Source organism: Daucus carota, chromosome 1, assembly GCF_001625215.2.
Source record: "Daucus carota subsp. sativus chromosome 1, DH1 v3.0, whole genome shotgun sequence".
NCBI lineage: Eukaryota > Viridiplantae > Streptophyta > Magnoliopsida > Apiales > Apiaceae > Daucus > Daucus carota.
The window spans coordinates 49448962-49570857 of NC_030381.2; the positions used below are offsets into that span (position 1 = coordinate 49448962).

The following is a 121896-nucleotide window of genomic DNA, read 5'->3' on the forward strand; positions in this document are numbered from 1 at the left end:
AGTTGAAATGCGTAAATTTTTTTATTGACTTATTCTCGTTTTAAAAATTTTAATTTATAAAAATATATAGATCCACTTTAAAAGATAATATATAATATTTATTATTTTAAACATAATATTTATACTTGATAAGTTATAATTTAAAAAATAATCCAAACACTAAATTAAATCTTACGATTTGTTTGTAATTAATATCCCATTATATCTAATTATGATATGTAAACATTATCTTCTGACTGAAATACATTATATTTTTTAAATATAAAAAACTATTCAATATAAATATTTTCTTTTCGATAAAAGATTTCTCGGCATGGCATAACGACCATGCCTCGATCTTTAATGATAATAAATTCAAATATCATCACTATTCTATAAAAATAATAGCATAAAATTCTCAAATTTATTTATATTATTAAAATAATTGTTGTTATTACTTAATTTCTCATGAATCTAAGAAGTTGAAAAGCCTAAATGTTTTTAGTGACTTATCCTCGTTTTTGAAATCTTATTTTATAAAAATATATAGATCCACTTTAGAAGATAATATATAATATTTATTATTTTAAACATAATATTTATACTCGATAAGTTATAGTTTAAAAAATTATCCAAACACATAAATTGAATCTTACGTGTTGTTTGTAATTAATATCTCGCATACAAGTAATAAGCATTTTCTTTTAAGATAATCTCAATGGTCCCATTATATCTAATTATGATATGTAAACATTATCTTCTAACTGAAATATGTTATTGTTTGAAATACATTATATTTTTCAAATATAAAAAACTATTTAAATATAAATATTTTCTTTTCAGAAAAGATTTCTCGGCATGTGCCTAACGACCATGCCTCGATCTTTAATGATTATAAATATAAAAATAATAGCATAAAATTATCAAATTTATTATATTACTAAAATAACCGGTGTTATTATTTAATTTCTCATAAATCTAGGAAGTTCAAAAGCCTAAATTTCTTTAGTGACTTATCCTCATTTTTGAAATTTTATTTTATAAAAATTTATAGATCCACTTTAAAAGATAATACATAATATATATTATTTTAAAGATAATAGTTATACTCGATAAGGTGTAGTTTAAAAATTATCGAAACACATAAATTGAATCTTACGTTTTGTTTGTAATTAATATCTCGCATAGAAGTAATAATCAATTTCTTTTAAGATAATCTCAATGGCCCCATTATATTTAATTGTGATATGTAAATATTATCTTCTGACTTAAATATATTATATTTTTCAAGTATAGAGAACTATTCAATATAAATATTTTCTTTTCGATAAAAGATTTCTCGGCATGGCCTCGATCTTTAAGGGTTATAAATTCAAATACAATCATTATTTTATAAAAATAATAACATAAATTTATCAAACTTATTATATTATTAAAAAGCCTAATTTTTTTTAGTGCCTTATCCTCGTTTTTGAAATTTTATTTCATAAAAATATATAGATCCACTTTAAAAGATAATAATGATAAGCATTTTCTTTAAGGATAATCTCAATGATCCCAATATATCTATTATTTCTAATCATGATTGTTCATCTGTATGTTGGTATGCATAAAATAATTAGTACATAATTTGAGAAAAAGAACAACCTAAATCAGTAAAAGAAAACCCACCCTATCACTTCCAAACCATCGTTTTAGAAAGTACTTATGCTTCTGAAATATTTGAAACCTGAGGGGGAGTTGAAGCAGGAATGCTCATTGTCAAATCATAAGGACAAAGCCTACCAAACCATTAACCAAAATTTTCACAAAATTAAAGAAAATCATAGGCAAGTAGACATATTATGGTGTCTAGAGCATTTTTTTCACTGATCTGTAAAGATTATGTCCAACCCAACCCCTTCTGTATACAAAGCTCCAGAAGATAGGTATTTCAAAAATAAACAAATAGAGTTGAGAAATTCTAGATGCTTATTGTCATAATTCACCAGGTCTTTACCATTTCCCAAACTCTCCTAGTTCTCAGAATTCCAAATAACTGCTTGAGCGATAGAAGGCCTGCTATTGAACTCGGGATAACTTTCTATTCTTTAAATTTACTACATACAAAACAGTCAAGGCAGGGAAGATGGAGTAGAGACAATCACCAAGCTAAAAAGTTCACTGCCACCTCTTATAATCCCTAATTCAACAAATCAGATATATCAATAAAATAGTACAAACAGAGATTAATTGAGAGGGAGAACAGATAAATTTGACATGCAAAACTTACCAAAATATACTTGGAACGCATTGAACCATTCTGGCCCTTGACCCTTACTGCATCTTTGTCTCAGAACAGGACACCTAAATATATTCAGTGTTTGAAGGATGTGATTCTTCACACGTGGGCAAACTCTCCAACTCCTTACAATCACAAATGCTTAATTTCCGGATAGATGAAAGTTTTGTTATTGAATCCTGAAGAGCTTTCCAACACGGTACCATATTTAGATACTTAAATTCATTCGACCTAGCACCGAACTTTAATTGCATCAGCACAGCACAAACAAAAAACCGATATAGCTTCTACAGCCTTCCCCTTGGCCTCTTGAGCAACAACGTGATTATCCACTTTTGTGTACAACCCAACAGGACCCCTTCTGTGTACAACCCAACCCCTGCCACATTTCAACATAAAAACATAGTGTACACTTGCAAATATACATGATCAGTAACAATTAGAGAGTACCTTTGAACATAAAAAAATTTCTCCAAATTCACTTATCGTATACCTCTCCTGCTCTTATCCACAACTTTCATCATTCCTTCTACATCCATTAGCCTCTACTGCTATAAATGCAATTCAAAAGTGATTACAAAATCTCTTAGAGCTTTTATCAAACAATAGGAATGCTATAACTTAAAATCATCTCGAAACAAAAAACATCACAAACACAAACAACATAAGTTATATTTTCATACATGATTTTGTCAAAAAAAAAACCTTACACATCATATGCAAAAGAAAAGATAACCATCAACGGCAAAACAATTCACACATAGAATGAAGAACTAAGCATATGTAGTAAGTAGAAGAAATATGGTTCATGGCAACAACCTTTTTTGCACGACCCAATGTGTTTGCCCCTCCTAAAGAACAAACTTGAGCTTATAAATTCTGGAAACCTTATATATTTTTGACCTGCAAAAAGGAACAAAAAAATCTATCTCAGAACTTTATCAAATACATGTTAGATATTTTGTTAATATCTAAGATTGTAAGAAATAAAAAACCAAAGAAAAACCAAGAGATATCATCATTTCCCAGCAATTGATATTAAGGCTGCCAAAACAAAATCTGCATAAGAAGCTCCCCGAAAAGCCCTATTAAGAACAACTTTACACATACCAAGTGGGTCTATGTACTCAAGAACAGAGGCCAAGCAGGCAAGCAACTCTCCGGCAAGATCCCGAGACTTGTCTCCGGCAACAAACACCCATCTGGGTCTGCAAGAATTGAAGAAAAAATAAAGCCCATCAAGAAAGAAAAAAAACCCAAAAATGAAGATTGTAGTGGGGGATTTTAAGAGAAAATGGAAATAGATAGAGAGAGAAAATGAGGAAAAGTGCAGAGAGAGAAAATGAGGAAAAATGCAGAGAGAGAGGAAGAAGAGAGGATTGGCATGTGAGATTTATCATCGAAACCTCCGCGTACAAAGTGTGCCTGTAGCAAAAATAGAGGAAGTGGGTCTAATTAAGAAACGGAGAAGGGGTAGAGAGATTACCAGGTCCGGCGAGATAGACAGACTTAATCGGAGAATTGATTTTCCACGGGCGAAGGGGCCTTGAAACCCTAGAAAAGAGGCACACGGCAGAGAGAATTTGAGTTTTTATGGGGAGAGAATCTCAACGGTGGTTTGAAATTTGAAGAAGATAATAATGACGTGCATCTGATGTGTGTGTGAGAAAAGAAGGTGTTTGAATTCAAATTTGAATTGGAGTATGCAGCAAGATACAAATTGAGATGGATTGTTACTTGTGCAGGAACCCAAGCGTCAGAGCTTGAAAACAAATAACCACCTACCATTTCTGTGAAAGAACCCAAATAACCCATGTGAAGCACCTGAATCATAGCTCAAAGAGGGGGAGAAAAGGATTTGGTGATGTGGGCACAACCATCAAAGAAGGAGAGGTACATGCAATAAAAGGAAAGGGCTATACATATCTATCCATATATTATATAAATATCTATATTATATAAATATTCTACATTTGAAAGCAGGACTGCGGAGTCAAGATTTGACTTGAGTGGCAGGGTGTGTAAATTTATATGAAGTCTTGGGGTAGCCCCTGGATGAAGTGGCAAAAAGAGCAACAAGATTTATTATATAGTCTATGTATCCGTGTTGTTCTGCATGTGCAGATTACCAGAGTCTAGATTGATGACATGATTGTATGTGTGTTTGTAATGTATGTATGAATTAAATGCTTACTTTGGTTGATTTAGGTTTACTATGTGTTTTTGGATGCTCATTTATTAAGGATTAGTTTTTGGAGGTTCGAGATTGTTTGTTATTCTCGTCGAGATATTTTAGTTGTGTTGAGAAGTGGTGTTTTTGGAAATTGTTGGGTTATGTTGTTACATTTCTTCGTTATTCTATTTATTTAATGCATGAATTAAGTTGAAAGAATTGTTTTAAAGCCGCTTACTTGTTTTTTCAATAAATTCTGAATGAAGGATATTTGTAGGCGATACCGTTTGTGGTCTTTTTTGGCCAGTTAAGAGCATATAGATTAAATTTTGAGCCCAAGATAAATTAAAGATCTTCATCTTTATATAAACTTGTTCAAACATATATATATATATATATATATATATATATATATATATATATATATATGGATAGGATCAGATAAAAACTTTTTTAAATTACAAACTTACACACTTTTTTTTGAATTTTTTTATTTCTCCCATCGTGTTAATACTTAGTTATAGAAAGTATCCATGTTGAAAATTCTTGAAAACACATCAAAAATTTTAAAATAACGCATAAATAAATCGCGCATTCAACACAATTGTAACTGGGGTTCAACATCGGGTGTAGAACTCTAATTATTATTATGTAGAATATATCTGCAAAGATGGTTAAGCTATACCTCTGGGGTTAGAAATATAAATATTAGTTATATAATACGTTTAACTTAGTTCTTATATTGAAAAATTAGTTTATTTATTTCTCCAACACAATTTTAATCGATGTTCAACAAAATGTGTTAAAAAAATGTTGAACTCAAATTATATATGTGTTGAACACATAAAGTTTGTAAGTTTGTATCCGAACCCACCTATACATACATACATACATACATACATACATACATACATACATACATACATACATACATACATACATACATACATACATACATACATACATACATACATATATATATATACATATATATATATATATATATATATATATATATATATATATATATATATATATATCAAAATGCTAATGCATTCTAAACATATCAAAATGGACCGTTAGATGTTTTACTAAATATCCCTAATTAACGTCATACATAGTTTTCACTTATGATAATGTTTCATGCTCCCCTCGCCTCCAACATATGTGGTTCAATTTTGCATGTGTCACAAGAATCTTCTGTTAGAGCCAACTAGAACAATTTCAATTGATACAATTGGACTGCAACACATGCGGACTTAGTTATTTTTCATCAAAGCTCTCACAAATTTGAGATGAATTTTGAGCAATTTAGTTTGTCAGTCCTTTTGACAAATGTGCAAAATATCAAAAATTAAGAGAGTATGTAATACAAAAGCCGAACAAAACAACTGTCATGGAGATCATATCTCTGTATTCCTCTAATTCCAAACATCAGCTGCTTCATACGCCACCTCTACGACAAGCAAGCACTTCATATTTTCCAACAAGTCTTTTCAATGGCTATGAAGAAACTCTATTAACTAATTAGTGGAATTTCTTTTTATTGGCTACATGATTATTTCATGCATCCACTCGATCTATTACTCTTTGTTAGTTTGACTTGTGACACCCGGGCTTACCATAACCTAAGCAAATCCATGAGGTGATCCTTAATGTTATCTTTTTAGTTTGACTTGTGACACTCTACCTTGGTTATAATCGAAGGAACTCCATCGGTGATCAATGACAATATCAACCTTAATTTATGACCAGTTTTAAATATATAAAATAACTGACAAATAATTTTACAAATCTTCATAGATTAGGGAATGTTTCACTCTCGAGAATTCTCCATTTTCAAACTTCAATAGTTATATGTTAAACAACACTTCATCATAAGATTATTTTGGTGAAGCTTAACTAGAATATTCAAAAGATTCAAATGAACATCCATTATTATATCCCACCTAATCAATTAGTTTTGATTTTGGTTTTGGAAATGATAATTATCAATAAATTCTTTCAAAATTATTTATATATATGAATCTTCAAATCATCAAAACAAACAATTTTGGTGAAGCTTAACTAGAATATTCAAAAGATTCAGATGAACATCCATTATTATATCCCACCTAATCAATTAGTTTTGATTTTGGTTTTGGAAATGATAATTATCAATAAATTCTTTCAAAATTATTTATATATATGAATCTTCAAATCATCAAAACAAACAATTTAGCTCTTAATTTTGATGTAGAAAACATATATAAAGATCTTATAATTATGAATAATCATTGCAACATATTTTGTATTCAACAATACATCATTAATTAACATATCAATCGACACAAATGAAAATTATGAAGAAAACTAATTAAAATAATTAATTAGTATTTATATAATAATACAATCCACGTTAATAAAATTTGAGATTTTAAGAAAATCAAGATATATCTTTTCTTCTAACTAAGCATGCCTAGTGAAGTTCACATACTATATAGGTTTAATAACATTTCTTTCATACAAAAATGTACAAATAATTTCCTACACTTTTCTCTTATATTCATTATTAATTATATACAAACTATTTATTTATTATAAGACTTTAGGTTAATTCCTTAGCTAATTAATAATTAATTATAGTCAAAATCCCCACACACACAGAAGGACAATAACTTAACAAATTCATCGTCTAAATATAACCACAAATTCATCATCTCAAATCGTGTGCAACGATAAAATCTTGGAACTTCATTTGTAGACAAATTATAAACAATTAAATTGTGATTATGTTATTACATAACTTCTGTCATCATCTCAGGCACCACATCCATGCTATTCATTGTTCTATTCTTTCTTTTTCCTCCAGGACTTCAATACACCTCCTATCTCCTTGCAGATGTACCAACTATATATGGCTCTAGCACTTGGGGCTTCTTTTCCTTGAGGCTTCTTTCCTCTTGCCTCTGATTATTGATGCATAGTCTGAGCAATTGAAGTTTGGAGCTGCCCATGATAGGATACTATATTCGGAATTAAAACTGAATGATGAAAGAGGTGCATATAGTTTTCATATGCCAATACATTTCAATATTCTTCACTGTGACCCTAGGAGAAGAGACACATGTAAGTTACAAAAAGAGATGGGTTAGGCTGCCCACCCTTCCTCTTCTTTAGTGCACATACAATAAGGAAAATGATAAAAGTTTAAGGAAAGAAAAGGGAGTTTAGAAAAACATAATTAGGCTGGTCGACTTCAACGCAGGCACACAAATGTCTCACCTGTTCATTGCGAACCCTCTCCTCTTCACGAAAAGCCAATTACTGAAAAGGAGGGGTAGTAAGCAAGATTACTGTGTATAGTCATATTTATAACTGTGAAATTCATGCATCAGTCAAGTCAAGAAATACCTCCTCTGATCCTCACACATATCAATATCTGGATAGAAAACTGATCATGCATCATACTTTCGGGTCATCGCTCAGAGAACGGCGGCGTCTAGCACAATGCCTAAGACAAGCAGGCCAATAAAATTTGAATCACAATAAAATTTTAGTTAGAGAAGTGTTTTATGTCAAACATGAATAATAAAATGAAATCTAATTAACACCGGATTGCTTTCCGGTCTCAGCCCAATCGAAAAGCTTTGTTGATGCATATCATCATGCAGAAGCGCAGATCGACAATCCACGATCATTCTTGTCTTCCTTGTAAACCCTATCCATCAATCATGATACATTGAACTGACTATAGTAAATGAAATTGGTAAAGCAGCAGAGTGTAGCGATAGGTACGTTTTTTTCCAAAAAAAAGTAGCTCAGTAGAACTGTTTTTGACCTAAATGCTCCCCAATTTGTAAAACAAAATGGCATACATACTTCTTTGCACTTGATCAGTTTGTGTTTTTTTTTTAATTCAGATCACGCATTTTAGGTAAGAAACTCATTTACATGATGCAAAATTGATGAAAATATTTTCCTGGTAAACAATGTCATAAACTGGAATGGTCTTGAACAATCTAACTTAATTATCTATAGTCAAAAACTAAGCAACAATAACATTAGGTGCTGGTAAACAATGTAATAAACCTTAATTTGTTGGCTGTGTAATTAATATTTAACTTCCTCATCTAATTTTCCATGCACCCATGCCATCTCTTAATCTTTGTTAGTTTTAACTTGTGACATAAGAGCTTGGTCATAACCTAAGCAACTCGAGTAGGTGGTCACTAAACATTATTTTGTAGTTTGACTTGTGACAGCTGAGATTGGCCATAACCAAGGAATTTCATCTTTGATCCGTGACATTATCTTAACTTTAATTTAGGATCACGTCTATATAATAAAATTACTACCAAATAATTTTACGAATCTTAATAGACATGATAATGTCAACTCTAGGAAATCTCCATTTTCAAACCTCAATAATTATATATTAATCAACAATTCATGGTATGATTATTTTCCTAGATCTTAATTAGAAAATTTAAAAAATTCATGTGAAGTTCTATTATTATAGCCCACCTATAGAGATAGTAATTATCAATCAATTATTTCTAATTTACGATTCTTCAAACCACAAAAATAAATAATTTAGTTCTGAATTATGAAATAGGAAGCATATATAAAAATCTTACAATTCTCATTGCAACATATTTAGTATTCAGCAATACATCATCAATTAACATATCATTCAACGCAAATGAAAAGTATGAAAAATACTAATATAATCCACTTTAATATTTTAGAATTCAAAAAAATCAAGATATATCTTTTCTTCTAACCAAGTATGCCTAGTTAGGTTCACATACTGAGTTGAATAACATTTCTTTCATACAAAAATGTACAAATTTGATACATTTTTCTTTTCTATCCATCATTAATTATCCACGCAATCAACTATGAACTTATTATAATTCTAAACTCAATAACATTTTAGGTCTTGGTATTATTTCATTTCTAATTAGCTAATTGATAATTAAATATAATCAAACAAACACACACACATATAACTTCACAATTCAGTTTCTAAATTTAACCACAATCCATCATCTCAAATCGGGTCCAAGGATAAAATCTTAAATCTTTACTTTGCAGACATATTTTAAATTATTAAATTGTGATTATGTTATTACATAACTTCTGTCACCATCTCAGGCACCAGATCCATGCTGTTCATTAGCTCCATTGTTTCTTCCAGGACTTCGAGACACCTCCCATCTCCTTGCAGATGTACCAACTATGGCTCTAGCACTTAGTGCTTCTTTCCCCTTGAGCGCTTCTTTCCTCGTGCCTCTGATTGTCGGTGGGTAGTTTGAGCTATAGAAGTTTGGAGCTGCCCAAGATAAGGAATACTATATTCAGCATTAAAACCGAATGATGAAAGAGGTGCATATAATGTTCAAATACATTTCGATCTTCAGTGCACATATATAAAGAAAATGATAAAAATTTAAGGAAAGAAAAAGGAGTTTAGAAAAACATAAGCAGGCTGACATCAATGCAGGCACACAAATGTCTCACCTGTTCATTGCGAATCCTCTCCTCTTCATGAAAAGCCGTCTCCTGAAAAAGGAGGGGTAGGGGGTAGTTAGCAAGATTACTGTGTATAGTCATATTTATAACTGTGAAATTCATGCATCAGTCAAATCAAGAAATACCTCTTCCTCATACTTTTCAATATCTGGATACAAAGCTGATATAAGTTCATCATACTTTGGGTCATCTCTCAGAGAACGGCGACTAGCACAATGCCTACGACAGGAAGGGCATTCATGATTCCTACATTTGCATCACGATGATTTCACTTAGCTAGAGAAGTTAAACATGAATAATAAAATGAAATCTTAATTTACTCATCATGATTGCTTCCGGGTCTCACCCCAATCGAAAAGATTTGTCGATGCATTTCTTGCAGAAGCGATGCAGACAATCCATGATCGTTCTTGTCTTCCTTATAATCCCTATCCATCAACCATAATACATTCAACTGACTACTGAAAATCTGTAAAGCAACGGAGTGTAGCGATAGGTAGGTTTAAATAATAAGTAGCTCATCAGAATACCTGATTTTGACCGAGATGCTCCACAATGTTTTAAATCACAAAGACATACATATTTCTTTGTACTCGAGTTTGTGTTATTTTTTTCCAGATCAAGCATTTTAGATAAGAAACTTATTTACATGATGCAAAATTGGTGACAATATTTTCCCTGGTAAACAATGTCATAAACCACAATGGTCTTGAACTATCAACTTACCTATAGTCAAAAACTAAGCGGCAATATCATTCTTCAAAATAAATTTCTGGGATTCGTGTAAATCACAACAATCCTTATCCACGACTCCCAAAAAGTAATTTAAGTCTCTTTCAATATTCACTCTCGGACCACTTCCGATAAAATAGAGCTTTTTTTCACATATGTATTAATGCCATATAGTTTTGTGTAACATTTTATTTATCTTATATAAGAGTACATTAGCTTTGATTCTCAGACCACCAATGATGTCTACGCGTGCCTGTTGCACAATGAAGGAGGCACATGAAAGAATGTCGAGCACATGGATGTCCGATGCTAGACCAATATTATAGAAAGAGTCTCTTGGGAAAATATGAGTCACTTCTATTCTAGATGATTAAGAGTAGAAACATGGCGGTGGTCTTGTAATGTCTGCGGAAACAAATAAATGCGACTGTGCAACAATGAAAAGACTGAATAGTGCATTAATTGTGGAGGTGAGGAATTCCATAGATGATGTTAGATGGGTTGCTGCCATACTGGTTATGGCGGTGTTCAATTTCTTGTGGACAGAATGTCCTATTAACCCTCCCAGAGTTCCTACAAACACTGCATTATAGTAGTTGCTTTCATGCAAGGCTTTTTGTAGTTATCTTGTTTAGCGTGAGGTTTGGGGATCAATGGTTGGGGGCTTTGGGGATCATTGGTTGGGGGCCTAGGGCAAGAGATCTGTCACATCAGGTTAATCTATTAATCTAATTTCCAAGGTATGATTAAATTTATTAGAGTAAACGATAAAGTGGTGGCTGTAGTTTTCTAAATTTTATAAGATGTTGGCTGTACTTTAAAAACTACACAATGGTGGCTAGAGTTTTTTTTCGCCTTTCACCAAGATGGCGGCCGTGAACCTCCGTTAACTCTAAAAAATAAAAGAGTAAACGATAAAGTGGTGAAAATCCAGCCAACATTATGTAAAATTTAGAGAACTACGGCCACCACTTGGTCGTTTACTCTTTTATTTTTTAGAGTTAACGGAGGTTCACGGCCGCCACCTTACTAAAAGGTGGAAGTAAACTCTAGCCATCATTATATGGTTTTTAAATTTGAGCCAACATTTTGTAAAATTTGAAAAATTATAGCAACTACTTTGTCGTTTACTCAATTTATTATACTAGGGAAGAAACCAGATACTAATATCATGTACTATACCATAAGAGAAAAAGAATACACATTTCGAATCAAATTTCTGATGAGGATCAGAAGTTTGAAAAATTAAAGACCTTATGATTACCTAAACAAATTGGACATTGCACGTCCTTGCGTATGTCCGGCAAGTGCACAATAATGTACCTGCAAGTGAGGGAAACCAGAAAATAATTAAGCATAATATGCAATGGTACTGCTAACAATTTACTAATTAGAGGTACAAAAACTAATCACAATATTGATATGATTTGTCCAAGTACTTTGTAAGATTCATATTCAGAGACCATGAGACGCCATAGAAGAACACCTCAAAATACATGTCTAGAAACTCCAGCTTATCAATAACAACTAATATAGAGGAGAGACCATTTATGCTCTCCGCAACATTCAACACATTGTGATGAACAAAAAAATACATATAGCATATATAAGAGTACGAGTAAATGACAAAGTGGTGGTTATAGTTTTCCAAATTTTACAAGAAGGTGGCCGGACTTTAAAAATTACGTAATGGTGGCCAGAGATAATTTCCACCTTTTAATAAGGTGGCGGCCATGAACTTCCGTTAATTTTTCACCGTTAACTCCAAAAAATAAAAGAATAAACGACAAAGTGGTTGAAATCCGGCCAACATTTTGTAAAATTTGGAAAACTACGACCACCACTTTGTCGTTTACTCTTTTATTTTTTGGAGTTAACGGAGGAAATTTAACGGAAGTTGACGACCACCACCTTATTGAAAGACGGAAGTAAACTTCGGCCATCATTATGTAGTTTTTAGAGTCCAGCCACCATCTTGTAAAATTTGGAAAATTACGACCACCACTTTGTCGTTTACTCATCATAAGAGTACAAATATAGCTATGTTAGCTCGAAATCGAATAGTTCACAGTTCAAAGTCCATAGACATGGACATTCCAGATAAAATCAACATTCAGAATTGAACAAGGCATCTCAAAGTAAGTACATCGATGATATATGTGTGTGTGTCTGTGTATATAATACTTATACAAATGCAAAACAGAAGGCATACTCTTCTTCATCTCCTGGAGCAGCCAGCCTTCCACCCAAATCTGAAAATAACAAAAATCAGAATCCAAGACAAACCAAATAATAATATTGCACACACTCGTAAATGTGTTGTGTAAAACAAAGTTGACTCACACAAACAAGAAATGGTGAGTAAAATTACAAACATATATATCACACAAAAAAATCACACACAACATATCAAGGAACCAGTTACTCTAAAGGTCGAAGAGTGGATCACGGGCGCTCGTGCCATACCATGTCAAGGAACCAGTTACTCTAAAACCTCAAGGTATTAGAGAATGGCCATTTCCATGATCTTATATTCTAACACAACAAATATTGAGTAAAATCACATAGAGAGAGATAAGAATACATGTATATGATAGAGAGGGAGAGATAATAAAATCAGGGATATAGATGTGAGAAAATGTAGTGTGTGGAAAATGCAAAACAAGTAATTATGCCTAAAATTTCACATGGGGGAAAGAGATAAACATAAGATAGTAGAGATTTAATAAATCAATTGTTGCAAGAAATGCGCCCTGTGTGAAAAAAGCATAATTTGTAACCATTTGTGCAACTAACCTAGTTGTTGCTGTTGAGGCCGCCCCTTAACACTCTCTTCAACACTTTCATCAGCTTTTTGTCCATCATCCGAGAGAGGTGGCTTGTTTTGTAACGATTTGTGCAATGAACCTGATTGAGTGAAATCAAAGAGAGAGCGAGAAATTTGATAAAATCAGACACACACACACAAAGAGAAATAGATCTGAAGACCTGACAAAAAAAAAAGAAAGAAAAAGAAATAGATCTGAAGAAATGTAGATCAGAATGCAATAATTTTGAACATTTGAGCGAAAAACCTGATTCTTGTTGCTGATGATTCAGCTCTTCGAGACACTGATTTTGATGTTGTGCATAATCATCATCGTTTTTTGCATCAGAAGACATTCTTGTGTATTCTGTATACCTTGGTTTAGGCGGATGATTAGTGGGGAGCTATGGTAGTGCGGCGGAGAAATACATGATTATGATTAGTGGGGAGCTATGATAATGCGGCGGAGAAATACATGATTATGATTAGTGGGGAGTTATAGTAATAGGCGGAGAAATAGAAGTACAGATCTTTCTAGATATTTCTTATCTAAACAGATGTGCCCCATTTGTGTTTTTATTTTTTATTTTAAATTATGACTCGAAATATATTTAAAATATTTCTTATATTATGTTAGAAATTTTTTGTTATATCCATTTACAAACTTAAATATTGTTAAATTTTAATTTTATAAGTTATTGTTAGAATATATGCGATTAAACTAAATTTAAAAAACTTTTATTGAATGAGATTTTTAAAATATTTGGGGGTGTTCACCGAAGATTTTAGAAAATGGGTGGTTTGGCAAAAATTAAAAAAAGTAACTTGTTGCGTAAAGTAAAAAGTGAGTTACAGGTGACAAGTTGGTTGGACTTATAAGTTATTAAAAATATTTGGATACAATAACTTATAAGTTATTTAAGTGTTTGAATAACTAGATGTATAATTAAGTTAGTATAGTTCAATAATTTTGTAATATAATTTTATTTTATTTAAAGAAATGAACTATAATAATACAAGAAATTATATAATTAATGCATGATATTTTATAAATTAAATCCATATTAAAATAAGAAAAATAAAAGCACATAATTCAAGTAAAATGTCCTTTTTAAAATTCATATTTGTAGTATAAATGTATTGATTTGATTAAGTAGTTTGTATCTGACAAGTTCAAACTAAAACAATAAGCTCCTCGGTAGTGGATCACAAATAATTTGGATTGATGGCTTCTTTTTTGGGCTTTTAATAGCCCATTAAAAGTACTTATATTTCTTTGCCAAACATTAAATAAGACATACATCACTTCTTTAATAACAAAAACCCACAAATGGGTTTGTCAAACACTTACACACTCCTTTGAAGCACACACTCCTTTAACAATGTTGATGCTCAGTAGGGCTCGTGCACAATTCAAAGTACTAAGGCATTCCTTTGATTACTGATACTCGTGCACACTTCAAAGTACTAAAGCATTCCTTTTTGACCACTGATACTCATATGTAAGGTCAGATAAGATCATCACAATGCAAGGATATAACATATAAAAGTTAACACAGTTGCTCACTCTATAACTTAGATTATCTTAACTTAGATTATCTTTATCTAGTATGAGAATTTTTAGTTATGAAGGTATTCTCTTGTGAAGTTAAGGACATCCAAGTAAGAAATTTCATAGCATTCATTTTTTCTGTAATGAAATATAATCATGTTGATTGTTGACAATTCTTTCCATGATAAACCATATTTTAATTTTCAAAAAAATACCACCCCATCGATCTGTCATCCATCAGGCAGTGATGACTTATTATGTCCGCACCTGAGAGCAAAGAAGTAATTACTAATATAACTAGGGAGAAAACACCACACTTTGGACAATTAATGAACAGTACATTGGAAAATATGAAATTAGAAGAATCCGATAGTAAGAAGTTTAAAATATATAATAATATGCTATGCATATTCGTTTGTTTGAAAGTAAATTTATTTATTTCTTGATACAAGATATCATTGTTTAAAATTATAGGTTTTATGGATAAAAAAATTAACTGAAAAGCAAATTACTTTTAATTAGTTATGTAAATAATACTGCATAATTAAACATCAACATACATCCAACACATTTGGCAAAAAGAGAAAAATATATCCAAATAGAGATCAATTGCCAACCATTTAGAGAAATATATGTCAAAAATTACTATTACTATTATTATTATTATTATTATTATTATTATTATTATTTCATATATATATATATATATATATATAAAAGATTATACAATGAATTTAAATAAGTAGTCCAGGTCTTTTTATAAGAAATCATATTTGCTTGTTCAATCATTATATAGTGCAATTAATTTCTGCAATTAATATTGCACTCAAGATAACATGCAATGCCTCTGTGCAGTCAACATATACAAGAAACTTTGGAAACTCTTTAACTTCTACATCGAATTTAAGAACTCCCTGTAAAAAAAAAACACCCAAACAATTAAAGATTAATAATCTATAGATCTAGATGTGTTTGGATAAGAAATTCAGGTTCTATGAAAAGCTAATTGAGTGCAACCCATACTACATCAAGTGAAAGGATGTTCAAAAATAAAAAGGATATTGAAAATTGATAATGAGAATTGTTAGATAGTTTTTTTTTATGCCAAATGGACAATGTAATGCTGACAATGGGATGGATGAATTTGTTAGGATTTCACATGAAAAGTGCATATTTAAATTTCATACATACTTTGTAAAAAGATCTTGCCCTCTAAAATATATAAATTCGACTAGGTTTAGTCGATTATATTAAGTCGACTGGTTTTGTAACAAATTTTATATGCTTAAAAATTGTGATTTGTATAATTATGATTGGTTTCTTCCTTCTGTATTTGAATATGGAGTTGTTACAAACATGAAGTGTGAGTGTGATCAGCTTTTCTTCTGCTCTTGGCCTGTTAATCATATTACGGGTTAATAGGCTAAAACATAATCAAACTGACCCAAAACTTGCAACTGAGTTACAAATTAAAAAGCTTGCATTTACCTAACTCAAGAAATTAAAACTTACATATAGGTACCTATGGTTAACATCACTAACAGAACAAAAACTGAACTTGCAACTTACAAAACTCATATAAATGTATCATATTTTGAGTCATCTCTCTGACAACGAAGATTCATGATTCCTACATTTGATTCAGAAAAAAAAAATTCAGTTAGAGAAGTGATTTAAGCTAAACATGATTAATAATAAATTGAAATCTTTGCACAGGATTGCTTTCCGGTCTAACCCCGATCTAAAAGCTTTGTCGATGCATTCCCTGCAGAAGCGATGCAGACGTCTTTCTTATAATCCCTATCCATACATTCAGCTAACTACTAAAAGAAATTGGCAAAGAAGCAGTGTGTTGCCATAGGTAAGTTTAAAAAAGAAGTAGCTCAGTAGATCTGTTTTTGACCTAAGTACCCCAGAATTCTTAAAACACAAAGGCAGACATATTTCTTTGTACTTCATTTTGTGGCTTTTTTTGTTTGGACCAAGCATTTTAGGTAAGAAACTCATTTACATGATGCAAAATTGGTGAAAATATTTTCCCTCATAAACAATCACTACCTATATAGTCTAAAACTAATTATAAGCAGCAGCATTCTTCAAAATAAATTTCTGGGAGTCGTGTATTTGATTCTGGTGTCGTGTATATCACATCAGTCCTTATTCACGACTCCCAGAGTAATTTAGAGTTTCCTTCAATATTCACCATGAGACCACTTCCCATAAAATAGAGTTTTTTTACATATGTGTACTAATGCCATATAGTTTTGTGTAATATTTTACTTAGCTTAGATAGAGTACATTGGCTAATTTGAAAGCTCTCAGACTACCTATGATGTGTAGGCCTTTATGTTGTGCAATGAAGAAGGCACATGAAAAAAAGTCGAGCACATGGATGAACTATCTGGGCCAAATACAGAAAGAGGTCTCTTGGGCAAATATGAGTCACTTCTACTGTAGATGATTAAGAAGGAGAGATGGTGGTGGTTTGGTCATGTCTGCGGAAACAAATAACTGCAACTGTGCAACAATGAAAAAACTCCCACATGTGGAGGGGAGGTCAGCCATAGAGGATATTGGGTTACTGCGTTATAGTTGCTGTTTTCATGAAAGGCTTTGTAGCTATTTTGTTTAGGGTGAAGTTTGGGGATCACTGGTTGGAGGCCTAGGGATCTTTCATTTCCAATACCACATCTGGGTGTGGTTGATGACATAATTTGACATTCTTATTAATTATAAGCATTATGATCCATTTGGTGGCTTATTCTATCACTATGAGGTTAATCACTAAATCTAATTTCCAAGATATGATTGATATTATTATGCAAGGGGAAGAAACCATATATTGATATCTTGTAGTATACCATAAGAGAAAAGGATGCACATAATTTCAAATCAAATTTCTCATGAAGATTTGTAAATCTAATTTCCAAGATATGATTGATATTACTATACAAGGGGAAGAAACTAAATATTGATATCCTATCGTATATCATAAGAAAAAAAAAATCTTAAAGATTCCATAAACAAACAGGACATTGTACTTCCTTGCGTATGTCTGACAAGTGCATAATAATAAATCTGCAAATGAGAGAAATCACAAAACAATAAGACATAATATGCAATGGTACTAGTAACCATTTACTAATTAGTGGTACGAACATCACTGACAATACTAATATGATTGCGTCAAGTCTTTTGTAAGATTCTGATTTAGAGACTATAAGACGAGTTTTTAACAATGAATTCCAATTCAGCCATACAAGAACAACTCAAAACACATATGTCTAGAAACTCCAGCTAATCAGTAAAACCTAAAAACTATAGACATTCATGAATTCAAGCTCTCCACAACATTTAACACACCGTGATGAAACAATAAATACATGTAGCGTATATAAGAGTACAAATATATGCTATTTGGGCTGCAAATCGAACTAAGTTCAAAGTCCCAAGACATGAACATTTCACATGAAATCAACAATCAAAATCAAGCAAGCCACCTCAATATAAGTACATCAATTATATATATAGGGTCGTGCTTTATAAAGAACACGTATGTGAACGCTGTGATTGTTCTGATGCAGAGTAATACAACATTAAAAAAAATAAAATAACTGCAAAACAATTGTTCTTCAGCCAGGCTTCCATCCGAATCTAGAAATAACATCAATCAGATTCCAAGACAAACAAATAAAGCCGACTCACACAGGAAGAAATGGTGAATAAAGTCACACAAACATATATATCATACAAAACAAATCGTTAGAAGAAATTTTGAGTATAATCACACAGATAGATAATAATATTGAGAGGGGGAGATAATAAAATCACACATACATATGTGAGAAAATTTAGCGTGAGAAAAGCAAAAAAAAAGATTTTGTTGAAAACTTCACTGAGGACACACACACATTTATAGAGAGATGTAACAAAATCACCCACAAACACAAATGCTAAAAAAAGTACCTAGTGTGGAAAAAGAATAATTTATAACAATTTGAGCAATTATCATGATTGTTCTTGTTGAGCCCGCCCTACAACACTTTCATCGGTGTTTTCTTCATCATGTTAGAGTGGTGGATTATTTTGTAAGGATTAGTGCAATGAACCTTATTGAGTGGAATGTGATAAAATGAGACAAATTAACAAAGAGAAATAGATCTAAACAAATGAAGATCAATAATTTTATGTGTATCTCTATACATCCTGAGGTGGATGATGAGTTGGGGAGGTGTGGTCATGCTGATGAGAAATACATCTTGTTTGATATGTTTATACATTGTGAGGTATTTGTTACCTAGACACATGATGACTGGGAGGGATGGTAATGTTTAGGTGGTATTTGTTTCTCTCTCTTTTTTTTAAAAAAAAATTATAGTTGGATATTTAAATTTTTTGTTATATTATGTTTAGATATGTCCAAAATATCTCTCCATTCAGAAACTTGAATATGATTAGATTTGGATTTAATAAATTTTCTTCTAACCAAGCATGCTTAGTAATTAGGCTTATGATTAATTAAGTTGCTTCATTCATACAAAATTTACCACTTTGCCGCACTTTTAACTTATACCAACTATTAATCATGTGCATAATCTAATATATAGTTACTGTAATACTAAACCCAGAGTTGGTTTATGTGTTTCCTTTCTTAGGTTAATAATAATAATTAATCATAACCAAATGCACACACATATATAACAGATTCATTTTCTAAATTTAACATAATTTAATCATATTAAATTTTATGCATTGCTAAAATCTTGAAACTTTAGTTTGTAAACATATTCTAAAAAACTGAATTGTGATTAGGGTAATACATGATTTCTGTCACCATCACATGTAGCAGATCCTTCATTAGCTCTATTATTTCTTCTTCACTTTAATACACCTCCCATCTACTTGCAGATGCAGCAGCTAGCTGTGGCTCTAGCACTTGAGTACTTCTTTTCTCGTGCTTCTGATTGTTGGTGTGTAGTCTGAGCTATTGAAGGTTGGAGCAGCCAAAGATAACGAATACTATATTCAGAATAAAAACTTAATTATATATAAAAGAGGTGCATATAGTTATATTATATGCCAATATATATCCATCTTCATTGTGATCGTGAGAAGGTACACATGTAACTTACAAAGAGAAGGGTTGACCCTCTAACAAGGGATACATTTAAGTTACAAAGAGAAGGGCTGCTGCATGGCCAACTGATTCTCTTCTTTAATTAGTGCACATACCAGGAAATTGATAAAAAAAGTTTAAGGAAAGAAGTTTAGAAAAACTTGAGTAGGCTGACTTCAATGCAGCAGAGACACAAATATCTCACCTGTTACTGTTAATTGCAAATTCTTTCCTCTTCATGAAAAGCCTAATCCTGAAAAAGGACTGGGGAGAGTAAGCAATTGAATAGTCATATTTATAGCTGTGAAATTCATGCCTCAGTCAAGTCATCAAATACCTCCTCCTCATACTACTTAATGCTGAAATACCTCCTCCTCACACTACTTAATGCTGAAATACCTCCTCCTCACACTATTTAATACTCCCTTTGTCTCATAATAAGAGTGGTTTTGATTTTTTACAAATACTTTGAGGTGTAAAAAAACATACATCTACATATTATTTTTCAATTTTTTTTTCTAAGTAACAATTTAACATGTGTATTTTTATTCAGAAAAAAATTTTGAAAAAAAATATGCAGAGGTATGTTTTTTACACCTCAAATTATGCCTAAAAAAAGTCAAAACGACCTAAAAAAAGTCAAAAAAATATGTAGAGGTATTTTCTTATCGGAATTGATGATTTTTCTTCTTTTTGGAAAAATCTTTTAATTTTTAAAATTTTAATTCACAATATTTTCTCAAATTATGTTTCGAACTATTTTCAAAATTACCAAACTTATTCGGATCTCGTTTTTCGCTTTAAAATTATGTAACTATCTTTGTGTTTTGAGTATTATGACAAAAACATTCGGTTAATGGTGCTCTTAAATTATATGGTGGAATTAAAAGAAGTACAATACCAAAATAGGGATATTTTACAAATATAAAGGATTGGTTATTATATTTACAAAATTCATAAAAACAATTTAAAATATAATTTCTTCTTACCGTCTCCTCAGTGGATCTATGACCAAGTTTTCTCTCTGATTTGTTTTGTATTAAAAGGTTATAATAAAAGGTTATAAGTAAATTTTATTTAACTTACAAAAACTTATATTTAATAACAAGTGATAATTAACTAAATTTGTATAATTTAGTCCAAATACGTATAATTAAATTATTCATATGGGGTTCAAAATAATATTACACTTTATATTTTTATATTATTATATATATTATATATCAGTAATTTAGGATCGAAATATTTGAACTCTTCTTCATTTTTGTAAGTATTTAATTGCAACGAAACGGCGTCGTGCGGAAGACTTCACTAATCCGATTCCTGCCGTCATTACTTCATCCTGTTGCCTCGTAGATCGCAAACAAGGATATACACTACGATACATACATATTTTACTTTCCTGCAATTATTATCAGTGTAGAAATCAATTGTAATAATCATCTATACAACAATCAAATTTCCGACATGGGTTTGCCAGAAACCGTTGAGTTTGCTCGCAATTTCGCCGTCATGGTCAGAGCTCAAGGCCCTGTAAGTATTTTAATTATACCCACAAGCTCAAAATTCAATCTTTAATATGTATATGCGATATATGCTGGATATCTTTGCTAATAGCAACTGGGTTTTAATTTTTGTAACAAATTTCAGGATCCAAAGGGTCTAAAAATGAGAAGACATGCTTTTCACCATTACAAGTATCTCTCACTCTCTCTCTCTCTCTCTCTCTCTCTCTCTCTCTGTGTGTGTGTGTGTGTGTGTCTCTCCCTCTCTCCCTCTATGTGTGTGAAATTGTTAGCTAGTCAATTTGCTTTTTTGACTTCTTCCACCTGATTTTTTTTTATTGTATGTTGTAATATGTGTGATCGTAGCTGTGGAATAACAACACTGTCAGCTTCTGGAATGTTACTGCCTAGTTCTTTCTTTGGTCCTAAACTAGCTAAGCATATTGTTGGTGCTACTGATGCATCAATGCCTGATTTTGCTTTTGTATTGACTGTTGCTTCTGTCATTGAGCCATTTTTGTCGAACCGAGATAATTTAGCCCAGGTTTGTATGTGATTACCATGTTTGTCGTCCCCATTTGAAGTTTTATATTAATCATCTGTTCTGTTATGCTGATTTTTATTTGAAATTAAAAATTGGTGGTTTGTTTCCTACACTAGCAGGCAAAGAATACGTTGATTACTGGTTCTCAGATTGATATAATGGTTGAGGTAGTAGCTATTACATTATTCAGTTATTTGTTTTTTTTATTCGTCCAAGTAGATTAGATTGGAGGGTCAAAATTAATGCACTAACTTTTTGTCATCAGGGAAAGACGGGAACGGGAGATGGAACAAATATGGTGCATAAGAACGCTAATTGGCTATCTGCCAAACTTTTAACGTTGGTACATATTTTGAGAACACCCTGTGTTTTCGTGTGTTAACTTGCTTGTACTTCTATCACATCTGTTGAAACTGTTTTTTTCTTATCTTTGTGGTTATCTTTGTCCTATACATTTCTTTTAAATGTTCACATGATGATAAACTATACTTAAAGGTAGATATTCCTGTGGCATCTGATGCTGTCCAATCACTTATTGAATCGTCAACTGGTGCTTTAGACCATGGCTGGGAAGTTGGTTGGTCCTTGTCCTCGTACAGTAATGACGCTCAACCTCTGTTGAATTCTCTTCAAAAACAGGTGTGTGGTACCCTGTCTCAATCATTTTTTTCTCTCTCTGTCGCTACTTATATGTATCTGCAGGTGTTTATGTGACCATCGTTTTTTTTTATGCACTTGGAAATGAGCTGTTAGGATTGAAGGGCAAGATTATAGCACACTTAAGTGCACTGATACATGCATTTGATATGAGACTAAAACATAAATTAGTTAATAATCTTCAGAATCTAATATTTCAGCAACAGTAACGTGATGATTAAAGAATGCAACCGGCTTCTCATTTTTCGCATGTGACAATGTACAATCAACTACTTATATGTCAAACCAACTCTGTATCTATAGTTTACAGATTAGTAAGATTGATATGAGTTCAGTGTTTGTTCTTCTAGTTTGCCTTTTCACATTTACTATTGGAGAAACGGAACTTCTAAAAATTTGATTGCCTAGTATATCATCTAATATGAATTTTCAACTTCTCGTACCAGGTTCATCAATCTTCCATGCAAAACAAGGGTCAAAGGGTAGTGGAAGAATCAAGTAATTCTGGTATGATAGGAAAGTCCACTGCCAGGATTGCTATACTAGGAGTATCCTCGGCACTTGTAAAGGTACTTCCATTATTATATTACTCTCTCCTTAGCATACATGAAGTAGATAATATGTCATACTGCATGTAGAATCTAAATAATTTCCCTCTCACTTTTACTTTGATTATAGTCTAGTAGCATCAGATGAATAACAGAGTGATTAATGGTGTCTAGGATTTTCCCAAGTTAAGCATTTCAGGCACAAGTAATAGAGGAGATCTTCTCCTGGCAATGGGCTCACCTTTTGGTGTCTTATCTCCTGTGCACTTCTTCAACAGGTAGCCGTTTGAATGTGTGCTCAAATTTCTTAGTTGTCACCTAATTTACATTTGCATATTAATGTCAGATTACATAATTTCATGGTAATGCACTGATGCTCGCCTGATGCCTCAAATTTGGCTAAATATAGTTAATGTTGATCTATTAGTGTTATTTGGCACTATTTTTAGTGCTGTCAGGGCTTTGCATATTGGCTCTTTAGATGAGAAATTGAGAATTACCCCTATTGATATGTGAGAATACTCTTTTCTGATTTTGCTTGATATCAAACTTGCTTTTTTGCTTCTGAATGTTCAATATTTCCACTTTCTGGAACTTGAATCAGTATATCCGTGGGATCAGTTGCAAATTGTTATCCAGCTGCTTCTTCCAATAGCACACTATTGATGGCGGATATTCGGTGTCTTCCAGGTGCAAGCATTTTCCTGCGTTTGTATATTTGTATTTGTGATAAAGGGATTCATCTTATATTTGGACACAAAATTTATCAGGAACGGAAGGTTGTCCAGTTTTTGGTGAAAATGGCCAACTTATTGGCATCATGACAAGACCACTACGACAAAGGAGTAGTGGTGCTGAAATCCAGGTAGCCAGGAAATCATTGGCCACTCCTTTCTTACAGCAGGCCTGTTATGGCGCATGTAATTTCTAGTTTCTAAGTAAACATATGCTCTCGAGTATAAAGTAAGAAGTTACATTTAGTATTTTGAAATCATTTCCCGGTTCTTGGAACGCTGAAGTAATGTTTCATAAAATTGGTAAAATGTCAGAACCGATATAATTTCTAATAAGTTACTTTATGAACAATGAACTTTATAATAAGAAAGGGGTTTACTTCTAGCATCTAGCCTGTGATTTATTGCATACAAATTTATGTGAAAGACTGTTTTTGTTACAGCTGTTGATTCCATGGGAAGTCATTGCATCTTCTTGCAGCAACTTATCAGAAGAGGAACCACAATACTTGTTGAAATGGAATCAAACTAAAAATGTGAACTCGGATTTGCTGAAAAAGATGTCTCCTGTAAACCGTCTCGACCTGGGTGAGTCGTTCGATTGTATTTACGAGAAACCTCCACAATCATCCATCAAGAAAGCAATGGCTTCAATCTGTCTTATAACAGTTGATGATGGAGCATGGGCATCTGGTATTTTGCTGAACAATAAAGGGCTGGTTCTAACAAATGCTCACCTTTTGGAACCATGGAGGTTCAGAAAAACAGCTTCAGGTGAAAAATCTGGAGCAAAATCAGAGGTAATCTTTATGCGGTCGAATTCTGTATCACCAGAAAATAAGATATCTGATAGCCACACAAAGAATTGGGATTTGCTATCAGCAGAAGTTATGCCTGTAGATTTATCTGTATCTGATGAGCGCAGGGGAGGTAAATTTAATGTGGTCAATACGCATAGGAGTATACGAGTTCGCTTGGACAACAAAGAGCCTTGGATTTGGGTTGATGCCAGGGTTCTGTACATATCTCAAGGACCTCTGGATGTTGCACTTCTTCAGCTTGATTATGCTCCTGAACATCTTTTTCCTATTGCTGTGGACTTCACTTGCCCCAATCCCGGATCGAAAGCCTGTGTTGTTGGACATGGTTTAGTTGGACCTCGACGTGGTAGATATTCCCTAAATCTTTCTTATCTGCTTTTGAGGGGTTTAGGCCATGCTTTAAAGTACTTAAATATATATGCATAATTAGAAGATGCGAGTCTGTTCACAAGAATCTTGTCAACAACTAGAGTCTTAGAATAGGTGGACAAGTACATATTTTTATCGTCCATTCTGATATTCACAGATTCACGTCATGATAATTAGGGATGATTTTGACTTGGCTGATTTTTTGAAATATCATACAAGTGATGATAAATATATATTTTTTTGGCTTTTGCACCCTAAATATTTATTACAAATCGACTAGAGGACTATATATATTATTCTCTAAATTCTAATTATTTCAGCCTTTGAGGCTTATGCCATATGTTAGATATGTGATGTTGCTTAAGATATATGTATGACCATCCATTATTAAAATCATTTGAGCACGTGAACTTATTTCTTAAACATGCAAGGTGTTATTTTAAATAATGTTTTATATAGACTTGGATTCTGTGTTGTTTCTAAGAATCTCATTTTAGGATTTTTTATATCTTTTTGTCTTCACACATAACTCAACTATCGGTGTTAAGCATTTAACATATAATCATGTAACCTATGAAAATTTGATCTGGACAATAGTCGGAGTCACAGACATATACCAAGATGCTGTAAGAAACAATTGATGTATTGTAAATGTATCTTAACATATTACATCTTGCTGTGATGTTACTGGTAATAAGCATATAAATGATTTATTACATGTTCTGTTTAAATATTACTGAGACCTTTCATATTTCTCTTGTAAAATTTGTTTATCATTTATTTTGTTTCAGACTTCTTTCCATCTGCCTGCCTCGGTGTGGTAGCAAAAGTAGTCAAAGCAAGGAGGCCTCCAACCCATCAATCAGGTGACCAAGAGAATGAATATGAGCTCATTCCAGCAATGATTGAAACAACAGCTGCTGTGCATCCTGGGGGGAGTGGTGGTGCTGTGGTAAATTCAGATGGTCATATGATTGGCCTTGTCACAAGGTATAATATTCTTGTGCTACATTCAAGTGATGTGCCACTTGTTACATTTTGGTTAATTATCTTTATAGAACTGCTTGGTTTTGTTTTTCTATAGAATGTTGAGGCTAGTCATAAAGTTTAGTTTGCTTGTGCCTTTTGTGGATCACACCTACCTGAGTTGCTTGGGGAAATACTGTATTGGCTGTTGGGTATCAAATGAGTCTAGGGACATCATAGTTGAAGGTGTAAACTGAACCTTATAAATATAAATTGATGTTGATGCAGCAATGCAAGGCATGGTGGAGGGGTGCTTATACCACATCTGAATTTCAGCATTCCATGCGCAGCTCTGGAACCTATTATCAAGTTCTCAAAAGGTTATTAGCCTCATTTTTTTTGAAATAGCTCTCATTCTTGTTACATTTTCGGATAACATACAATCAGGCATGTGCTAAGTTCCGTACTATTATAATGTCAGACATGCAGAATTTATCACTTCTGGAAGATCTTGACAAACCAAATGAATATATATCTTCTGTCTGGGCCTTGGTGCCTCCGGTAACTCCCAAGCCAGGCCCCTATTTGCCTGATTCACCAGAATTTTTATCAGGTGATAACTCCAAAGATGTGAAGGGTTCTCGATTTGCAAAATTCATAGCTGAAAGACAGGAAATGCTAAAGAAGACTTCTGAATCAGATAAAGTAGATGGCCCTTTTACCAAATTTCTTCCTAGCAAGTTGTGACAGTTGCCCAATTCCAGTATAAACTAGGAAGAAACTGCCACCAACTGGAAATATACTTTGAAGTCCCACTAGAAGCCATGAAAAAATGTATATTACCAAGCTTTTGTTGTAGTCTGTTTTTTTTGTTCATCTCCTTGGAGAGAATCAGGTGTTTTATCTGCAGGCTTATACTGTGTTCAATCAGGGTGAAGTACAATTGTAAAGCTATTCTATGTGTTATATACGGATTTCATACCAACATTGAGCTTTTAGATGATACCAGATAATACAACTTGAATTAGTGTAATATTTTCATATTTTGGCTGTTATGTCCTGAACTATTTTTTAATTTAGTTATCTTCTTTTAACTTCTATCCGATTTAATATACTTTTAGTATTTGATGCTACACAGTACATGATTGTTTAATTTTTACCCTACGACCTTTACAGTTATTGATCCAATAGATGTTCAAAAACATGGCCACCTTATTACTTGTGTTAGTGCTACAGCATCTATCACCATTTCGCTTCACATCAATGTTTATATTCCCCATAATTGTGCCTTCACACTTGATTTAACTTATGGTCCCCGTCATAAAAATTATTGATCATACCTAACATGTATTTTTCTAATAAAAACAATAATTTTGGTCGGATATGGCTACGGCGATTAACAAATTTCCACTATTCGTTTGAATGGAAGCGAGGCAGCCAGTGGCCCAGGACACATTTGGTGTCAACACTGATCAATCAGCCCGAATTAATCACATTTCTGGACTTAGCAATTCAAAAACTTTCTGAATTTTTGTATTAACACAAGTTTTCGAGGGGAGAAAGTGGTGGAAGAACAAAAGTGGCACTGGTATGAATATGTTGGACTGGGAAAAAAAATAAGGCATGCAGATGGTGGGAGATCTTTGTCTGTACATTCTTTTAGGTGCAATGTGACCTGTCAGCCTTCGAGGGATCATCTCAATCCCTTTGATTCTTCGTGCATGCGTTCTCTCTTTTCGGTCCTATATATTGTTTCAATAATTAGCTTCAACAGTGTACTATATATATAGTTTGATATTAATAAGAAAATTTTAAAATTTATCACCATAATGATATTTTTATTGTGTGAAAATTACACAATATATATTTTATTCTAAATATAAAATAAAATATAGATGAGTTACGTCGTTTCAACTCATTAAAAAAATGAAAAAAACTAGATTAAAAAAAATATTGTATTCAAAAGAGTAAGATATTTGGAGAGTGATGAAATCGGAAACTATTTTTAGTACCAAAATTACGTTTGGTTATTAAATTATAACAATATCTATTTATATATAGCTTAACAATTCGTATATTAAAAAGATAATAGAGAACTATAGCCTAAATGGTTAATTTCATCAATAAATTTTTTAATTCTTACAATAATTTTTTTTGGGTTTTTCTATTAGTGTGCCTATGAAACACATGCTAAGCATTAAATTTCATGTATTTAACTCTCTTTGAGTAATACTTATTATTAATTATTAATAATAATGAACCTTCTATATACAAAAATTCCACCAATCAAAATAAATTATATATATCAACTTTAAAGCTTATCATGCATGTACATGACACACACCAGCCATTATCGGGGCCTGATCAGGTAAAAAAGTTAACATGTATATGAAAAACAAATGATGTAATAATAAGTATAATATTATTAATATCTAGCTAGAAGCTAAGCTCATGTATCTCAGTCTCAGTCTCAGAGTGAGAGTAATGTGAGTATTTTGCTAAAAGTTGATCGAAGTAGATGAGATGTATTACGACAAATGTTTGGGGTTGAGAAATTTGTTGGGAACTACAAAATGAGTTAGTTCCCCTGACATAGAATATATGCTTCTACTTTAGTTTTCCATTTTAATATCAGTAGTTGCTCTTCACATGGGCTCCTCATGGTTCTCAGAATTTTTCAGTTTATCTTCTCTCTTTTTACGTCGTATGATTATATGCAGGTTGCGGGTTTTTTATCATATAAATTATTATTAAATATTGTATTTATCACATTAAGTTATAAATAATTATTAATATATTTTATTAATAATATACAATAACCCCTGTAATATCCGCTTCTAATTTCTTTAAGATATATAATAGCTTTTCTATCCGCTTTTAAATTCTTGGAGTTAATAATATTGTTTTGATGAAAATAAAAAATCTCTAACCCTATATTAATTCAATGATAATGATATATAAACTATTCTAATATATATGAAGTTCTCTTTAAAATAGTAAAATAATAATATTTTATTATCAGTGAAAATATAATCTTAAAGATACTGTATATTGTAATAATATTATTCATCTATTACGAATAAAAATATTCGTCTTTTATGAACGGGCAAGCTCGTATATATTAGTCATATCCCATGCATACATGTGTGTCACGAATCTAATATTAAGTTGACGGTATCTCTATATTGAAAATAGAAGACCAACTAAAGCTATACAGCACTAAGGAATAAAGCAGGATTGGCCATATATATTTGATGAGTTGGAGATTTAGAGTTCAAATTTCCACATGCTCTCTCTTGTCCCTTTCTCTTGGAGTTTCCGCTACCCCTTCATTCATTGTAGATATACTAATATACAATATGTATTCCACTTGAAATATATAAAGCTGATGGACTAATTTCTGCATATAAATGACACCTACATGCATTTTCTAGATACATAGCTCCTCCTTTTTGGTATTAAAATAGACCATCAAAGTTGGAATCAATGGCCACACACACATTTTGGTGTAAAAGTCTTAGTGGGTCGTATAAGGTTCAATAAGAACACGTTAGAACATGCACACTTTGATGACTGACTTGCCGCGTAGTAAACTGCCGAACCGTTAGTTATCCTATAAAAGAATGTTTTGTTTAACCTTGGTACATTGAGTACGAAATTTGGTAGAATTACGTATGAATTGATGTTTTATAATAGAATATATTAGATGATCTTGTCTCTCATTCTGTCATAATTTAAAAAATTTGGAGGGTTGAACATTTGATATTTTCATTATTAAATATGAAAATTAAAATAGGTTATCAAACTAAATTGGATTTTGATTTTCTATCAGAATTGAAATCATATTCTCACTTACGAGAATATCGAAATGTCCCGGATAAACGAATCTGATTCTTCCACGAGTATGAACTTCTGTTAAATGATCAATCATATTAAAATCATATGCTTATATCCTGATCACGATTTTATATGTACATTATAATTAGTTTTAGTTTTTATAAATGAGAATAGATTATACTTTTAAAAAATTAAGGTTGGCAACAAATAATGCAATTATATGTAGTGATTTAAAATAATCACAGTTGAAAGTTCAGTGAGGCCAACTAGATCATCAAAATTATAGTAGATAGCCGTATGGGCTATTCACAGCGAAACTAGATCATCACGACAACTTAAATTCTGGTTGATAGCCGTGTTGGCTATTCATTATCATATATTATAGACATTTTTATAATGGGAATAAAAATAATGATGATATACCATCTTTTTCATAACTTTATTTAGAATAAACCCGATCATCAGTTAAAATCGACCCTCCCTTATCGATTTTATTATGCTTAGAAAACAATTGATCATTTTTTGTCCTTTTTATTATGATCATTTTTGCTGATTGATTTTGTCCTTTTTTTTTTTAAGTTGAGAGACAAGAGTCAAATTTGTCCGTTTAAGAACTTTACCTACGTTCTAGTATATAACCATCATTGTGGTAATGTACATGCATACATATACATGTTGCCGCCCGGATATATTGAATCAGGCGACACTTTAAAATGTAATGATAACACGGTGACTAATGACAGCCCATCTCAGACAGAATATATGAACTCGCGATCTTAGGGATAGGGATGTATATATAGCACTTAAACTAAAATATACACAAACCCACAATCATCGATCCATATTAGCTGTGTTATCATATATGATCATATGGTGGGGTTTATTATAATAAGCTAGTGTGTTAGTAATAATTTAGGTTTTGATTAATTAATCCGTATTAAGGAAAGGAATTGGGAAGTGGGATATGGTGTGTCGTCTATGATTACCTCGGGTACGTAGTGAACTCTGAGATTTTCCATTATCTAAATTGATCTCCATCTGTCTACGGAATTTGTGTCACTAGACTCACCACTCGAGGACTCTACATAGACCAATAATACGCTTGTGCCTCTCTCCAGTGTGATCTCTCTTTGTATTAAAACTCTCTCATAGGGTGTCATTCATAGATCACCCTCTAATATTCCTATCTTAATCATTTTCTTAATCTATAATAATATATTGAATCAAGAGATAAATTTAGTTTTCTTAAGATTAAAATCAAAGGGGTTGATGGGATTGGGTAACACAAGTGATAGTTTTTTCCATGATATTGGGGGATATCTCGATTCGACTCGGGTCATTAAGAAGTGTATTAGGAAGTTTCGGGAAAAATACGCTTTTATAAATAGGTAAGTTTAAATATTTAAGAAAAATTAAGAGGGTCCCCTCAGTTTGAATAGAAAGCACTCTAAGGACTCTACATAGACCAATAATATGCTTGTGTCTCTCTCCAGTGTGATCTCTCTCTTTGTATTCAAACGTCTCATAGGCTCATCCATAGATCACTCTCTATTCCCATCTTAATATTTTTTCAATTTATGATATATATTGAATAAAAAATTAAATTTAGTTTCGTTGAGGTTGAAATCAAGAGAGACGCATGTGATGAATAACACAAATGGTGAGTTTTTTTATATTTCAATATCTCGATTCAGACTCTTCATCACTAGGAAGTATACATGTCAAAATATTAAAGAAAAATCAAGAGGGTCCCCTCAATGTGAATAGAAAAGCACTTTAATCTGCATGCTTAACGAATTTAATAACTTGAAACATTTGTTAATCTGCGGTGCAAACAAAATAGAATCTGTCACGTGAAAAAGAAATGAAAATTACTTAATTAATTGAAGCACGTACATTCACCATCCGAATATTTATCTCTTCCGAGAGGCTCATGTCTCGCCACCTGCTCTTGTCTGTTGAGTGTTTGTAACATCTCTAGAGCTTCGTAGAAACAAAGGACATCGAAGCTGCAAGGTAAGTGTGAAGAAATGGCACTCATCATCTCTACAAACACTAATGAATGGCCACAGGTTCTTCTTTAAATTCCTTTTCCCCACCCCCCAATTATATGAGAACAAAACATGACCCCAGTGTGTTCTTGTTTTTTTGCTTTTGGAAGAGAATATTATTTAGTTTTGTGTAATGCTTTCTTTTGCTTGTTATTTTTACCCTAATAACCCCTTCTTCAAACCCCTTTCCTTTTTCTTTTTCTGCTCTTTTTGTGCAGATTGATGATCAGAACTTGATGGCATCAACAAATATGGGTGGAGACAAACCAACACAAGAACAAATCCAACAGCAACAAAACCTAGCACTAAAATGTCCTCGCTGTGATTCGGCAAACACTAAGTTCTGCTACTATAATAACTACAGCTTGTCTCAGCCGAGGCACTTCTGTAAGGCTTGCAAACGTTACTGGACTCGCGGAGGAACCCTAAGGAATGTTCCGGTTGGGGGAGGTTGTAGGAAGAACAAGAGGGTTAAAAGGCCTGCGGCGGCTGCCAGTTCTACCCCGGTGGCTGTGGACTTGTCTAATAATTCAGCTAAATCAGCTCCAATATCTGCTATAAATTCTTCCAATCCCTTGTTTTACCATGGCTTGCAGCACAATAATCTGAACCCTAATTCTTCAGAGCTCAATCTTTCTTTTAATTCTAGGGTTGATCATGGAGGTAATAATTCGTTGTTCGAATATGATCTTCAACCTCAGATTAGTTCCTTAGGGTTTTCATCTTCTGGACAAATAATGGGGGGTGATCTTGTTCCGAAATCAATGCTGTCAAGCTACCATCACCTTCCGAATTTTGGGTCTTTCAGCTCAAGTGTTTCGGCTTCTCCCTCAATGGCTTCCCTTCTTTCGAACATTCAACAGCAAAAGGTGTTGTCCAGTGGTGTTCTTGGAGATACTAGATCTGGAGGTAGCCATTTCCTTGGATTTTCTCAGTATGAAGATCATATGCAAATGCAAGGAAGTCATGATAATGGTGGTATGTCCTTAAAAGAGTTCAATACTGAAGAATCTCAAAATAGGTCAAATGACAATCAGATCCCACAAATGGTATCATCAGATCCTAATTCTATTATGTGGAATGCAAGTGGTGTTGGTTCCTGGCTTGATCCCGCGAAAAGTATTGGTTATAATTCAGTCCCTTCTTTGATCTAGCAAACACTACACATCATTGAGTCTTATTTGATCTCCCTCTTTCCTCTTTTCCTTTCTCAATCTAGGGTAAATTGATGGTGATCTATGTTATATTAGCTTGCTAGCTAGGTATTATCTTATTTCACTTAATTACTTATCTCTTTCTAGTGATTCATGTAAGGGCCACAAGGGAAAATAATTAGTTATGGAGGTTTCGAATGGATGGGAGGAGAATAGGATCGGAGTGATCATGTCAGCTGCAGAAGATGACTTCAGCCTTATAGTTTTACAATGCAAGGTTGAAGAATTTCATTTTTGCTCTGAGAGGAACCTCGGATCCTCTTCTGTCTCATCAACAACAAAATATCCATGTCCAAGAATTCGGATGCAAGATCCTGCAGATCAATATAGTGAGTTGATTCAATTCTATCTTTTTAATTTGTGTATATATTGTGCATGGCATGCACTCATTTCGTGTGCATTTCCAGCACTTGTATTATTAGGACAACATGTTAAGGTTTTCTACTTTTCTTGGTCTAGAACTAAAACTAAGGGTTGGGAGTACATTAATTGGTATAGAAGAGAGGGGAATTTGTAAGTTCATAAAATGTGGATTCTTACTGTTTATTAATTGGTTGCTCTTGGTATATCCATGTTTTTAGCTTTTATGGCATAATTATATATGTACATTGTCTCAGAAGTGTTAATGTCTTCTTGTTACAACATTAATCACAGTATCACACAACTCACAAGTAGTTACAGTACTAAGTAGTTTAAAGATAGAAAAATGTGTTAGATGCAAGGAATTTGACAAGGAGAGATGAAAATGGTCCTTGTCAAGTTGGGGATGCAAGCTTGGAATCTAGTGCCTGGGTGCATTGTGATTGTACAGTCTGTAGTACATCCCTGGACCAGCTGATAGCTTGAGAGAATTGGGAAGGACTCATTACTCTGACACATCCAATTCGAGTAAACAATAGTGACTACCACTATAATTTTTCACCTTGGAATCTAGCATATGTTGCTTTTCTCTTGTACTGTTTTGTATGACACACACTTTAACAGACATGCATGTATGTATAGAGAGCATATAAATCCTTCGTCTGAACAGATAATTGTTGCATCATACTTATCGTGATCGATAAACATAAAATTAATATTTAAAGTCTTTGTGTAATTAACACAGATTGTGTTTTCAAGTTCTCCATCAAAAATGGTTATATATGTGGAATCTTATATGGGGGTGTATTATAGAGAAAGAGAGTGTGTGGGGGAGGGGTAGTACTAGAGCAAGTTAAGAGTGTGTAGGTATAGGAGAAGTGGAGAAAAAGTGGGCAGCGCATGTTCTGGCTGTAATCAATTCAAGCACCGATTTTTCAGTGCAATCCCAGGTCAGACTGAGAGTGAGAGGTGAATAGAAAAGGAGCTTTCTTAAAATTCGTGAAATTATAGCCACATGTATTTTACCGGATTTATTATTGCATTCCATGCAATGACTTTATGTGATCGATCGATTCACTCATTGTTCTGTACTCATAATTACAGAAAACTTGTATGCAGTGCGAGTCTTGTTCGGTGTGCTAAATCAAAAAGTTGATGAAAATAAAAATTTTAACAGTGTCCCAAAAATGTCTTAGATTGGTAGGACATTTTTCATTTGTTTAAGACCACTAATTCAAGTTTCATACTCCCTCCATCCCATTTTAAGTGTCCATTTTGCCAAAAACAAATTTCCTAATATATGTGTCATACTCTTTAACCCATGCAACTTTTTACTAGTTCCAATATAGTATTAAATACAACTTACTAGTTCCAATATGAAAAAAGATCAAATACATAATAGGAGTGATATACATAATTAATATTTATAAAAACAAGGTGAATAGGTGTGTGAAGATAATGATAAAAACATTTACATTAATTGTTTCTAAGATGTGTGAAATTTGCAAAGTGGACACTTAAAATGGGATGGAGGGAGTATTAATTTTAATGATAAGATACTATTGTTCTCTCTTTTTTCACACTTACTTACAATTCAAATATATTAATATCTTGATAATAAGACTTGTGAAATAAGAATTGTTATTGGAGTGAATATGCAAAAATAATGTTCAAAATTACTAAAATATTATATTTTTTAATATTTATAAAAAATAGCCAGGACAGTCCTGACTTGAACATAATTATATATATCTGATATACATTATATGATAGTATTCCGGAAATTGTAATTTCTTCAAACTGGACTTAAGTTAATAAAGTCTTCGCCTGGACCAGCTGATTTTTGTAGCTAGTCTTCCCTAGGATGTGTACACTCTCAATCTTATACACTCTTTTCTGTAAAAACTCTAAGGTTGTGTTCACTTGAAGTGAATAGAATGGAGAGAGATTAATGGAATGAATTTTGTACTCTAAAATGATATTGATCAAAGAAAATGTATACAATTTTCATTCCTTCAATCATTTCATTCCTCCTATTTTAACTATAATTCTAACTCACATGTTTTGGAAGGAATGCTCATTTCATTTCTACATAAGTTTTCTTACAATCTTTCTCACAAAAAATTTAAATACATTTATATTTTGTCACTATTATCTCATACTTTCTTCTTTATCCTTAAAAATTTTATATAATTTTTCATTTCATTCTTCCCTCATTTCATTCCATCCAAGTGAACACAGCCTAATAATTTGAAAATCAAGAAGAGATACTTGGCACTTGGCGGGTACGGTATGATTGAAAAAATTAAATAAAAGAAAGGATTAGATATATCTCGCTCATCCTGTCATAAAAAAAAGGGGTGAAATCAAAAGAACTGTCTTATTTAACACCTATAAGAATTGCCGACATTCTGATATATCAGAGGAAATGGGAATTCCGCTTAGCTGATATTGGGCTGACCTCAATGGAGAGAATTAGGCTCAGTAAGTAGGCTCCTTCAATTTACTAACCACTTTAAACACAATCTTTACAAAACTAACCACCCAAATTTTCAATTCACAAAACTAACCATCTTAATTCATATACACGAGGGGCGAACATGGCTGCTGAAATAATTGATTTGAGCCCTTGGCAAGGGCGAACACCACACAAAAACACCACTATGTTCGCCCCCCGTAAGGGCGAACATAGTTGTTGGCTAGCTGGCCGAGGCTTACCCACCCCACACATCTATTTCTATCATTTTATGGTGTCTTGCTGTTGAGACTTGAGACCAAGGGAAACATATTTTTTGTGTCTTGCTCTCAAAACCTTATATCTGTTTATATTTATATTATCTAAAATATATTGCCTCCGTTTCTTTTTTTTTCTTTTCATGTTTGTCATGTCGGTACGGTTCATAACATGAGACAAATTACTAATTTATATGTAATCAATAAGACTAAATATAGTCTTGAGTGATCTTGCTAGATTCGTATTTACGAGTAGTTTAATACGATGAATTTTTAATATTTAATGCTAATACGAAATTTTGCAAGCCTACTACTCCCTCCTTCTCAAATTAGATGAGCCAGTTAGACTTTCGGCACGTAATTTAAGGTGCATTGACCGTCAAGTTCCGAAATTTATTTTTTAATTTTTTCTTTTGTCAACGAAAATTTCATATTTAAACTTTTATTTGCAAAAATAAAATTTTAAAAATAAATATTGTGTCTATGCGGTCAATGAAATTTTAAAAATTTCTAATATTTGGTTGGAAAATTAAGTGGTCTGTATTTTCGTCGTGATTGTTTTCTCCTTTTCAGTTTAAGTCGTATTATCGTTGTTTTAATATTCTCTATGAATAAAATTGCTCAATTATCACTTCAACTCATTTTATATGCCAATTTAACTAAAATAAATTTACTCAATTATCACTTCAACTCATGACATTTTTAATCAATAAAATAATATCATTTCAATATTTACAAAACAACCAATTATATGTGCATTTTTTTAAAATCAAATAAACGAATTTTCAGTATTTTTTATATCTACATTTTTTTAAAAATGAAATAAACTCATTATATGTGCAAATGATACGAGGCAAATGGGAAGTTTAAAGCCCTTATATGTTCGCCCTTTGGAGGGGCGAACATATAAAATTTTTTAGTAATGTTCGCCCTTGGCAGGGGCGAACATATAAGGGATTTCATGTAATGTTCGCCAAGGATTTAGGGTGGTCAGTTTTGTGAAGTGAAAAAAAGGGTGGTTAGTTTTGTAAAGAAGTTGTCCAGGGTGGTTAGAAATTGAAAGGAGCCCAGTAAGTAAATTGCAATGGGTGCTGTGGTCCCAAAGAAATTATTCTATAGTTCGTAAACAATTATTGAAAAGCAACTCTGATAAGTATTATAAAACGCCTGTTGATTAAGGCTAACGAGTAACGTCTATTAATTTCATGTATATATCATATTACTTGTCCAGTCGTAGTCAAATCCGTACAAAGCTGTTCAAACTCCTTCTGGTCTCACTCGAATAAAGTTATTTTAATTATTTTCGCTTAATCACTTTTTTATATTCTTATAACATGAATATTTGGTTAATCTCCATTTTATACACTCCCCAGTTCGATAACCACTGAATTTTTTATCGTTATTGTTCTCTGAAAATACCAGGAGACGTAGGGCAAGTTGGTGGACTTTCTTGACCAACCACTAGTACAAATACAGTCTTGCCCTTAAATGTTTAGCTTCGGCTATATTAATAGGCAACACTTTTTTTTCTTTTGGCGTTGGTTATTAATTAAACCGGCACAAATACTATTGAATAAGCGTCGGTTGTTTAGGATAGGCGACGGTTTAAATGTTGACAGTCTCTTGCTAATAGACTATTACCGCGACGGGTTTATATAGCCGACGCCTAAAAACTCTTTTCAGCGTCACACTTACATAACCGACGGTTTATATATATTTTGGACGTCAGTTAACCTGAAGGCGACACAAATTTGAAAGGCGGTTTAAGTTTTGAGGGACACCTAAAATTGTACTTTTGCTGGCTGGTATTCTTCTGACCATTTTTCCGGGTTATAAAGTGAGCCATGATTGTAAGATAAATTATTATTACAACAAATTTGTTTTATTCTCGATCGATTTATTCTGTCAAATTTAGTTCTCGATTCGAGGTGATTAATTTTGAGAAAGTTGATATGTGTAATTTATTTAAAAGCGACATTTATTCTCTCATATTTACATTCTTATGTATTAAATAAAAGCTATTGATTACATAAAAATAATGAAATACTGATAAATTATTATAGGTCTATCTAACTTTAAAGTTTAGCTTATACACATTTTCATATATGCATTCTTGTCTTGATCCATATAACAAACAAGGGCAGTTATTGAAATATACATATATATCAATCCCATCATGTTAATAAACACACTTTCTTTCCAGCATCTTAAACCACATTCTTAACTCTCAGCTTTCTCCACAACACTGTCCTTAATCTTCTCCGCAGTATCCTTGGCCGCGTCCAACGCTTCTCCGAGCTTCTGATTGGACACCTCCGCCACATCCTTGGCCTCACTCGCTGCCTTGGCCACTCTATCAGCCACCGTGTCTCCAGTCTCCTTCCACTTCTCCGCTACCACGCCTCCGGTCTCTTTCAACTTATCAGCCGCCACAACTGCAGCGTCCAAAGTCTTCACTTTCAATTCATAAGCTAAGTCAGCCGCTTTATCTGCGTCTTCTTTGGCCTTGTCAACCAAGTAATCTGCGTTCTTCTTGCCTGCCTCTACTGCCTCGTGAGCTTCGGCTTGGAGTTTTTCATTCAAGTTCTTGACCTTTTGTCTCGTGTCCTCGAAGCTTCCCTTTAACTCTTCTCCTGTTTTTTGTGCGAACTCTTCGAATTCTTTGCCCAACTTACTGGGATCTTCGCTGGTGGATCCTATTCGACCCTGAAATTTAAATGTACGAACAGAACAAATATTTAACCAGCTTCAGAATGATTTTAACAAAAGTTTAGAGACAAATATTTATTATAGCTGGTTAGTTATCATCACGAATATAATTCAAGGCTCTGCTAACATATATATTTCGTACAAAATTATTTTCTTTCTTAACAATTTTGTCCATGTGACATTCGAAATAACTATTTTTCCATTTCTGACATATTTTGTTAATATATGACTTGTACAGAATAAGTATTCAATTATTTTGTGGCACAGGAACTTGCACTTCAGTGAACTATATTGCAGTTATGCAACGACAAATATTTTTGCCGACAGACTCGTTATACGGTAGTAGAAATATATTCGGCAAATAATGTAAAATTTCTGTCGCAAGAAGAGCCGTTGTTATGGTTGTAAGATCACTGATACAACTGTTTTGTTAGAATATAAAGATCCAAAATATCTTTATATTTTGAGATTTTGAAAAAATAAATCTTCAAAAGAGTTGACTCAGATTAGATCAGTTGTAGTTATATTAAAATTTTAGAAAAACAATCTCTAATATATTAGTACAATTGACTCAGACAAGATCGCTTATATTGGTCTGATCATTAACAAAATGAAGTGCTTTACAATATATAAAACTTCCAAAATTATACACTATACAAGAGTTAGAAACATGTCCGATAAATTTGTTGCAGTGTGAAAATTTCGTTTGAAAATGGTCAGAAGTTGGTACAGATATTAATATACTTACCTTGGAGTATTTGGATTTGGAAATGAAGCTAACTGTGGATACTTTAGGACTGAAAGAGGGCTGAGGATAAGCCTTTATGATGTTCACAAAATCTATTTTAGTTACACTTGATACTACTCCTGCCATGGCTGCTGATCTACTTTTCTACTTGTGATGCTTTTTGTTGAGAGTGATCTCTAGGTTTGTAACTTCAGGTCTGTACTTCTCACTGTTATATACACTAAATTGCTAAATCTTATCCACACGTTTGTATTAATGTGGACATATCTAATGTACGGGACCGAGTTGGTGAATTAGAGCCAGTCGTTTAGTCGCAAGGTATATATACGACCAATCAGAACACAAGGTTTAGCCATATGTGTTGTTACTATCTACCGATCGACTTGGACTCGCTTAATTAACACGAGGGTAGGGTAATCAGGGAAACGTGAGTTACTTGTGAATTGTGATAATTGATGGTAAATTAGAAAGGCCCAACCCATGGCAACAGTAATACGAAGAATTTGTCTCTAGGCCCAAATGGAAATTGTAATATTTGATACAATTATGTATATTTATATACAAAGTCATGGGTAGGCCTGAAATGAAATCTGTGTCCAATGTATAAAAGGTTGGGACATTTTCATATTGTTATATTGTTTATATGTCGATTTTGTTTGTGTTTTAATGTAAAAACATCTGATTCTAAATGCTCTCCAGTATTAATTTGACACCATGTTCATATATATAAAATATAAATATGGTTTCGGTTCTAATTTCATACTTGATTATTAATCATTAGTAATATATATAATAATTATTATTAGTTGTCAATGATTCACGATTTTTATCTAGTCTATGTTGGGTGCAGTAATCGGGAGGGGAAGGGGTCCGGAGAAGAAGAGGGATTCAGATAAGGGTCACTTAGGAACTATTAGAATTTTTTATGAAGATATGTTTTGCGCTATGCGCTGTTCACTACTAATCTTGAAGTGAATGTTTGTATTTGAAGATATGTTATGCGTCGTTAAAATCAATCTTTAAATTAATGTCTGTATTTTATAGGATAAGATCTACGAAATCATATATGAATATTTTTAGTAGAGACGAAATGATTCAAATATTCTTTCTTTGGGACAAGACTCCAATATATAGAGAAAATCAGGGAGACAACATAGTTAGATTAATTGAAAGCCATGGAAATAAACAAATTAGCAAATCAGTTCCATCATGTAATTCTTCTCAGATTGTCACAATCACCAGCCATCCTAGTATGTGTTCTTCCGCATCACAGTCCTGGCTCCATGCATATCCTTAACTCTCAAGTTTCTCAATCACAGCCTCCTTGATCTTCTCTGTATTATCCTTGGCCGCCTCCACAGCCTTCTCGGCTGCATCAACAGTCTTATCTTTCAAGCTAGAAGCTTGCTCTCCGGCCTTCTCTTGGCTGCTCTGAGCCGAGCTGCCTACTTGATCTGCACCTTCTTTCGCCTTGTCCGCAATGTTACTTGCATTCTCCTTGGCAGCCTTTACCATCCCATCAGCTTCAGCCTCAATTTTTTCATTCATATTTTTAACCTTGTTTTGTGCTTCTTCCACGCCTATCTTTATGTTCTCCCCGGTTTTTTGTGCAAGTTCATCAAACTGTTGTCCAACGTCACCAGCACCCGCTCCAATTCGACCCTAAAATTCAAACATAAAGAGTTTATTTAATCAATATATGTATTTTTCGCAAATATATAGAAATCAAGGACTCCAGTATCTCAGCTGGATCTGCGAGTATTAGAGTAAATGAAAACATATAGATATATGATGCAGTACAACAATATCAGCCTTTTCCGACAACAAAACAAAAATTGGTTGTCGGAAAAGGCTGATATTGTTATAGTGAGTATATACCTTGGGGTATTTGGATACGGAAGGGAAGCTGACACTGGATACTTTAGGCTGAAAAGTTAGGTGTGGATAAGCCTTTGAGAGGTTGAGAAATTCCATTTTCACAATACTTGAAGCTACTCCTGCCATTGATGCTACTGCTGCTATCTTTACTTTAATTCTGATATTTTGCTTGGAGTACTCTTAATTGTTTGCAAGTAAGTTGTGACTTTCTATTTGCATTTCTCACTCTTTTATAGACTATTTTTCTTATCCATTCTAGTTTTCTTATTTCTTCGGGTCTGGTCGATTACTTGCTTCTATTACAAGGTACACGTGGCCAAGTCGGTAGGCTTAACTAGAGCCATTCGTCTGGTTGCAACCAACCGATTCGTAAAATATGTTTTGGCCAATTTTGTCACAGATATCTACCGACTAGGAAATGAATTAGTTGCCATGGGGACCAGGGAGCAGTCGACTAGAATAATAATATCGTTCACCGTTCAACAGAGGCAACACCAAGATATTATACTCGGTCGATCCGTTGGCCCGAATTGTTACACATAATATGATATTTGTTTTTTCTTTTTCATTTTGGATGGTAGAATTATATATAGTTATATAATTTTATCTTCATTCGACCAAGCAGTATCTGAAGATTTATATCTTTTTTTATTTATTTTGGACATCTTTTTCCATTTATTTTAGACAATAGATAATTTTGCATATATTAAACTTCACTTACTATAGAAGATGTGAAGATTTATATCTTTTTCCATTTATTTTGAACAGTAGATAATTTTGCATATATTAAACTTTCGACGCTTAATTTACGATGGAAATAAATTTCTAGAAAGGAGCTATCTTGTGACGACTATCTTACGATTGAATATTAATTTTAATTTTAATATTATTTCAGAAAGCGCAGATAATTTAACTTACGATGCTTCATTTATGACGAAATTATGTCTTCAGCTATTGTACAACGTGCGACGATTTTGTGCACAGAAGAATATTATTATTATTACTTTTGCTAGTGACAGGATTTTTCTGTCGTTTTTGGTCAAGTTTAGCAAAACGACGTCGGTCTATGCATGGGCACTTTTTGATCTCTTCTTAAAATTAGCAAAAATATGTAGATAATCAATTTTATGACGGACCTGTTATCCATCGTAATGCCTTACGACGGATATTGAATTTCCATCGTAAGTTTGCGCGCTCAGCAGATTCGTTGTAAGTTATCCATCGTAAATGCCTAGTAGTTTTTTGTAGTGGTTGCATATAATATTATAATAGATAAATTTCATCATTTTATTATTCTTAACATAAAGTAGAATAATATTAATTTTGATGTGCTTTTCAATTTATATGGAGTATTTTTTTTAGCTCCTAGATTTGCTTTCTTGCAGAAATTTTTTATCACATATACCTTAATATTATTTAGCTATTTTTGAAGATATATAATAATTCCACTATGAAATAATACGGTGCGAGGGCAGTCTACTTCAATCTAGCATGATGCGAACACGTACAAAGCTAGTTCTGAACAGGGGAGGAACTGGGGAACGAGTTCAGGTCCCCGTTAATTTTGAAATAATATCAAAATGTAATATAAAAATTTAGAATTTTGTGTAATTTTTTTATCCTTTTATATATTAGAAAAATATAATTTTGGTCCCCTTAGATATTAAAAAAAATGAAAATTGAAAAAAATATAGTGATCAGCAAATGACTGAGTTTTTAAATGATCGACACATATTTTAAGGTGAATATAAAATCTAGTTTCATATTTTATTTTTTAATTTTTTTATTAAGGTTTACACATCAAATTTTTATTTAAAAATAATTTAAAAATAATTTATGAAGTTATATTTTAACCGAACGTAAAATGCTATACGAATAAGACTTGGTGAGAGACTATAACAATTTAAAAGTAGCAAAGTCATTTTCGACCACATTTTTGACCAACGGTAGTCAGAAATGAAGCTACGGCTCCATCTCGTTCCCACTCAGCCAATCACAAGTCTACAACAAGCTAAAGCCAGATCATTATTTTAAACACAGTCGATGCGGTCGGAAATGATCACAGGCGATCGGAAATGTGTTTGGCTGATTTAATGATGCGGCGTTCATGTCAGCTAAATAATGTTAATAAACAGGACCCACACCCACTTAAAATTGACCGATAGCATCCGGTCGATTGCGTCGGTCGTAAATGACCCCTTCTTTTCTGACCAACCTCATTTGATCGATTGGTCGGTCGAAAATGACCGTTTTTTTTTCCGACTATAATGATCGGTCGGTTTTAGCTGTCGGAATTGACCGCTTTTCTTGTAGTGCATTAAGTCCTCTAGATGGTTACCCATTTTTTAATAATTTTTCAATGCAAAGAATATTTGCAAGTTAGCCGAGAAATTTTATATAAAAGATTTTTTGAAAAATAAAAAGATCCATCCAAAATATGAACGACAATATTATAGGTTAGATGTTTCTGTTTGTTCAGATTTGAAGAAACTGACTATCCTCTGTGATTTACGTCAAGGATTAATAGCCAGTAAAATATTTCCATGTGTTAGTTGATAAATTATTGCGATTTAATTGTCTTGAATCTTCCTGCATCTACGGTAGCACTTGAATGTGAAAATAATCCTTCAAAATCGAGTGGAGGATGAATTTTAAAGAGGTTAGTTGTTAATATATATTGAAAAGGAGATTGCAGAGATTATTTTTATTAATAAAATCATTCTCATAATACTTAGTTAAATAAAGACAAGCACATCTCAAATTGATCGATATGTTTCTATTTTTATTCATTTTAATCTCTGATTTTAAATTTCTAGTTCCGACCCGTTCTTAACCGTCTTTATCCCATTAAAAGTAAGAATATACATACATGTGTCAAACTATTTCAAACCACAGAGAGTAACCAATTTCCTCATCATTTCTTCTCCTCATCAGCTTTAGGGAACACAGTACCCTTAGCCGCCTCCCACATACCTCCCGCCGTCTCCTCCGCAGCTTCGGCCGCTGATTCCGCTGCATCCTTTGTCGCCTTCAACACCTTGTCTTCCGACTCCTTCTTCTTTGCTTCGTTGCTTTCAGCCTGGGCGGCGCCTGCCTCTGCAAGTTCTTTAGCCTTGTCCACCATGGCATTTGCATTCTTTGCGGCTTCATCTATTATTCCATGGGCTCCCGAGTCTTTACTCTCTTCACTAGTAGTGGCTTGAATTCGACCCTAAAATATCAACAATATTAGCAAATTGCATGCATATGACGTAACACCCTTTAATGTCGAGGAGTGTGACGGATTTAGTTCATTCTATAAACATAACTCCTGCCAATTGCATTTGAGACAATATGTTTCAGCTTATTTTTGAATTTAGAATTTAAAATTTGACCCAATTTTTAGAAAATACTCGAGATTTGACCCCGAATTTCACTTATATTATATTCAAGACTCAAGACTCTTTTATAAAGCATGTTATCTGCAATCTTTAACCTATATCTTGTTAATAAGAAGTCGAAACTTTAACCTATATCTTGTTAATAAGAGGTCGAGGTTTCAAGATCCGGGACTCTGTGCGTAGTTAGAAATAAATATGGACCATAAGCTATGTACATGTGAAGTAGAGTGATGCATACCTTAGAGTATCGAGAGCTGGATGTGAAGCTAACGCTTGATACTTTAGGATTGAAAGTGGGCTGAGGACAAGCCTTCGAGACGTTAAGAAAATCAACATTTGTGACGCTTGAAACTATTCCTGCCATTGCTGCTGTATGGATATTTTGTTTCTAAGTCTTGTGTAGTTGTGTGTTTGTGACTTCCGGTCTGTATTTCTCACTGTTTTATAGGGTTTTCTTACCCTTATCCTAGGTGCTTCTACTTTGTTTATATGATGACACGTGGACTCAGTTCACGTGGAATTACTGGCTCCCCAGTTGATTTGGTGATCTTGACATGATGGATTACAAGTCGGTATTGAATAATAGCCGGCAGTTTAATTACTTAAAATGTACTCCCTCCGTCCCAATGAATTGTATACAGTTTCCTTTTTGAGACGTCCCATCAATTGTATACATTCCAAAGTAGTAAATTTTTATAATATAAAACACTATTACACCCACTACTTTCTTCCACTATCTATATTCTATAATAATATAAACACTATTACATCCACTACACTCCTCTACCATCTCAAATTTATTATTAAATATAAATAGGTCCCATCACTATACCCACTTTTCATCCAACTTTACTCATTTCTTACCCAATTCCTTGGTCTCCGTGTACCAGTCATTTGTATACAAATGACTGGGACGGAGGGAGTAGAGCTTAACTGAGAGATATTAGTTTCCAAATATGCGTTTAAATTTAAATGCTATCTACCGACTTCGACGCCTTTGACACGTGGACGGGTTACCAGTCGGCACTGTGATATTAATATCTACAGTAATTATCTACCCACTAGCAATCTAGCATTGACTGGATGATATGGCCCAACAAGGCAAAATTATGATCCAAGAATATTTCGTTACAAATTGTAACTTTAAAATTTTAAGTACTTCACGTAAACAAATCGAATCGAGTAAACTCCATTTTGATCTGGTTTGGTCATAATTTTTAATTTTAGGCCGAGACAAACATTCCTAAATAAAATTCAATCTGATTTAGTTATTTCGAAATATTTCAATTCGGAGTTATTTATATTATATACTTTTTCTATCATATTTTTCTTGTCTCCGTCAAAATTTACCTTTTAGTTGTGTAAAAAAATCACCTTTTAGTCAATCATAGAAAATAAGTTATAAATTACCAACATATTGTATTATACTTTTAAAATGGGTTAATTATCATGTTGGTCACCGAAGTGGGCTTAATGTATCAAGTTGGTCACTGAACTGAAAACGGTAATATCAAACAGGTACCTCGAAATATGAGTTCAAGAACTAAAAATATTATTTATAAAATTTTATAAATTATTATTGAATGTTACCATAACCAAGTAAAAGATTATGATTTCTAGTATTTATGATAATATATTTAAATTTATCAAGTTTATTTATTATTATTTTTTAATTAAAACAAAGAAAATAACTATATAATAAAAATAAAATAATAAATAAACTTGATAAAATCTAAATATATTATCATAAATACTAGAAGTCATGACATTTCAGTTGGTTGTGCTAACATTCACAAATGATGTGTAAAACTCTATAAATAATATTTTTATTACTTGAACTCATATTTCAAGATACCTGTTTGATATTTATGGTGACTTTAGTGACCATCTTGATACCGTTTTCAGTTCAGTGACCAACTTGATACATAAAGCCCACTTCAGTGACCAACTAGATAATTAACCCCTTTTAAAATAATTAACAAATTTAACATAATTATTCAACAAACGCAAAAATGGTCGAATTTAATTAAATTTGACCAACAACAGTCGAATATAGCTAAATTCAACTACTTTGTAGGTGCTCGTTTTTCTCTTGATCGAAAATGATTTATAAATCAAATTTAGCTAAATTCAACTAATTTAATTTGACTGATCGTTTTCAACCATTCATGTTCGGTCAGCGCCCAATAATATTTATATGTGACAAAACTGATTTAATTCTAAATAAAGTTCCTACCGAAAATACGTTGAATGTGACATATTTAACAATATAAAACATATAAATTGATGAATAGTTTTAACATTTTAGCGTTTAAAACATTCAATTTATAAAACCAATCATATTATTAAAAATTGATTTATACTAAATTATATTTGTTTATTATTTAAGTTAGATTTTTGAAAAAGAAAAACAAAAGTTCGTGAATAAATAATTAGAATTTATGATATTAAATATAAAATGTTATTTCTTAACTCTTTATTATATTATATTGGTATACTTCATATTGATTATATTTTATTAAATTATATATATATCATGAGAAAAAAGTATTTTTGATTTCATGTAAATATGTTTGATATGGCAGCTTTTATCGTTGAATTCTTTAATTCAAGTTGATATGAAAAATATTTTTGGGTTTTTTTTATAAATACCCAAGTATAAATGAATTTTTGCAAAAATACTGTTACTTTTTAAAACGAATTGCAAAAATCCTATATTTCAAAAAATATTTACAGAAATACGGAGGTTGTATATGCAACCATATCTGCAACCGATAACAACCATATAAGCAACCACAGATTCAATTTCAAAAAAATCTTTTGAAAATTACTTTTAGTTCCATAATAAGTTGCAACTAGTTGCAAATGGCTAGAAATGAATGTTCATGCGAGACCGATAGCAATAACACAAAAACAACCACAAAATTAATCAAAAACAATTACAAAATCAACTAAAATTAACCAGTTAAGATGAAGAAGACATACATCTGCTTCAGTCTCCGTTACAATCATAACCAATCGAGACGGATGGGGATGGGGTGTGGATTTTGAGTTTAGTGGATTCGTTGATGGGCTGAGAGGTCAGGCCGTCATAATTGAACACCTGCATATCGTCGATGGCTTGACTTACGATTCAAAGGTTGGTGTGGCGTCGAGAGAAATGGGAGAAAAAAGGCAGGGAGAATGGAAGAGTCGAGATGCTTGAGAACAATTTAGAGATGAGAAGAGGTAGACGATGAAACTCTCTGGATCAAGAACAAACTGCGTACTTTTGCAAATATTTTAATTAAAATTATCAAAAAATTGTATTTTTACAATAATGTGAGGCAGGTCATAAGTCCGCAATAAAGATGATAAAAGGTGGGCATTTTTGCCAAATTTCCAATAGTTTATAAGCAAATCACAACTGAAAGTAACGATGAAAACAAAAGAAGAAGCCATTTTTCTTTTCTTACATACTCCCTCCGTCCCCCTCAATTGTTTACATTGGAGGGGGACACGAAGACCAAGATAATGTATAAAAAATGAGTAGAGTTAAATGAAAAGTGAGTAAAGTGGTGGGACCTAGCAATATTTAATATTAGATTTGAGATAGTGGAGGAAAGTAGTGGGTGTAATAGTTGTTTTTATTGTTAAATATGAGATAGTAGGAGAAGATAGTGGGTGTAATGATGAGAAAAACTTATTATTTATAGTAATGTAAAAAAATGAGAGAAACATTCTAAAATAGAAGCCGTAAAGAAATGAGAGGTACAAAGAGAGTAATATATATGAGAAAAAACTCTAAATCAGATTAAAAAAACCTTATATCATAGTATCAGAAATCCGAATGTTCAGTTATCCACAGTTTCATCCCCAATTGTGCTGCCTCATTGACGCAGGGATAGGATACAAAAACACACTCACCTCCTTCTTCACTAGTCTTAACCATCACCAATGGCAGTCTCTGCAACACCATCTTCTCTTTCTTCATTCTCTTCCCTCTCTCTTTACACAACCCCTCCCCGCTTCTCTCTCTTCACCCAGACCCAATTCCCCTCTCTCTCCTCCACTCTCTCCCTGTCTCTCTCCACAAAACTCAAGCCCATCAAAGCCCAAGAACAAGAAGAGGAACAACAACCCACTATAACTGACCAAGACACAATCTTTCTCGCAAATGATGACCTAGACGGGGTTTCTACATTTGACCCACCAGAAATCCCTGAAGGGTATGAACCCCCACCCTCATTTGATGATGGGCCTCAAGAAACAGAGGATGAAATTGCTGCTGCTTATGAAGAGCTTTATGGGCCTGCTTACAGTGGGGTCTCTTTGCTGGGGAATGATATTTATGTGATGGATTCGAAAGTGAAGAAGACTGGGGCATTGGGGAAAATCAAGAAGGAGAAGGTGAGAGATGGTTTCGATGAGAGGGTGATTCAGGTGAGGAGAGTGACTAAAGTTGTCAAAGGGGGGAAGCAATTGCATTTTCGGGCGGTGGTTGTTGTGGGTGATAAGAAAGGGCAAGTTGGAGTCGGGGTTGGAAAGGCTAAGGAGGTTGTTGCCGCTGTTCAGAAATCGGCTACCAATGCACGGAGGAATATAGTTACCGTGCCTATGACTAAGTATTCTACGTTTCCTCACAGGTGAGTTTTTGTAAAACGTCAAATTGTTGTGAATGTGGTTTGGTTAGTTGTTCACTGTGGTTTCAAATGTGGACGTTTTGGTGTAAAATGTAGGGGTGTGATTATTGAATGTTGAGGATATTGGGGATTTTAGGCATAAACAGATGGATTTACTGTTTTTAGAATGTCAAAGGCGGGCTTTAAAGAAATACTAGGTAGTTGGCTTTGGCATATATTTTTAGTTTTGCTAAAATTGAGAACTCATAATTCTGTTGAATCCTCTAGGATTAGAGTTTTGGTGTAATGTTGAATTACTGTTGAAGTTATTCTTATAGTGTGGCAGTTATGGTTGAAGTTTATTATAACATGCTTTAGGCTAAGAGCTTACTATGATTATGTTATCCTTTCCTTCAAAAGCCTGTTCTTCTTATAGATGAGGGGATCATTAGGATTGAGGTGTTGCTAGAATTTAGAGCTCAGCCATAATGTCCGAACTAAATATCTGAGAAGATTGAGGTTGCTAGGATTCAGAGCTTTAGACTGCATGGTCATAGGAGTTCTAATATCATATCAGGACATCGGGAAGGTGGCTTTATACGCTTAATTTAAAATTTTCTGTGGAATGCTTTTCTTCTTCTTTTAAAATGTGGGGGTATAATTCACTGAAATTTGATGATATATAGGGTTGTAGATATATTTTTGATATTGACAATTTGGTGGATGGTCCACATCCCGGACTCTCATTTTTATCCTCATGCCATTGTCAACTGGACATGACATGAGTGTCGGATCTGAGTATAGAACGTGGATACTTCACTTACAAGCACTGCAGTTCAAAATGCTTATAAGAGCTCAACTCTTTTATAGAGAACCTGATCCATGGAAGACTTGTCTCTGTGGTACTTCTAGTTTTGTGCTAAAGTTTACATATATAATTATTGATTACGGCTATTTACTTTATGTGGTAGTATACACAAACTTTAAGCAAGTAAAATGGATTCAGGCTATAGAAAATTGTACTTGTTAAATTATATGCCAAGTTCCTGCACTCATATCCAAATTTAATCCATATCCAAGACTTATAGCTTTTCTAATAATAAGAATTGGATTGACACCCGCCTCTGCCTATGTTTCTTTTTGCTCGGTCTGTAAACTTATTGTTTGCTGAATTCTGTTGCAGTGATGATTAGATGGTAAATTTTTCATATATGAAATGTGGGCCTATTGGGCCACATTCCAAGTACTTTTCAAGAAGATCTTTTACTTCAAAATGATGAATTCCTACTGTATGAACTGCCTATATATATACACCCTTGTTAACATCAAAATACTGAACTTTTAATATTGTTGCTAGATATACTGAGAATTTTTACGTTGCACTACTACATATCTATTGCTAAGTTATAGGCATGTTAATAAAAGGAGTTATTTTTTAAAAGTTGTTTTGAAGATTTATCACTGGAGTAGGTTAATGGATATATTTTCTCCATAACGTCATTGTCTTGTGCTTGGTAGAAGGTTATAAAATCTCTGCCCTGTACCTTCTACCAAGCACAAGCCAGATCTCTATTAGTTGTTATCAGGTGAAGGCATACCCTCAAAACATAGAGTTTGTTAAACACTGCAGACAAATCTGGTCATCAATTTGACCTCATGTGCTTCATAGATTTACATCTAATTTCACCTATTTTCTTTTCTCTTGAATGGATAAATAACAGAGCTGATGGAGATTATGGGGCAGCAAAAGTGATGCTTAGACCTGCATCCCCTGGTACTGGAGTGATTGCTGGTGGTGCTGTTAGAATTGTTCTTGAAATGGCAGGTGTTGAGAATGCATTAGGCAAACAGCTTGGCAGTAACAATGCCCTCAACAATGCAAGAGCCACAGTTGTTGCTGTGCAACAGATGAGACAATTCAGTGAAGTTGCTCGTGATCGTGGTATCCCAATGGAAGAACTGTGGAAGTAATTTAATGTGCTAATTCATTTTATATTGTCTGGCTTTAGAGAATAATTATTGGAAAGTTGTAACTTCATTTCCTTGTACACTTATCTTTTCTAAATACAAATCCAATGTCTCTCTTTCATCCAATTGCACTAATATAAGCATCCGCAGGGGTAGAAAGCAGATGTACAGAAATCCAAAGGATTAGCTAAAGACTATTGTAGAGGGAGATCTATCTTTTATTAGTACGGCATAATGCATTGTTCTCTGAGGAGCTCACTAGTACAGAATTGTCTTTTAGTATCGCACTTTTAGCGTTGGTTATATAGAGAGCTGTGGCCTATACATACTTTAGGTGTCTGTTACTAACTTAATCGGCATTTAATGTCATTTGTGTTAAGACTATTGCATAGGTCGTAAATAACTGATGCCTAAAACAGATCCTTTAGTGTCGGTCTTTAATCCATTGACGCCAAAAATGACCTTTAGTGTCGGTTTGAAACAACAAACGCGTAAAAGTTAACCTTCAGCGTCAGTCTCAATGGACCCTGAAAGTCCGTCCTTATTTAACCGACGCTTAAAATTATTCTACTGCGTCGATCACCAACAACCAACGCTTAAAATGGACCCTTTAATTTCCGTTTTAATTCAGCCGACGCTTAAACTAACCCTTTAGCGTCGCCTATATTTGACCGACGCTAAAGTTAATTTAAAAAAAAACTAAATTTGTTAGTTTGTTAACTCTAGATATATAATTTGTTAGTAACTCAATTTCTTTGTATAAGGGACTCTATGCTATTGATTCACATTTGTCGGTGATTACAGCCAAATATTAATGAGCAACATCATTAGCCGCAAGTGCTTGGAATGTATACATAGCATACATTAGTATTTTTACAAGAACAAAAATATATTGTCACTTTGAACGTTCAAAGTGTTCCTTAAAAATAGTGCCAAAAAACTTACAATATATTACAAATGATAAACAAAGTGTTGCAAGAGAACTTTACCTAAAACCTAAAAAAGTATTGCAATATGGGTGTAAAATGTTATTACAAATATTTTAAAAAATCTCTTTTTGCAACACTTCAAACTAGAATTTTTTTTACAAATGTTATAACAATGATTAATCGCAAAACTAGTTTGCTCTTGTTTTCTACTAATAATATAAATTTTGTGTGTGTGTGTGTGTGTATGATGTGTATGCATGGAGAAAAAATTGTAGACACATATAGGTGAAAAATAAATTTTAGAAAATTTTCTCCGAATGTGATCATGAAGAATATCGAATTGTGACATGAATTTGATTTCACTCTTAAGTAAATCAAACACTTGAAAACACTTAATGAAAGAAGATAGCCAAGAAAAAAAAGAGGATGTCCCAAAAACAAAATCCATTATCATTTAAGAAGAAATTATTATTTCAAATATCCAAACTCAACTAAAATCCTGTCACTGAGTATGCAGAATCTCATTAAAGACCATTTGACTCCATTTGACCTGGCTTTTCCCCGCCAACATCATTCCTGGGATCCTGTAAAAGTATTTTACATCCTTTTTATAATTTCCAAATAACCATGCTCAAAAAGGACGATTAGTTTAAGTGTAACCATACCTTGGTCACTTGCAGAGGAGACCGCACTGGAGCTTGTACATGTAGGTTGCTGTGACAGACGAAAAGATCATGTCATGTGATATTCAAATACACTTTTCAAAGTCTTTTAACAGATGAGTTTTTTCATGCCAATTAATGATATCACTAATCAAAAATTACAAATATATATACGAAACAGTCTATTAGAAATGGTAATTTACTTCACTATGAAAACACAGAATACAGTTCAAAATTAAATTAAGAAATTTACCTGGGATTGCCCGAAGGTGGGGGCGCTGTGTGCACCATTTGATCAACATCAAACGGCACTAGTTGAGTTGGATGAACATTTACGGGAGGAAATCCAAGAGGCCCCTTTCGAATTGCTTGAGCTGATGATTTTCCAGGATTAATACCATCAGTTTCAGTATTCATTGGAAGCTTACCAGCCCTGCGTTGATTATGTATAGGGGTAGTTGCCAACACAGGTGGTTGTTCCATCATATCAGCCACAGATGAACCACCAGTAGCAACTATCTGCGGGTTCGGCAGATGAGAGGGGATCACCTTATTCTGAGAATTTCCAACCGGCATAGCTTGGAGTGAAGGCAGCATAGCTAGGGCAGCTTGCATGGATGACTGAGAATCCATTGAATCAAATTGTTTGGACTTGAAACTTTTTATATATATAATAATCATAACATAATTTTAATTTATTTGGTCGAATGTTAAAAAGATTTGCATTAAACCAGCTAATAGCTAGGTTAGCTACTACATAATTTGGGCATATATGATCAAATACGAAAAAGACCTGAGTTGAAAATTGTGAATTCCCTGGGGCATTGTTTTCCATCATGGAGGAAAATTGAGGCCAGAATACCTCCCACCATTCCTTGAGCAGACCTTCCTCTGAATCGAGCACTATGTAATAAATGTTAACATGCTAAATTAGTTCAAAAACAATCAAATATATATTTTGTTTTGGAAAAATGAATTTTTTTTATCACTCAACTATTTATCTATTTAAAAACCTACCATTGAAATATAAATTTATTTTCTTGTCATCATTAACATTAGCTTATCATTAGAATTTAAACATGTTGTTAACTATTTGGTTAACTTTTAGAAAAATAGATTTTTTTTTATTACTAAACTTAAACTATTGACTCTTTTAGAAATCTACTATCAATTAAAATAATTTTATTTAATATAACTAAAATCTAACAAAATGCTTGTAATCATATACAATGGTGACATTAGTAATTTGAAGAAAAAAAATTATGTATTTCATAAGTAAATTGCTAAAAGTATAAATACTTGAACGACAAAAAAATTATTTTTTCATTGTGAAACTCAATGGAAGGATCAAAATCACAAATTAATGTGTGTAATGTTCGTGATAATATTGAGTAAATTATTGTTTGATGATAAGTTTCTAAAAAAGATAATAGTTTAACGATTTTACTTTGTTACTTAAGAAAATATATTAGACCATATATTATAAAAGCCCACTTCAAACACCATTTTTGATTTACTCAAAAAAAAAAAAACACCATTTTTGATATATATTATAAAAGAATGTCCCACTTCAAATACCACTTTTAGGTAGTAAATGGATATTTTTTGTGAACAATTATACTCAATTCCTTTGTCTTGTCATTTTAAGCTGCAATCTAAAATATTTTAATGTCCTCTATTTTTTGGTTTTGCAATCCAAAACCGTTGTACTCCTGTATTTGTTCGTTTGCATTATAAATACATATAAATTTCTATTTCTAGAAATGACCTTGCTTACAAATCAAACCTACATCTTTTCGAACATAATCCATTTTTAATAATTCTCTAAAATTATAGTGATATCCATTAATAATTTTATGTTTCTTACTTAAGTAGTTTATGCAATAAACCTATAACCAAAAATTAAACAAGAAAAAAAGCTGTGAAATCAAGATCTAAACAAATAGATGAGAATATAATATAAGACCATGGTTAACACCTTGATATTATATAAGAGCAATCCACATTTTCACCCCGAAAATGAATTTTTAGCTAAAGAAAGTGTGTGTGTATAAAGATCGTACTTAAAAAATTGAAGCATATAACGTAAATAATTACCACTTACATGGGGACGTATCAATTTTTGCTTCTTGTGTAAATGTGTCAGCAACATGATCAAGGCCCTTCTTTTTCATGTAATTATACATGTATAAGCGCAACCTAAGAATTGTGAAATCAAGTATTAATAGTAGCTTATAATTATATATGTAATTATTCACATTTTTATCATTTTCGTTTTCATTATGTTGTTTTTTATTTCTCAACTATTAAAATGATGAAAACGTGTTACTTACATCTTTTCTGAATCCCAGTCCATTCCAAAAGTCTTGTCCTTTCTATCCGAACCTTTTCCAGGTGCCATTGATCTCAATTAAATAACTTGAAATTTTTAGAGATTTGAACTAAAAGAAAACACAAAAACAAAATGAAAATAATTAATAAAAAATTAAAATTCAAAAAAAGATGAAGATAGTAATTAAAGAATGAAACATTTGTATTTGTAGAATTAGAGACCACTCTTAAGCGGTTCGATAGATAGAGAAGTTGTTCATATAAAAGAAAGAGCGAACTAGTATAAGTTTCTCTCTAAAGTCCAATTAATTGTACAAGTTTATACCACTTTTTTTGTTCATATAAAAGAAAGCGAACTAGTATAAGTTTCTCTCTAAAGCCCAATTAATTGGACAAGTTTACACCATTTTTCTTGGACAAAATAAGTTAGTCATGCAATTAATGACCAAAGAAGAAAAAACCACCAAACAACAAAGTATATAGCTGGCAAAATTTGTTATTGAAAAATAAGAGGATCCCACATCAATGACATGAACTAAATTCAAATTTTTTTGTCTTTAAGTCATCAAATAAATTACTTCGTACTATACACCCACTCTAGTAGAACCAAACACCAATACAAATATAATAAATAGATCTTCTTATTTTTTTTGTGTTCTAATATTTAAAATATACTTTCCCGTCCCACCGGATTCTTTACGGTTTCTTTTTTTGGATGTCCCACTCATTTTTTTTACATTATAAAACTTTTCTAAAATAGTTAATGGGTTTTACTCAATTATCTTTACTTTATATATTAAAAATCAATGGTCCCACCACTTCACCCACTTTTCTTTCCCTATTTCATTAGTTTATACATATTTGTTAAATTTCGTGCCCAAACCCAGGGTAAAGAATCGGGTGGGAAGAATGGAATAACAAATATTGAATATTAAATCTAATAAATGAAATATACATACCAAACAATATATATTGAATTTCACATAATTTTAAGTTTATATCAATGTTAAATATAATATAGATTTGAATAACAATTTCAAAGATAAACATATAATAATAAATTAGGATAAATTAGTCTTTCTCTATAATTTATTACATGATTGTTTCATTCTTGCAGAAGTCACAAGCGACTGATTGTGGGTTTCTTTCATTATGTGTGGCAGTGAGGTGTTGCATTAGAGTTAATCAAACGTATACATAAAAATTTCTCCAGACACGTATGGTTCAATAACAAAATTATGAATCGATCTACTATCATGATTAAAATGACAGTACTTACCAGGTAGGCCGTAGATAGTTGATGTTGAACATGCCCGCAACAAATAAAGATAGCTGATTATTGACGGAGAAATGACGATATATATAGAACTTGATAGAACATTCTGGACACCAAATAAAAAATTTATAAATGTTATCTAATTAAAATCCTAGTATTTATGAGATATGTAACATAGATATAATCTGAGATACTATCTTAATTATATTGTTTTCTTAAAAGCATTTACAACCATGAAGATCCCTTAGCTAAAATTTTAATAGTCATATCAAAATTTAAAGTTATATATATTTAATGGCTTCAAAAATTTACGCTCCAACCATCCCCACCTGTTATCTATAATTATAGCCAACCTCCTATAGATGGTTATATTTGTCGATCCGCTACAGGTCTGTAAGAAAATCAAGATTACACATTACTTATTATCATATTAAAGTAATATATTCTATTTATAACAATCCAAAATATTAATAACATACTATTTTTAAATTATAGCCAACCAATATAGCCAATACCATCGAATACCATATTAAAATAATATATTCTATTTATAACAATCCAAAATATTAATAACATACTATTTTTAAATTATAGCCAACCAATATAGCCAATACCATCGAAGCAAAATGTCTTGCAGTTTCAACAAATTTTACGTAATCTCTTGCAGGTCCAATTTAGCCAACTATTATAATCAACGCCGTTGGAGATGCTCTAAAAGAGTAAGAAAAGTACATTTAATAAAAAATAAAATCAAATATTCCAATACAATATTTTCTTATATTTTATTATTTTAATATATATGCACTAATATTCTTTATCTTTATGTGTACGAATTACAAATTAATTGAATAATTATATTGATATCATTAATAAATGACACTCTTGCTTTTGGGAATTTCATGGAGTGCAGTTTTGCGATAGCAAAATTAAATATTCTGATAAATAAGAATAAGAGGTTTTTCACACAATATAAGAGTTCATCAAAATTATATTACCGTGAAACAAAATTTTGAAATTATTTCTGAATGTACTGATATGCTATGTTTCTTAATTATTTAATTCGTATGATAAATTAGATTCAAAGATCAAATTAGACAAAAAAAAAGAAGAAGAAGAAATTTTGTGTTGTATTCTCATTAGTTGAAGGTTCCAATATAACATTTTGTGTTGTATTCCCTATTCGAGTTTGTTGAGTTTGTTGAGAATTAATAGCCAATCAAGTGAATAGCTTTAATATCATTTAATAAAATTATAAAGATATTATATAAAAGCAACATATATGTCATTAACTTAGTAAATTATAATATTATTTTAAATTAATTAAATAAACAATAAACATACATGTAGCGAGGATTGTTATTTTCCTACGCTCTTTTGCTAGTTTCAAAGAGAATTGAGACAAGAAGTCTTTGTCCGAACCCAGATGTCATGTAAAAAATTGACAATACTTTAAATTGATATTAGAAAATATATAACTTTGATAAATACAAAATATATAACTATATGTATAGCAATATAATATGCCCTCTATTAGCGACACTTGATAGCGATACAAAACGATTATTTTGCATAGTTTCTACATTTTTTATTTTATATAGTTGTGCACTCAGAATAATTGGTCCTGCTGTTCTCATGAATAAATATACTTTTAACTAATCACGGTCTTTTCACATAAAATTTAGGATAATATGTAAAACTCTATAAATAGCTAAAACAATTAATTTTAATGGGTAATGTGATATGTAAGACCCTATAAATAGCTAAAACAATTAATTGTTAATGGGAGAATGTGGTTAACAATAACTTAGACAACTTGCTCGAGTGTAGAAAGAAGTTCACAGAAAACACAGGGCCGAAGGTGATGGAGAATGTAGTTTGATATTGTATTGTATTTGATCCTTCAAAGAGAAGAGGTCAATGATGAGAAGAGGTCAATGATAAGATCTTGAGTGGTTCACAATACTTGTGAGGGAACCAACAGTTGGCAATATTCACACACAACAAGAGTTCAAGGATGAAACTGTCAAAAAGGGTAACAATATTGATAAGGATGGGAAATTAAAGTATAAAACATTCATGAAGAATAGCAATAACGACAAGTATTGGAAGGTTCACAAGAAAATGAACATCGGGAATTCATGAAGCTGCAAACAGAGGTGAAGACTCAAGTAAAAACACCAACAGTAGAGTACTCAGGAACAGGAATCGATAGGATATGCATTACCAGGTGCGGATTATACTGTGGAGTTGGATGCAGGGCCTGCTCCTGAATATATGACGAGCAGCCAGAAGTTGCATTAGACTTCCTTCTACTCAGAATTTTCATTTGCCTTAAAACTACAAACAAAGTAAGGCTTAGAGCAAGTCTAAGAGATGCCTAAAAAACAAGGCCTAAAGTAAAGGCTATCTAAATGCAGCAATAAGAAATATGATCAAATAATACTGAACTGACTACCAAATAACATGGCATGAGTATATTCTCCAAAACTATATAGCAGCACTCATATCTTTAACCTCATTCAAATTGCTAGTAGAACTCTATCTCAAAGCCATCAGAATATTGTTGTTCCTAGAGCAACTATCAGCAGCATCAAATAAGATCATAGACCACAATTTCTAAAACCATAAAACTCATTTATTATCCACGCACATAACCTCTTCCAGGAATTATATTGAGGATGTCAGGAGTATCAAAGAAGCAGCAACTTACACTTTGCTTTCTAACCTGTACGCAAAAGCTACAGACGGTAATTACATTGTGGCCTGAACCATCTCAGCTAATCATTTTAGAGCAGAGCCTGCTTTTTTTTCTACTCTAAAAATTTCTATAAGCATGATTTTTACTATTTAGATCAGCCATCTGAACATTAAACGGCAAAGAAGAAGCAGGAACACTATTAATTGAGCAATGCCATCCACATAATTGTACGGATGATGAATTTGGGCCATTTCATCCACTATGCCCCTCCCCTGGGAGCTCCACTCTCATACTGTCAATCTAAATCTAATTGCGGCAGTTTCCCTGCCTTCTTGTACCTCCTTCACAAGATCAATGAGTGCAGAGTTGTAGTGCTATCCCCTCCCTTGCATGATACACCCCCGCCCCCCGCCCCAATCCCAAAGGGAATTATTGTCTGACACCCTTCGCCCCCAGTGCCGAATGGGGGAATGGGGTTCCCACCGGAATTCGAGGAGTTTTATTTAGAGTCAAAAAAACAAATTAAACAAGGAACTTCTTTTGGATCATACTTGATATCTAGAAAAGTAGGTTTAGTTTTACACTTTTCTGAAGAAAATAAATCACAAACATATGAATCACTTCAAGGAGACAATTGAAAAATTACACAAGGTAGCCAAAGTGAAATTGGTATTGTAAGAGAGATGACTAGCAAGAGCGTATAAGAACAAATACTGTCACTGGCTCAAATGTGTAACTTAAACAGGTTTATCACTGCAAGCCTAAATTACTAGATCGAAACGTACTCTAAATACAAGCATGTTGAGGGACTATTCAGGGACTAGCAGACATCTCCTTGAGTTTTTTAATGTAGCTCTTTACAGTTGCCTGCATTTCTTCAAACTTGTAACAAACAAGTAACTGGAGTAGTCCTATCACTATGTATGCTTCAATTTCTCGAATATTCAGGCCAGAATTTTTTCCAAATTAAACTCCTGAGCAACTATTTTTCTCAATTAAACTATCAGGTAACTATTTATGAAATATTTGAGGTAGCACAGATGGATGTACCTTGAAACTTATAAACGGAAAAATATGAAACAACAAAGTTCATTTGACTTGTGCTGTTAATGAACTTGAAAACTAACTAGAAATACGCATGATACTCAGAAGATATGATCAAATTCTGCTGCAGGCAAAGTACAACTGCTTGATCACTGCAACTGACCAAGGTAAATACAAATAAGTGAAATCAAGATACTGGCTTTAATTTCATTTTTCTGTTTGAGGATATTAGAGCAAAATTCAAAGTATTTAACAAACTTTGAGGTTATTTATGGTGTTTTATTACAGGAGAAATGACTACAAAAAATCAAGATAAGGACTGTTATTCACAGAAAGCTGGTAAACCTTTACATTACCACCTTAAATACGATGCACAAATGATATATCTGAAGCCCATCCCTACAAATGAGGTGTACAAATTAAAACAGTGTCACAATAAGCACATGCTGTATCACTTGCATGTAGTATGCGACAGGTGAACAGATTAACAATGTGTGAGCTTGTTATTAACAGAAATGATATCAGCAACAACTGGTGATTGACTTAACTAGTGATGGCATAGACCCTTACAGGCCTTGTCGCCCATGTATATAGATGCTGGTGATCTGAATAAGTGGACAGGCCCTTACTTGAACAGAAATTTTACGTGTCCATGCTTCCGCTATGACCAATGCAAATGCAGCTGGCACAAGGGAAATATCTTCAGTGTTACATTCATGGGTTGATTACCATCTTTCCACTGGCTGGTTTCGGGAGGTGTTCGTTGGGAACTAGTAGCCCCTTGTTCTTTCACTGAAGCTAGCGTGGCCATGGCATCATCTATAGTTGGCTGAGTATCAATCGAACCAAATGTCAGATAAGTGATATTGGAATACACATGTGTTTAGGGAGTTAACTGCAAAACAATTTTGTTAATTATTAATAATGAAACAACCTTTGCAGAGCAGAAACGAGGCCAGAATGACTCCCACATTGAGCTAGCAAATTTTTATCTATTTCCACCACCAAGTAAAAAATGTGAATATCTAACATTTGTAATCAAGTAACTGTAAAGATACAATCATATGTATAGCATCTACAGAAAATGAAATTATTTAAATTCTCTAAATAGCTAAACAGTTATCTGAGAGAAGTAAAGAGAGAACGTAGGAATAAGAGAAAGATCTATCATGCATCACATGTCACAAGAGTTGTGTCTATTAGCGAGGAGCCCAGAACTGAAAAGAGAATAAAATTATGATTTGTATTTATCTTGCAACTTAGGAATGCAAATAATAAATCCATGCAAGGCACTGTCTTCAAACTATTAACAAATTTCATACTAAAATTATTATTAAATGTTTAATATTTGTTGAATTTTTTAAAAAGAATTTGATAAATTATAATATATATATAGAGAGAGAGAGAGAGAGTCTTACTCCAATACAAACCAAATTAGCCTACAAACTAAAAACCGGTCTCTGGCCAATTTTTAATCACTATTTTTAACTACAGAAATCAATAATTTGTACATCACAAATCACTATTTTACATATAACATATCTCACGAATATAAATATATACATACACATATATACAGCGTATATGATCATCATCTTCACACGTACTGAAATAATGGACCTTCCACCACCATTACTACCATCTGACTTGACACCAACTGCTACAATCACTAATAGCACCGCCGCTAGCAACCATATCTTACCACAATTAGCGACTATTATGGACCTCCTATAACCACAATTGATCATCAATAATTGACAACTAATAGTTAAGATAAGTAGATTTTCTAAATTATGAAAAATAAAAATTGCAGATTTTACTGTATAAATCATTGATTAATACAGTATAAACTAGTGATTAATACAGTATAAACTAGTAGAATCATTCTGATATTAATGGGACTGCATGTAAGTAATGAGTTGTCATTTAATATAACACTGTTTTAAATGTAGAAAAGAGGGCTCAAATTGATCAATCTACTGTTACAATTCACAAGATAATTTTCTATTGGTACATCATGCTTCATTTTATGACATATCACTACTGTATAGAGTATAGACTATGGAACAAGTTCTTTTTGGGCCAATTACACTAAAACCTGATATCCATATTCTTGTTATATTACTACAATCAACAAATACAATTATGTGCCTATTAAAATTATCAATAAGCAAAACTGTTAAGCTACTAACAAAATTAGAAGTACTCCCAAGTACATTTACTTCTAATATATTGGTTCAAACTTTTTTTGTTCAAAAAAATAAAAAATAATAAGCCAAGCTAACCTTTTCACACCGAGTCAATACCAACAAACCAAGAGGAGGAATGCTACCCTTTGCCACAGAGATATCTAGAAGTTAAATTCACGATGTGAAGAAATAATCCCTTGCAATCAAACAGCTCAAGTTTTTCTTCTTCTGCAAAAAGATCATCAACGATGTGAAGTACTTTTTACAAGTTATATTAGATGTATAACGGCAACCTATAAATTCAAATCGAATAATTTTAGAAAGAATATTATGAAAAATTAATTAACAAGTCATATGCATAAGTCCAGGAAAAACATTCACGATTGGCTCACATTTTTCCATGATCCCAGCTATTCCCAAAGTCCATGTCCTTTCATCCCAGCCTTTTCCAAAAGACATCTCCCTTAATTAAAACAATCCATAGAGGTACAGAATAAGAAAGCACAGGACCCGAGAAAATAACGAAAAAAAGTAGTATTTAAGCATAAATTGAAGAAATTTCCAGCGCAGGGGTTTACGGTCCAAAATCAAGACGGTTTTTAACTTTGCATCCAGAGAGAGCACAGAAGCACTTAGATGAAATTTAGAAAATGATATATTTAAAAGTGTGACAAAGAATATTGGATTAGTGCTGCAATACAAACACCGGTGAAACTTTTAGCTTCTAAACAATTAGTGTTACAACATAAATATGGGCCTAATCCTTTTTCTTAATATATTAATCAAAATACTTAATAGAATAGTACAGTATACCTTATAATTGTTCATGCCCACTGCCTTCATACGTGTGACATTGTTGATCTAACCCTTTTGATAGCTAAATTCGTAAAACATTTGATGTCCCTTTAGAGTACCTTTTACTCACTAATGTTGACTTGTATCTCATCAACATTGCGCACCATGCTGAATTTGCAGCAAATGTATTTAGCTGACTAGCTGCTAATGTGCAAGCCTTGCACATTCAATGTCGCATCCTACTAGTTCATAAACCATGGGCACTCTCATGAATCCCTATGGACTATACATTGAATTTTGTAGCAAAGAGATACGGGGCTAGCAATTTTCCCTACTACTTCCACTAAAAAATATTGTTACCGGTATTCCTTATTACCATAACGAACATCCATAACAGAGTGGGGTCCCAGCCTAACCGGCAGTTACTAGCGCATTTTGCGAGTCATGAGGAGGAAAGTTGTGATCTTCCCCGAGTTTCATATTGACAATTAAGCACCTTAGACACTTGTAAACTCACGAAATTTGTATGGACTAAATCGTTCTTAATGATATACAAAAAAACGACAAAATACTTGATATCTGAAATGAGCCCAACTATTTTATTAGCATTACAGCAACACTGTATATATTGAACCGAGTCTAAGAATAAAAAACAATGTAATGGCCAATAGAGACCGTTCAGGTGCCATTGTGGATTTCCTACAAACTGTACCAACATATCTCATACCATAGGTAAACAAGATAAATGGCCTAAACTAAACCAATAGACGGGATTACGCTATTTTATAAAGCATTAATGCTTTTTATAAAGGGTATAGAATGTTCACCGCTCCAAATGTCAAAAACGTATACAATTTATTAATGCATATTATAGCAACAATTTATCTTTACTGTTTGATTAACTTCAAATAATATCTTAGTTTAACATCTTAATAATATGTCTGTATAATATCCCTAAATTTTATTAAATTGATTCTCAGCCTTCCATGGATGATGTTATAGCGATGCTAGCTTCATCAGAAAAGCAAGGGGCTATTGGTTCCAGACAAGCTCTACGTGGGAATCCACCACAAAATGTGATTCCCATTCCTGTGACTAACTAACCAGCTGATGATTGCTAATAGCGGTCCAGCTATGGACAATTTTATGGAAAACCCACCAGTGAGTTCGTTGCTAACTCCTCCTATGACTAGCCTACATAGAGCTGGTAAGCATCCTGTGGATACTGACACTGTTGGTATTCTCGGGAGACCGTCTGCGCCTTTCGGTAATCCCACGTAGTTTACTTATGTGTGATTGTAATTTCTGTTTATATAGCGAAGCGAAATTGTATGTTACATATTTGAATTAAGGTAAATTTTTTTTATATTGCAGCTAATAGATTATACTCAATACTTCTCGTAACCTATATAATTAATTATATTGTATTCTTATTTTGAGATTTAGTTGCGGACCTGATAGGCTGATAGCATGGCTTTTATTTGTACAAATGAATTGCACCTTAATGATTTCAATTTGACCAGTGACGTCATCATTTGGCATGAAGGGACTATAATTGAAGAATCTGGAAAATGTATTCCAAATTTGAATGGACATTATCTATATATTCCTTTGGAACTTACAGATAACAATTTCTGATCTTTCTGTGTCACAGCAACCAACATTTTCCAGTTACTATTCAGTCTCCAATGCAAGTTGCCGAGGAATATATACACTAAAATAAAAACCCTTTGGGTAACATTTTGTGAAAGCTGAATGGAGATTGTGACTCTTTTATTCTTGTGCAGGGTCCTAGAAATGATGTGGTTGCTGAAAGGTCTGATCAAATTGAATCAAATCGGCTTGGACAGAATTCAGCGTATCCACCATCATGATTTCATGGGGGGTTGTCTAAGTTGTTGAGGAAATAGTTTTGAAGGTAAATCCGTTAGTCGCAATCTTGTTTTATCAAACTATATAGCGGTTATTAGTACCCCAGAGTCAAATACAACTCATTTTCACAATTTGGTATTTTACTTGTGGTTTCCGCACTATGTTAAATATTAAAATATTTAGTGGTAGTAGTAGATTTTTTTTCTAGTTTACTATTCATTTAAATGCAAGAATTATGTTACTAATTGCATATCTTTTATTTGCTATAAGTATTTGCTATAAGTATTTACTATAGTATAGTATGTTACTAATTGCAACTCTTTAATACAACTATAGTAAATACTTATAGCAAATAAAAGATATGCAATTAGTAACATACATAATTCTTGCATTTAAATAAATAGTAAACTAGAAAAAAAATCTACTGCTACCACCAAATATTTTAAGATTTAACATAGTGCGAAAACCACAAGCAAAATACCAAATTGTGAAAATGAGTTGTATTTGACTCTGGAGTACTAATAACCGCTATATAGTTTGATAAAACAAGATTGCGGCTAATGGATTTACCTTCAAAACTATTTTCTCAACAACTTAGATAACCCCCTATGAAATCATGATGGTGGATACGTTGAATTCTGTCCAAGCCGATTTGATTCAATTTGATCAGACCTTTCAGCAACCACATCATTTCTAGGACCCTGCAGAAGAATAAAAGAATCACAATCTCCATGCAGCTTTTACAAAATGTTGCCCAAAGGGTTTTTATTTTAGTGTATATATACCTCGGTAACTTGCATTGGAGACTGAATAGTAACTGGAAAATGTTGGTTGCTGTGACACAAAAAGATCAGAAATTGTTATCTGTAAGTTCCAAAGGAATATATAGATAATGTACATTCAAATTTGGAATACATTTTCCAGATTCTTCAATTATAGTCCCTTCATGCCAAATGATGACGTCAATGGTCAAATTGAAATCATTAAGGTGCAATTCATTTGTACAAATAAAAGCCATGCTATCAGCCTATCAGATCCGCAACTAAATCTCAAAATAAGAATACAATATAATTAATAATATAGGTTACAAGAAGTATTGAGTATAATGTATTAGCTGTAATATAAAAAAGATTCACCTTAATTCAAATATGTAACATACAATTTCGCTTCGCTATATAAACATAAATTACAATCACACATAAGTAGACTACCTGGGATTACCGAAAGGCGCAGACGGTCTCCCGAGAATACCAACAGTGTCAGTATCCACAGGATGCTTACCAGCTCTGTGTAGGCTAGTCATAGGAGGAGTTAGCAACGAACTCACTAGTGCTGTAATCCGATCCGGGCAGCTCGCGAGCTCGCCCGGCTCGAACTCGTTTTGATGGGCTCGGCTCGGCTCGTTTAGTTAATCGAGCTCGAGTTCGGGCAGAGGTTTTGGCTCGTTTTGTTAAACGAGCTGGCTCGGCTCGACTCGTGAAAATTAACGAGTCGGATTCGGGTAGCATTTTAGGCTCGATTTAGTGTTAAATTAAACGAGTCGGCTCGCCCGACTCGTTAAACTCGGCTCGTTTAGCTAAACGAGCTAGCTCGACTCGACTCGTGAAAATAAACGAGTCGAGTTCGGGCAAAGATTTAGGCCCGTTTTCTTAAACGAGCCGGCTCGGCTCGACTAGATAAAACTCGGCTCGAATTATGCTCGGCTCGCCCGGACCGAATAACAGCCCTAGAACTCACTGGTGGGTTTTCCATAAAATTGTCCATAGCTGGACCGCTATTAGCAATCATCAGCTGGTTAGTCACAGGAATGGGAATCACATTTTGTGGTGGATTCCCACCTAGAGCTTGTTGGGAACCAATAGCCCCTTGCTTTTCTGATGAAGCTAGCATCGCTATAACATCATCCATGGAAGGCTGAGAATCAATTTAATAAAATTTAGGGATATTATATAGACATATTATTGAGATGTTTAACTAAGATATTATTTGAAGTTAATCAAACACTAAAGATACCTGTACGGAGGGTCGTGAGTTTCCTCTAGCTTTGTTTGCTAGTCTGGAGGAGAATTGAGGCCAGAATAGCCTCCACCAATCCTTTAGCATGTCTTTGTCCGAATCCAGTACTAAGTAAGAAAATGTAATTGAAAACAAGAAAACAAGATATATATAAATATGAGTATAAATATATTGAGAACAGGTTTTAGCCTGAGCAATGCAGACCAATTATTTTGCATATTTTCTACATTTTTTATGTTATATAGTTCTGCACTCAGAACAATTGGTCACCCTGTTCTCATGGAAAAAGATATTTTCAATTGAATCACGGCCTATATAAAGATTGTGTGTATGTGGGTAGACTGTGTACACAAACTATATGGATAGCATCCACAGAAAAAACTTTATAAAACCCCTGTACATAGCCAACACAATTTAAGGAGAGTTGGAAAGAGAGACAAGTTATAAAACAAAAGATCTATTTGGTATGTCACCGAATGCTTCTGCTATTGGCCCTCAAGGAAAAGAAACAGACATTACTCTAAAACTTATTCATGTTGCAATTAAGAATAGAAATTTAGAACTATGAATTTTAAACTGAAGTCTGGATATGATGATGATAAAATGGGGCCGCAAGTTTTAAGTAATATATATTTCTGTTTCATATAAATCTTCTCAAGTGAAAAGGATGTCGGTGCCTCACAAATGAGCATAATTGGCTAGGTAGTTTGTAAAATTATACTTTTTTCAGGCATTTTTGAACTACACGGATTCAAAACTCCTTCGCAAATATTATTGCACAAATACAACTTTGCAACCCAATGCAACTAAAGCATACAATAAAGTTGCAACCACAATCAACCAAATGCAACTAATCCATAAAAAGCTAAAAAATAGTAATTCGGATGCAATTGGTTACAGCTCTGCAGATATTTTATTTTCAGGGTGTGAGAAGTAGGAGTGCAAATAAATTTCAAAAAGTTCTATTTTGTTGATTCCTTCTTTTTTCTCTTCTCTAATTTTTGGTTTAGAGTCGGTGAACACATTAAAAAGTTACATTCAACAAGAATCTTTTAGTTGTCAAAAATAGTCTCATTTTTGTATAATGTAAAACAATTCATGAATAAAAAATATTAACCACATTCACTTGGGACAACATAAAGAACGTGCTCCACTAAAACAATATTATGAAATCACCCCTAAATCAAATAATACTATTATGTTCCTTAATTATGTAATTCATATGAAAAACTACATGCAAAGATCAAATAAGAAAAAAAATGAAGTAATACCAAATAATAAGACATATGATGTGAGTTTTTAATTACTTACATTCACCCAAGTCAAGGTTGGCTTCTACAGCGAATACGTCAGCAGCAACGTGAAGTCCCTTTTCTTTCATATAATTGTATATGCAGTGGTTCAGCCTAAGAATTTTCGTATCCAAAAAGAGAAAAAATAACATTAATGAATTAAAAGCTGATCCATTTGAAAAAAGAACAATCAACAAGTCAAATGCCCGTATCAAAGAAATCCTGTCATGAAATAACCCACATCTTTTTAGAATCCCCAGATGCCATTATCTTCAATCAAATAGTCTGGAAATCACAGATATTTGAATTACAAAGGTGCACAGATTAAACAAAACAAAAAAAGATAAAACTAACTTTCACAGCAAAGAGATGACAAATTTTAGAATTTTCATGGGGGTGAAAAAAAATCATTCGTACCTTCACAATTGAGAGACGAGAAAAACAGAGGCCTGCAGAGAGAAACAGAGGTACTGGATTAAGTCAAAGGATTGGGGAAAAAAAGTTTTATATAAAAGAATATGAAATGGTATATGAATCTTTTATTCTTTTTTTGCTATATTTCAGTGGGTAACAGCTTGCTCTTGACAAGATTTAGATTCCCATTCAAAAATCCAAGAGGAAAAAAAAGACACCAACACGAAATTAATTATATTGGGCCCAAAATATTTTTTAATTTTTTTAAAAGGAATGTATGATTTGTCTATAGTATTGAATGTTAAGGGAACTTGGAAATTGTTGACTTTTTCCACAAGTATCACAATTTTAAGATTCAGGGATAATCATGTCACAAATCTCATCTCTCAACCCATCTTTAATAACAAAAGGTAATGTTTTCAAACCTCACTCACCTCATACTCAAATAAATTACGTATACTACCAAACCAAAAAATATTGTTATTCTTTGAAGAGAATTTTGTAAGTGTAAACAAAAATGAAAATTTAATGAGAAGTGATATAAATATATAGGCCCTGATCATTTTAGTTTTAAATTTTGTTAATTATAATTTTAACATGATTATACTGTTTCTTTATCCTTTCAATAAAATTAAGAACTCGGATTCGTATCGAGTTCATTCTTCTGTACAACATTTAACATTTAATCTTAAAAAGAATTTCTAATAATATTTAGCCCAAGTTGTCAAAGAGAAATTGAACAATACTTATTATTTTATTTATTCTTTTCAATTTGCAACCACGGAGTCTCATTCAAAATCAAAAAGTATTTTTGATTCATATAACTTTTGTTTAATACTTCTGAATATTCTTATTCCATTATTCTTTATAGCATTGAGCTTATGTTGTATTTCATCTCTGTTTTTTTTTAATTTTTAGATATTAATATATTGGATGTTGACTTTTCTAAATATAAATGGTAATCTAGAAAGAGGTATTTTTCGATTATTGGGGTGAGGCAATTCTCGAGGATTCTTCTAAGCTATAAACTACTTAATCACCTAACTAACTTATAATGCAATCGTTGCGTTATTAAGTAACTATTACTTACTAAGAGCATCTCCAACGTTGCTCCTAAATCATTCTTTAAAAAATAATATAAAATGTGGCTCCTAGTAAGTTAATACATCAGAGAACGTGAGAACTCCAATGCTACTCTTTATAGTTAGCTCCTAATTCACATTTTATATTTATTTTATATAAGTGGGAGGAAAAAATTAACTAAAAGAGAGAGAAGATTGGAAAGAAAATAATATTATATTGAATTAAGAGCTACTAGATGCTCTTTAAAAGAATGGAGAGAGAGTAGGCTCCTAAATTTTTAAAGAGTATCTAGGAGCCCATTGGAGCACTAGATTTTGATTTGCTCCTAAAATTTGGACTTAGGAGCTTGTTTAGAGAGCCCATTGGAGTTGCTCTAAGAATATATATATATAACATATGAAAAGGCCCTTTGGGGCTATGTTACCCGGACTCAGCAAAAAGTGTCCAACATGAAGACGTGTCTGAGTGTCAGACTCGACAATAATTTGAAAATTTTACATGTTTTTGGCCTGAAGTAAGTGTCGGAATGTCCATACCCATGTCCGAGTGTCGAGTGTCCAACACGGGTCCTCGAAGCAAAATGAAGAGTCTGGGTAACATAGCTTTGGGGCACATAAAAACGTTACTAGTTTCCTATCCATTACAAAGTATTACAAAGTAAATAGCTTTGAAAAGGCCCCATTTGGCCCCAAAAGAGCACAGAACAAAATAAAGGCCCTCTATGGCACATAAAAAGGCTACTGACTCTTATGTTTACTATCCATTACAAAGTATACATTTGTTTTGAGTGATGGTGTGGAGATTATTAAGCACGGCTAGCTAATAAACAACCCACGTGTGTCGTGTGTGGGTCTCATTCTTAAAAGTAGTGAAGAGTGGAAACATAGTTATACTTTATTTCAGAAACCCAACCAATTTCAGCATAAACATATGTTAATGCTTTCTATGGGTAAGAAACGCCTACTTCAAATGCATATGTTTTGCATGGATAAAGCATGTTTGTCTTGTGTTTTCACACCAAGGCATATTACCATTTTCACGGATTGTGTTGTTTTGGGCTTTTTTTCCCTCAAATTGCCTCAACGAGCCATCACCCCCGAAAAACATAACTGACTGCTTTAATCAAATAACCCACTCAGTTTAAACAAATTTTAAAACTCAATATTTACAAGTTAACAAAGAATGGGCAATATTCATGAATTATTCTCGAAGACAATTGTCCGATATTCTACCAAGTATTGTATTCGCACATAATTGATGTTAATTGTTCATTGTTTCCTATAGAATTTACCTATACTCGAATAGAATGATCTTAAGTGTACAGAGAAATTACCTAGAATTGAGGGTCCTCTTGCTGAAGAAAGCCTTGAAAAGCTGAGAAGCAGTTGGTAATTTTTGAATTAGCATCACTCGCCCCATTCCTGTTTCAGTCCCATTCTGTTTCAGTCTCCGTGGAATATGCAGGTGACCCTTCTCATTTTCACAGTTCTTCTAATTTCATCCGCTCATCACTGTTCAACCCACATGAGAAGCATTTTCATATATTTTGATGATTTATTCTTTTCAATTTAGATTTTAATAAATTGTATTATATGTTATTAAAACAGATTAAGATTTTAATTTTGTTTGAAAATTGTCCCTAAATGAGATAGATTAACAGTTTAATTTATCATATTTAGTTATGTCCTTGATTCAATTTATTCAATTTATGATCTGAATATATTTTATTTGTTTATTAAAATTTTATAACAGTGAAAAGTTAAATATAAAAATAATAGCTAAAAGTTTCATATAATGCATATCTCTTTAAATATTCGTGATAATATTGTTTTAATAATAAATTATTTATGTAGAAGTATATCAGCATTAATCTTTTTAAATTGATAAGTATAATTAAGAAATGAGGTATTTAATTAGAATTTTAATGCACTGATAATAATGTAAAGATTTTAATGAATTGTACTTGATTTTATGCGGATAATTGATAAAATGTCACGACAGAATTGATGTAGAGTCTTTGACATTTAAACACAATACTTTAATGTTTTATTGAATTAATGAGATTTCACAAACTAAAAATCACCGGACAATCCTGAAAACATCCTTTTACGAAGTATAATAAAATCTTTCAGTATTTGAATAATATTATATATATTTAAATGAATTTTAAAAAAACTTAATTGAACACCATCCCTTTTAACCATAATTTAAAACTCAAACCCCAGCAGATTTTGATGAAATTAAATTTTTTAATAAAATACTTTAAAATTCTGATATATTTTTTAAATCTGAGTTAATCACCTAAATTTTATAAATGGAAAAAAAATCCTATAAAATTCTAATCAAATACGTCCCCGGATTTTGTTACATTACCGAGTTAGGATTTGATTTACAAAGTTGTTGATTCCTCCATAAACCGCCTTTCATCTTACATAGGGTTATCGAGTGGTAAACACGTTTCGCGCCTATATATACACGTACCATTGTCCCATTACGCTCTTCATAAACACAAGTTATTCTTATTCACTATGGGTACTCTGGCTAATGCTTTCGTTCTCCTGGCCGATCAAGAAGGCGAAGAAGCTTCTACCATTATAGCACTAAAGTCTGCAGAGTTAATTGCGGTGAAGAAGAAGATCACCGCGGAAAAGGAAAAAGCCAAGGCCAAGAACAAGAAGCCAAAGAAAAGTTCAGTGAAGAATGGAGGAGGCGGGGGGGGAAGAGGGCCAAAGGAGTTTGGATGGTCGTCAGCATAACGGACCCTCTGATGGCAGCAGCAATCGTAATGGCCGGGGTGATGGACCTGTGTACATGAAAAGCTGCAAGGCAGTTGGCCATCATGGTAATGAGAATCAAAGAAAAGTTTCTGTTAGGACTGTTCCTCTGTCAAGGGAAGAGTCACGTGAACGATGGCTTGCTAGAGAGGAGGAGAATAGGAAAGATATGGCAATGATGACTTTAAAAGAATACGAGGAACAGAAGGCCTATGAGAAGCAGAAGGCTGAGAAGACGAATTTGAGTGTTTCTGTGAGCGAAGCAACACTCGACAATACCAACACAACGCAGAATTCCAAGAATGTAACTGTCAAGAAGGATAGCTATCTTGACAAGAATGAAAAATCCAAGGATGAAAAGTATTGGAAGGCTCATAAAAAAGTGAACATTGCGGGATTCTTTACTGATGAGGATAATACTATGAAGGTGGGAGCAGCAGGGCCTGCACTTGATTTAAGTGAGACGAGTTTCCCCGTCCTTGGTAAAGTCACAAAGCCAATAAAATTTTATTGGGAATAGGTAGAAAGGATTCTGCCTGTTTAAACTTCCTTTCTGATGTATTAGGATTCCTTTATGATGTACGAAGCATCTATAACTATATTGATCACTTGTGCTATGAGCAAACATGAAGATTTTTGATAAACAGTAGTAACAAACAAACATGTCTTTGTTTTTTCACTAAATAATAAACAAACGTGTCCTTGGCACCACTAGAAAATCTCACCTTTTAGGTGCTGCACAGGCCGATAAAATTTCCCATCAAAAAATATATACGGGGAGGATGTAATTTGTACTAGAAGATGTACACAAAAATAACCATACCTAATTACCTTTTGATTTTGTTTTTAACACTAGTGGCACTGATCATCCACACAAACAAGCTGAGCATCTTTTTATCTGCAAAAGATATGAATAGAATCCTATAAATATATGGCAAAAAGCAAGGGGTACACACCAGACACGGCTATCTTTAAATATCAGTTTAATTGAAATCTTAAAATTGCATATAAATCAAAAGAACATGAAGTTCCTGTTTCAGTACCTTGCTCCTCTTGTTACTGCATCATAAATACAAGGGCAGGAAACCAAACAAGGAGGCCAGGGGATTGAAATATTAAATTGCTTCTCTTTTTTTTTTATGAGAAGACGAGCAGAACTGTGACACAGTGCTAAAGATTCTAAATCTTGTTTATCTCTTTTCATCTGAAACGGCATCAAGACTGTAATTGTAATCCCATCTAGAGTTGTTTGCTTCTATAATCTTTAGACTGTAATGGTCAACTCATATTAAAATTTTACAATAAAAGAGAAGTCTTCCACGCTTGTTCTATTCACTTTTGCTTATAGAAATTTCAGGAGCTAAGCCCATTTCCTTCATTTGATTTTCGACTGAAACTAGGCCAGTTTGTGAAAGAAAGCTGCAGATGAAATCGAAATCAGTGATCTGGATCTCAAATATAAAAGCTAATATACAAATATATAAAACTTTACTTTGAAATCATATAGTTAATTCCAAGACCTTTCTATTACTTTTTTTTCTAGTTTCCTTATTATTACACTGGAGGAAACTTAAAATTAATATTCCCAATTAGGTTTCTGGTGATGAACAATGATTTTGCATCTTGTGAACCCAATGCTAGAAAATCAATTGAGCAATCCCTGAAACTCTATAATTTAAAACCACTGGAGAGTTCCCCAATTTCATGTAAACTATTACTGCTAGATTAAGAAGCTGGGAACCAAACTTTCGATTTTAAAAACTAAATGGTCTTTCTTCTTGTTAAGTTCTACCCAAAAAACTCTGCATGCTATACTTAAGAAAATGGTCTTGTATCTCAACATCATAAGCTTTAAGCTGTTATGAAGAGAGCATAACCATGGCGTGGCTTCAGTGCGAGCACACACCAAATATCATGAATCGTTCAGGGTCATAGCTACGATAAAAGGTCAATAAATTACATATCTGCAAAATTATAACTTCTAAGACAAGGCATGTAATAGAGGCAGAGAAAGTAAACACATGGACAACATCAAATCAAATTAGCCTTCTATAAAACAATGCTGGGCCTCAGATGATGATAAACATCAGAAATGGTGCATCTTAATGTAAGCTCAAAGCCTAGAAATGGTATATGATCTGGTGTCTTATGCATTAGAGATAATTTTCTGGTAATGTATAAATTTTTATAGACTCCGGTACATATTTCATAAGTTCAAACTGAGTTAATCCTTAGTCCTTACAAAGGAATGAGATATATCTCAACAAGCTGATCATTTTCAGCAAATTTAAAGCAACACAGTCTGATCCAGTTATACTAGCATATCACATTCCCAAACCATAGAAGGACAACACATCTAAATGAAGAAATCAAGAGCAATCAGAGTAGATATACAGCCAAATGAATAAGAGGTTCGACCAATCAATGCCTTCTTTATACAGGAAAAAGACCACATTTGCATATTCAGAATCACACTAGCACTGTGTTCCCGAAAATTTTTGTGAGAGAGAAGAAAAGAAAGTGAGGAAAATATTTTCTGCAAAATGTTCCCGAGTTTTTGGGTGGAGAGAAAGGTAAAGGAAGTTAAGGAAAATAACGATCAATTTCTTCATAATATTTTCTTTCCAAAACTGGGAAGATTGAGAGGGAAGTAAAAACAGTTTAAGATGGGATAATGACCAAACATCTTTAGTACATCTTTTCCCGTGTATTAATGTATATCAATACCTCGTTATCTTTTCCCACGTATCTATTGTTCCCCCTTCGCGCGTAACATCTGTGCTATCATAAAAGAATACAGTCCATATTGTGAGAGAACTATTCCAGCACATCCTTTCAGGCGGCTCTCTGTCATCTATCAAGGTATTCTGGATCTTATAACTCTCTTCGTTGAATCAGTGATCATGTGTTTTGTATTGGACTTGCAGTTTTATAGTTTATGCAGTTATTAGTTGTTGTAGTTTTTATTCATAGGTGCAGTTATTGATTTAAGATACAGCGGATGTACTGTCTATGTGCACACATTCTTGAATTAAAATTTTGTTGCTTATTTGCTGATTTGTGTGAGGAACTATTGACTTGTATTAATTAATATTTTTTATATAATGAATCAATTATCTTTCAAGTACATTACTTCTTGAATTATGACTGTAAGTAGCATTTAGATAATCAGTATTTTTGTTGTTATGGATGAAGATGGATAACACCATATATGAGAGTTACAAACTTGAATGAAAAACCATCTTGCCTGTAAATTAAACCTTACAAATACATGCTTATGTATACTAATCATAAGCTGAAGGCACCAGGAGGTCGATACAATTTTACTATTCATGTCAATTTTTAAAAACATTTTTCCTTCTCTTTATTTTGAAAAAAATTTCACATTGGATCATTGATAGAACACATGCAAGTTATCTGACAATAATGGAACAGGTTGAAAGTAAATGACAAGTTGAGGGAACACATATACAGAAAGGAAATAATAACACAGATCAACAGTTAGACATCATAAAAGTGGTCATAATATCCGAAGTTTTAAGGGTACAAGTCATGATAGATCAAAAATACATCAAAACATGTCATCCCTACTACATCATATCTAATCTGGCCATAACTATACAAAGAGTCCTAACTACAATACTACTGCCAGAGTGTCTATGGATCGGAGCTACAAAATCTGCATCAAAATAAAAGATAGTGCATGATGCTCTAGTCGATACTGTACAATGTCTACTACATACATCAAAAGCTATATCTGAGATACACACAGCTACGTGTGTTATCTCCCAAAAGTAAAACTATACATATATAACTAGCCACTAGTAGAAGATCTCTGATACCCTGCGTAGGAACTCTGAAAAAGCTTTACCAACCATCATCGAAACCATGGGGCCATCAACAAGCCCGGAACTGGTGGAGGGCACTCCACGGATATCAGATCAGAGTCCCTGGAATACTGACACAGCAATTTGATGCATAATCTCTGAACTAATATCTCGAGCCGCTAAGAAGCCTGGTCTGATATCAGATTGCTTCTTGGCTCGAGATATTAGTTCAGAGATTATGCATCAGATTGCCGTGTCAGTATTCCAGGGACTCCGATCTGATCTCCGTGGAGTGCCCTCCACCAGTTCCGGGCTTGTTGATTGCCCCATGGTTTCGATGATGGTTGATAAAGCTTTTTCTGAGTTCCCACACAGGGTATCAGAGATCTTCTACTAGTGGTTAGTTATATATGTATAGTTTTACTTTTGGGAGATAACACACATAGCTGTGTGTATCTCAGATATAGCTTTTGATGTATGTAGTAGACATGTAGACATTGCACAGTATCGACTAGAGGATCATGCACTATCTTTTATTTTGATGCCGATTCTGTAGCTCCGATCCGTAGACACTCTGGCAGTAGTATTGTAGTTAGGACTCTTTTGTATAGTTATGGCCAGATTAGATATGATGTAGTAGGGATGACATGTTTTGATGTATTTTTGATCTATCACGACTTGTACCCTTAAAACTTCGGATATTATGACCACTTTTATGATGTCCTACTGTTGAGCTGTGTTATTATTTCCTTTCGGTATATCTGTTCCCTCAACTTGTCATTTACTTTCAACATGTTCCATTATTGTTAGATATTTTGCATGTATTATATCAATGATCCAATGTGAAAAAAAAAAATCAAAATAAAAGGAGAGAGAAAAATGTTTTTAAAATGATCAACTTTTATAAAGGTTTTAAAAAGGGTTTTCAACAATACTTAACTTTTACAGCTTTCTTTAAAAGTTTTCAAAAATATGCAACTTTGATACAATATCTCTTTTCAAATTAGACATTCAAGTTGCTTTCAACTTCTGTACTGAGTTTTAAAGAATTTGCACCCTGTTTTTATCGTCAAGTAAACCATGTTTTATATACATTCTGATGAGAACTATTAACCGTGTCCCTTCTTGATAGAATCAAGATAAGTTTAAACCCAAATGACACCCCAGTTGATGAGTCAACCCCTGAAGTTCCACCCGAATTTCAACCCCATCCCAATCCTTTTCAAATGTTTATCGATCTTCTTCAACAAAATCTTCAAGCTAATCCTGAAAGAAATTCTTCAAGTCAGCTTACTAAACCCACTATTTCTTTCAAATCTTTGCAACCCCCAGAATTTAAAGGGACTGTAGATCCAGTTGAAGCCAAGATATGGCTACGAGAAATAGAGAAGACTTTTGAGATAGTCGGGTGTAGAAGAAGATAAGAAAACTATTTTTGCTGCTTTTATGCTTAAAGTTAAAGGTGAGGCTAACTATAGGTGGGAAGCTAAGCGAGTACTAGAGGGATCTAGTATTATATCTTGGCTAGGTTTACTAAGTTATTTTCTAGAAAAATACTATCCTAAGCATCTAGTGAATCAAATGGAGCTCAAGTTTCTAGAGCTCAAAAAGGAGAATATGTATGTAGCAGAGTATGAGGCTAAGTACACTGAGCTTTCTAGATTCGTCCCGCGTCAGGTAGATATGGATGAAATGACGGCTAGACGTTTCCAGCCGGTCTTAAAACCCTGGATCCAAAATAGAGTCGTTGTTTTCGAGATCACTAGTTACGCAACACTAGTACATAAGGCATGTATTGTTGAGTCGGGGAGTGAGTTGTATAACAAAGAAAAGGGCGATAGAAAGCGAAAGACTCCGCTGAATAGTTAGAACTCTGGAAAGAAACCTTGGAACCCGAGTGTGAAGAAACCTTTTGTAAAGAGAGAAGGGCCACGAAATCGAGAGGGAAGTCAAAGGTTTAGGACTGCACAAAGTGCGAATGTGTTACAATGGAGACCGATGAATAGATATTACATTCTAGTCGTAATAATTAATTTATTTGTACTATTTTATTAATTTGGGATTTATCAGAAATATTAAAATAATTAATAGTTAATTTATTTATTCATTTTGTATAATATTTAATTATATAAATATTTATCAAACAAAAACCGAAACGAGAATAAACGAGCCAAGCGAATAATTTTTTAAAAATTAACGAAGCGGAACTTGAGCCCCAAGTATTCTTGGAGCCCAAGAATTTTGAGTAATGCCCAAGTAATGTAATAATTAAGAATAAGTTAATTGATCATTAAGTGATTAATTGTGGTTAGCTACACCTATAAAAAGGGGCTAAAAAGCAATTGGCTCATTATCAATATATTCAACTAAGGAAAGAGGCTGTGAAAATCAAGGGAAAAGTAGGTAGCCATGAAGTTAGAAGAAGAATGGGGATTTCTTTGTCCAAAAATCTAGTCAACAAGGTAACTAATCCATAATAAATATATATATATATATATATATATATAGAGAGAGAGAGAGAGAGAGAGAGAGAGCGGGGGGGGACAAGGATGGAGCGGAGACAGGGGGTGGCTGTCGAAGTTTCTCCGGTCGGCGACGATGGTAAGCAGTGGAGAAGAAAGAAGGAAGGGGGGGATGAATTGGGGGAGATGATGTAGGGGTAAATTGGACCTTTCACAAGCTAAAATTTTTAAATAAAAATTAAGAAATAGTATATTTGGATTAATTGGGAATAATGATAATATTTTAATATAAAAGGTAGTATATAAATGACATAGTGATTAGTGTAGTAACAACAAGATTTAATAATATTTGGGAGTAAATATTTTAAAATAAGAATAATAAATTTGGTGAGATATTAAAATAATATTTGGATTTAAAGATTTAAATCTCAAGATGGGTAGTGTAAATAAAGTAAGTTTAATTATTAATAATAATCGTATTGGGTGGGATATTTAAGTAAAATTTGAAATTTGGAAATAATTAGTAGTTCGAGTTATTTAATAAGTTGATGAATAATTATTAATTATTATTGATCGGAGAACGAAACTAGAAGCTGGAATCTTGGCCAAGTAGGATTAATCATCGTTTAAACAATTAATGAGAATAGCTTGTAATATATAATGGATTGCTTGGGTCTCTGGTAATAGAAAGAAGAATATATCAAATAAATTAAACAAATATCAGTAAGATAATACCTCATTATTAATAGAAATCATGGTGATGATCAATAGAAATGGGATTAGGTGTCGGGATTAATTCAGATTATTAGTAAAAAATAGAAAAGTGATTTGGGATCATTAGTTAGTGGACCGAGAAAAGAATTAATATATTTTATAATTTAAAAAACGTACAAGTGTAGAAAAGAGAAACTACCAATATGAAATTTAGTCGAGAGATTAATAGAAGGTTAGCTAATTGATTAAAAGAATTAAAATATTATTTCGACTTAAAGGTATAGGTGTTATATTTAATTCTTTTAAATCATTATTTACCAGATGAAGAAATTACTAAGTAATTATAATTCTGCGTGACTTAGAATATCTGATATCCGGAAGGAGGTAGCCGAATTACACGTGATAAATACGAAATATTACAAGCTAAGGACGTCAGGCAAGTTCACTACCCCTTCCTTGATGTCACACCTTTCTATTTATTAATATTTGAAGATGTGTTGGCTGTCATAATATGTTGATTAATATTGCTTTGGTTCGAGTTGACATCAAATAATAGTTGGAAAGTTGAGAGGTCTATTTTTTATCTTGAGTCCTTCCTTTGTTCAGAATTGACTGTCCCTAATAATCAATATTTTCTCAAATTTACAAATCTTTTGTAATTCATTCAAGAATTTGATTGAACATAAAAATAATGATCTCAATCCAATAAAAAATGAGAGATCATCCTATATTTGATTCTATCTTCAATTCTATCCACTGGGAATCTTTGAGTTATGATTGAAAGGATGCATTATTCGCATTCTTTGGAAGGAGTGTGCTAGGAAATGATTAATTGGAGGTGTTCTGTTTAAGCTGGTCAACACGAATTTATTAAATTCGTGGAAGAGATGAAATTTCTTCGACTATCGGCTGTGTGTGGATAGTCTAGGGTTACAAATGATAACCCTTATGCTAGCAAAAATTGAGAGTGTGAGGTGTATCTTATGCAGTGACGATCAGACTGCAAAAATTACACAGGAGAACGGGAAGCACGAAATGGTGTTTGATCGAACCATGTAGTGTTACCGAAAGTGGAAGACCAGCGATTTCTTTTTGAAATTTGTTACACCTTTTGTTGTTACCTACTTTGCTGTTTTGATCTAATATGCTATCGAAGTTTTCTTCGCATATCTTATTATTTGTTGTTCTATGCTATGTGGACTTGCTGAGCAATTCGTTTGCTCATTCTTGCATCTAATTTATATTGTTTTAAGCAGTAAAGAACGAGTATGACACGACTCAAGAAAACCACCCGGAAACGGGTTTTGGCAAAGGAAAGAAGAAGGCGCATCACACGAGCTGAAGCTGCTAGGCAACATTGTGTGGTAGTACAAGCTATAGTTATAATAATTATAGTCTGTGATCAGACTTACTATTATGTGATAACATTAGACTTGGTAGTTATGTTGTAAGACGATCGACCCTGGACTTGTGGGGCGAGACCTTCGTTTGTATAATATTAGTATATTTTACAAAGTGTTATCGAGCCAGATGCGTGGTGACGGACCAGACCTGTGGGATGCGGATCTGGGGGCGTCACATCAGTGATGAAAGCAACACAACCAAGAAACTGAAAATTATCATATTTTTGGGGTATTGGTCAATCACACATTTTAGTTCCCACGCACAAATGCCTGCACTAAGCTCGAAGACTTGAACCATAACCTCTTATTACAAAGAGAAGAGAGATATCGGCTAAGTTACAATACTATGGGTCATATAACCTTTTAACAATCAGGTAGTAAACTCAAAGGTAGATCCAGTGATCTGGCATATACTTCCATCCTTAATCATCAATATCACAATAATCATAAAATTAACTTGCATATAACAAAACTTAGAGATACCTGGTTAAAAGAAAGAAGAGGATCCCAGTAATAAGAACAAGAAAAGTGACATGAATAATCAATGATAAATCACTTGCAGAAAATGCTAAAGCCAACATTGCAGTAAGGCACAGACCCAACATCAAGAATGCAACTTTTAGCGTATTCCAAGTTTGACCCTGATTTCAAAACAACAACAGATTAAAACTTGCAGCAAAAATACACAAAATGGGAAGGTGATTTTAATGGGGGGAATCGTACGGACATTAACACCAGGAGCCAAGGCGCCAAGTAGTACTGCAGTTGCTGCTGAGACTTGTGATTCTGCTTCAGATGCTTTGGTCTCCATTTTGTGATGAGATTCTTTTGCAATTACAGCTTCTTGATTTGAACAATACTGACTGAAAAATTGGGGAAAACTGGTTATGAAATCAGGGAGGGACGGATTACTCAGTCAATATTCAGAAAAAAAAATAGAACTGCTTACAATTTGACTTTCTCCGTAAGATTGGACTAAGATGCAATACGATAATAATTTTACTTAAATTAAATTGAACTTAAATCCTAAATCTTGAAATTTTTATATAATTTAAGTTTTAAAAACTGTAATTTGCCACAGCATTTGTATTCTCTAATTTAATTAAATGGAAATACATAAAAAAATAATAATAAATATGATTCTAGGTCTTGGTTTGGGGTTCGAATCAGTGTTATAAAGATCATCGATTTAATTAAAAATTTCTGATTAATCTTTATAAAAATATTTTATCGAATTACCGATTACACACTTGATTTAACTGTATTTACCTGATTTATCAAGAAAGATTATGATAAATCCATAATAAATCCTGAAACGGTAGATAAACCAATTAGTTCCTGTTGTTTCTGACAATTATACTCAATATTTTATAGTAGTTGTATATTTGAACTTTAGTCTTAAATCATTGTTTGTTGGTTAGTTTTTTTCCCCAAAAAGAAAAACACTTTCATTTATCACAACATAACATAGCCAAGACAATCTCCCAATCCAACCAGATTTGGAAAATAAATAATATATTGAACATAATTAGCTGATTTGTTTCATGATCATTTATTAAATATATACATATATATATGATTTAAAAATCCTAAAATTAAAAATGAAATCAAATATATCCTAACCAATCCAATAATGTTATCTTTTCTTGTCCAACAAAAATTTAATTTATTACAATTTTATTCCAAAATTTTACTCTAGAATAGCTAAGAGAAAAATAAAGATTGGGAACGGCTTCAAAAACTTGTTAAAATGGTATATATGTTCTTATTATATAAAGTATACATCATTCATCCAATTTTCTTATCTTTCTCTCGCTCATTATAATAATAATCGGTTATATATTATAAAAATATATTATTTAAGAAGAAGTTAATATATTTAATATGAAAATTATAATTTTTTTGTCACATAAAATTGTAATATTAAAATCATGTGAACATTTATTTCGGGATAAAGGAACAACTAAAAGAGAATTAGAAGATGGGGACCAAGTGACTAACTAGTTTAATAAAAGGATGAACTTGTAATTTTACTTCCTACTCAAAAGCACTAATAAAGTAATAATAAAATTAACCACTCTTTCAAACTTTTTAACTCACGAGTAATACTGGTAACATCCTGTTTCACCTACTTTACTTAGATATATTTGTTTTTCATCACAATTTCACTTGCTTCTGGTAGATTTATTTGTTTTACGATCACAAGAGCTCAAGAACAAGCCGTTAGTTTGATGTTCATCCATCCATTTCTCGCATTCTGTCATCTTGACCCCTTTGACAGGTGTTTTTCCCTCCTTCGTACAAATTTACTAGATTTTATTTTACTATAAATAATCCTGTCTTAAAAAAACAATATTCCTTTGACAGGTGTTTTTCCCTCCTTCGTACAAATTTACTAGATTTTATTTTACTATAAATAATCCTGTCTTAAAAAAACAATATTGCGTTTGGTGATCAGACAATTGCTGGCTATCCTGATTGTAAGGAATTATCAAAAGCTTGTGACCCCAAAGTAGAAAATTAGTTAACAACATTACAACCAGTAAATCCGAAGAATCCAACACATACAATCTTTTTCAAGGTTTTATTGGCACAAGAAAATAATTAAGTTTCGAAATTCACCAGCACATTATATACAAAAGAGAAGCTGAATCACAGAGCATCAGTTTTTCTGATTCCATATCAGACATCTGCGTATCTCTAAAGTTTGTTCACGAGGCCTTAACACATTCTGCATTGTTAGCAAATGAGTCAAAATGCCCGAAAGGGTGGCATAGGATCAATCTTGAGCATCCAGCAATTAATCACACATGAAGTTCCCGACACTGGATCATCGCATGGGTGCTTTACTTAGGATGATCCTCTTCCTATCATTAGTCATAACCACAAATTCATCGTCGAGATACAAGGGAATTGGATGGAACAAAGTCGCGGTAGTGCCATATCCACCAACAAAGAGTACTATTTACAGTTGTAATGGTAGAATTGGCGACTGTATAGATCAATCAGAAGAAATGATGTTGGATTCCGAGGCCAGTAAAAATGTGCTAGCTCTAGAACAGAAGTTTATTGTGTATAAGTTTTTCGATAAGGAACATGTACCTTGCAGTCAACGTGGCCAGTCCTATTATAGTTGCCATACCTTCAAGCAGCGGAATTCTCGAGTGTGATGCAGTTGCAGTATATATTTGTATCATAAAAAAATTTGTATTTCTTCTTCTCCTCTGTAATTTTTGTACAGCATTGATGTCAATGATAGATAAAATCTTAGAACCATGCCATTATCATCAAAATCTACATTTGAGGCCTTTACAATCTAGTTACCAAATTTCATTGCCGACTTTATAGAACATGTTCAGCAGAATCAGCACGCAGAATATAAAGCTTAATAACTTCTGCACATTAGATCTGTTATGGATACTTCAATATGCACTCTCAGTTCTCTTTTACACGTAGTATAAAGTATAAATTTTTATGTGGTAAAAGAAAATTCAAAAAATAATGATCAGAATTATTTTTTTATGCATCTGAAATTACAGAAAAAAGTCAAAAAAACATGTAAGAGGGAATAGGTGGAGTACATTTCTCGTTGCATATATGTGTATTTGATGTTAAGGAGCTTAAAATAAGGCAAACACAAAAGCTAGAACATGGATGATTTAAATCCATAAGAACACAGTTAAAACTAGAGCAACTTAGCCATTAACACAACACACAAGTTTTTAATGTTAGCTCAATGTTGATTGACACGCTCATATTGATGAATTTTGAGGGCCACTGGTGTTTCAGGTAAGAATTCAGGAAGGTTGACATACATTTAAAATAAGCAGCGAATAAACAACAATATCAAGCATGTTGTGTTATATTATTTTGGCTCACTCGGGTAGCGTCAGACATGACACATATTCGAGTATCATACTCAAAATTTAAAATTTGGAGACACCGTCCTATTTCTTGAACACAGAGAACGGGGACACAACATAACACATTAATATGTAACCATGATAAGTAGATTTCTTAATAAAAATAACTATGAATTCTGATTAAACACAATTTTATAAGAAATTTTGTAAATCAGGGATCTCTTCAACTTGTTTTTTTACTTTTATTTCTTTCTTTTTGCTTTTATTTTTGCAGATTTGTGTTATATATTCAACTTATATGTGAGTTTTTAAGTCGGTTCACATTTCAATCAAAGAATCCGATATGAATCAGTGTCGTGTCCATGTCGGACACAGCACGACTACCTAACCTTCTTGCTAATATTTGTATATTTTCAGCTTGTTGAGTGCTAACTCAAGGTCCGGTCTCAGAGACTGAAACCCTCGTGAGAATTACATTTGTAATACTATGTTGCCAATATTTTTACAAATTCAGGAAAAAAGAAGGGAAAATAGATATAAGAGGTCAGTTTACAATGACAAGAAAACATATTTACCAACCGTTGATTGTTCTTGGTAATAATGGAAGGACATGAGCCAAACAGCTTCATTAACATGCAATTCATCGACAAACAAGGAGCAACAACGGTGGCAGATAAATTTTCCCAAATGAGAATTAAAATGAACAGGCAATAATGAGTGTTGTCTGCAAACCACAGAAATATCTGCTCCAAATAGACTGTCAATTTTTAGCACACCCTTCCCCATATCATTCTTTCACCGATCCTAAAATTCAGATAATTAAAAGAAGATCAATCTTCAATATAAACACATTCAGGCCATTCTCAAAATATGTCATCACCAAACAAGATGAGCTCTAACTATGTTCTCTTGTTCTTCCTTGTGGCTTTCTCAGCACTGGCTGTCGCGGAATCATCCTATTTCAGGAAAAACAGTGTCATCTTACCACACAAGCTCGCGACACCAGAAGCCCATGGCATGGGGAAAGTACACGAGATAACAGAACGCCACCGCAGAGTGCTGGCAGGGTCAAGTCACATAAGCTATAGTGCACTTAGCGCGAACAAGGTACCTTGCAATAACCGTGGCCAATCCTACTACAACTGCGGAGCAACTGGAAAGGCCAACCCGTATCAACGTAGCTGCACTGCTGCAACACGATGCGCTCGTCATTAGAAAATTTACTCTAATCTTATTATGCATGCCATACGACATGGTGAATAAAATCGAGGCCTCAGTGTCCTCCTAGATCAATAATTTTTTCTTCCCCTTTCCCAAATATTGGTTTTTTGTACACATTATATAGAAGTAACAGAATGCTAGAATTTGTAAATTGAATTTCATAGTTATGGGATGTAACCAACTTTGTTCTCAGGGCATGGTATTATATGTACATTGAACAGCAATATAGTTTACTCCTGTTTTTCTTTTCTTTGTTACTTCCTCTGTTCTAAAAATCGGTGATTAATTGGAATTGCTAACTATGGATATGATGTCGGAAAAAGATCGATTTTATATCACCCTTCAATTCGAATTAGCAAAAGCAATGTCTCCTCGCATAATATGGATTCCAAACATTCATGATCCGGATGTGAATGAGTCAAATAACTTCTCCTTCGGTCTATCAGTGAATCATCTCTCCACGGATTGTGAAAGGTGTTCCACTAGAAATATTCTTGTTATTGCTTCGACTCAATCACGATTAGTCGTGAACTGTAACTCGCCGAACTGATTAAATCTCCGGTTAATCATCGATCAATCCGATTAATCTCTCCGATCAATTCAATTAATCTCCGATTAATCCTTGTTCCGTGATTTCACCGATTAAGTCCAATTCTCGCTTTTTACAATATTGGTTAATTTTCAGGAGAATGTTTGAGTCTCAAACAGCTCAAAATTTAAAGTCTGCACCAAAAATAAATGAAGCTAAATGAGAGGTAGTGCTTATCACATGAACAACGCTGGTATATTTTAAAACCTTTCTCATATTTATGTATTTACTTTAGTTTTATTCCATTTCAATCTATTCTTCTCAACCAAAAACAACAAAATCGGCATTATGGAATATGAGAACATATGATATTATGTGTAATTAAGAAGAAAAAGAAAGAACAATCATAATTTGGTCCCGAACATGAATTGCTGATATATCTTACTTTCTATCCCACCACACAGAGAAAGAAGAATAAAATGTTGGTCCAATGTACAGGAGTAATGAGTTCAAGCATTAACTGGTTGTATCATGTATGTAATGACTACTTCATTTCCTTCTCTTTGTATGTAATGACTACTTCATTTCTTTCTCTTTTTTTCTTTAAATGCTCTTCGGCTATCATTAATTTGCTTATTTGGCTTAATAGGTTAATTGTGTATATAACATTTAGAGCATCTCTATTATATATTGCTTAGAGCCTTAGATGATCTTCATTTCATTGTTGAAAGTTAAAATAATTGGTTGAATAGTTATTTAAAACTAAAATGTAAAATCTGACTAAAAATAATAGCATGTACTCCAATTGTATTGTCCATAATTATCGTAAAGTAAAATTATATCTAAATGTTTTGATGGTTCGCAAAAATCAGATCGTCTATATCAATGGGATTGCAAGGTTGGAATGCTGTATATATATTTTTTTACATATTCTCTGAATAATCACAACGACATGTAGACTAATTTAATTAAGAATTTTGTACTCACAAATTTCATAGTTATATCTTAGTGTTAAATTACATATTAAAATCTTTTGAGTATATTATTGTCTTTATCGATTTCTAATGTACCAAGAACACATAGATAGAAACAAATAATAGATAAATAAATAAACTAAGATCTGATCATATATTATTTAATAACATACTATCAGCGAAAAAGTGCTAGACAACTTAACTCTAAAATTTTTATAAAATATACAGGAGTTTAATAATATCATTCAACAAAAGACTATCTTATTTTAGATTTTTTGATATCCATCAATAACGTATGTACTATCTTCTGATCATTGCCAATAAATAAATACTACTATTGATTTTGGCCGCAGATATTTTAAAATTAGGATTTTGACCTATAAATGCATACTACTATACAATTCGGATGCAGATATTTTAGAACTAGGATTCTGGAAGGCCGGTGATAGTAGTCCCTGGTAAATTGCTTCATTAGTAGTCAACTGTTCATTACTACCTCCATCTCAAATTAGATGTCCCCGTTGACTTTGGGCACGTAACTTTAGATGCATTGACCGTCTACTTCCGAAATTTATTTTTTTATTTTTTCTTTTATAAATGAAAATTTCATATTTTAATTTTTATTTGCAAAAATAAAATTTTAAAAATAAGTCACGTATCTATGCGGTCAATGAACCTTAAATTGTGTGCCCGAAGTCAACGGGGCCATCTAATTTAGGATGGAGGGAGTACTAGCAGATAAATGGAAATACAAGGACCACCAGCACTGATGATTGTGAAGTTGATGAGGACCAAACATTAACAATGCACATGAAAGTTTCAAACTTTGAACTAAAGACCCACCTACCCAAATGTTCAACATCTCTACACAGCCCAAAAATACTGCAACTTCTAAACGCAGAGCCATGATGCCTCATGATCATGACCTACATGTTTTCCTTTGTTTTCTATTCATAAATGTTTAGTCTTTATGCCATTTACACAAATATAAATAAGGAAAAATGCACATCCTTGATCCTACCGTAATTTTTAATTCAAGATCATTCACGGAAAAAGAATACTAAAAATAAAGGTTTTCTCGATTCTCTTCCAACCTTTTCTCTGCTGATCTAACACAATTATCTATACTATACTATACTATAAAAAGCCAACATGGGTATAATTTGTAGTCGTACAAAATTTTGGTTTGGTACTCTCCTATAAAACTAAAAGTCTACAACATGCAGATATCTATTAAACAGTTTTATATACTAAAAACACTCCTTATGTATATTAATATCTTATTAAATATAATTTATAATTAGTTGAAAAAGGTGAAACTACTGTTAATAACATATATTAATATTAAAAAATACTTATAGACAAATGTATAAGTAATTATAAATATACAATTTTTAATATCTTTTGTCTAAAATACATATAAATAATTAGAGACGCTACTTTTTAATTATAACGTATTTTACTCGAAATTTAACTCTAACGTGTTCTATTTCGTTACAAACACGAACCATCACATAACATATGAAGATATATGAAATATGAAAATTTTGATTTAAAATTAATTGAATAATATAAATTGTGAAAGCTAAATTTCCGTTAGAAGATATAATCAGTTGGTTAATATAATTTAACTAAAATCCAATTCATTAATACTAAAATACTAATAAAATAGTGTTAAAATTTAAATTATAATTAATAAATTACGAATTATATATCCGCCCGTGCTTTGCACGGGTTAAAGGCTAGTACAAGTAAAAACAAAATAAGGATCAAGCCTAAGACACATAAATTCTACTACTCACATTACATAAGCTATCCTTTGATCTACTCATTCTACTACTCACATTACATAAGCTATCCTTTGATCTACTCTTTTCCAGACAGCTTAACCCCTCCACTCACATTCTCCATCAAACCTCACTCTTTTCTTAATTTCCATTGACCCCTCCAAAACCTAAAAGTTCCAATCTTAGAGTCAATACAGGTACAAAGGGTCACATATAATACTACAACAATTTCTTTTAGTGCCTTTTTCTATAGTAAACACAAAAAATTACTTCTATCTGTTCTGCACAAGTCTTCTAATTAGATAGTGAACAAGTATACAATAACCACTGCATTGCTCAAAATAAAGCTAAACACCCAAAATCACAGTGTAAATTGGCTAATCATGAAATTATATAATATACAGTAAAACATCTAATTATTATCGATTTTCTAAAAATCTGCGATTTATTAAAAAAATCTCAATTCTTATAAAAAATATCAATTACGCTACAATTTGACTAAAAATCTCCAATTAATCTAAAAAATCACTAATAAATCCTTGAGTCGGTAGGTCAATCGATTAGTTTCAATATCCAATTTCTACCACCATGATTACAGTGCACAGAGTGGTGCAATTATGCCCATCAATAGCAAACAAATTTGAAGACAACTTAGCTGCAATTAAATCCAAAAAAAGAAGTACAAGACACATGGGGAACTCAAATTTTACAATTGAAACAAAAGCTTGTTTCTTTTTCAACTCTGGATTATTATATCACAACATTTAGCTCAACAATTGGAATTACATATAAATGCTTATACATAAAAATCATACATCAATCTCGTGTATCAATTCATGATGAATTAGAAGAACCTGAAGCTCTAGGAGATGTGACAGGAAACAAAGGCAAAAGCCGGGGCTCCGAACCTCTTGGAGTATTTGATGGAGATGGATGCAAATAAAATCCCTTGTGAGCAATTGCTTTGTTTTCGGCGTCCATGTTAATATTCGGACCCAGCCCATTTTGCTGAGACCTGTTAAACGGGTCGGGTATCAAAGGTGTCACCGGGCTAAGAACTAGTGATGGGAAATTCAGCATACTGGGTGACAGAATTTCGGCCGGGCTGGGTTTTCGGGGCGAACCCGAATACCCATTCACAAGACCCGGAATCAATGGGCTGATTTTGAAGTTCTTCATGCTGTTTCGCCTCTCATAAAGCTTAGACGCCTTCTCTTTCTTTGACCCGGTTTTCACAATTGGTATGGGATTCTTAATCGGGTCGGGTCGGTTAGAAGCATTAGCAGCAATTTTCGCTGTATCTGAAGATCCGGTGAGCATCTGAACTACTTGCTTGAATGAAGACGAGTCAGCTTGAACAAAAGTTGTCGGGTTCGGGTTGTTAGGTTCGGATCTGATGACCGGTGGCGGAGCCGGAGCTCTGGGCGTACATGGGTGGGTCATGCTTTTCTGGTGGGTTGTGTTACTAGAGCTTGAACTGTTGGTGCTATTGCTATTTGGTGATGAAACTAGAGATGGGTTTTGATTTTCTTGGAGTTTCATTGATGTTTCCATTGATGGGTCAAATTTGAGAAATTTCAAGTGAGAGAAGCTCTTTTAGAGAGAGAGCAAGGACCAAACAAGTGAAAGAAATGAAACATAACCAGAAGAGAAAGATATGTTTGTTTAAGATTATTTTCTGTTCAAAGGTCTTTGTGTTTGTTGTGGCACAATAGAAGAGGTAATCATGGAGAGAGTGCAAGGCACAGGCTAATGGTATTCGGTGGTGACCCACACGCGCTGGGTAGGCGCGTGGGGATAGATATAGATGGACCAACTGGTAACAGGCTATTGGCTGTGTTTGGAATTTCAGGCGGAGATGGGGAGGGGTTGTGGGACTTGATAAAGAGAGGAAATAGTCAAACAAGATTCAATTTTGCTCACTGTGATTCATTGACTTGGTTGGCCCCTTTGAAAACTGACTACTTGACTAATATAGTACCTATATTTTTTTTTGAATAAATATAGTACCTATATTAAACACCCTGTTTGAATAATCTTGATAATAATGGCTTCTATAATTAGTAGTTTGAATATTTTTAATAATAAATAATATCTTGTATTTTTTATTTAGACGATAGTGGGTTATGCAGATATTAATATTTTTTTATTATAACAAACTTAAAAGGCATCAAACTTTTTAAGATGAGTTTTCAAGTCAATTTTACAATTTTATGAGATCTTCATTTCTGATTTTGAAAGAATCTTTTGACTCTGTTCAAATAATTTTACACTTTTGGAAATGCAAAATTGAAGGGTTTCAATATCATTGCAGAAGTCAGTCAAATAAAAAATTTAAATTTAACACATTATTATAAATGCATATACATGTAAAAAAATTGAAAAAAGATATTTGTTATTATATATTGTAAATTGAAGAGTACGAAATTTCAAATTAATAAATATTTAATAAGAAATAGATTTCTTGTAGTATATGTTATTACCTTTATTTACATGTGTTATTTTTATTTTCATACACATCTGTACATTATTAGATTGTACAGCTAAAATAATTATTTTTATTAAATGAATTTAGACTTATATGAATTATAATATTGACTAAAGATATTATTGTAAATAAAATATTCATTTAGTGATCAGTTAAGAAAAAAAATTAACTAGTTAAGAGCAAGCCTAAAACTTTTTATAAGTTATAACTTCAAATGTCTCCCATTAATAAAATTCTATTTCTTTAATTCTCAAAAAAATATTTGATTTTTGATTCCCATTTTAAATGTATTGATATTATAATTGAAATTATTATTTTTTATTTTGTTGATAAATTATAAATTTAACATTTTTATTCATAAAAAGTTTTAAATGAATTTTTAATATATATCAGTGTTTTCAAAATTAGCGTCAAAAAAGTTGAACCACAATTTATTTGAAAAGATAGAAGTGATTTGTATTAAAGAAAAAAGACATGCGTACCTCTTTCATGTTCTTTTAAACTTTGACTTGACATACATAACTACATAAGTTATGAATTTCATTGTTAAAGTCAACTAGTAATTAGTTTAGAAAAAATTAAAGGCGCCCCTAAGTTTTTAGAATTTGTATAAATTTGTTAGTATAGCAACTTTTTTAATACTCTCTCCATCCCTTATTAGTTGTTACTTCTATTTTTGAAAATCAAATTGACTAATTTTTTACTAATTTAACTATTTTTTTACCAATGAGTATAAGTTGGTGTTTGTATACGACTTAAAAGCCCAACTTCTGAGTTTCTAAGTTAGAAGCACTTATTCATACCGTTTGTGTAAAAAGTCAAGAACCACTTATAAAAAGTTAGGAATGCTGGCTTTTGTTTCAGGACTTCTATTTATTTGCCAAACACTTTAATCACTCATAAGTCTTAATTTACTTCTAACTTTTACTCCACTTATTTTTTTAAGCCAAAAGCACTTATTTTAAGCCCACCCAAACGGCCCCTAAGCCACTCCTTTATTTTTTTCAAAAACTGAAAATTACATCTTAAAATAGATTAAAAGATATTTCTGATGATAATTTTTTATTTTTTCAATTGATAAAAAGAGATGCGGGGCTGTTTTGAAAAATAAAATGGATTCAATTTGGATATTATCCTGAACTTGGGGTGACCAAAAACTAAATTCAAATTGAAACCGATAAAACCAAACCGCATAAAATCGAGGCGAATCGAAACCGAAAATTTCAAAATTGAACTAGTACTAATGGGTGCGGTCCCGATTTTAAGTGAAAACCAAATCGGCATTTTAAAACCGAAACTGAAATCGACGATTCGGTAGCGGTTACCGTTTTTAATTTTTAAAACTGTGGACTTGCGTATTTGAATAAATTCACTCATGTTTAATACTCCCTCCGTCCCCCTCAATTGTTTACATTGGAAGGGGACACGGAGACCAAGACAATGTATGAAAAATGAGTAAAGTTAGATGAAAAGTGGGTAAAGTGGTGGGACCTATCAATATTTAATAATAGATTTGAGATAATGGAGGAAAGTGGTGAGTGTAATGGTAATTTTTATTGTTAAATACTATGAGATAGTAGGAGAAGATAGTGAATGTAATGATGGGAAAAACTTACTATTTATAGTAACGTAAAGAAATGAGAGGGACATCCTAAAATAATAACCGTAAAGAAATGAATAACCGTAAAGAAATGAGAGGGATAGACGGAGTAACAAAGAGAGAATAAAATATGCGGGTGGCATACAGAAGCCGAGAAGCGTGCACAAGTGACGTAGAGGAACTTCCCAATGCTCTACCCAATCAAGGATCATAAGTCGGCCCAACTAATATTAGCCCACACGTCTCTATGTACCGGTCATTCCCATTGCATATAGAAATTGCGCTGTTTAAAGTCTGGACTCTCTTTATACTTTTTGAGGATGAAATGAAACAATTTGATTGTTTAGCGTGAATTAAAATAAAGGTTTAATAAGTAATAATTTATATATTATATATTTAGATAAAATTTTGATGTTTACAACTTATTTGGTACAAAATTTATTAATATAATAATAAATTACTTAGATTATCTTTCAAGGACCTGCGGTCCCGGGATAAACTTCTTAATCATCGATTCTAACGCCACTTGTTGTGCTGCGCAACATTCGTTAGTTCCGCAATAATATGATATTATCTGCTATATACCGTGGTGTGGTCAAACCCGCACGAATTTGTTTTCGGACTCTTACCAAAAGATCTTACACTAACAAAAATTTTTGATTGTTTATATTCAAGATATATCTTTCTTATCATTCCAATTTGAGGCTTGACTTGAACCCACTCATTACTACATTCGAAAACAAATGGACAGTTGCTACATCATTCTATGCTTAATTTTATTCAATGAATGGCTATTTTTTTTAATAGCATCATCATTCATAGTCTGTTCATTGTTATTCTTATATTTTTTGAAATATTTCCCATATATATGCTTTTGAAATACGAACAGAAAACGGAGGATAAAACAAAGCAAAACAGAATTTCAAGCATAGGATACTCTTAAAATTCATAATGAGAAGAAAGAGAGAGAGCAGGTCTGCTCAGTTAGAAAGAAAGAAATGGCAGTGACTATAAAAAAATAAAAAAAAGCAGCACTGTTTGTTTTCTTCTCAATTTTCTTCATATTCGTACTCTACATGGGAAGGCGTGAGCAAAAGAAAGCAGACTTGTTCCCTAAAAAGAGTAACAAATGTCTTCCATGTTGAAAACACACTCATCGTCCTCCTCTGCTCATTCATTTCGTTTTTATCCTGTTTATAAATTTTTTGACCGTTACTTCACCAATATGTACACCCGCGTAACGGGACGTTTTTCTTCACACTTAAAATTTACTGTATTAATCAAAGGCATTTCTATAATTCTGTATAGATATGATATTGTGAAGCGAAAGATGAGAACAATTTTCGAACTCTTAATTCGATAATAATTTAGGGGTGATCAAAAAACCGCCCACACCGCATAAACCGCCCGCACCGCATCAAACCGCACCACAAAACGCGGTTTTTAATTTTCGTGGTGCGGTTGCGGTTTGAATTTTTCACAAACCGCGCGGTGCGGTGCGGATTGCGGTTTGACATATTGGTAGTGTGGTTCAAACCGCACCGCACCGCAATATTATATATATATATATATATATATATATATATATATATATATATTAGTGATTCTCAAATAAAATTATATTATACATATATATTATTTATAATTATGTTATATATGTTTGTTAAATCTCTTCAAATAATAGTTAATTATTATTTAATCAATCTCGCATTACTATTATACCAAATTTGTATGAAATGATTATATTATTATAATATGTCTCTTAGTAGTTAGTACTCATATTTATTATCATGTTTACATTTTTGTTTGTGTTATTTTAGTAGTTGTTCGTAGCTCTGAAATGACAAATATCATATAAATTCATTACATGCAAAGTTCTTAATTATTGTATATTTAAATTTATTTCTAACTTCAACTAAAAATATTTATTCTTAAGAATACAAACCGCACAAACCGCACCGCACCACACCGCATTTTTGTGGTGCGGTTTACGCGGTTTTTATGCTAGCGTGGTGCGGTTGCGGTTTGAGTTTTCAACCAAACCGCATGCGCGGTTTGGTTCGCGGTTTTAGCGAAAAACCGCACCGCCCGCACCGCGATCACCCCTAGATAATATATTTTTTAGTCTTTTTATAGGACTCGGAGAGTTCAAACACTGTTAAAAGCAAAAAATGAGGGGGTGTTCTAGTTGTAAAATTTTGTTGATATAAAAGATTTATCTGAACTGATATCCAGCTGATCCAGATAATAAGGTGCGTGGAATTTTGAACAATAATAAAAAAAAAAAGAGGGCGGAACTTTAAAATTACGTTAATATTGTAGTAAATGATAGTATTTTATACTGTACACAATCAGAAGAATAGACACAACTAGAAGGCCAGGCCAGATAGCACGTAACCAGACACGCCTGAAATCCAGCATATTGGATAAGGCCGCGCATTTTTCATATTTAAAAGACTAGGCTGAATATTTTTTTTAACGTTTAATTTGAGAGTGTATATCGTTATGATATGAATATTTTATATTATCGATTCAACACTTCAACTATGAGATATGTTCAAATTAATCTTTATAACAAAATATATAATCAGTGAATAATCATGACATTTCGCACTCGTAATATTTACAAAAATATTGAGGTTTAAAAGAGTTACAAATATCCAGCAGTATATTCTTTAGAATTAAAAAAAACGTCTAATATATGTTTTATGGATTAAAAAGCACGAGTAAACTTTATCATTAATAATTAAGGATAACTGGAGGCGTTCAATTGGTCAAGTAAAAATGTTGAAATTGCATCGTTGCACCTACAAACATTAAGGATCGAAAAGGGATTAAGTTGGTCTTTTTTATAATCTGGTTTCGTTTTCGCATATGACAATTGATTCGAAAAATTACAAGCACACTGAACTACTCACACACCTATACTGATCTGAAAAATTGCTAGCACACCGAATACACGTCTCAGAATAATTCGGAACCTCTATCAAACTGTACTTCCGTTCTGTTTTTCATATTTTTGGGTGCTAATTTCTACTACCGTTCTTGCCCACATGAGCCTGGATCATTTTTATTCGCACACTATTAGCAAGTTAAACCTAGGTACCTTCATTTGACTAGCTTTTGTATGTCCCGAAATAAAAATAAAATTACAAGTACCTTAGTTCCATAGTACATTCATATTTTTTTTTATCTAAATCCAACAAGTTACTAACAATACTAACAAAAATAATGGTAAACAGTCGCTTGAAGTTCATATAAGATCTCTCAAATGTCTTTATTGCCAGCAAAGATTTGGATACATTAATGAAACAAGCAACAAGAGACCATACTGGATCCTAACTAGTAAGATTAAAAACTCCACAACCATCACCATTACAACAACCACTTGAATAAACCAACTCAAAATCTTTAACCTTGCAAATTTTGATGACACAAAAACACACCCCTTTGTCTATTCACTCTAGTGACTGCATGGCTTCTTGGTAGAAGGCTCAAAAGCAAATGGACCCACACTGAACATTTCAAAGGTAGCAGGAGTCTTTGTAGACACTGGTGGCTTTGTTGATTTCTCCAAGATCGCACCCTTCACTCCGTAACGCAGATTGGTGGGCTTGTCACACTTCTTCTCAGGCGAAGAAACCACAAACACTCTGCACTTGTGGACTCCATAGGTGGTGATTGTCTTGGGGGCATTAAGTGAGAAGTAGCCATTCTTGTCTGTCTTGCCTTGGACTACTAGTGGGTACTTTGTGTTGTTACATTGTAGCTTCACCACAGCACCTGCCATACAAAATATATTAAATGTCGGGTTCGTGTCGAGTTTCGGAAGAATTAAAATTTATCGTGCAAAAGATAAAAAATAGGTGGAGCTTACCGAGAAGGGGAGTGGCTCCCAAGAGAGTTTCGACGCCAGTGTAGTTGCAGGGCTTGCAGTAGACAACGCCTTGAACAGCTACGAGCTTCCTGGCTGGGAGGGGAGTGGGGGCGTGAGATGGTGCTTTGACTGGTGGTTTGACTGGCTGAACTGGAGGTTTGACTGGGGGCTTGAGAGGAGAAGGAGCGGGGGCGTGGGTGGGTGGTTTAGCGAGGGGTGCGGGGGCTGGGGTGGGTGCGTGTTTGTGGTGGTGGTGGTGACCTCCGGGCTTGTGGTGGTGAGGAGCTGGGGCTGGTGCAAGGGCGGTGGGTGGCTGGGCTATTGTGGCTGTGCCGAGAGCAAAGACAAAGGTGGAGAAGAGGAGTGCGAGGTGGAGGAGGCCCATGGGTTTTGGAGAGAGAGCAGTCATGTTTTTAGAGAGAGAGAGAGAGAGGAGAAATAATGTAATGTTGCAGAGGTGTGATAAAAGTGAAGTGATTTATAGGGGCTTGGAGCGGTGGAAGATGGGCTAGAATTATGGATATGGTGCAAGAGATGTGAGCTTGTAGCCTGTAGGGTTGTGTATGTGAGATTTGCTTGTATTATGGAGAGTGTTGTTTTTCTTGACACAATATTTTCCATAATTTGCGGTGTGCGACTGTGCATGTAAATTATTGTTATAAACTAGTCGCTTTTACTTTTATGATTAGTCGATATGTTTAAAAATTATTCCGAATACTCGATATAAATACAAGGAAGCTACTACTATATTTCAGTCAAAGGAGTACCAAAACGAGCTGCAGAGCTGGTGAGGCAGTACTTACAAATCAGTTGTGGGGTCGAATGCTGTAAAAATTTTGCTCAAATTATTTGCATGAATTACTATTTGGAATTTCGAAACTAAGAGCAAGTCCAATGCTAGATGCTATATATCTATTGCTATTGCTATAATATAGCACCAAAAAGTGTTTTTTGGTGCTAAAATAAAACTTGCACTCCAATGCCAAATTCTATAACTTGTTTCAAATTTAACCAACTCATTATAGAACCAACTCTTTAACTTTTATCTAACTCATTAACTAGTTTTCAATTTCTATTTATTGATGATGTGGCAACATAGATGGATCCATCCTTGGTTTCAAATATAGAACCAAGGATGCATCTATGCATGGATGCATCCAAATATAGCACCCCTTTGGAGTTGAGTTTTTTTTACTTTTGATGCTATAATATAGCAATAGAACCAAGTATAGCATTGCATTGAAGTTGCTCTAACAAATTCGAAATTACAGCAGATAATTTAGTGTAAGTAGGATTAGTAGGAAGAATAAAGTATGTTTAGGGAGGGAAGCATGTGTGTGAAATTATGGTGCACAAGTGGCGCACAGTAACAGATGCAGAGTGGGTGATGTAAAAATGATGGGGAATCTGCACGCTTTGCTAGGCATTTCTCCAAGTCTCGATGCATCTCTCTCTTCGCTGTAATTTCATTCCAACGGCTTCAATTTACCTCACAAATTTCAAATTCAAAGTCACCATGTTAATGACTTAATGCGCGCTCTCTCTAATTGTTACCAGTATTTTCACTCGTGCCACGTTCTTCAGGAGTATTCTCTCCGTTTTAAATTAAATTTTCACTTTTAAAAAATAACTCAGTTTAAGAAGAATGATTTTTTACAAATTAATTTGCATTAAATGACGATAACATGTGGTATAAGATTGATCTAAAAAATATAAATAAAAGATGTGTGGAGTATAATAGATTTTGGAAATATGATTTTGCATTGAAAGTTAAGGTGGACAACTAATTTGAAACAAATGTTTTTTTTTAAAAATGGACATATAAATTAAAACGAGAGAGTAGTATTTTTATTTACCTTCTATATATTTATTTTATTTTATTTATATTAAAAGGATCCAAAACAATAACCAAGTTATATTTTATAGTATATCTCAAATTATGTGCAAACAATCAAAATTACTAAAATAATTTATAACTTTTAACTAGCAAATGTCAAAAAACGATTTAAATTCAAAAAATAGATGAAAGTTATTTTTTAAATTATTTGTTTAATACTTATTTATAATAGTTATTTTTTGGAATAATTTATTTGTTTTTAGAACTTAAGTGATATGAATCTATATTTGCAATTAAATAAATAAATTATGCACAATATTAGATTATTTTTCATCCTCATCTTATGTTAAATTCATATAAGGAGGCTCGCAGCCAAATCAGTCTGCGGAAACTTCTAAAATTTTGTTAAGAGTCTGTCAATTTTGTTATCCACCGAAAAAGAAATACTAATATCTGGTGAATGAAAGTTCTCAAAGAATAAAAAGAAAATAAACAAAGGTTTTCTGTTGACCGACGGGAACATAAATGGAGACACGGTAAGAAAATTTCACGTGCCAAGTTCATGAAATCTATAAATATATATCGGATAATCTTAGATCTCATTAATTATCTGCATCACTGACAAATTCGATTTTGACTTGTTGATTCTCCACAGCTTAACTTGCCGATCACATTTTCCTTTTAATCTATGCAGGTTCAGATTATTTATGTAAACGAATTATTTCTACGTAATCATCTAAGGCGAATCAAAATTGACTGAGTAACGCTGCCCAGTAGCAGAGTTTGCCCATAGCAGAGTTTCTCGGCCGCAAGCAATTCCTACATTAGTAAAGAAATTTCAGATGGATTCGACCCAAAAAACAAAAAAGAAATTGTGAATGATCAGCTACTCAACTTAATTTATGACGGTGAGTATTAGAATAACTGATACTTTTATCTTCTCATCGTTTTTATTTGGAAAAAAAATGCTATCGCGTATTTCTCGTTCCCATTCAATTTATCTTTCGAAAGGTTTTAACAAAAGTATAAATAAAATTTATATAAAATATATAATCAAAAGATAAAAAAAATATAAAATTAAAACTACAACCACTCTATTATAATAAATAATTATCATTTTTAAGAAAATCAAACAAGTGAATGAAGTATTTGTTATCTTCCGAAATTTTCGCCGAATTTCACCTTAAGAGATAAAAGTATATTGAGGATAAAATTTTAATAATCTACTTTTATCTCTTAAAGTGAAAATTTGGACTACAAATTTTAATAATCTTACAGATGTTTTCGATCACTGATTAATCATCAGCTCTACTGTTACTTATGAATCGTGTCACACTAGTTGATTTCTCATTGATCTAATATTTTGATAGTTTATATTCATTATAAAATTTCGTTATTTTTTTAATGTGTGGATTAGATAATTAGATTGAACACTTTTGAAAGTACTTTATTAGGATTGTTCTAAATTTCTAAAAAATTAAGATTTTTAATTCGAGAGGATACAGCTTTATCTCTTCCTTATGAGATTTCTAAGCCATGCCCTTCTCATATGTTAATTATAACGTCGATTTGAATGATAACCCCTTAAAACACGAGGGACCAAAAATTTATGATACAATATATCATAGTTTAAATAATAAAACGATTTCACAAAAAATATCGGGTATAAATGGAATTTACTTTATTTAAACTAGCCTATTCAAGTTATGTCCCGTGGCCTGGACTCTGGAGGCGTAAAAAGAACCAATTTAAAAGCTACAGTATACGGCCCTCAAAAAGTAACTATTTTAATATTTATTTCGAAAGAGAGAGAACTTTTGTTATTGAATCAGATTCTTTGGGCCAAATTTATCACCCGCGTGATTTTGCCCAAGTCATCTTGAATCCTACCTGGACCCTAATTAGTACCCAACACAGTTGAACTGGGCCGCTGGGTTGAAGTAGATCAAGTCTAAAATTATCAACGTCAACAAGTAATAATATAGCCCTATTTGGAAGCCACGGCTTTCGGGCAAAATTAGAGTTTTTAAGGATTTGACCATTAGAATTCATTAGTTTTATTTGGTTGTTAGCGGATTGAAATATACGATATAAAATTAAAAAAATTTATTTTCAGGAGTTTTTGAGTTAGAGGTATTGGTTTATGTCAGAATCAGCTATTTACCAAACAGTTTTACAAGAAACTACTAATTCAATCGGCTACTCAAAACATTTACTTCAATTAGCTAATAAAAATATCTAATTCCGTCCGCTTGCTAATTTCCAAACATGATCTATTTCTTTTGGTTTAACTTATAAAATTTGAAATTAATCACCGAGATGAGGTCCTCCTAAAAGGAGGAAGATTCAGCAGGATTCAGGATACCAGGCAGGTAGTGGATAAGTAGATACTTTTTTTTAAGATAAGTCGTGCATGACAATATCAAATGGACAAGGCTCTAAATTCACGGTGGCTAATGGCTATACATGCAGATATCGCGGCACTACAGAGCTCATACTATTGCAAAAGGAAAATTACTCAAACTATCAAGGCCAAACGATATCTTCAACAGAAACCCTCAAATCATCTAAATCTTCTTCAAAATCACCTTCCCCATCGCAAAACTGATCCGTCGCGGTATCTCCGGGCACCTTGGCACCCCTATTCTCAACAAAACAAGGAACTCCAGTGGAACTTGTTGCACCACAAGTATATAAAGGAAAAGGTATTGAAGTTGAGCAGACTAGGCCAGAGTTCTGGAGTTTAAGAAGCTCAGAAACAAGAAGAACTAGAGATGCCATTAGAAACAAAAACACTCTAGCTAAAAGAAAAGTGGTATGACTATAAATATTGTTGAGAAGCTGTGGAGACAATGAAGATGCTAGTTAAATTTGTACAAGCTATTTATAGCTGGGGAGTTGAGTGTTGTATACATAGCGAGCCCACTGGTTTTAATAAAGAGTAGATTGTAGTTGTATGCTAAAGTTGGTGCGGGAGAAACAAGGAGAAGTGGAGTTATTAGTTAGATCATACTTATGGAAGCTGGTTGTTTTGCCGACCGGCTCATGGTTTATTGTTGCATTAATTATTTTGGCTCCCACAATTTTTTCCAAGGGACAGAAACAATACAAATAGTTTTTAAAGAAATAATTCAAAAGTTCGTAATTTTTTTTAAATATGGGAAACAATATAAAAGTATATTTTAGTTCTAGGCTGAAAAACCTTATTATTGAAAATAGTAGAAAGTCGGATTAAATAGATTCTCCTTGGTAACCCTCGAAAATGACTTGATAAATACTCTTTTTTTTTTATTATATTGAAATGAAGATTATGTGAAAAAGATTCGATTTGTGAAAAAGATATATAGTGGGTGTTTGGGAGAGTGGCTTATGGGTTTAAAAGCCTGAAAAGCCCACTTCTCTTTTTAGCCCGTCCGTTTAGCAAACTTGAAGAAGCGCTTAATCCAGCAAAAAAAGCTAGAAAACTTGGCTTATTTTCAGGATTTGACTTCTGCTTCTTATGTTCTAACTTGGAAACGACTTCAGCGACATTGTTGATTCCTGATAGGTGACAGATTTTAAATATAACTTGAATTTTTCTATTATATACTTCTTAGTCAGTATATTAAATTCTAAATATAACTTGAATGATTTTTGCAAATATATTATAACTGAATTCGTATTATTACTTTTTTACAAAATGTATGACAAAATTCTTCTTTGTAGTACGAGTTTGGACTATATAATCCCTTTCGTGATACTAGTATATATGGATAATGGTCCACAATGATCGGCTATATGCGGCATTCAATTATAGGCGTCCACAATGATCGGCTATATGCGGCATTCAATTATAGGCTTTATTTAACGGAAAAATATTGACGGATGATAAAAACTCTAAAATGAATGTTTTTGGATCAAAGGTACAGTAATCTCCTACATTTTCATCAAACACGGTGTCTTTCAACAAAAACAACTACTCCTGGTTATATATCGCATCATACGAATGTCATGAATCTTTACCGTGGTAGTATTATTTATGCTACGTATAAAATGACCATTGTCTTGGGACGTTGACATTTTGGAAGTAAGGAGCGTGTATTTATGGAGATTGGTAGCAAGTAAACTCAGCAGCGGAGCATTCATTAAAGGGCGACTTAATTTGTCCTTATCGCCAGCATTTTATATGGACTTCAGTACATTGTCTGGCGCTAATGAAAACATATTATCCGACTCCGATGCACTTTCTTTGGATTCTCGTATGAGCAAGCGTACGTACAGAGTTTCTTCACGGTAGTGCGAGTCCTTTCGCAACTTCAGTGCGTGTTCAATTTTTCTTGGTTGGAAAGGAAGCTGGGTACGAAAAGAACCTGACACTTTACATACACATCATGAAGAGCTATTGGGATATAAATCGAAACCTAAATCTCATGTATTGTTACTTAATTAATAATTTATATACCGAGAAACACATTCTTGTTACGTAGATAAATCATTCCCTTCATACGTGATTTCATATTATTTATCTTTCCATTTCCTCATTTTCGCATCAATTCCTATCAATGATTCAAATACCCTTCCCTCTTGATCAGCAATGAAGGATAGATGATCTATTTTGGATATAATCTACTACTCAATAATAATATATAAAATACGACTCAAACCCATTTTCTACCAATCTATTCTATTAACGGTTAAAATATATTCTTACGAATCAGCAAGGACAAAGAATTTTTGCTAAATTGGATATATGTGATAACTATACAAAAATGAGGATGCATCCGGTGTGTGTCTTCATGACAAATATGAGATACAATGCTTTACTGATTTAGTGATCTAGCCGTCGGACTCTACATATATAATTTCGGCATCTATAGAAAACGGCCGTCTATGATGTTGAGTAAGGTTCCGAATAATCTCGTACTTGCTGTGGAATTTTAATACTCCCTCCGTTTCATAATACATGTCCACTTTAGAACAAATCACACATATAATAAGAAAAACTAACTTTTGTATAAAACATTCATTTATTATTGTATTTATTGCATTGACCAAGTATAATATGTGGCATAGATGTGGTATAAACTTCATCTTGGAAATACAACTATTGATTGAAAGTTGAAATGAGACAACTAATTTGAAACAATTTTTAGTTATCAATAGTGAACATAGTAATATGAAACGGAGAGAGTACCAAGAAAGTAGCTAGCACTCCCTAATCCCTATATACAGGATGCAACCAATTATTGAGTAAACTTAGCAAATAGGCTGTACTAATTCACCAACCTTTTCTATGAAATGTATGAATGATGTCCCTACTCCTTGGGCAAACGCACGTTGGGATTATGCTTATAGGATGCTACTTGTGTTATGGTGTACAACAAGAAAGTGATAGATCACTGCCAACGTCGAGAAAATATCTTTCACTCGACCAGTAAGAACGTTTTATAAGTTAACCAAGCACATGTTCATATGCTGTGGAGCAGAAAAGATTTAGGTCATTTTACGACAAAACACAGACCAAACAAAACAAATAGGAAACTGATAACATCTAAACACTGGTACTTTTTCAACATGAGACAGATAGTTGGAAATCAAACCAATAGATCAATCATCCCCATTCACAAATTTCTTGATTCTCTCCCATATTGTGCCACTTCCGCAACTTGGAACCCAGGCTCCAGCCTGTTGTATCATGAATATTCAGGGCGAAAACATATATTTCTGTCTACCATGCATATCTAATCACTACAACGAATACTAGTTTTTACTATACAAATCCGGGATGTTTATAAAAATGCTCATTTTTTCAAATTTATTCTCCAAAATACGGTCAAAATTGCAACTGAGATTGGAAAACAATTGATTTTCAGATTAGTGATCTTGCAAATGTGGTTGCACGATATTTTTGAAAATAATTTTTGCAAATCGGATATTTTTCTGGAAAAAACCCTATTTTCTTTTACTCACGTATATATGTTGTACTACGTTTGTGTACCTGTGACTGCGAATGAATGATCTGAAAACAAGTATTGTTGCTGACAGCACAACTGACATTAAGAATCTCAAAACCTTCTTCTTGCAGCATCCGGATAACCTCAGTAATCATAAAGCAACTCACATCTGTAGCAGTTATGAGATGAATTTCTGCGGAAGAACCTGAAACATGTATATCGACTTGTGGTGGTACAGGAGCTAGTTCTGACATTGCTTCCTCGACCTCTGGAATGTTGTTTGACAGATGGCTACCCTTTAATGTTTCTCTCTTGTGCTTCAACTTGTCCAGCTTTATTCTCAACTTCCGAATGTAATTTGCTGCTTCATCTAGCTGATCCGTCAGTGATTTTGCCCCCTGCAATTAACGCAATTCAACTGAATTATATATGTATTGGCTCCCAAAACCTAGGGTGAAATTATTTGACATAAATGAATACATAATGAGAGAGAGAGAGAGAGAGAGAGAGGGAGAGGGGGGGAGGGAGGGGGAGAGGGGGAGAGAGAGGGGGGGGGGAGAGAGAGAAGGAGAGAGAGAGAGAGAGGGAGGGAGGGAGGGAGAGCGGGAGAGGGAGAGGGAGGGAGGGAGAGGGGGGGGGGAGAGAGAGAGAGAAAAGGAGAGAGAGAGAGAGGGAGGGAGGGAGAGAGAGAGACCAGAGATGAGCTATCATGAGGGATAAGAGAATGGAGCTTGGAGTAGAGGTCTTTCATATAATTTCTTCTATTTTTCTCTACAGTCTTTCGATCAGCAGCTCCAAATGATATAGGGTTCTGCTCCATGAATTATTAGATCTAGTAAACAGCTATAAGCTATGAGTCATATGATGGAGGATATATCTCCTGTGTCTAAACACCAAATATAAGCTCAAGGCACAAAAGGAAAGAGAATAAATATCAGTGCCAAAAGAGAACAAAGCAGCAGATGGGTGTACGGTGTAGTGTATCATCATTTGTGCTTATGATAAAAGGGTTCTGGATTATTCAGCAGGTGGGGTTTCAATTGTCCCGGATATATTTCTCTGTTGCAACTTGCAACGGGGTACGCAGATCGGCAGATGGCCCGATGCTTACATCTCATGCACAAATCTGCGGCGGGGTTCTTTTTCTTTGAGATTTATAACGTTCATTATAATTACTTGGATCTACTTGAAATTAAAACTTTTTTAGATTAATCTTTAAATTGCATTAGAGATGGTCTCGTAAGCACTGTTTCATCCATATATGTCTGTTACCGGTCTCCAATTTGAAGTTTGTGTTGATCTGTGTCCTTCCCAAAAGCGATATTCATTGGATGAACAGTGTCGTCTGGGAAGACTAAACGACAAACGAGGTGTCTCGTCCCGCAAGCACTAGTGTAGTGTGAGTGTCTGACAGAACAGTGCCACCAAGCCCACTCACTTTACCTACACATTTTCTTTTTACATGATACTCCATTTCTTGCTTTCTGCGTTTTGATGATGCAGTAGTAGTACTCAAGTTTCTTCCTCAGATGCCCAAACACACGCATTCAGGTTATTATCATTCCTTCGAGGTTGAGATACTCGCTTCCGCCTTCCGGCAAAGATGGTACACTCACCGTTTCAAACTAGACGTACACTTTCAAAAATAATTCACACATTTTAAAAAAAGTAAAAGTTTGCACAATTTAACCGCATGTGCTAATCATTTCCTTGTTAAGGCGCATGAAATAACCAACCAAACAATTGCTAATCATTTCCTTGTTAAGGCGCATGAAATAACCAGCCAAACAATTTGGATAAGTTTTAAAGTATGTCTGAACTCCTTACGCACAACCAAACTCTGCAGAAATTGGATTAACATAATTAACACATAGAGTTGACTATATTTATAAATAAGAAAAATGTATCATAAAATTGAATTTTATTTACATAATTTTTGTGTTTTTTTTTATGGCTCTAGTCCGAGATGCTGTAAGTGTATCATTCCGCGCTAGTTAAATTGTTATCTGGAAGTTGTCATTCACGTGGGCTTTTAATATGTTGGTTGGGTAATCTGGATCACTTTGGCTGGGCTCATCCTATACGGCAAGTCTTGAGACTTTGAGTTGATATCTAGAAAACCCTAAAAACCTTTTATGAGAGCTACAAATTTTATTTCATTTTATAAATTATTTTTAAAATAAGCAAACTATATATGTAGAATTTATGAAATTTCAAGATACTAAAACCGATAACAAGATTTATTCACCAAACTTGAAATATTTTTTTGATAAAAAAAAATATATTATCAGAGATAAAAAAAAACTCAATTAGGTAAATATTAAGTAATGTTAAAAGTCTATAAATCACGTGCTAACTTGATATTGTGTCAAAAAAAGGTACAACTTGATATAAAAGGATAATATGAATATTAAAGTATATATTGGAAAAGAAATCATTTTCTTCATCACGTTATTATTATTATTATTTCAATAATTAAATTGCACAATATAAATATTTAAATTTGGATAAGTTATGGCACAAAATCGTAATTTATTGAATATTAATTCATTTTGTAGGTAACAAATCCACATCTCATCAACTAAATAATCATACTTAAACGTGAAATCAAGTTTTGTTAGGTTTTTGAGAAGATTAAAATCAATTATAACTTATCTTTAGGAAAATTATCACAAGAGATTGTTATTGTTCTATATAAACTTCAATAAAGATGAGATGAATTCAAAAGGTTTTTAATCATAAAATATTTGAGATTATTACATTAATAGAAGGAATGTCCCGGACCCGTTCACGCTACTTTCAACACCATTTATATACATTATGCAGAACTAATTATTAAAAAAAATAAAACGTCTTTAGTTAATTTATGTACTTGACCTTTGAGTGATGATGACATGATTGGCTTATACTCGATCACGGAGAGTTTCATGCATTGTCAACTTGATCAACGTTACTTTATAGAGTAGTGTTTACTAGCTTTGCTGTGACTAAATTAACATCTAAGAGGGGTTGGCTAATGCGCAAGTTCAAATGTTCAATGCACATTTAAAAGCATGAAATAACACAAGTAATTGTGTGCCTACCCTAAGTGCTACTTATTCCTAAGGCCTATTCCTTATGTTAAGTTACTATAATTTTGTTATAAAAATCTAAGTGTATGTCATCATTATTTTCAATTTTTTATCATAAGCATGAAAAATATATGTTATGCATATATAATTTTTTAGTGCTAACTAAATAAATGAAGTTAATTTTATTCATTCCGCACAAATATAATTTTGGTTTAGAAATCACAAGCGAGATTAATTTAATACTTTCCTGTTTCTCTCATTTTTTTACATTTTTTAAAAATTGCTTAGGACACATTTTAGGATATATCTAAAATCATATTAAAAAAATTGTATATAAAATATAGTTTTAAAATTTATTTTTATAATTTTATAAATATTTAAATATTAAATTTTTGTTCAGAATAAAAATTTAATATAATTCATAAAATTATACTTTTTTTAAAAGATTTAGAATACGTGTGTCAAGTACCAGTGCACGGTATAAACAAGCACATGAGGGAGTACAAAACTTGTTTTCTAATGGACTCTTTTTTTGAAAGGATAATGTTTTATAGAAGTGAATCCAGTAACCGTTGGATCAAACGCTCTCAAAAAGTTTCGAGCACAAAAACATTCGATTCTATTTAGGTTCTCTGTTGGGCACCAAACTCCAAACCACTTTGACAAAATCTTCAATTTTGCTAAAATTGGTTGTCTTGTAGCAGTGAGATTAGGACATTTGCAATAACGTGTTGTGCTTTTAGTTCAGCAGCACTACTCCTGTGGTCCTCCAATTTAGTGTGATTTCAACATCACAAAGGGCTCAATGGTATAGACTTATCAAAGTAAGAACATGTACCACCCACCTTGCAATAGATTTTTGATGTGTTGTGCGCAGGGTGGCAATCGTTTCGTTTCGTATACTTTCGTTTCGTGTATTTTCATGTTTCGTGTACTCGAAGCTGAAACCCGTATCCACCCGTTATTAATTTCGTGTACCTAATTTGAAACTTATATCCGTTTCGAATCGTTTCGTGTATATTTCGTGTACTTTTCGTGTATATTATATATAAAAATATTAATGTATTTTTAATCAAAAAACGGATTTAATATATATTTTCCTTTATAAATTTATTAAATGTGAATGATATATATTATACTTGTATACAATTCTTTATAAATTTGTTAATGTATCTACAATATATATCCACACATACATATAAATATATACTTTATACTCAATTATATATTTAATATATCATTACATATATAGAGAGTTAAGTTTTATGGAGTACACAAAAACATTGGAGTATTTGAGTACAAGTCTTAATTTTTTAGTTTAATCATAAATAATATATTTGATTATACAAATTTATATACAATCTATCAGTTATAAGTTGTCTTGCACATAATTGTCTATCAATCTTTAATATTTTTCAACTTTAACAAGTATTAACATTATTGTTCTGCTTATTAGTTATATTGCAGAACATAGAGTCCTGTAATTTATAAAAGTCATTATTCTACCTTTTGATTACAATGTTTATGTTGTGTAGAACATAATGTGCATGTTATTAAATGTTTACGAATATTATTGAACAAAAAAATTGAAATTTAGATGAATAGATTACATTTTATCCAATTCTGTACTCCAATACTCCAATATATTGTGTACTCCATTGAACTTTACTCTATATAATAAATATAATCTACAAATATTTCGTGTACTTTCGTGTATTTCGTGTACCCCAAATGAAAACCCATATCCGACACGATAACGAAATCTATCGTGTAATTTCATGTTCGTGTACTTTCGTGTTTCGTGTATCGAAAATCAAAACCCGTATCCATTTTTTTCATGTCGTTTCATTTCTTGTGAGCGTGTCAAATTGTCAGGCCTAGTTGTGCGGTAGATTTTCTAGGCTCGTTGATGTCTGAGGAAAAAACTGAGTATAGATTCTTAGTGTAGAAAAAGAACTGTCCACACTAATGCTGTAATCCGATCCGGGCAGCTCGCGAGCTCGCCCGGCTCGAACTCGTTTTGATGGGATCGGCTCGGCTCGTTTAGTTAATCGAGCTCGAGTTCGGGCAGAGATTTTGGCTCGTTTTGTTAAACGAGCTGGCTCGGTTCGACTCGTGAAAATTAACGAGTCGGATTCGGGTAGCATTTTAGACTCGATTTAGTGTTAAATTAAACGAGCCGGCTCGCCCGACTCGTTAAACTCGGCTCGTTTAGCTAAACGAGCCAGCTCGACTCGACTCGTGAAAATAAACGAGTCGAGTTCGGGCAAAGATTTAGGCTCGTTTTCTTAAACGAGCCGGCTCGGCTCGACTAAATAAAACTCGGCTCGAATTATGCCCGGCTCGAAACTCGGCTCGCCCGGACCGAATAACAGCCCTAGTCCACACAATAGGCCTTGTAAGAAGTGCTTGGAAGAAACCAGAAAGCATATAAATCAGGCTGGTTTTAACAACTGTGGTGTTAAGTGTGGCAAATTTACCGCAAATTTCTAGTTAATTCATATATATAAACATACCATTTGTGTTCAAAGTTACGACATGAGAACTTCAAAACAAAAACGTTGATATACACAATACTATCTGCAAACTCCAAATCCAGGTCGAGAGGAACATCATGAAAACCTAGGCTTAGGCGTAGGTGGAGGGCTATGATGACTATGATGCACCGGCCCAAGCTTGTGAATCAGATGAAGAATCCCTTTTTTATGATCATGATATGTCAGGTTCTGTACTGAATCTAGGTTTCCATCACTTGCAAGTGAAGCCTCAAACTGCTCTAGTATTTTCACAATTTGACTGAACTCTGGCCTTCTATCCGGATGTGAAGACCAACAATGCTCGATTAATGCTTTCATTGCGGCGGGGCATGTATCTGGGATAGCTGGTCTTAAATTCTGAAAGATCACAGTTTAGAAGCATTAATGAAAAAGTTTATCAGTTGGTGAATTCGAAGAACAGGCTCCTCTGGTTGATTATATACAGAGCTGGAGTCATGTTCTACTACAAACTCACAAGCCTCACGGATTTTACAAAAGAACTAAGTTTCTCATGTATTAAATATAAAATGAATACTGAGATTCATATATATACAATCCACTAAAATACACATGGAAAAGATTTTGAACAAATTTACATATTTTTACTGTTCATAGAGTTTGTGGAAGGAATGGTTTGCATATGAACACAAGCATATATACAGATAACAATAAAATCAGATGAACAGAACAAATATAAATACAAAAAAGTTTGTCAGACTTCCGCAGTTCTTAACCAGATATCAACATAAGTTTGTCGACTTCTGCAGTTCTTTAGCATATGTTGCCAGGTGACTACGATGTCATCATACTATACATGGTATACATGTCAAATACATATTGAAGTTCTTCAAAAATAGTTCACGTTTTCGAATCAAAAGTACGATTCTTAGCCCTCGTGAATAGCATATTAATAATCTACAATCAAAGATCGATGTTTGCTAACAAGGACAAATGCCATGATATTGATATGTGATGAGATTTCCAGAAACAGAAATAATGGATTTCAAGATACCAAAAACAGAGTCAGTTTCCAATTCCGTGCCCATCAAGTAATCTAGACGCATACTGAAGTTAATGACAAAACACGCAGATCTGAATTGGCATGTAAAGATATTTTACAACACCTCAATGTGTAGCATTTATATTTATAAATTATGAAAAGAAAACAATGAAAACGTGAATCATAAATGTACCTTATTCACCACAGCAAAAGCAGCTTGGATGGGTGTCATATCCTCGTAAGGAATACTTCCAGATACCATTTCCCATAAAATGAGCCCAAAACCATAAACATCAACCTTCCTGCTATATGATTTGCGTTTTATCATTTCAGGTGCCATCCAGCGGTATGTTCCAGTGTCATCAGCCAGAGAATCACAAGAGGTGTCACGACAAGCTATTCCAAAATCTGCAATTTTTAGCTGAAAATCCTGATTAATAAGTATATTCTCAGGCTTCAGGTCCCTATGTATTACCCCCTGAGAATGTACAAACTCCATGCCCCGTCCAATATCCAATGCCAATGATATTAGTTTCTGTAAGGGAAGATTTTCCTCGAGCTTGTGTAGGTATGCCCTTAAAGAACCCTCTGATAGATATTCTGTGACGATGCAGAAGATTGGCGGCTTTCTACATGCTCCTATGAACTACATTATCATGCAATAAAAGAGCAGAAAATCAATTTCAGCAACATTTGTTAATCTACGTTTCAATATAAGTAGCAATTTAGTCCCTTGTAACAGATGGATGCACAATAATATCTTACACTATTCAATATCCAGTACTGGATTTTTTATGGAGTAGATAATCTCGTTCTACTTATGCTAAAAATATCAAGTTTTATGTCATGGGATATTGCCAGAAAGAGGGAACTACAACTAATATAAAAGGAAAAAATCTCTCTTATTACTGGATGGTACAATCATTTTACATAATATTATTGTTACAATTGATTATTTCACCAAATTCTTAACAAAATTGATAAACAAAGACTGAAAAGGTTGCAAGGGGAGAAGAAAGGCAAGAACGGTATATAAAATAAACCTCAGTAACACAGCAATATTTTATACCACTTCGACTACACACCTAAAATCTGGATACCACTCGAGGACAGTAGTATAAGACTTCCTATTTCCTTGTACAATAATTAACGCTGTGTTCCCTAGTTCAAGAAAGAAAAGAAAAGAACAGAAAATCAACTATTTTCTTTCCTTTCCAAATTCCAAATCTTCTCAAATGTGAAGAAAATTTGTTGGACAAATATACAAGGGATTTCCCTCCAAATCTTTAGATCATTCATAAACTCACAATACGGAAACGACATCGACACAAATGAGTTGCACAATCATATCAATAGCAGAGGCACTCTTATATTGAGCACAAGACAATGGACTCCTTAAAGCATCAAGGGGAGCAGAAATAAGCCATTACCTTTATGACATTTTGGTGGTGGAGACGACTCAAAAGTGTAACTTCTCTTGTGAACTGTTTCTCTAAGCTGGCTCCAAGTGATCCATCGTAGATATCATCTGGTACTCTGATCATTTTTACAGCAACAGGTTCATCCTTATAAGACCCATGGTAAAGTTGACTATGTGCTCCATGAGCAAATCTAAGCCCAATAAAAAGCTTAGAGAGATCAAGCATCCATTCGTCAGCTGATTCAACAGAGGTAACCTTACCTTGCCCATGATCAAAAAATTTTGCCCATGCTGATTCTTTTGTGCTCTTTGATTTATCATAAAATTTCATAGAAGAGATCTTTAGCGACTTTGAATGATGCTTAGTGTGAGATGCCTTTTTTTCAACAGGATCTTTATGGAGCCCCTTTCCCGATCCTTTTCTTACTGGATGTGGAGTTGAAAATCGCCTCCTGTCAGACCTGGCTTCCTCAAATGTATCCGAAAGTTTGGTTTCAGGGTGAGGCGACACAGCCCTTGGCTTATTTGTCTTAGGATTGAGCTGAATCTCAGTAACACTTGATCCTTTTGCAGGCCTTGATTTGAGACCCGCAATTCGGTCTGACTGAGAGGTTAAAGGAATTGAGGTCAGTTTAGAGTCTACACTCAATCTGCCAGAGTCTAATCGATGATAGATGGTGTGAGAATACTTGGTTCTCCTAATCCAAGAAGACTCTTCTTCCATTTTTCCAAGAGAACTAGTAACACAAATAAGCCTTTCTTATTCTCCTCCAAGAGTACAAAGAGGTATGAACATCAACGTTTTCCCCCCATCAATGCTTCATTAGAAAAAATTGGTTCGAAACCATAATAAACGAAGACGGTAAGGAATCCAAAACCCTACTTCTGGAAATATCGGAAGCCTTCAAACCCATAAATAATACCACGAAAAAACCTCAAATCCCTAACATAACCATAATACCAATCTCAAAAATTCAAAAGTTTACCAAATACACCACAAAAACTCAAAGCTAACCAATAAAAACCACCAAGAATCCAACAAAAGTTATTAACATGCAAGAGCTACCAAAGTCAGTATAAACTGAATATTGAGCTCTCACCGAACCTCATCCCAATCAACAACCCTTTTTAGCCTCAAAGTCAAATATCACCTTGTTACAAAGCCTGGAAACACACACAAACAAAAACAATAAAATAGACCACAGTTAATCAACAAACCAATTAAATAACAAAAAAGAAAAGTCATGGATTGAAAATAAACACCAATAATTCTGAACCCCATTAACAAAGTATCCAAATCAATCATGCCCCCTCAAATAATTCAAAAATAAACAAACCCCATTAACTAAAAACACATGTCATGCACATACACAATCTTCAAATAAACAAACTCACCAAAAGGGCACTTCTCCAATTCTTCAGCAAATCTCCCTGTTAAACAAAGATTCAATCTTTATCACAACCCTCATCTCAAATCAATCTTTTTTAACAACCCTTTAAATATCTCTCAAAAAGAAACATAAAAATCCCAAGAAAACACTTATACACACTTATCACACAAATATGCATAAAAAACGTAATGAATACGGGATCTATGAGCACCTTAAATGATTCTGTAGGGCCGAGGGGGCGGTGCTGGTGGTGGTAGAGGTCCCCAAAAGTCAAGAACCAAGAGAGATGATGGTGTGTGTATACGTGTATGTATATTTAGAGAGTTATTCCGAATAAAAAAGGTAGGAGAATAGAAAAATCATTTTCAAAGAATAAGCAGCAGTACGAGCTTAAATATAAAAAAATGATAATAAATGCTGGGTTGGGTAGTTTAGTTTGTGCGATACGGATTACGGGCTTGCACGGATGTTTTATTATTCCACAAAGGCCTTGTGCTTGTGTTTTTGTATTTTGGTTTTGGTGCATCTATTATATTTGTTTCCTCGTTAAGAGTTGAACATGAAACTTACGTACACGTCAAATTTGCTATCGGTTTATCTGTCATACAATTAGTGCCTGTTTGGTTAGCTAGATTTGTAAGTCACTTATGAGGAAATCCACCCAGGGTCCTTTCGGCTGATAGTAAAAAAATATTATTATAAAAATCAGATAATCATTTATAATTTAATAATATTTTTGTTGAGAATGAAATTTGTGATGGCTTCCGGTAAAAGTTGAAAAGATGATTTTTTTTCAAAAATATGAGAATTTGTTTTTTTAAAGTCAGTGAACTAGAATATTTTTCAGCAAAAACCTTTGCAATGGCGATGTCGACAAAGCGATATTTATATTATTTTTTGATAAATTTGTAAGCCGTCTCTTTTATAAGATAAAATTATGAAATTGAAAATTTTACTTATATTTTCCGTAAAATATATTTTGATTTCTATATCATATAAATGTAAATAACTATATAAAAAAATTTATTTAATGTTTAATTATCATATCACTAGTTTTATAAGTAGTAACTAGTTATTGATAAAATTATTTAACCAAAAACTTTAGGCAATCAAATCAGGGGCTTAACTAAATTAAAATTACTAAACTTTATTAATAAATAAAATTATATTATTTATTAAAATTTAAAAGTTTCATAATAAAATGCAAGCCAAAAAAACTAACATTTCTTACATTGGATTTTGACTTAAAAACACAAAAGAGACGCTTTTGCTTGTTTTGCCAAACAACACGTGCAAAGCAGAAACAATTAAAAATGCAATACCAGACAGGCTCTTGATTTATACTGTAGACAACTTTTAGAGCATTCACGATGGGTTTCTCGATCCCTATCCCTATTTACTTACTAAATTTAGTAATTCCCTAAAATTATGTTCATAAATTTAAAAATCTTCTGCATCTCATTCCCCATTCTATCTTACCCCATCCCTATATTCAATTTTATATTATTTCTTTCTCTCTCTTCCATCTATGGGGAATGAATAGTAAGCATTCTCTCATTGGGTTCCCCATACCCTATAATTTAAGGAAATTTTTAATTTTTAGTCTAAATTGTTGTTTCATCCGGACCCCTAAAATGGGGTTTAGTTTTAGGGACAAAAACTAAATCCCCATATTTGGGGGCTTACTATTCATTCCCCATTTCTTTTCATTTCATTGTTTACTTTTGTTTATAAGTGTTATTGATTAGATAATAGATGAGAGAGAGAGAAAGAAGTAGTATAAAATTGAATATAGGGATGGGGTAAGATAGGATGGGGAATGAGATGCAGAAGATTTTTAAATTCATGAACATAATTTTAGGGAATTACTAAATTTAGTAAGAAAATAGGGATAGGGATGGAGAACCCATTGTGAATGCTCTAAGCCCCCAAATATGGGGTTTTAGTTTTTGTCCCTAAAACTAAACCTCATTTTAGGATTCCGGATGGAACAACAATTTAGACTAAAAGTTAAGAATTTCCCTAAATTATAGGGTATGGGGAACCCAATGTAAATGCTGTTAAGCGATCTGTACAAACAACTAAAAACACAAAAAGAAGCCAAAATCACTTATGTCAGACAGCCCCTTGATTTATAGAGAACTTTTAAGCGAGCCTGTTATAGCTATATTTGACCATGACACTTTGTTTTCCAATAAGAGGAACCTTTCTGAGATGCTCTAATGAATTCAGGACAATGTTGAGGTACATGAGGAGGCAGAAGAACTTGGTTCAGAGCCCTTAGGAATAGTAAGGATGGTGCTGTAAGAGGGATGAACTAGTGATGGTTTAAGAGTACATACATAAAGGGTGCCTTAATAAGCTTTTACACTAATGCTCTTTAGCCAAAAAATCCCTCATGTCTGTTAACTAACCAACTTGTCTAGATTCTTAAGCAACTCATCCAAAATCTTAGGCCTTAAAGCGTTTGAGGTCAAACCAGTATCATATATTATTCAATAATATACTTGCTCGAGCTATGGGATATCTTGCTCCCGAGTATGTTATGGTATTTCATTTGCTAGAACAATGTATATAGCTTGGTTACTCTGGAGGTAGCAATGAGGAGGCTGTAAATGAAGATGGAACTGATTGGATGCCGGAATTGTGGGGAAGCATGATTTAATGGCTGGTGCTGATCCTACACTGATGAGCTTTCATAGTGCGCGGAAGAAAATGATCTTCTGAGTTGCGTTTGGGAATCAAATTTATGAGAAGTGGCCTTCAGTGACGGAAGCAGTACTAATACTAAAAGGGGAGGCACCATCTGCATAAGCTGCTGAACATGCTTGAACATTCTCGGTTCTTCTCTGCTTCTATCGTAGAAAATGTGTTCTGTGACTTTTATACTATGGTGTGGTTTGTTCTACCAGCTTGCTTATATGCCCTTTATTTTCCTATGCTTAATGTAACAAGCTAAACGTGGAATAGACCATGTCCGGAATCTGAATTATGACCTTAGTAAATTACCTCCTTCACCTGCTTTTAGATATGATCTGATTTACTTGCCAGTAGATTGCCAGATGATATATAGTAGTTTTATGTCAGAACTTGACCATTCTAAAACAGTTCAATGCTTATCCCCGATCTCGTATGGGCCTTCGTATCCTAGATATTTTTCAAACAGATGGAAGTGCATTATGAATTTAAAGCAACAAATGAGAATCACTCTGGAATTAGGAACGAAAAGTTTGAGATATGTTTATCAATACAAACGGTTTGTTTTGCAACATATTGTTATATAGATACCTGAATTTACTAAAATGCTAAAACCAGTAACCAGTTAGTGCGCTCTGAGTAAATTGGGTTCTGCAGATGATAAGAACAGGTGTGTGTTCTGTCTAACTATTCTGCACATTCTTTTGTTGTGGCCAGTAATGCATCCTTGAGTTTTTAACTAACTAGCCGTAAATAATGTACTGATGGCGAAAGAAGTTTGAATCTTTACGGAAATCTTTCTCAGCTAGCTAGTTAGAAACTCAAGATACATTACCAGCCATCAGTACATGTGTATTAAAGCCGAAGTTCTGAACAGATCAAAGAGAATTCTTCCTCCGGTGCGAAAGATTTTGAGACAGACGAGCTTAATTTCACGTTTTCTGACTGAGACACCGATCAACCATCATAAACCAACAACATGAGCTGTTTAAAATAATAATCTCTTCACCTATATATCAGGCAAATTTATAATACAATCTCCCCACCATTACACCATATCATATATTTATACAATACAATGACTATGAAGTACTCAATCACCAAACTCTAATTCCCTCACTGTCAAACAAAAACACCCTTTACAATCTTATTAACATGCACATTGCACACTGGGCAACTTTTCCAGTAAATCAACCGTAAGCATCGAAGCCCTCGGCCTCTGCGGCCGGATAGAATATCCTGCGGTGGTGGATATCAGTCGCGGAACGGCAGTCTGCCGTTCCGTGACCCTAAGCCACTTAGCCTGCATGTATCTAGTTTTTCTCCAAGGCCCAAGATGCATTTTCTTTTCCTTCATACATTTTTTAGCAGCCGCGCACAAAATCGCGGTTATTGACAATAGCCTTTCGATTTTTCCCACAAACACTTCTGGGAGCTTACTAACTAATCTGTTGTATTCTTCACTTGCTCTGGCCATCTCAAATTCACCCCTGAAGTTCAATTCCACAATCACCCTCACCTCCCCTTTCTTTGTATTCGAGTCCAATATATCTACAAACGTGTGTTCGCCTGCAATTGGACAATGTACATTTCGTCAATTTTTATAATTCAATTAATCTTCACCACAAAAAAAAAAATTAGTTGGAAAATAGAGCTCTTCGAAATTAGTATCCACATAAAGGTGCATGTGTGGATAACTTCTTCTCTTTTCAATCAAAAACCAAACATTCCGGTGAAAATATCATGTGCGTGAGTATTTAAATTTCTGTTATTGACGGGCAAGAAAAGTGCAAATTTTGGTAGGTAAGAAAGTAGAAGTTACCTGATGGCATATCTGGCAAATTCTTCCACTTGGAATTGCAAATTGCTGCATTGAAGCCAGCATTTTGAAGACTAGCACTGACTTGTTTCATTAGACAAATTCGGCAACCGCCGAACACCGGATTTCGGCAAGTACATTCATTTCCGGCAGCTTGAGCTTCTCTTAGTACTTCTTTTGTACAATTTCTGATCTTTGATTCCAATGAACTTGTCCTGTACAACGTTGCCTGAAATTTCATCAACATACACATCAATTAGTCCTATAACACAATCAAAATTATCCGGAGTACCTATTTTTTTTTAATAATTAAACACACTCACATATTGATTTTATTCTATTTTTAATAAGATTCGAACACTCGAATTATGTTAAACAGAATAATAGATACTAACGGGAGTGTATTCGATTGAGATTTTAATGGATTGTTTTTAGTCTATGGATTTTAATGGATTGTATGGGATTTTGATTTTTTGCGGATTCTTGATAAAATGTCGCAGAGTTGATGGGATTTAGGTACAATGCTTCAAAATCCCATTGATTTTGATGGGATTTCAAAAAACTTAAAATACACTGAAGAATGCCACAAAATCCATCATTTTATGAAATGAAAAAAAATCCATCAGCATTTGAATACCATCAGATTTTAATGGATTTTAAACAATCCCAAATGAATACTATCGGATTTTAAAGCATAATTTAAAATCCCAATTGAATACCACCAGATTTTGTAGCATAATTTAAAATCCCAATTGAATACCTCGAGATTTTAATGGATTTCAAACAATCCCAATCGAATACCCTCGGATTTCATGAATGCAAAAAAATGCTTTAAAATCCCAATCCAATACACCCCTCTAAATCAGTATAAAAAAACGTTACCTGTAGAAGTTGGTATTGATTCTCCCAAAATTTCTTGTGATCTTCAGCATTGCTGGTGGAATTTTCAGCTTCTTCATCTTCTTCTTGATCATTTCGATTATATTCCTCGTACAAAATGCTCTCGGGTGAGCCTTCACTTTCTTCATGCAAAAACCCGAAAACCGTATCGGACATGCTCAATGCAAGTTCCCCGGGAAACGCGATATCCCGGCTATTGTACGGTGTAAAAATGCGGTGGCTCATCGGAATTCTGGTCATAACTCCGGCCATGCCTTGAGTTTTAATCTTGTGGGTTTTACTTGAAAGACTATTTTTTGTTGTGGTGTATAATAAAGTAGAGTATGAGGTGTTTATATAGTAGTGTCGTGAAGGGGTCAAGGGCCCGTTTGCTAGGCAAACATTCTTACTGGTTCTTATCACGAATGTTCATGTGATTAGCTATGTCTTAAAACATAAGCCACTTGATTCTTTTACGACACATTCAAAATATTTGATGTCTAAATGACTCATGTTTAGGGATGTAATCCTAGTCAAGCAAGTTGAGTTTCGAGTCGAGTTAAATTTAATCGAATCAAGCCGGTTCATTTAACTAATCGAGTTTTAACTTCTGCCCGAACTCGACTCGCTTAATTTTACGAGTCAAGTCGAGCGGGTTCGTTTAGCTAAACGAGCCGTTTTTAACGAGTCGAGCGAGACAGCTCGTATAATTTTACACTTAGTAGGGTCTAAACTTCTACCCGAACTCGGCTCGTTTCAATTCACAAGTCGAGTCGAGTCGAGTCGGCTCGTTTAATAAAACGGGTCAGCACTTTTGCCCGAATTCGGCTCGTTTAACGAGTCAAGCCGACCACGGTTAAATGAGTTCGAGCTGGGTGAGCTCGCGAGTCGACTCGAATTACAACTCTACTCACATTACTGTTATTATTTCTTGTTTGTCGCTCATTTAGATGTGTTTCTTTTATTTGACATGTAATTTAATTCATTGTTCTCATTCTTTTTATACTATTTTTTCACTTCCCAGAACGTTTTTTAATTCTCTCGTAATATAGTTTTATAACTTAATTATAAGATTTTCATTTTATGAATTTAACTTCAATTTTAAATTTTTATTCAGAAAAAAAAATCTTAAATATAAGTTAAAAATTATTGTATAATTTACAAGAGAGTATTAACGTGTGTGCTATATCGCCATTCACCCAATTTATACAATTCCGGGAGAGAGTATCACTTAGTTGCTATGTGAGTTGGAAATTTATTTATAAACTTTTTACCAAAAATATTATAAATAAGCCGGTTCTGATTTTAAATCTAAAAATTGGACAAATCTCAGCCAAAACTGAAAAAACTTTGACTACTAATCTCACCCAAAACTGGGGTTTTAATCTTAGTCATACAAAACCTTGGTTTTTA

The 121896-nt window shown here is 33.2% G+C and overlaps 16 protein-coding genes and 2 long non-coding RNA genes across 46 annotated transcripts; 5 read left to right on the forward strand and 13 right to left on the reverse strand.

The window, feature by feature from the left end:
• Window positions 1-1821: 1821 nt before the first annotated feature.
• LOC108214008 (uncharacterized) lies at window positions 1822-4166 on the reverse strand. Of its 2 annotated transcripts, none has more exons than XR_010288137.1 (7): window positions 4046-4166; window positions 3747-3814; window positions 3371-3468; window positions 3080-3163; window positions 2711-2808; window positions 2252-2639; window positions 1822-2161 (listed from the first exon to the last, which is right to left on the reverse strand). It is a non-coding gene; the product is annotated as an uncharacterized LOC108214008 (long non-coding RNA). The 2 variants fall into 2 exon arrangements; XR_010288136.1 differs by having other exon boundaries at window positions 2754-2811.
• Window positions 4167-9568: 5402 nt separating this feature from the next.
• Window positions 9569-13844, reverse strand: LOC135150565 (putative E3 ubiquitin-protein ligase RING1a). Its single transcript, XM_064086954.1, has 8 exons — window positions 13757-13844; window positions 13479-13589; window positions 12873-12934; window positions 11947-12005; window positions 10271-10378; window positions 10076-10169; window positions 9939-9980; window positions 9569-9769 (listed from the first exon to the last, which is right to left on the reverse strand). The coding sequence occupies exons 1-8, from the start codon at window positions 13842-13844 to the stop codon at window positions 9569-9571; spliced, it is 765 nt and encodes a 254-aa protein (XP_063943024.1).
• Window positions 13845-21463: 7619 nt separating this feature from the next.
• LOC108204964 (glyoxysomal processing protease, glyoxysomal) lies at window positions 21464-27394 on the forward strand. 2 transcript variants are annotated; one of them, XM_017374675.2, is made up of 14 exons: window positions 21464-21689; window positions 21807-21853; window positions 22028-22205; window positions 22325-22372; window positions 22471-22548; window positions 22701-22844; window positions 23309-23431; window positions 23585-23688; window positions 24015-24100; window positions 24181-24275; window positions 24588-25311; window positions 26126-26324; window positions 26589-26680; window positions 26782-27394. In XM_017374675.2, exons 1-14 carry the CDS (start codon window positions 21624-21626, stop codon window positions 27045-27047), a joined length of 2250 nt encoding a protein of 749 aa, XP_017230164.1. In that variant the 5' UTR covers window positions 21464-21623; the 3' UTR covers window positions 27048-27394. The 2 variants fall into 2 exon arrangements, with proteins under 2 accessions (XP_017230164.1, XP_017230163.1); XM_017374674.2 differs by having other exon boundaries at window positions 21466-21689; window positions 22322-22372.
• A 4588-nt stretch (window positions 27395-31982) lies between these two features.
• LOC108205368 (dof zinc finger protein DOF1.4) lies at window positions 31983-33970 on the forward strand. Of its 2 annotated transcripts, none has more exons than XM_017375309.2 (2): window positions 31983-32209; window positions 32407-33970. In XM_017375309.2, exons 1-2 carry the CDS (start codon window positions 32168-32170, stop codon window positions 33340-33342), a joined length of 978 nt encoding a protein of 325 aa, XP_017230798.1. In that variant the 5' UTR covers window positions 31983-32167; the 3' UTR covers window positions 33343-33970. The 2 variants fall into 2 exon arrangements, with proteins under 2 accessions (XP_017230798.1, XP_017230799.1); XM_017375310.2 differs by having other exon boundaries at window positions 31985-32153.
• A 4550-nt stretch (window positions 33971-38520) lies between these two features.
• On the reverse strand, window positions 38521-40184 carry LOC108207509 (late embryogenesis abundant protein At3g53040). The gene is made up of 2 exons (XM_017377949.2): window positions 39953-40184; window positions 38521-39201 (listed from the first exon to the last, which is right to left on the reverse strand). The coding sequence occupies exons 1-2, from the start codon at window positions 40076-40078 to the stop codon at window positions 38716-38718; spliced, it is 612 nt and encodes a 203-aa protein (XP_017233438.1). The 5' UTR covers window positions 40079-40184; the 3' UTR covers window positions 38521-38715.
• An 862-nt stretch (window positions 40185-41046) lies between these two features.
• On the reverse strand, window positions 41047-42044 carry LOC108197572 (late embryogenesis abundant protein At3g53040). Its single transcript, XM_017365228.2, has 2 exons — window positions 41831-42044; window positions 41047-41614 (listed from the first exon to the last, which is right to left on the reverse strand). The coding sequence occupies exons 1-2, from the start codon at window positions 41954-41956 to the stop codon at window positions 41246-41248; spliced, it is 495 nt and encodes a 164-aa protein (XP_017220717.1). The 5' UTR covers window positions 41957-42044; the 3' UTR covers window positions 41047-41245.
• Window positions 42045-44598: 2554 nt separating this feature from the next.
• On the reverse strand, window positions 44599-45634 carry LOC108197308 (uncharacterized). Its single transcript, XM_017364893.2, has 2 exons — window positions 45449-45634; window positions 44599-45041 (listed from the first exon to the last, which is right to left on the reverse strand). The coding sequence occupies exons 1-2, from the start codon at window positions 45572-45574 to the stop codon at window positions 44745-44747; spliced, it is 423 nt and encodes a 140-aa protein (XP_017220382.1). The 5' UTR covers window positions 45575-45634; the 3' UTR covers window positions 44599-44744.
• A 3395-nt stretch (window positions 45635-49029) lies between these two features.
• Window positions 49030-51900, forward strand: LOC108205417 (small ribosomal subunit protein uS5c). The gene is made up of 2 exons (XM_017375366.2): window positions 49030-49835; window positions 51533-51900. The coding sequence occupies exons 1-2, from the start codon at window positions 49147-49149 to the stop codon at window positions 51780-51782; spliced, it is 939 nt and encodes a 312-aa protein (XP_017230855.1). The 5' UTR covers window positions 49030-49146; the 3' UTR covers window positions 51783-51900.
• Window positions 51901-53145: 1245 nt separating this feature from the next.
• On the reverse strand, window positions 53146-55563 carry LOC108199933 (uncharacterized). Its single transcript, XM_017367963.2, has 5 exons — window positions 55475-55563; window positions 54164-54273; window positions 53624-53991; window positions 53374-53422; window positions 53146-53292 (listed from the first exon to the last, which is right to left on the reverse strand). Exons 1-5 carry the CDS (start codon window positions 55554-55556, stop codon window positions 53233-53235), a joined length of 669 nt encoding a protein of 222 aa, XP_017223452.2. The 5' UTR covers window positions 55557-55563; the 3' UTR covers window positions 53146-53232.
• Window positions 55564-61029: 5466 nt separating this feature from the next.
• LOC135149899 (uncharacterized) lies at window positions 61030-62280 on the reverse strand. Its single transcript, XR_010288151.1, has 2 exons — window positions 61654-62280; window positions 61030-61548 (listed from the first exon to the last, which is right to left on the reverse strand). It is a non-coding gene; the product is annotated as an uncharacterized LOC135149899 (long non-coding RNA).
• Window positions 62281-63004: 724 nt separating this feature from the next.
• LOC108204645 (hypothetical protein) lies at window positions 63005-82517 on the reverse strand. 25 transcript variants are annotated; one of them, XR_001803836.2, is made up of 11 exons: window positions 82288-82517; window positions 82044-82201; window positions 74198-74573; window positions 73986-74052; window positions 71714-71891; window positions 69301-69332; window positions 69125-69168; window positions 68903-68997; window positions 67589-67698; window positions 66361-66409; window positions 63301-66276 (listed from the first exon to the last, which is right to left on the reverse strand). XR_001803836.2 is itself a non-coding variant. In XM_064085903.1 (9 exons), exons 5-9 carry the CDS (start codon window positions 69148-69150, stop codon window positions 66269-66271), a joined length of 288 nt encoding a protein of 95 aa, XP_063941973.1. In that variant the 5' UTR covers window positions 69151-69168; window positions 69301-69332; window positions 71714-71891; window positions 73986-74052; window positions 74198-74486; the 3' UTR covers window positions 63301-66268. The 25 variants fall into 25 exon arrangements, 8 of the variants coding, with proteins under 8 accessions (XP_063941973.1, XP_063941970.1, XP_063941969.1 ...); XR_010288142.1 differs by lacking the exon at window positions 66361-66409 and having other exon boundaries at window positions 63301-64657; window positions 67589-67680; XR_001803832.2 differs by lacking the exon at window positions 66361-66409 and having other exon boundaries at window positions 63301-63371.
• Window positions 82518-84370: 1853 nt separating this feature from the next.
• LOC108223988 (rapid alkalinization factor) lies at window positions 84371-84730 on the forward strand. The gene has a single exon (XM_017398499.1). It carries the CDS (start codon window positions 84371-84373, stop codon window positions 84728-84730), a length of 360 nt encoding a protein of 119 aa, XP_017253988.1.
• A 1563-nt stretch (window positions 84731-86293) lies between these two features.
• Window positions 86294-86638, forward strand: LOC108223994 (protein RALF-like 33). Its single transcript, XM_017398508.1, has one exon. The coding sequence runs from the start codon at window positions 86294-86296 to the stop codon at window positions 86636-86638; it is 345 nt and encodes a 114-aa protein (XP_017253997.1).
• Window positions 86639-90573: 3935 nt separating this feature from the next.
• LOC108210518 (VQ motif-containing protein 4) lies at window positions 90574-91630 on the reverse strand. The gene has a single exon (XM_017381846.2). It carries the CDS (start codon window positions 91486-91488, stop codon window positions 90769-90771), a length of 720 nt encoding a protein of 239 aa, XP_017237335.1. The 5' UTR covers window positions 91489-91630; the 3' UTR covers window positions 90574-90768.
• A 5644-nt stretch (window positions 91631-97274) lies between these two features.
• Window positions 97275-98447, reverse strand: LOC108208348 (pistil-specific extensin-like protein). Its single transcript, XM_017378879.2, has 2 exons — window positions 97900-98447; window positions 97275-97805 (listed from the first exon to the last, which is right to left on the reverse strand). The coding sequence occupies exons 1-2, from the start codon at window positions 98306-98308 to the stop codon at window positions 97486-97488; spliced, it is 729 nt and encodes a 242-aa protein (XP_017234368.1). The 5' UTR covers window positions 98309-98447; the 3' UTR covers window positions 97275-97485.
• Window positions 98448-105111: 6664 nt separating this feature from the next.
• On the reverse strand, window positions 105112-106798 carry LOC108195842 (transcription factor bHLH162). Its single transcript, XM_064085906.1, has 3 exons — window positions 106364-106798; window positions 105714-106067; window positions 105112-105400 (listed from the first exon to the last, which is right to left on the reverse strand). The coding sequence occupies exons 1-3, from the start codon at window positions 106487-106489 to the stop codon at window positions 105323-105325; spliced, it is 558 nt and encodes a 185-aa protein (XP_063941976.1). The 5' UTR covers window positions 106490-106798; the 3' UTR covers window positions 105112-105322.
• Window positions 106799-111215: 4417 nt separating this feature from the next.
• LOC108204754 (serine/threonine/tyrosine-protein kinase HT1) lies at window positions 111216-115473 on the reverse strand. Of its 2 annotated transcripts, XM_017374349.2 has the most exons (5): window positions 115300-115473; window positions 115093-115128; window positions 113708-114861; window positions 112471-112923; window positions 111216-111634 (listed from the first exon to the last, which is right to left on the reverse strand). In XM_017374349.2, the coding sequence occupies exons 3-5, from the start codon at window positions 114419-114421 to the stop codon at window positions 111353-111355; spliced, it is 1449 nt and encodes a 482-aa protein (XP_017229838.1). In that variant the 5' UTR covers window positions 114422-114861; window positions 115093-115128; window positions 115300-115473; the 3' UTR covers window positions 111216-111352. The 2 variants fall into 2 exon arrangements, with proteins under 2 accessions (XP_017229838.1, XP_063941977.1); XM_064085907.1 differs by lacking the exon at window positions 115300-115473 and having other exon boundaries at window positions 115093-115275.
• Window positions 115474-118770: 3297 nt separating this feature from the next.
• On the reverse strand, window positions 118771-120828 carry LOC108196471 (uncharacterized). The gene is made up of 3 exons (XM_017363804.2): window positions 120487-120828; window positions 119608-119833; window positions 118771-119354 (listed from the first exon to the last, which is right to left on the reverse strand). The coding sequence occupies exons 1-3, from the start codon at window positions 120754-120756 to the stop codon at window positions 118936-118938; spliced, it is 915 nt and encodes a 304-aa protein (XP_017219293.1). The 5' UTR covers window positions 120757-120828; the 3' UTR covers window positions 118771-118935.
• Window positions 120829-121896: the final 1068 nt, after the last annotated feature.

Excerpts from the sequence above, each read along its gene's own strand:
- LOC135150565 (XM_064086954.1), bottom strand. The coding sequence starts at position 13,844 with ATGTCTTCTGATGCAAAAAACGATGATGATTATGCACAACATCAAAAT. Across the intron at positions 10,170-10,270 it reads CCCGGAAGCAATCATGATGA|GCATTGTGCTAGTCGCCGTT; the intron begins GTAAATTAAGAT and ends TTCCTGTCGTAG. Across the intron at positions 9,981-10,075 it reads TTGAAAAGTATGAGGAAGAG|GAGACGGCTTTTCATGAAGA; the intron begins GTATTTCTTGAT and ends CTCCTTTTTCAG.
- LOC108204964 (XM_017374674.2), top strand. The coding sequence starts at position 21,624 with ATGGGTTTGCCAGAAACCGTTGAGTTTGCTCGCAATTTCGCCGTCATG. Across the intron at positions 21,854-22,027 it reads CATGCTTTTCACCATTACAA|CTGTGGAATAACAACACTGT; the intron begins GTATCTCTCACT and ends GTGTGATCGTAG. Across the intron at positions 22,373-22,470 it reads AGATTGATATAATGGTTGAG|GGAAAGACGGGAACGGGAGA; the intron begins GTAGTAGCTATT and ends TTTTGTCATCAG.
- LOC108205368 (XM_017375309.2), top strand. The coding sequence starts at position 32,168 with ATGGCACTCATCATCTCTACAAACACTAATGAATGGCCACAG. Across the intron at positions 32,210-32,406 it reads ACACTAATGAATGGCCACAG|ATTGATGATCAGAACTTGAT; the intron begins GTTCTTCTTTAA and ends CTTTTTGTGCAG.
- LOC108207509 (XM_017377949.2), bottom strand. The coding sequence starts at position 40,078 with ATGGCAGGAGTAGTATCAAGTGTAACTAAAATAGATTTTGTGAACATC. Across the intron at positions 39,202-39,952 it reads CCAAATCCAAATACTCCAAG|GGTCGAATAGGATCCACCAG; the intron begins GTAAGTATATTA and ends TTTAAATTTCAG.
- LOC108197572 (XM_017365228.2), bottom strand. The coding sequence starts at position 41,956 with ATGGCAGGAGTAGCTTCAAGTATTGTGAAAATGGAATTTCTCAACCTC. Across the intron at positions 41,615-41,830 it reads CCGTATCCAAATACCCCAAG|GGTCGAATTGGAGCGGGTGC; the intron begins GTATATACTCAC and ends TTTGAATTTTAG.
- LOC108197308 (XM_017364893.2), bottom strand. The coding sequence starts at position 45,574 with ATGGCAGGAATAGTTTCAAGCGTCACAAATGTTGATTTTCTTAACGTC. Across the intron at positions 45,042-45,448 it reads CCAGCTCTCGATACTCTAAG|GGTCGAATTCAAGCCACTAC; the intron begins GTATGCATCACT and ends TTGATATTTTAG.
- LOC108205417 (XM_017375366.2), top strand. The coding sequence starts at position 49,147 with ATGGCAGTCTCTGCAACACCATCTTCTCTTTCTTCATTCTCTTCCCTC. Across the intron at positions 49,836-51,532 it reads TATTCTACGTTTCCTCACAG|AGCTGATGGAGATTATGGGG; the intron begins GTGAGTTTTTGT and ends GATAAATAACAG.
- LOC108199933 (XM_017367963.2), bottom strand. The coding sequence starts at position 55,556 with ATGTATAATTACATGAAAAAGAAGGGCCTTGATCATGTTGCTGACACA. Across the intron at positions 53,423-53,623 it reads CCACCTTCGGGCAATCCCAG|CAACCTACATGTACAAGCTC; the intron begins GTAAATTTCTTA and ends CGTCTGTCACAG. Across the intron at positions 53,293-53,373 it reads CTCCTCTGCAAGTGACCAAG|GATCCCAGGAATGATGTTGG; the intron begins GTATGGTTACAC and ends ATACTTTTACAG.
- LOC108204645 (XM_064085899.1), bottom strand. The coding sequence starts at position 69,150 with ATGGCATCTGGGGATTCTAAAAAGAT. Across the intron at positions 68,998-69,124 it reads TCTGGGGATTCTAAAAAGAT|GCTGAACCACTGCATATACA; the intron begins GTGGGTTATTTC and ends GAAAATTCTTAG. Across the intron at positions 67,490-67,588 it reads ACTCACGACCCTCCGTACAG|CCTTCCATGGATGATGTTAT; the intron begins GTATCTTTAGTG and ends ATTGATTCTCAG.
- LOC108223988 (XM_017398499.1), top strand. The coding sequence starts at position 84,371 with ATGAAGTTCCCGACACTGGATCATCGCATGGGTGCTTTACTTAGGATG.
- LOC108223994 (XM_017398508.1), top strand. The coding sequence starts at position 86,294 with ATGTCATCACCAAACAAGATGAGCTCTAACTATGTTCTCTTGTTCTTC.
- LOC108210518 (XM_017381846.2), bottom strand. The coding sequence starts at position 91,488 with ATGGAAACATCAATGAAACTCCAAGAAAATCAAAACCCATCTCTAGTT.
- LOC108208348 (XM_017378879.2), bottom strand. The coding sequence starts at position 98,308 with ATGACTGCTCTCTCTCCAAAACCCATGGGCCTCCTCCACCTCGCACTC. Across the intron at positions 97,806-97,899 it reads GGGAGCCACTCCCCTTCTCG|GTGCTGTGGTGAAGCTACAA; the intron begins GTAAGCTCCACC and ends TTTGTATGGCAG.
- LOC108195842 (XM_064085906.1), bottom strand. The coding sequence starts at position 106,489 with ATGGAGCAGAACCCTATATCATTTGGAGCTGCTGATCGAAAGACTGTA. Across the intron at positions 106,068-106,363 it reads CTCATGATAGCTCATCTCTG|GGGGCAAAATCACTGACGGA; the intron begins GTCTCTCTCTCT and ends CGTTAATTGCAG. Across the intron at positions 105,401-105,713 it reads TCATTCATTCGCAGTCACAG|GCTGGAGCCTGGGTTCCAAG; the intron begins GTACACAAACGT and ends ATGATACAACAG.
- LOC108204754 (XM_017374349.2), bottom strand. The coding sequence starts at position 114,421 with ATGGAAGAAGAGTCTTCTTGGATTAGGAGAACCAAGTATTCTCACACC. Across the intron at positions 112,924-113,707 it reads ACCACCAAAATGTCATAAAG|TTCATAGGAGCATGTAGAAA; the intron begins GTAATGGCTTAT and ends ATGATAATGTAG. Across the intron at positions 111,635-112,470 it reads CTTTTGCTGTGGTGAATAAG|AATTTAAGACCAGCTATCCC; the intron begins GTACATTTATGA and ends GTGATCTTTCAG.
- LOC108196471 (XM_017363804.2), bottom strand. The coding sequence starts at position 120,756 with ATGGCCGGAGTTATGACCAGAATTCCGATGAGCCACCGCATTTTTACA. Across the intron at positions 119,834-120,486 it reads ATCAATACCAACTTCTACAG|GCAACGTTGTACAGGACAAG; the intron begins GTAACGTTTTTT and ends ATGAAATTTCAG. Across the intron at positions 119,355-119,607 it reads TTTGCCAGATATGCCATCAG|GCGAACACACGTTTGTAGAT; the intron begins GTAACTTCTACT and ends GTCCAATTGCAG.